We start from the raw sequence: 143,625 nt of genomic DNA, 5'->3' as shown, positions 1-143,625 counted from the left end.
TTTCTTTCGGTGCTACAATTTGTGGCTGGAGTGACTAGCACGTTCTTTGGTAGGAAACTAAGTTTTCGGTAAGCAGCTTGTTTGCTTCAGCAAAAGTGCGCTAGCCTTAAAACCTAAAAAAGAGGTTGATTCTGTGGCCAAGTGCTCGGTGAGCTGACCTGGCTCACCGTGTGACTTTCACGAGAAATGTTCGCAAGAGAAACGAGAGGAAACCCTTGCACCGCAGATGATTTGAGCTATGCCCCGCTTCAGACGAGGCCATGTCGAGGTAAGAGTAAGTCACAATAGAAATGTGTGATAGGCGACAGCCTGGCACGAATCTTGAAAAGTATACTTAAATATCAGCGGCGGTGTTGCAAGAATCAAATAGCCCCCAATCGACACCTCTGCTCGCTCCCTGACGGCTACCAAAGATCTGTTCGCGGCGAAGAGGTGGAGAGGAAAGGAGGGTCGGCGCCGGGAAAGAGTTCGGAAGCTGTCGCGTGGGGAAGACGCGGGAAGATGCTGTGCATTCTAGACCCTTATCACGCAGTTCGGTTTGCAGGCCTTCGGGCTGTGGGCCATGTACGCACTGCAATAAGAACAACCAAGTCTAAATCGCACTACAGCCGTAATCGCGCTTTCGCAAATGTTGCATGTGTTCGTGATCGGGATGCCCGGCCCGGCCCGCTCGAGAGAAATATAACTTGACCCGGGTCCGGCCCGAGCCCGAGTGAAAGGGCTGCCGAGCGGACCGAGTCCGGCCCTCGGGCACGGCCGGGTACGGGCTTTCGGGGCCGGCTCGATCCCGTGCACAGCTCTAGTACCTTCGCCCGAAGCCGAGTTTTGTTTTCAGTAGGGACGTCTCCAAGTTACTCACATAGAGCAGGAAGAGAAGAGGAGACAGTGGACACCCTTGCCGCAGACCCTTACTGACGGTGACCCTCTGTGACCGAACAACCTTATTATCGTATCTTATCGTATCAAGTGGCGAGGCCAGACCTAAAGAACGAAGGTGGTCAAAGGGAGTTGCATGTGGTACACTCTCGAAGGCCTTTGTAATATCCCGAAAGCAGCAAATGAGCCTTCTGCCTTCCTTTCTCGCAATGTCGATGGAATTCGTAAGGAGAAATAGGTTACCCTCAAGTCATCTGCCAGGACGGAAACCATTATGCAGCTCAGTTGGGACACGTGTTGACTCTGCCCAGCCACTGATACAGACTTTCAAACCTCGATTCATGCTTGTGTTCGTGTTTTGCGAGAATATCAGCTTTCATCATCATCATCAGCCTGACTATACCCACTGCAGGGCTAAGGCCTCTCCCATATTTCTCCACTTAACCCGGTTCTGTGCTAGCTGCATCCACTTGACCCCTGCGAACTTCTTAATCTCATCCGCCCACCTAACTTTCTGCCGCCCCCTGCTACGCTTTCCTTGCCTTGGAATCCAGTTTGTTACCCTCAGCGACCATCGGTTATCTTCTCTTCGCACTACATGTCCTGCCCATGTCCATTTCTTCTTCTTAATTTCTACTAGAATGTCGGTAACTTGAGTTATTTCCCTGACCCACTCTGCACGCTTTCTATCTCTTAATGTTACCCCTACCATTTTTCGTTCCATAGCCCTCTGGGTTGTCCTCAACTTAAATAGAACTCTCTTGGTTAGCCTCCACGTTTCAGCCCCATAGGTGAGTACAGGCAAGATGCAACTGTTCTATACTTTCCTCTTGAGCGATACCGGTAAGCTGCTAGTCATAATCTGCGAGTGCTTGCCAAATGCGCTCCATCCCAATCTTATTCTTCTTGTTATTTCCTTTTCATGGTCCGGATCTGCGGTTACTACCTGTCCTAAGTAGACATATTCGCCTACTACTTCCAGTATTTCGCTACCTAATGTAAACCGCTGTTCCTTCCCGAGGCTGTTGAACATTACCTTAGTCTTCTGCATATTGATTTTCAAGCCTACCTTTCTACTTTTCCTGTCTAGGTCATCAATCATTATTTGCAGTTCATCCCCCGAGTTGATTAGCAAGGCAATGTCATCAGCAAATCGCAGATTACTGAGGTATTATCCATCTACCCTTATCCCTAACTGCTCCCATTCCAAGTCTCTGAATACTTCCTCTAAACAAGCTGTGAATAGTACTGAGGAGATTGTGTCACCTTGCCTAACACCTTTCTTTATGAGAATTTTGTTACTTTCTTTATGCAGAACTATGGTTGCTGTGCAGCTACTATATATGTCTTCCAGCACCTTCACGTACGGCTCGTCTACCCCCTGATTTCGCAATGCCTGCATCACCGCCGAGGTTTCAACTGAGTCAAATGCTTTTTCGTAATCGATGAATGCTATGTATAAGGGCTGGTTATATTCCGAGCATTTTTCTATCACCTGATTGATGGTATGGATATGATCGATAGTAGAGTACCGTTTCCGAAACCCTGCTTGATCCTTTGCTTGATTGCAGTCTAAGGTTGTCCTGATTCTATTAGCGATTACCTTAGTAAATACCTTATACGTAACAGACAGTAAGCTGAATGGTCTGTAATTTTTAAGGTCCTTAGAGTCCCCTTTCTTGTGAATGAGGATAATGTTTGCATTCTTCCATGGTTCCGGTACCGTCGATGACACCAGGCACTGCGTATACAAAGTGGCCAGTTTTTCTAGCACGATATCTCCCCCCCCCCCCCCCCCCCCCGTCCTTCAGCAAATATGTAGTTATCTGATCCTCTCCAGCTGATTTCCCCCTTTTCATAGTTTCTAGTGCTTTCTTGACCTCGTCCTTCGTCACTGGTGGAACGTCTGACTGTTTTTCCCTACCTCCAATCTCATTACGGTCCTGACTACTTTGGCTACTGTAGAGATCTGTATAGAACTGCTCGGCTACTTTGACTATCTTTTTCATATTAGTGATGACGTTGCCCGCCTTGTCCCTTATCGCATACATCTGGTTTTTGCCTATGCCCAATTTCTTCTTTACCGCTTTAAGGCTTCCCCCGTTCTTTACAGCATGCTCAATTTTCTCCATGTTATACTGCCTGATATCGGCCACCTTGCGCTTATTGATTAGCTTTGATATCTCGGCCAATTTGATCTGGTCTGTTGGATAGGAAGCTTTCATACTCTGGCGTTTCTTAATCAAATCTTTCGTCTCCTTAGACAGCTTACCGGTATCCTCTCTAACTATCCTACCGCCTACTTATACCGCGCACTCAGTAATGATATCTCTGAAATTATTGTTCCTTGCCCCTAGGGTAATGTCGCCATCCTCAGTTAGAGCTGAATACCTATTCTGTAGCGAGATCCTGAATTCTTCTGCCCTCCCCCTCACCGCTAATTCGTTGATGGGTTTCTTTCTTCCTAATCTGTTGCGTTCCTTCTTCAGATTTAGGCTAATTCGGGACCTCACCATCCTGTGGTCACTGCATCGCACTTTCCCGATTACCTGTACATCTTGCATAATGGCGGGGGTTGAACACATTATGAAGTCGATTTCATTTTTAGTCTCTTCGTTAGGACTTTTCCATGTCCATTTCCGGTTCTTCCGTTTGCTGAAGAAGGTATTCATGATTCGTAAGTTATTCAGTTCAGTTCAGTTGAACTGAACTGCAAACTCAACTAGTAACTCCCCCCTGCTGTTCCTAGAACCAATGCCATAGTCACCTACTGCCTTGTCTCCTGCCTGTTTTTTCCCTACCTTGGCATTAAAGTCGCCCATTCAATTCAATTCAATTCAATTTATTTGCCATCCTGGTACAATGATGGCGGGAGCCCGGGGTAAAAGCTGCCGTTTGACAGCTTGACAAAGCCACGGGCCCCCACTTTGGCAGCACCACAGTAGTCAGGCATATATAAAAAGCACATGTCATGTGAATTTAAACACAAGGTAAGGAAACATTGAAATAATAAATACAGCTCTTGTCAGTACAGTAAACTGCGTCTTTACTTTTCGCATTGCTGATTCTACATCTTCATAGAAGCGTTCAACTGCCTGGTCATCATAACTACATATAGGTGCATAGGCCTGTACAACCTTCAGTTTATACCGCTTATTAAGCCTAATTACGATGCCTGCAACCCTCTCATTAATACTATAGAATTCATCTATATTACCCGCTATATACTTATTGACAAGGAAACCTATTCCTAGTTGTCGCCTCTCTGGTAAACCTCGATAACACTGTACATATGCATCCTTCAGTACAGTATATGCCTCATTCGGCCTCCTAACCTCACCAAGCCCTATGACATCCCATTTCATGCCCTCTAGTTCCTCTAACAGCACTGCTAAGCTAGCTTCACTAGCTAGGGTTCTAGCATTAAACGTTGCCAGGGTCAGTTTCCAATGGCGGCCTGTCCAGCGGAGCCAGGCTTTCTTAGCACTCCCTGCTGCGTCACAGGTCTGACCGCCGCCGTGGTCAGTTGTTCCGCAGCCGCTGGTGACTGAGGGCCGGGGTTTTATGGAGCTTATCATAGGAGGTTGCGGCCAATTACTTCACCAGGGTGGCCAACTCCTGTTCTGGTGAGGGAGTGCGTTGTCGGAGGTGTTCGCCGGCATCAGGTCGCACCCCAAACCTGTGTATGCAATTCCATCGACACGCGGATTTTTTTTTTTTTTTTCATCCGGTGGAGAATTGCGCGGCACCGGGATTTGAGCCCCGGTCCTCTTGCATGCGAGGCGAATGTTCTACCGCTACGCCACCGCTGCACCCATATCAGCTGCACCCATATCAAAGCTGATATCAGCTTTGCGGATGCACAACCTGCTGCGTAAACGCAGTGTTCATTGGGAATGGTGCGAAACCAATTCAAGCGACGCGCTCGCGCAATTAACGAAGGCGCAAACACGCACTTAAAACATTACGTTAGGAGACATTTAGACAAGTTTTTTTCCGCTTTATTCTTTCTGTGTTCTCACTCCCTCCCGAATTATTGGGCACAGATGCAATATTAGCTGCAAAAGTGTGCACTGTGTGGTGTGACTATAGATGCTGAATATATGCTAACGAAAATTTGGGAAGGCAAATGCAGTGTGCAACGGCAAAAGTCTACGCTGAATGTAATACGGTGCCTAACATTTTTTGTCTATCAGCTGGCTTGATCATGCCATCAAAACTAGAAGCTCTTCTCTCAAAAAAGAAGATGCTGCAGCAAAGCTGGCCGTAAAGCTCAGTGAAAGCACGAATTTGTAGTGGCCTTCATGTAAATCATCCCGAAGTAAATTCATGCAACATTAAGCCCCAGAAAAGGCGCAAGCCAAGTGGGAAGCCCGAATAGTGTACAAACAGGATGTTCTGGGCTTCTTCCCCCGCGAGTTAGAAAAACCATGCTGTTTAATGCAGTGCTTCGGTAAAATAAGTGCATCAATACAGCACGCCCTAAAAATGCTTTCTGGCCAGCAACAGTTTCCTTCACTCATTAATTTTTTTTTATTTTTTTTTTTTTGGGGGGGGGGGTGCAACGGTGTACCATTCTGTTGAGGTGCAGTTTCCATTTTCTCAGTGAATCAGTAACCTGTTCACGTGTTGTCTCACTCCGCATAACAGTAATTCCTGAACCAAAACCTATTCAACGAAACCTTCTTTTGCACTACGCGTATGTGGAAAAAGATGCCCACAGAACCTGAAGGCGCGCACTAAACCAGCAGCGCCGCCTCCCTGCCACTACCCGATCGGACTGAACGGTGCGCGCGCGTGCCACTTTCCCTAAGACCTCCACACAAGCTGGCTCTAGTAACGTTGCTCCACACCACCGCCATACGCTGGCAGCGCCTCTCCCCCCTAGCTACAGAGCTCTCCGCCAGGGGAAAAGCGCTCGCAATATCGGCGCTGTCGTGGCGCGACCAAACGTGAGCTTGGGTTCCCTATAAAGTGAAAGCTACGAGCATATCGAGCATGAGGCGCCTAGCTTCCACAAGCTCGCTGTCATCTCGTACTCGTAGCCAGAGACGCAGATCTCTACTCTGTTGCACGCACTTTTAGCTTCTGCTGCATTGCCACGGAAAGATGTCCCCGCCTATACACGAAAGCCGAGCACTATACAAGCAGAAGGAAAGAATGCACCCATAGGAAAACAGGTGAGTACCTGGCGGAACTATTGACTGAATCTATCGAACCATGCTCAAACCACTCCAAACAACGGTGACCTATAGTACATAAGCGCCACCACACACCAAAAACGATGGGGTCAAACATTCCTCGGGAGAGACTCCTGATACGCTGTTTATTTGGCGCGTGTTCTAAGTTCGTGGTCACAAAACTCTATTGCATTCATCCTTTTTAATGCGTTTTAAGGACGCGTGCACCAAACAAAGTTTTGGTATACCTGCAAACACACACTAGGTACGTAAATGGGGCCCTGTCGCCAAGGACTTCTAATTAATTTTTCACGTTGTCACCCTTTAATAATTATAAATTATTAGCGATGTGAGCCACTATTGGTGCGTACACTTCTGACACCCTTAGAGGGTATGGGGGAAGCTGTTCCGGTCTCAGAGGAGATGCCGTCGACTTGCGTGGCAAGCTCAGCCGAAAGTCAGCTACCTGTAGCCACAGAAGGGGGTGGCCGTTTGGTGCCCAGCTTTCGCCGGTTCAAGCCAGAGAAAAGGTGGGAGTCAGAGGTAACAAACAAAACAAACTCTATACACAGCAAAAGACGATGCAGAGAAATCAACACTAATAATAATGCACAGAGAAGAGGTTCACAGAAAGGCAATGAAAAGCATGGAACTGAAGAGGCTCTACTAACAAACATAGAGGCTTTACCACTATGAACAATATACCAGAGAGTCAAAGCAAATAAGCACCAAATTCTTCACCGGGCACTGTCACAGGCCGACGTCTGATAAGTCACAGTGAAGTTCCGACGTTGGGCTTGTTTGCCGCGCCTGTGCTTCAGGAAAGAGAAAAAGAACTATTCAGTGTTTTTCTTGCACTCCGAATAAGTAGCGGAGAAGGGGGGGGGGGGGGGGGGGGTCAGAGTCTCTACCGAGAAGCGTCCGCGCAGCTTGAGAGCGGGTAAGATACCGAGAATACGGCAGGGGTCAAGGGGTCAACCTCTTGTAGCATAGACGACGCGCAGAACCCCTTTCTTCCCAGATAAGCTGATCCGGGAGAGCGGCGATGGGGCATTTGAACCTTGTCGCGTCGGTATTGTCCTCGTTTCGGAAAGCGCTCTCAATGAGAGTTTGGCCCGCGATGGTAGCGGGCTTGAAGAATGACCCCTCATTCTTCGTCCGTGTACAGATGTACCCGTCTGGTTGCGACCGACGACGTCTCAGTAGATGGGCCTCGGACGTTGCTTTTTCATGAAACGGTGTTTGCGGATTAATTCTTTGAGACTGGGAAAAGATGAAAAGGAGGAAAGCAGATGGGGGAGGGTCAGGTAACTGCAGATTTGCTGAAAGACGGGGGAAATATTTTGCTAGGAAAACGCAATGCCTGATGTCATCGACGATACCGGAACCATAGAAAAGCGCAAACATTATCTTAATTTATAAGAAAGGGGACGCTAGAAAAATTATACACCAATCAGCTTACTATTTCTTACGAATAAAGTATTTATTAAGGTAATCGCTAATAGAGTCAGGACAACCTTAGACTTCAATCGGCAAAAGATCAAGCAGGTTTTCGGAAAGGGTACTCTACTATCGATCATATCCATACAATCAATCAGGTGATAGAAAAATTGCTTCGAGGAAGAGAAAATTGCTTGCTTAGAGGAAGTATTCAGAGACTTGGAATGGGAGCCTTAGGAGTAAGGGTAGATGGAGAATACCTCAATAATCTGCGGTTCGCTGGTGGCATTGCCTCGCTAAGTATCTCAGGAGATTAACTGCAAAGAATGATTGATGACCTAGACAGGAAAAGCAGAAAAGTATAGACCTAAAATTTATATGCAGAAGACGAAGGTAATGTTAAACAGCCTCGGGAACGAATAGCTGTTTACGTTATGTAGCGAAACATTGGAAGTAGTAGGCGAATATGTCTACTTAGGACAGGTAGTAACTGCAGATCCGGACCATGAACGGGAAATAACCAGGAGAATGAGATTGGGATGGAGCGCATTCGGCAAGTACTCGCAGATTATGACTAGCAGCTTACCGATTTTGCTCATGAGGAAAGTATACAACGGTTGCAACCTGTACTCACCTATTTGACTGAAACGTGGAGGCTAACGAAAAGGGTTCTACTTAAGTTGAGGACAACACAGAGGGCTATGGAAAGAAAAATGGTAGAGTAACGTTAAGAGATAGGAAGCGTGCAGAGTGGGTCAAAGAAATAACTCAAGTTGCTGACATTTTAGTGGAAATCAAGAAGAAATGGGAGTGGGCTCGACATGTAGTGCGAATCCAGGCGTGCGTCATTCGCACGCATGGATTCACTAATGAGATCGGCCAGCGAGAGAGACCCCACGTACAGAGGAATTACGAACTGGTATAAAGACAACTGACTGAAATATCCAGAAGAGTCCCCCACCTTACACTCAGCAAATCACAACAAACGCTACTCAGGCAACTTCAGGCAAATACGGACTTTAATCCACATAAATTAGCATAATGGTATCTAGGCAAATATACAGCCCCTGCCCATTCCCAATTCGGAATAGTGGGAGGCCGCATTGCTTAGCTCTGATCCAGGCTGGCAACGCGTCATCACGGCTTGGGCCAAAGATAGAGAGCCTACATGTTGCGCCACGGCTCCCGGTTTAGGGTGGTATAAGGCTTTGAATGGTCGCCGCCTGCTAAAGACCAGTGTTCCCTGTTGAGCTAACGGCACCATATATTTGGTCCTCAAATGAACCGGCGAGGCCGGGCACTCTGCATACAGGAGAGAGTTGGCGCTCGTACACTGCGGCGGCCCAACTTTTTCTTCATTGCTCAATGCCTCAAATTTTAGTTGCGCACTGCGGTGATATTAAGTGATAGCTTATACACCTCGTGCGGACGAAAAGACGTCGGCGTATAGTAGTAGTAGTAGTAGCAGTAGTAGTAGTAGTAGTAGTAGTAGTAGTAGTAGTAGTAGTAGTAGTAGTAGTAGTAGTAGTAGTAGTAGTAGCAGCGGTAGTAGTAAAAGTAGCAGTAGTAGTAGTAGCAGTAGTAGTATGCAGCACGTGTCGGAAATAATCGGGGACAGCGTAACAATGGTATCATGGTAATTTGTGGTTCTAATGATTGATGATTGATATGCGGGGATAGGCGATAACGGGTTAATAAATTGTAATTAATTGATGAATTAAATTTTAAAAAATGTAAAAGGGGGTTCAAAGGTGTCAAAATGCTCAGTATGAAAAGCCAATGATTTGCGTTTAATAATAATTAGAGTGCGTCTTTGATCAATGAAATAATTATGTAATTCAAAAGTTGAAAATTAGAACCAGAGGTTCAAAGGGGCTAAAACATTTAAATTGGAAACCCGATGTATGCTGATGCTAAGGATCGGTGAAGAAAAATTTAAGAAATTAAAAAAAAAGAAAAAAGTAAATAAGTATAATGCACCGTCTGTGAGAAACGCCATCGCGTCATACCCTTAACAGTGGAGCTTTCCAAAGCAGCATACTATAAGGTGCGGAGAATATACAAATATTACGTAGTCATGACTCAGTCATAAATGTGACTGATAGCTCGTAGTCGTAGTCATAATGCAACGTAGCATGCATCAGCTATTCAAAAAGTAACGTGCTGTGAAGTGTAGAGCCTGTAGAAACATTACGTATCTTGATCACTTGTCAAGTCATTACTCATGATTCGTAGTATAGTAATGAAAAGTAGCACGACTCAGCACTGAATGTGTGCAAACACTACGCACATCTATTGACGCGTGGTCATAATTATGGCTCATCACCGACAGCCATAAGGCCAAATAGCCATACTCAGCGCCTTTCAACCATCATCTGCCTATGCCCACAGCAGGACATAGGCCTCGCCCATATTCCTCCAATTAACCCGGTCCTGTGCCAGCTGCGTCCATATGACCACTTTCTGCCGCCCCCTACCACGCTTGCCTTGACTTTCAATCCAGTCTGTTAACCCTGGGGAGCAGCTGTCCTCCTGTCTTGGCAATACACGTCCTGCCCATGGTCATTTTGACCAGAATGTCATTACGCGTGTTTGCACGCGTAATGACATGACGCTTCCTATCTGTTAACTTACCTGTCATTTTCCTTTCCATAGCATTTGCCCTCAGTTAGTTAAACGCTTTTCATTAGTTTATATTCAGCCCCATAAATCAGTATTGGCAAGTTGCAGGTGCTGTGTATAATTTCCTCTTGAGGGATACTAGTAAGCTGCCATTCAGGATCTGAGAATGCTTGTTAAATACTCTGCGGTGTGGCTGCCTGGACCACGTGATGGCTTGCTGCCCTGGGGCACCGCTCTTCAGACACTGTGCCGACCTCACTCCACTGAGACTTGCCAGGCTGAGGTGCCATGCTGCATCAACTGCGGGGGCTGACACCCTGTCCTCACTAGCAGGTCGAACGGCACGTGGCAGCAGCTGTGAGAAGAGCCACCCGGTCCAACTGCAGGCCGGGCCATCCCTCCTATGGATGGATGGATGAATGGAATATAGAAGCGTCCCCTTTGAAACAGGGTGGTAGCAGTAGCTATCATGCTCATTTTTCTACCTATGCCTTAATTATTGATTTAGATTGGTTAACTAAACCATCATTCTATTTATTAAACTTTTGTTTCTACATTACTAACATTATGTCACTTCTCTGGTTTTAAGCCACCAATCTTCCAGTCGTTTTTTGCTAGTTTCCACGGCCGGTTTATTCACCCGGCCACTAGTATCTCTAAACCCCAGAGCTTCAGGAACAGTTACTGCGCCTGCATCAACTTCAGGATGGATATCATTACATTCGAGTATAATATGGTCAATTGTTTCACTAGAGTTACAACATACAGCACATGCGTCATCTCCGTTGTTAAATTTATTTTGTAGCTGCGTGTTCTAAGGCACCCTGATCTAGCTTCAAAAAGTAGGGCACTGCCTCTTGAGTTATCAAAGAAATCTTCCTTCCTGATCTGCATTTTCCACTTTCGGTATAATTCCACACTGTTTCTTTTCCATCGAATTCATCCAATTTTTACCTTCTGTGTTTTTCACCTGTTGCTTAATGCTCTTTATTTCTCCGTCCTTGTGACTAGCATACTTACTAGTTAGTTTCCTAGTTCTTATCCTCTATTGTGAGTCAACACTTTTTAAGTACAGGTATTTAAATACTTAAGCTGCCCATCTGTTACTGTCCAATTTCTTCAGGCGTTCCTCATATAATATTTTACTCTGAGCTTCCCGTACATCGAAAGATACTCAGCCCATATCTCCCTGTATCGCCTAATTTGTGGTTTTGCCGTGGGCACCTAGTGCTAATCGTTCAACGGATCTCTGATTTATTTCTAATGTCGACTGTTGTTGTTATTGTGTTATTGTTGAAAACTTTTATTGTCCAACAGAGAAGGACCACACCGCCTGGACCGCTCTGTCTCACCCCCCTTTAAGTGGGAGGGGACCTAGCGGCCCAGCCGCACGGGATGGTCGCATTAGATGCTGGCCGGTTTGGTTTCGCCGGCGGCCTCTGCTGCCAGTTGGACGGCGGTGAGTTGGAGCTCAGGGTCTGAGCTTCGCAATAAGGTTTTCCAGGCTTCCCTACTGCTAATGTTTTGCGCCCTGCCTGGGGAGTAAGCGCACTCCCAAATTATATGGTCGAGGGTTCCTCTCGCCCCACATTTTTTACATTTATCGTCCTCGCAGTCCGATCGGATATGTTTATTTAGTACTGGGTTTGGGTATACTCCAGTCTGCAGGCGTCTTCACGCCATTGCCTGACCTCTATTTAACGCCGTGTTTGGTGGGGGAAAACGCCTCCGGCATTGCCTGTAGTGTTCTGTAATGTCTTGATACGAGATTAATCGCCCTTCTCTATTATGTTCTGCCTGAGCCGAGCCATCCTGTACAGCTCGGAGGTAGAGATCTCGAGCTGCACTGTGGGCCGCCTCGTTACCGCTGACAGATTCGTGCGCCGGGGTCCAGATAATGTTGATCGTCCTATCAATCACTCCTTGTGTTAAAATTTTGGTGGTGAGGGGGTTTACCCTCCCCCTACTGAAATTTTGGATTGCAGTTTTACTGTCGCTAATAATATATCTAGCTTTGGTGTCAACGCAAGCGATCGCTATCGCAGCTTCCTCCGCTATCTCGGTTTCTTTCCCTAGTATGGTAGCCACCATGATGAGGGTGCCTCCCCCATCTACCGCCGCTATGGTCATGTATCGACTGTGTCTGTTTCCTGCCGCATCTACGTAGGCAACTTCATTTGGGGGTTTGCTCCGATATATTGTTTCTATCGCTTCCGCCCTTTTCTGTCGCCTTTCCCTATTAAACTCAGGGTGCATGTTTTTGGGTAGGGGAGGGATTCTTAGGTGCGCCCTGATTTTCCTGTCAATCTCAACTCTTTCCTTTTGCCCCCTGTCTGTGGCTATTCCAAGGTTACTTAGCGTAGCTCTTCCCACTCGCGTCGGGCTGAGTCTTTCAAGTTGCGAGGTTTTAACCGCTTCCGTGATTTCTGAAATCGTATTGTGCAGTCCTAGGGCCAGTAGCTGCTCCGTCGATGTACATGTTGGGAGGCCTAGGACCTTTTTAACGCATTTTCTGATGAGCGCGTCTATCTTTCTCCTCTCATCTGCCTTTAGGTTCAGATATGGCGTGGCGTAGCCCACTCCGCTAATGATGAAGGCTTGTACCAATCTCAGGAGATTTTTTTCCTTGAGGCCGCCTCCGTTACGTGAGACTCTCCTGATGAGGTTTAATGTCTTGGTCGCGTGGTTTTCTAACTTTTTAATGGTGATCGTGTTCCTTCCGTGTGTTTGTAAGTGGAGTCCCAATATTCGTATTGTCTCTACTTTTGGTATCCCCCTTCCTTCCACGTACAAAAAAAAAAGAAAAAAAATTGGCGACTCTTAAGCCAAGGAAGGAAACCAGTTCGAGTTCAGCTGTGAAAATTGCGGTGGTCAAAAACCGCGTCTGCCGGGGCGAGAAAAAAGAAAAAACAAAGAAAAAAAAGATTCCTGAGTGCCTTGTCATTATACACGAAGATTTCTGATTTTTCAGGCGAACATTTAAGTCCTCTGTCCACCGCGTACTTAAAGATGACATCTGCTGCCGCCTGCAGCGTTTCATTGATCTCTGCGTCGCTCCCTCCGTTGATCCAGAGATTGATGTCGTCCGCGTACAGGCTGTAATTTAAGTTGTAATTCCCAATTTTCCGCAATTCCTTTGGGAGCCCTCTCATGGCCATGTTGAAAAGGGTGGGTGACAGTACCGATCCCTGAGGTGTCCCCCTGTTACCTAGCCTGATCACCCCAGATTGTATTTCCTGGAAAGTTATAACCGCCGTGCGGTCCGTTAAGAAATTTCTGACATAGCGATAAGTTTTTAGCCCTATTCCTGCCTGCTGGAGCCCTTCCAAGATGGCTTCGTGCTTGACGTTGTCGAAGGCCCTTTTTAGGTCCAGTCCCATAATGACTTTCGCATCTTTGGTTCTGGAATTATTTATGTCTTGCTGCAGCCGCAGCATGACGTCCTGTGTGCTCAGATGGGGCCTGAAGCCATACATCTCGTCTGGCCGTTTCTCTTTTTCCTCCATATAATTGGAAATTCTGGTCTGAATTGTGTGTTCCATTAACTTTCCTACACATGACGTGAGCGATATAGGCCGGAGAGTTTCCAGTTTCGGTTGCTTCCCGGGTTTTGGGATCAGGATCACGGTAGCCTCTTTCCACAGCGGTGGGATCTCCCCTTTTTCCCAGCATTTCTGCATGTAGCTGGTAAGGGCCTCTATCGAGTTGTCATCTAAATTCCTGAACATCTTATTCGTGACTCCATCTGGCCCTGGAGCTGACTTGGTTTTGAGTTTCGCTATCTCCGCCCTTACTTCAGCTCTCGTGATGGGCGCATCTAACTTCTCATTTGGAATTCCCTGGTAGTCAGGTAGCTCTCTAATTTCGGTGTCCCCTATGTATGTCTCGACGAGTTTCTACATGAATATGTCATCGTCCTGCTCTTCGCATGCGTGTCTAACCTTAGCCATTTTGACTCGTGCTTGTGTTTTGGACGTTTCAGGGTCTATTAAATGTCTTAGGATATTCCACGTCTGCGGGAGGTTCATATTCCTTTCCATGTCGCCACATTTGTTAGTCCAATTTTGTTCACATAGTTTAAAGGCGTAATCTTCTATTTCTTTGTTATGACGCGCCAGTCTTCTTCTGAGATTTTTGTTGTTTCTGCCTTGCCTTTTAAGTCGACGTTCCATGCCCTGTTTGGCCTCCCACATGTGTAGGAGTCGGGCATCCGCTATTTCCGGAGCTTTTTCCCCTTCTAGCGTCTTAGTTGTTTTCCTGGTGTCTTTCTTTACCGCTTCACACCAGTCCTCTATATTTCCTATCTCTGTTAGGTCTCTGTTCCCCCTAATCTCTCTAAATCGGTCCCAGTCTGTGATTTTCGTCCGGAAGCACTTTTTTCCTTTGACTTTACTCCTGATTTCAACCGTGGTTTCCACTATTGAGTGGTCGCTCCTGTGGTGATTCACAATCCCCTTCCTCCATTATAACGCCCGCGCGTAATTAACACGCGTGATTACGCGCGCTGGCAGAGAGGTTGGCGGAGGAGAGGGCACGCTGGCCACCCCCCGCCGCCTCCCGGGACTGCGGCGACGCTGCCGCGGGCTTCCCTCTTTCCTGCCGGCGTAACCGGGAGACCTCCTCTCCCGTTCCGTGTCGAGGAGCGCGACTGTAGCAACTCGCTCGGGTTCTTCGGCAAATGGGCGCGCAGCGCGCGGTTCATGATTTCCGCCGAGGAGACCACCGCCGTCACCGAGAATCGCCCGCTGACCGTAGGCACTTACCGCAACGGGATGCGAGCGAGAAGCTGTGTCAGGTGAGAAGACTCCTCCTCTCACCTCCTTGGCGCGCTTCCCCATTAGGGGGTTGTTATTGCACCCCCGTACGCGGCTTTCGCTCGCTACACGGCGGTTGTTCTTAATTGCTATTCTCTTGCAGTGTACTCGAGCAGTGCAATAAACTCTTGTTCGAGTACGCAACTCGGTGTTTGTCCCCTCTGGCCCGAACCCGCCGCAGTGGCGATTTCTCGCACCGCGGGTTGGGGGTCACAGCTCTGTCTGCTAGGGCTGGCACGTCGGGGCTAGAAGGCGACTCTAGCGTCTAGTCCCCTCGTGGCGCATTCTTGCGGGAGTAACACCCCCATATTTTGGCGCCCAACGTGGGGCCAGAGGTGCGACAAATCGAGTGTCTGTGTGTGTACGACGCCGACACATAGACTAGCCATGGCAGTGAGCAGGACTGACTTCTCAGTCTCTTCTAATACTGCAGTGGTGATTGCACAACGGCAAGCAAGCAAAACCACCATAACCTTTTATTACCGCGAGAGCTCAGGAGCTGACACTAGCCACTGTGATCTTGGTAATTTTCTGCGAGAGCAGGAAGTCACACGACGCCACCGCTCTGCAGCAGGGTGACGCGCGGACGCTGGTGTGATGGGCATTCTCTCGTAGTGTTTTGACTTACCATGCTCTACGGGAGAACTGGAAACGTTGTAGCGTATGTACTTTTGCACGCGCACGTTGAAGGCATGAGAAGTGTTATTACTATCCTTTCTGCCGGGCCCGTTAGCCAGTTCGTCGCGATGGCTCGCAGCCTCAGAGAAGGGCCGGCCTACCCGGCTTCTCTGAGTTTAAGTGCTGACCGTTTTAATTCCATCAGTGCAGTGGGGAGCCTAGTCAGCCTTAAGGGAGCTTTAGGAACGCGGTAGGATCCTGTTTTTTTTTATTTTGTCGACCAGTGTTCGACGGGCTCCGGGAGCCGAGCGGCGCGGCCGCGGCGCACAAAGGGCACGCTGGTATTGCTGCCTGCGCGGGCGCTACACAGCTTGTATTGCTGTGAGCGCGTTGGATCCCTGCCGTTTGTACTCCTATAGCACCTTGCGCAATCCTTTCCCCACGCGAAGGATACACGTGAGTCCTTCGAGGTTGGTCACGCCACGCTGATACGAGCTATATCGCACATGTGCATCGCTGAGCATGCGAACGGCCCTTAAACTTTTCTTCAAGTTGTGTCATTTCGCTGCCTAGTGATGTGCATGGTGGTGACGTTGTCGAACCTGTAAACTTCCTCTATAAGTTCGCAACAACGCCACGGTCGCTGCGTTGGGCACACGCCGACGCGCGACAGAGCTGCAAGCAAAGATGGCGGAGCTAGACTTTGCACAAAGCGCACCGCAATCCGAGCCGCGCTGCGTGGCCCGAGGAGGACGCACTCCCCCACCAGCAGGCAGCTGCAGCGAGAGGCAAGGCTTGGGATTTCGAGCATCGCGCCTCGTTACGACTTGCGCCTACGGCAGACGTAACTCTGACCAATGCGCAGGGAGTAATTTCTTGTTCTGAATATAGATAGGACGCTCTGTTAATATTCAGTGCATTTTACTTCCAGAGCAAGCACGCGCTTTCTCTTGGAAAAGATCGAGCGGGGGTAGATTTGAAAAAAAAGAAAAAAAAATGTAACTAGGGAAAAGACAGCATTGCAGCCAGCAAGGAGGGGAGCCGGCGGAGGCCACGACGGCCGTTGCAGCATCGAGGAGCAGGCCGTCCAAGGAGTGGCGTTCCCGCAGCCAGAGCCTGCTGTCACCGTCAACCGGGCCAAGACGGACGGTTTCCGGTCGGCTACGGAGCGAGCCAGTCGGAGTTCGTGGAACGGGCCCCTGCGTCCAGCACGACGAAAGCTGCAGCAAAGAGCCCGCCTTGGCGCCGTTCGGTGCTCGCGGCCGTGGCTGCACCAGCGGGAGCAGCTTGGCGCCCCGCTGCCCTCGCCATCGGCGGCGTCAACGACGGAGGGAAAAGAGGCCGGCCGGGAGCGAGCGGACGACCCGATGAGGGGGGCCTGCAACACGCTACGCAACGCGAAGACGCAGTTCCTGCCCGTCCCCCGGCAGGCTTCCCTGGCTGACCGACGATGAATGCAGCACCACGCCTGCAGCCATCGACACTTCCAAGGCTGGCCCGGTGACGGTGAAGAAGCGGGACCTGCGGCCGCCGCACGTGTATCCCCAGCTCCAAGGTCGTCTCCTGTGGTCGTCGGCCTTGCCTCCCCCCTCCGACACCCGTGGCTGTGAGCTGTCTGCAACTTTTTATATATTGGCACTTTTCTTTGGGTTTAAACGGTTTTCTTTGTGTTTAAAAGTTAAACGGCGTTTAGCCGGCCCCCTCGATATATCCCTCGGTGAACGTGACTACTTTTAGCCGTACGGCGGTTTTAAGGAGGGGGGATGTGGGGATTCACAATCCCCTTCCTCCATTATAACGCCCGCGCGTAATTAACACGCGTGATTACGCGCGCTGGCAGAGAGGTTGGCGGAGGAGAGGGCACGCTGGCCACCCCCCGCCGCCTCCCGGGACTGCGGCGACGCTGCCGCGGGCTTCCCTCTTTCCTGCCGGCGTAATCGGGAGACCTCCTCTCCCGTTCCGTGTCGAGGAGCGCGACTGTAGCAACTCGCTCGGGTTCTTCGGCAAATGGGCGCGCAGCGCGCGGTTCATGATTTCCGCCGAGGAGACCACCGCCGTCACCGAGAATCGCCCGCTGACCGTAGGCACTTACCGCAACGGGATGCGAGCGAGAAGCTGTGTCAGGTGAGAAGACTCCTCCTCTCACCTCCTTGGCGCGCTTCCCCATTAGGGGGTTGTTATTGCACCCCCGTACGCGGCTTTCGCTCGCTACACGGCGGTTGTTCTTAATTGCTATTCTCTTGCCGTGTACTCGAGCAGTGCAATAAACTCTTGTTCGAGTACGCAACTCGGTGTTTGTCCCCTCTGGCCCGAACCCGCCGCAGTGGCGATTTCTCGCACCGCGGGTTGGGGGTCACAGCTCTGTCTGCTAGGGCTGGCACGTCGGGGCTAGAAGGCGACTCTAGCGTCTAGTCCCCTCGTGGCGCATTCTTGCGGGAGTAACACCCCCATATTTTGGCGCCCAACGTGGGGCCAGAGGTGCGACAAATCGAGTGTCTGTGTGTGTACGACGCCGACACATAGACTAGCCATGGCAGTGAGCAGGACTGACTTCTCAGTCTCTTCTAATACTGCAGTGGTGATTGCACAACGGCAAGCAAGCAAAACCACCATAACCTTTTATTACCGCGAGAGCTCAGGAGCTGACGCTAGCCACTGTGATCTTGGTAATTTTCTGCGAGAGCAGGAAGTCACACGACGCCACCGCTCTGCAGCAGGGTGACGCGCGGACGCTGGTGTGATGGGCATTCTCTCGTAGTGTTTTGACTTACCATGCTCTACGGGAGAACTGGAAACGTTGTAGCGTATGTACTTTTGCACGCGCACGTTGAAGGCATGAGAAGTGTTATTACTATCCTTTCTGCCGGGCCCGTTAGCCAGTTCGTCGCGATGGCTCGCAGCCTCAGAGAAGGGCCGGCCTACCCGGCTTCTCTGAGTTTAAGTGCTGACCGTTTTAATTCCATCAGTGCAGTGGGGAGCCTAGTCAGCCTTAAGGGAGCTTTAGGAACGCGGTAGGATCCTGTTTTTTTTATTTTGTCGACCAGTGTTCGACGGGCTCCGGGAGCCGAGCGGCGCGGCCGCGGCGCACAAAGGGCACGCTGGTATTGCTGCCTGCGCGGGCGCTACACAGCTTGTATTGCTGTGAGCGCGTTGGATCCCTGCCGCTTGTACTCCTATAGCACCTTGCGCAATCCTTTCCCCACGCGAAGGATACACGTGAGTCCTTCGAGGTTGGTCACGCCACGCTGATACGAGCTATATCGCACATGTGCATCGCTGAGCATGCGAACGGCCCTTAGACTTTTCTTCAAGTTGTGTCATTTCGCTGCCTAGTGATGTGCATGGTGGTGACGTTGTCGAACCTGTAAACTTCCTCTATAAGTTCGCAACAACGCCACGGTCGCTGCGTTGGGCACACGCCGACGCGCGACAGAGCTGCAAGCAAAGATGGCGGAGCTAGACTTTGCACAAAGCGCACCGCAATCCGAGCCGCGCTGCGTGGCCCGAGGAGGACGCACTCCCCCACCAGCAGGCAGCTGCAGCGAGAGGCAAGGCTTGGGATTTCGAGCATCGCGCCTCGTTACGACTTGCGCCTACGGCAGACGTAACTCTGACCAATGCGGAGGGAGTAATTTCTTGTTCTGAATATAGATAGGACGCTCTGTTAATATTCAGTGCATTTTACTTCCAGAGCAAGCACGCACTTTCTCTTGGAAAAGATCGAGCGGGGGTAGATTTGAAAAAAAGAAAAAAAAATGTAGCTAGGGAAAAGACAGCATTGCAGCCAGCAAGGAGGGGAGTCGGCGGAGGCCACGACAGCCGTTGCAGCATCAAGGAGCAGGCCATCCAAGGAGTGGCGTTCCCGCAGCCAGAGCCTGCTGTCACCGTCAACCGGGCCAAGACGGACGGTTTCCGGTCGGCTACGGAGCGAGCCAGTCGGAGTTCGTGGAACGGGCCCCTGCGTCCAGCACGACGAAAGCTGCAGCTAAGAGCCCGCCTTGGCGCCGTTCGGTGCTCGCGGCCGTGGCTGCACCAGCGGGAGCAGATTGGCGCCCCGCAGCCCTCGCCATCGGCGGCGTCAACGACGGAGGGAAAAGAGGCCGGCTGGGAGCGAGCGGACGACCCGATGAGGGGGGCCTGCAACACGCTACGCAACGCGAAGACGCAGTTCCTGCCCGTCCCCCGGCAGGCTTCCCTGGCTGACCGACGATGAATGCAGCACCACGCCTGCAGCCATCGACACTTCCAAGGCTGGCCCGGTGACGGTGAAGAAGCGGGACCTGCGGCCGCCGCACGTGTGTCCCCAGCTCCAAGGTCGTCTCCTGTGGTCGTCGGCCTTGCCTCCCCCCTCCGACACCCGTGGCTGTGAGCTGTCTGCAACTTTTTATATATTGGCACTTTTCTTTGGGTTTAAACGGTTTTCTTTGTGTTTAAAAGTTAAACGGCGTTTAGCCGGCCCCCTCGATATATCCCTCAGTGAACGTGACTACTTTTAGCCGTACGGCGGTTTTAAGGAGGGGGGATGTGGGGATTCACAATCCCCTTCCTCCATTATAACGCCCGCGCGTAATTAACACGCGTGATTACGCGCGCTGGCAGAGAGGTTGGCGGAGGAGAGGGCACGCTGGCCACCCCCCGCCGCCTCCCGGGACTGCGGCGACGCTGCCGCGGGCTTCCCTCTTTCCTGCCGGCGTAACCGGGAGACCTCCTCTCCCGTTCCGTGTCGAGGAGCGCGACTGTAGCCTTGTATACATGAGCCCGACGCAAGCGGGTCGGGTAGGGGGGAGCCGGTTGTCGAGCTGAGCCAGCCCGACCCGTCCGGGTTTACATGAGCTCGTTTCTGTCGGGCAAAGATCGCTGCTACACCGTGCGTCGAGCAAAAGAACCAGGCGCAGGCAGGAGAGGAGGAAAAGGAGGAATGCTCAGACGAACAGCTCACGGTCCCGTCCCCGACCAGCAAGGAGGCAAGAGAGGAGGTGCCTGCCCGACACGTCAGAGTATACATGCCCCTCGCCCATCGGGTAGGGTCGAGCCAACCCACCCCCTGCAGTCGGGCTGGCGGGACCCGACCCGACGGTCCTTTAGCTCGACCCCCTAGCGTATACATGAGCCCGATAGCCGGTTTTTAGCCCGACAGGCCTCCCCGACCCGACTTTGTCGGTCTCATGTAAACCCCCTGTGTAGCAACTCGCTCGGGTTCTTCGGCAAATGGGCGCGCAGCGCGCGGTTCATGATTTCCGCCGAGGAGACCCCCGCCGTCACCGAGAATCGCCCGCTGACCGTAGGCACTTACCGCAACGGGATGGGAGCGAGAAGCTGTGTCAGGTGAGAAGACTCCTCCTCTCACCTCCTTGGCGCGCTTCCCCATTAGGGGGTTGTTATTGCACCCCCGTACGCGGCTTTCGCTCGCTACACGGCGGTTGTTCTTAATTGCTATTCTCTTGCCGTGTACTCGAGCAGTGCAATAAACTCTTGTTCGAGTACGCAACTCGGTGTTTGTCCCCTCTGGCCCGAACCCGCCGCAGTGGCGATTTCTCGCACCGCGGGTTGGGGGTCACAGCTCTATCTGCTAGGGCTGGCACGTCGGGGCTAGAAGGCGACTCTAGCGTCTAGTCCCCTCGTGGCGCATTCTTGCGGGAGTAACACCCCCATACTCCCCAGGTTGAGTTCCGTATTTAGCCATTGCGTTGTTTCTACATTTTTAATCAGGGTCAGGTCCGGTGAGGTATCGGCGGTAACGCTGTTCCCCGCCCTCGTGGGGTGTAATGGGTCAGTCAGCAATGTTATCCCCAGGTTATGAGTGTCCTCCCACAACTGTCTCCCCTTTGCGTCTTCCTTAGTGTACCCCCACTCCGGATGATGGGCGTTAAAGTCCCCCACTATAATTAGCGGCTGGTTCCCTGCTACCTTAAGTGCCTTGTTCATTATCGCTTTGAAGCGGACCTTCTGTTGTCTCGGTGGGCTGTAGATATTGAGTAGGAAAGTGTTTGATTCCTCCTTTTTTCCTGTTAGAATTTCTACAAAGACGTTTTCTATGACGTCTTCTAATTCGTGTTGGATTGTTGCTATGTTTCTCTGCACCAGTGTTCTAAATCTCGATTTGTCCCCTTTCCCACTGTGGAAGGCGCGATACCCTTGCAATTTGGCCGGGCCGCCGGTCTCCTGCAACGCTATAGCAAGGGGGGCTGATTCGCGGAGCGACAGCGTGCTCTGCAATACCGGTCGCTTGCGTCGATACCCGCGACAGTTCCACTGCCAAATTTGGATGTTATTCGGCGGTCTGTCCATTATTCAACTTTGTTTTGTTCTCCTCAAGTATAGTCACTCTCGCATTTAGGTTGCCGGTTTCCCCCTTTAATTGCTGGAGCGCCTCCGTCATGAGGTGAAAGTGATTTTGCATCTGTATCTGCATATGTTGAATCTGCTTGGCTAAGTCCTCAAGTTTACTGTCTCTTTCCTTAGCGAAATTCTTAAGACTTCTGTCCAGTTTCGCATTTAATTTCTCTAGCTTTTCGTCCACTGTTAGGTCTAAGCTGTTATCCTCCCTAACTTTGCGTTTAGATGGGGGTGGAGATGTATCCTCGACCATCATATTATTCTCCGCTCCCTTGTTGTCGACTTGAGCTGTAAGATGTTGGCCTTCGATTTTGTTGGGCGCCCCTATTTCAGATCCGCCTGCTTTTGTTTGAGATTTAGTCGCCACTGTATTGCGCTCTGTTTTTCAATTTTGTTTTTCCTCCTTTAGACTAAGAATCGTTGCATTCATGCTCTTAATAATGCTTGTTAATTTTTCTATTTCCTCGTCTTTTTTGTCCTTCTTAATATTTCGGCCCTGGGTAACCTTGCCTGCGAAGCTCGCGCCTTTTCTCTCACCATTCTCGGTTGTTGGTTCGTCTCGGTCTCGACTGGGGGTCCTGGCTCTCGAGCTTGACAGTCCCCTGGATTGGCTCCTCTGCCTGGAAGAGCTTCGTTCCCTGGAGGCTGTCCGCTGCTCCTCTCCTAGTCTAGGGAAGGAGCTCGTCCTGGGCTTGTACCCTTCCTTCTCCCCTCTGTACCTCTGATTTCAGGCACAAAACCGCATTTCCGAAAGTAAGTCCGGGCACCATAATTCCTTTCCAAATACCCCTCAAAATCTCATACCTGTTGTATCCCCACAATGCCCTATGCTTCATTATCCCGGCATTCCTTCGCCCTTTGGCCTTGAGTGATTGCTCATGCTTTCCAATGTATGCCAATCCTTCGTTTACCCATACCCCCAGATATTTATATTCTGCTACTCTAGGTATTTCATGGCCTTGTATTTTAAGACCCTGATCAGTTGAGCCGTTGAAAATCATCAGACCCGACTTTACTGCGCTAAAACAAGAGCGTCCCCTTCGTCTCCGCAATACTTAACTAGACTTTGCAATTCTTCCAGACTCTCAGCTAGCAGCACAATATCGTCTGCATACATCAAACCGGGGAGGCGCTGCTTTACCGCCTTTCCAGCTAATCTATATGACAGGTTAAAACCTAGGTTACTGTCTTGTATCCTCCGTTTCAGGTTTATCATATAAAGCATGAACAGCTCCGGTGATAGAGGACAGCCTTGTCTTAATTCTTTGGATACTTTGACATCTTCCGTACTTCTTATCCCTTCCCACGTAATTTCTACTTTGTTATCCCGGTATATTTTCTGTATAAACTAATAATCTCATAACCGATACCTTCTTCTTTTAATATGTTCCACAGGAGTTCCCTGCTTACGTTGTCGTACGCCCCGTTTATGTCCAGGAAGGCGAAATACAAAGGTCTATTTTCCACTCTAGATATTTCGATGCATTGGGTAAGCACGAACAGGCTATTATCTAAGCGCCTACCATTTCTAAAGCCATTCTGAAGTTCTCCGAGTATCTTGTTACTTTCTACCCATGCTTGCACCTTTAATTTCAACGCATGCATGGCCAACCTGTACATAACAGATGTTATGTTATTCGGCCTGTAGGATTTTATGTGCATCTTTTCTCCTTTCCCTTTATAAATCAAATTCATTTTACTCTGCCGCCAGCTGTCCAAAATTTGCTTATTCGTTATGACTGTTTCCAGAGCTTTTAACAACGTTTCCTTACTTTTTGGACCAAGTTCATTAATTAGCTTGATCGGAAATCCATCTATTCCTGTAGATGTGTTTTTAGAAACATTTTTTTCTGCCTTTTTCCAGTTTAGATTGGTCCGTTCTAAGCTGCTTTGTATTCTGTTACCTTGTGTTGCTTCCTGATTTGCGTAGATTACCCTATCGTCGCTCTTAAATGACTCGGCTATAACTGATGTAATGTAGTTCACTGCGTTGTCTCCCTTTAAACAATTTCCCTCGTTATCTTGAATCCGATCCTGCTTTCTTTGATTCTTCTTCCCTAGCCAGCTTATATGGTTCCAGAATTTTCTTGCTCTGCCTCTAGAGCCATCGTGTATGTCAGCCATCCAGCGATCGGTGGACTGCCTTATTTTAATTTGGACGAGGGCCTGCACCTCAAGTTTCTTTTGCCCAGGTCCTCCCTGCTATGCCCAGGTTCTGGTGGCGCCCCCACACCAGTCAGCAGTGACTCAGCTGGCGCACACCAGCAGCCCCTCCCCCCTCCACCACCCCAACCAGCAGGGCCCTGGCGGATGACAACCCGCTATCGCCTGCAGCCTTCGGCAGCCACCTAGCAGAGCTGTCCTGAAACCTGGATGCAACTCTGCGAGCCTTGACATCCCTTCTCCCAGCAGCCATCCTCCTGCAGTCAGCATGGTAGAACCAGGTCCAGCAGCAAACCCCCATCATGGCTAGACACCCACTAGATATTCCCTTCTCCGTCCACTGATCTTCCAGTGGAACTGCCGGGTCCTCCGCCCTCGTAGAGTGGAGCTTATCAGCCGGCTGCAGGTGGAATCCCATCCGCCGGACATCCTGGGCCTCCAGGTGGGCTACGTGAGCCGGACGGCCTGCCAGCTGGCCACCTGCGAGGCTGACCTCTGCCTGAACCCCTTTCATCCACTGGGCAGGTCCAGGGCAGCCCTATTTGTCTGCTAATCCCTTCCTCAGGCCAAACTTCTAGTGGGCGATGCGGTAGTGGCCCCCATGAAATCTCTTTGTGTCATGATCAGGCTTGGTGGGGTTTGTGGAGATGAACCACAGACACTCATTGTCGGGTCTCCGCAAATATATTTGGCAGGACCCGCTGAGCCAGGTGGGAACGGGACAACGACCCTCCGGCATTCAGTCCTGCTGCCATGAAGAACGAACTGCGCGTGCTTGGCAGGCATGCTGAGGATTTCGTCCTCTTTTGCGCCGAGACCATGATGGGCATGCCGCAGGGCCCCCCTCTATCGATGAAGCCATGAGCGAAGGGGAATAGCGAAAAGCGGACACTGTGAGTGTGAATCGTACGCGGCGAGAACTAGCACGATATGGAGGGGCTGCAGTACCACAGTTTGCGATAACGTCTGTGTCAAGGTGGGCGGGTTTAAGGCGATCAACGGAGATCGTGTCCTCCGGGCCATTGATGCGGCGTAGAAAGTTATTAGGAGCACGCCAAAGCACCTGGAATTGACCATCGTATGGTGGCCATAAGGATGGACATACAGCGGCGTAGCGAACGAAGAGGTTTGTGCACCGCTGAAGGTCGGGGAAGACGTGGATACGACGGGAGTACTGGCGCTGACATAGTGGAATGACAGTGCTCATGGTGCTACGTAGTTGGCAGGTGTAATCTGTGACGTCAGCAGGTGTGGGTGGCGAGGGCTCGAACTCGCAAGGGACACCGAGATTAGAGCCAAACGTTAACTCTGCTGCACAGGGAGAAGGGTCACTGCGAAGTGCGGTGCGGAGACCAATCAGGAAGAAGGGTAGGCGCTCAATCCATGGTGCAGGGAAGACGGACGGCATAGATGAAGCTTTCAACTGCTGGTGAAAACGTTCAATGATACCGTTCGAAATAATGTGGTAAGAGTTCGTCCTAATGTGGTTGACGCCGAGGAGCCGAGATAGGTTAGCAAATAATGCTCAGTCAGACTGACGACCATGATCAGTCGTAATGGTGGAAGGGATACCGTAGCGGCTTATCCAGAGTGCGATGAGCGCTCTTGCGATCGACTCCGCGGTTATGTCAGGGGCATCGCTTCAAGCCACCTCGTGAACCTGTTAATGCAAGCCCGTATCCCACAAGGTAAATACTTTCCCTTGGGGGAAGGAGACCCAGCGATGAGTGCACCATCAAGACGTCTACGCGGATTTCTGCGAAACATGTTAAGTTTGTTTTGTACCTTGCCATTTTAGTATGTATTCTTCTTAACCCCACTCCTGCAATAGCCCCAGCAGGGGCTATCCGGGGAGATCCCGGCCGCCTTATCCTCGGCGCGTGCAAATTCCCGCTGTCGAAGTCGCACCCCCCTTCCCCAGCCGATGAGTCAGAAGTCCTTTTTACATAGTCTTGCCCTTCCAAGGAAACCCTTGTTTATGTATATAGCTAGCCGGCATGCTCTGTATTATTTGCAAGTGCAATAAATAGCATTCGAGTAGTATTGCTGTGTCGTCCCCGTCCTTTGTCATTGTTCCCCTCCGCGGGTCGCTAGCGAAGACGCTGCACCCGCGGAGTTGCGGAGGGGCGGAATACTGCCCCCCCCCCTCTAAACCGCCACAATGGCGAAGAGAAGCGCGCTCTCCCTCCAGACTGGCCGTGGTGTGGCAAACCCTTGGGACAAAGGACGGTAGTCAGTTCGCGGCGTGGAGTGCCTGCCCGGACTTTAGGCCTGATCCGACACGTAGTGATTGCAATAGGCTAATATGCTTTTTTGACGGCGAGGTGAGAGGAGTAGCCGCGAAAACAAATTGGCGGGCATGTATTCTTTTTGTGTATGGGGAGCATTTTTATTTTGTCTGTGTGTATGCCGAGACCTTTGAGAGGTGCAGGTCCGCACATGGAGAGCCAGACAGAGCTGTCCATGGAGAACAGCAAGTCGGAAGCGAGGGAATGCGTCAGCCAGGACGGTGGCCCTACTTTTCTTGTATATAGTTGTAAATATTTTCTCTTCTGTATCTGGCTCTGGGAGCCGGGTGCCGCAACAGCTGACTGGTATTGTAGTATTGCAGCCATGATTGCCGGAAAGCACCGGAGCGCTCCGACACCGCTGGACGCGGTGGGCGTCGTTCGCTCAGAAGTTGCTTTGGGATGGCAGCGAGCGGTTAGGTCCGCCCTGGGTTCCTTGGCGGAGATGCACATCCTCTCGCCGTTGTGTTCTAGCTATTGTCCTTAGCGTTAGAGCGAGTAGGTCTAAGGTTCTCTTTGGGAGTTGCCTGTCGCACATCGGAGGACAGTCTAGCTGTGGCATACACGATGAGCAAATGTGTTTTGCTTGTTTTTTTTTGCTTACCTCGCTGTAGCCAAAAATCTCGTTTAGGAGAAAGCTAACTGCATTCGAATGAACTTGATATAGTTGGGCTGATAAGGCGAATCAGAAATTTCGTGAAATCAGATTTTTATGCCGGCAAACCAACCGCGGATGCCTATGCTTCGTTCGGATTAACGGAATGCAGTGCGGTGCCGAATAAAATTGTTTGGCACTTACAATGGCTCGCATTTTACCAAATGATCATTTTGCGCAGTTTATTCAACCTTTTGGAGTTCCGGAAGGTTATACGGAGATCAAGTCAATCCGCCTGGGCCTGCTGCTAGTGTCTACGTTCCTGCCCGCTGCCCTGCGGCCGTGAGTCACCATGTTGCGGAGTCATCGTGAAACCAGTCAAGCTCAACCAACCCCTGCCTGCCAACAAAGGCGCGAAAGCGGGAACAACACCCTCCCGTCACGCTAGCTTCTGGGACCTCCGATGGACAGCCGGGGCCCGTTCACCTTGCTGCTCATCGGATGGCACCAACGTTTGGATCGTTATGACGTTTTGCCTGTGCGAGCTGCCCTGCGGTCGTCATTTGCGAGCCTCGTGTGTGCCTCACAGATGTCATTCAAGGAGCAGTTCTCGACAACCATAGGTGAACATTTATAAAGGGAAGGATGTGGAAAACCAGTTGCCTCCTCCGCGACCGATCTCCACCACCCCAGTGAGCGTCGTGGCTGCGCCGGCAGGGATAGGGGGTAAATACTTTTCTTTGGAGTAAGGAGACCCAGCGATGGGTGCGCCACCAAGATGTTTACGCGAATTCCTGCGAGAAGATGACAGGGAGCTTCTGGATCCAGCCGGCAACGCGAGCGGTCATCTCCCGTCGCCTCTCCAAGCAAATGCCGGGGAATAGCGAGTGCGGAGTACGCGACGCACACGGGAGGACCCGTCGTGCGCGGCCTCCCGTCTTCTAGTTTCCTCCCGCGGCAGACGCCGTGGTATGGCTTTGTCCGATGAATGCGGCGCGCACGAGAGATCCCGGCCGCCATATCGACGGCGCGTGCAAATGTCCGCCGCCGAAGTCGCACCTCCCGTTCCCCAACCGGTGAGTCAGAAGTTCTTACGTAGCCCTGCCCTTCCAAGGAAAACCTTGTTGATGTATAGTCAGCCGGTATGCTCTGTATTATTCGCAAGTGCAATAAATAGAATTGATAATTAACTATGTGTCGTGGCTGCCCTTATCCCTTTGTTCCCTCCGCAGGTCACTAATGAGAACGCTCTATCCGCGGACTGGCGGCGGCGACGGGAGACCGCCCCCTCCTACCGCCACAATTCGCACCTCAACATAATCCTCTCGTGCAGATGCACTTGAGCTACTCGCTCCCACCGCCACACGCTCCAAGCGACAAGAACTGTCGGCTTGCTGTGGCCGGGGAGAAGGTCTTGAAAAGGCTGCAGTATTGCAGTGCAGCGGGGAATGAAGCGGCGATAATAGTTGGTAAGACCAAGAAATTTTCGCAGCTGCCAGGTGGTGGTGGGCCAAAAAAACTGAGTGATGGCGGTGACACAGGCCAGTAACGGGCGCATGCCATTGGGCGTTCACGCGATGGCCGAGAAAGTCCAACTCTGCAATGCCAAACTCGCTTTTCTGTCTATTGACCACAAGACCAAAGCGGTTGAGCCTGGCGAGGACGTGACGCAGATGGAGCTAATGGGCCTCTGCTGTAGGGCTGAAGACGAGAATGTCATCAAGGCAGTCAAAGCAGCACGTCGAACCACGTAGGACTAGGTCAACAAAGCGCTGAAAAGTCTGGGCCGCATTGCGAAGACCGAAAGACATCATCAGATATTTAAACATGCCAAAAGGCGTACAACTAGCGGTCTTCAGGATATCCGAGGGCTCTACAGGAATCTGGTGATAAGCCTTCACAAGATGAACCTTGCTGAAGATTGTGCAGTCATGAAGGGCTGATGTAAAATCCTGGATATGTGCAATCGGGTAGCGGTCAGGGACTGTGGTCTTGTTGAGAGCCCTGTAATCGCCGCACGGGTGCCAGTCGTCGTTCTTTTTGGACATCATGTAGAGGAGCAATGCGCAAGGACTGGACACTAAGCTAAGCTCTAGCATATGCTCGAATTCTTTTCTGGTGACAGAGGCGATCCGGTGTGAGGCGACGAGCGCGAGCAAACACGAAAGGCCCAGTCATCACAATATTGTCACCAACACACGTAGCAAGCAGCAGAACAACCGAACTGGCCCTTTTTAATCAAGCGGAGCTCGAGAGAGACGAGGACGACGCTCAGCCACGGGCCACCTGGTGGCGCCGGAAGATGGTCAGCGGTGTGGCATTGCCCCCCTTCCAAGGGGCATCGACCCGATGCCGCAAGCGTAGGGGAATAATAGAAAAGCGGGGCAAGTTATACGGGACAGTCTCTGGCTTTGGTTTGGACCCTAATATGGTTTAACGATTGTAATATGGCTTCATTCTGGCAACGTAAACTATTTCAGACTTCGGCTGCCGAGAGGAGCGGACAGTGCCTTGTGGTAGTGCCTCATAGTTCACCGCGCTGTGGCGGTGGAGCACCTCGTAAGGTCCAAAGTAACGCCGCAGAAGCTTTTCAGAGCGCCCTCGCAACCGTATTGGGCTCCATACCCAGACTTGGTCGCCGGGAATGTAAGTCACCTCTCGGTGTCGCAGGTTGTAGGGCTGGGCGTCGTGTACTTGTTGGTGCCGAATTCGCTGTCGGGCAAGCTGGCGTGCAGCTTCTGCGTCACGAATAAATGGTCAGCCCCCACGACAGTGGAGGGAGCAGAATCTGGAAGAAGCATGGCATCCAGCATAGTCAAGGGTTCGCGTCCATGAACCAAATGAAATGGAGTGCAGCATGTTGTTTCCTGGAGTGCAGTGTTGTATGCGAACGTGATGTACGGCAGAATTCAGTCCCAGTTCTCATGATCGTCGTCTACATACATAGAAATCATATCGGCAATTGTCTTGTTAAGCCGCTCAGTCAGTCCATTAGTTTGAGGATGATCGGCTGTTGTCTTGTGGTGGGTGGTGCCACTGAGTCGAAGTACCTCACTCGTGAGTGCCGACGTAAACGAGGTTCCTCTGTCAGCTAAGGTGACTGTTGGCGCACCATGACGGAGTACAGTGTTGTGAACGATTAAATGCGCAATTTCTTCTGCGGTACCACGGGGAATGGCCTTGGTCTCACAGTAGCGGCTGAGGTAGTCAGTGGCAACCGCTATATACCTGCTACTCATGGAGGACTTCGGAAGTGGGCCCAGTAAGTCCATGCCGACCTGTTGAAATGGGAATTTCGGGGGATCGATAGGCTGCAGGAGCCCAGCTGGTTTAATGGGCGGTGTCTTCCGCCGCTGGCACTCGCGGCAGGTACGGACGTAGCAGTGCACAACGGCAGCTAGCCTGGGCCAGTAGTACTTTCGGCGTATCCGTGCCAATGTGCGAGAAAAACCGAGATGGCCGGAAGAAAGGTAATCGTGGCACGCACGAAGAACTTCGTCATGTAGCGTTGTGGGTACTACAAGCAGATAAGCAGTTTCTGTTGAACCGTAGTTCTTCTTGTAGAGCACACCATCGCGCAGGCAAAATAATGACAGTCCGCGCCTGAAAAGCATAGGAGGAGATGACACGGTTCCTTCGAGGAATTCGAAGAGGGACAAAAGTTCAGAGTCAGCCCGCTGCTTTCGGGATAAAGTGGACGTCGCGATAACACCGAGCGAGGAAAGCGGAATCGTTGTCGAAGCCGTCCGCGTGGCAGGGAGTAGGGGCGCGGGACAGACAGTCAGCATCACTGTATTTCTTGCCGGACTTGTGCACGATAGTAACGTCAAATTCTTGCAACCGAAGGCTCCATCGAGCAAGTCGACCCGATGGATCTTTCAGGTTTGCCAGCCAACACAGTGAGTGATGGTCGCTCACGACACGAAACGGACGACCGTACAAGTACGGACGAAATTTCATGACTGCCCACACAACAGCGAGGTACTCATTTTCCGTAGTTGAATAATTAACTTGAGACCGGGACAAAGTGCGACTGGCGTAAGTAATGACGCGTTCTGCACCGTCCTGCCACTGAAAAAGGACCGCACCGAGGCCAACGTTACTGGCATCCGTGTGCAGTTCGTCGAAGTGGCCAAGTATAGGCGTACATTGGAGACGGTACTTGAGTTCCGTGAAAGCGTTTTCCTGGTCGGGTCCCCAAAATAACGGCTCGGCATCTTTTGTCAGGCGGGTCAGAGGCTCAGCGATCTCGGAGAAATTGTTGTGTTGTGGAGAAAGATCTTGGAGATCTTGGAGAGGGAATCCCTCTCTTACTGCCGGGTATTCTGCAATGCCATTTTCGTAGCAAGCTGCTCCAGTCACCTGTCCCTGGGCCACTACTACACTGTCTCGAGTGAAAGAAGGACCCAGAACATTTGGATTTACCAAACCCTCGAGCCTTTGCCGGTGACGTAATTGGCCTTGACCTTTTCGGCGCGCGCTTAGCCAGTTTTCCTTTCACGCGACAGTTATGGTCCTTTCCCCGCTCACCACACGTGTCACCCCTCACTAAACAACTACCTGGGTGTTTCGATGAAACGGTAGACATTTTCCAAATAGCACGGAGCCTTGCACTTTTCATTCTGCTAAAGCCTTTGCGGTCGGACTTCGATCGTGCCGCATTCGACCTTAGCCTTCGCGGCGCGCACTTCGCTTGGGCTCCTTTCACGCGAGCTCTGCCTGCCCTGTGTACCAAGCGATACCCGCAACCTGCCAAGAGACAACGACCTGAGTGTCTCGAGGTACAGGAAATGTTCAAAGTATCAAGGAGCCTTGTACCCTTAGTTCTGCAAAAGCCTCCACGCCCTGACACTTATGGCGCCGTAGGTAGTTTCCGTAGACGCTGCGCGCGCTTTGCTTGTGCGTCTTTCATGCGGCAGCTACGCACCCTCCGTAGGAAGCGACACATGTTTCTTCTCAAGGGACAACGACCTGAGTGTCCCATGTTAGAAGAAGACACGCTTGAAGTGCCCAGGAGCCTGGGAAATTTAGAACTGCAAAAGCGCCTACGGCCTGACTTTGCAAGCGCAAAGTTGGCTTTAGCCTCCACTGCGCGCGCATAGCTTTTTTTCACGCAACAGCTAAGCGCCCTTCTTCGCAGCCTCCTCGTGTCACCCCTCATTAGACTACTGTGGTGTCCGGACACACAAGTAGATCTTTTCTTTGGACATTTAGTTCCACAAAAGCCTCTACGCGCCCTGACTCTGCCAGTATCGTAGCTGGCTTTGATACCTGCTTCGCGCGCTTATACTGCGCTCCTGTCGCGCGAATGTAATCCCTTAAGGCTCCCAAATATAAAGTTTTTCACCACCACCACAGTAACGCACCCTTCTCAGCAAATGACACATGTCATCCGACAAAGGACAGCTACCTGCTACCTGTCTCATGTTAGGAGAAGACATACTCAAAATAATGAGGGGTCCTGAACCCGCTGATCTGCAAACTCCCTGTGTTCTCACGCGACGCGTGAGTAACCTAGAGCGCTGACTTTCGCTTACGCAGCTTCTCGGTTTTCAACTCGGCTTTGAAAGTGACCTGAGCTTTCTCCTCTGCCTTGAAATCCTCCAGTGTGACCCTCGTGTGATGCCGCCCTTCTGTAACTTCCACTGGCGCGTCGCTATTTCTAGCAGAGCCCTCACAGGTTAAGCTACCAGCCTCCCTCGCAGGGCCAATTTTGGTCACCTCTTGCTCTTTCTCATGACTATGAAAGTCCCCTTCGCTTTTAGCATCCTGCCCTCTTCATTCCCGCACCTCGCTTGCACTGCGCTATCCTGAGACCGCAAGCGGGTGAGATCCCGAACATCGTCGTCTCCAAAACAAAGGCTCTTTTCTTTAGTCAACATATCCGAGTGATCTGAGAACCCGTACGGATAATGCTTCGGCAGGTTTTGCGAGACGGCTCCATCTGTCTAAGGGACTCCGAACGTTGCCTCGGTCTTGACGCGGGCAATCTGCAAACATACATTGCTGGCCTGATCTACCTGCTTTTCGCAGGCACGCAGGCCTGTTAATTCTTCAGGCCAAACGTCTAATGGGTGAACAACGTCCTTTTTAGCAGCCACGTTATGGAGAACTTTACGCGGTTTCCCTTTTCCCGCTCGCTCCCGCCGAAAGGGCTGCATAACTTGCAAGTTGTCGCCATTAGATCGAGACGAAAAGGCTGTTCTTGGTTTACGGCAACCGGTCGCAATATGCCCAGCCTCTTGGCAACTGTAACAGCCGACCGGTTTCATACCTTTAAAATCTATTTTCTTTGTTGCCTCTTCCTTTGTGCTACCTGTTGCACATTTCTCTCCAAGTAGGGCATTAGCCGACGCGTTTCTAGTGCCAGTCTTGGCTTCCTCATTTGTATTAAACTGCGCCTGACTATGCCTACCCACCTTCAATCCGAATCGGACGCGCTCTTGCTCCGAACCTTTTCGTAGCAGTTGCTGATCTCTGATTTCAAATTTTGGGCCTACCGAGCTTGCCTGAATACTAGTCGCATCACTTCTGGTATGATTTATCTCTGCGATTTGTAAATCCAATCTTTTGAGCTCTAGTTCTCTTTCTTTCGCTCTTTTAACCCTGCGGGCCTTTTCCTCCGCCTCCCTGAACTTCTCCTGTATAAAATCCCAGGTCTCGGAAATTTCATCCTCCTCAGCTCCACACTACCGAATTGCCCTCACAGGTTGCGACTCTTTAAGGCTTTCCCCGACTTCTATGCCCAACTCTTCACAAAGCACAACCAACTCTGCTTTCTCTAGTTTGCTCAGATCCATGGCCACTTTCGAACAAGGACTTTCTCAAATTGTAGCGTGATAACCGCTTCACCACGCACGCTACACGAAAACAATATCTACTGGTTTTCATAAAATCGCTGAGTTATCAAACCTGGCAGATTCTCAAAGAAAGTCAAGCGCTCACCATATTGCCGATGCCAGGACCAAGCGTGGACGATCCCATCGCTGCCATCCAGTTGATGTGGCCTGGGTTCGGGGGCCTAGGCTTCACCGCAGTCGAACCATGAGGAGCCGGGATGAAGGAGCAGGAGCAGCCAGTGAGGAGAAGCAAAGAAGAGCGTTTTATACAACTTTTTACATTATGCTTATTTACAGGTCAAGAAAGGAAAACGGAGCTCTCCGTGGAGACAATTTCCACCGCTTAAATACTGTCGGTTGACCCCACTTCCCTAGCTGGGGAAACAAAGTTCAATCGGTGCAGTCCAATCCCTGGGGCACAAGAAATCATTCGATGTGCCGCCCACTGCCGAGGGTGGTGCTCGGACCTCCTCTCACATCTTTCGGTGGCGAGGGCAAATCTTCCGATGCCGATGACGAGCTTGTGCGGGCGATGGAGTTTCTGCACCAAAGTAAAACATCCCGCGAAGTCGCCCGCTCACGGCGGTCATTTCCCCCGCGTAATCCCAACGAGGTCACCGCTTGCCTCGAGAATTCGGCGAGCGGGGTCAATACTACTCGCCGACGCGCCTCTTGCCCATTCAGCACAAGGATAGGTTCCTTGTTGTCGCCGCCGTGGCGCCAAGGGGATTAAGGCCCGAAAGGCAACTTGTCTCTATCCCGAAGGAGGGGAGGCGGGAAGGGTTTGTCGCCGCAGCCGGAAACAAAGGTTACTCCGCCGCCGTCACCACCGCCTCGCTGCCTTGACGGGGGTTGCTTGCCGGCGTCCAGGTTTCTCGCTGTTGCCGCCGTGGGTGCCAAGGGGGTTAATGCCCGAAAGGCAGCCCGTCTCCATCCCGAAGGGTGGGAAGGGTTGGCCGCCGCCGCCAGAAACAAAGCGTCACTCCGCTGCCGTCGTCGCCGCTTCGCTGCTTTGGGCGGCGGTCGCTTGCCGGCGTCCGCTAGGTACTCCTTCATTTTCAGCGGCTGGAGTCTGCGCATACCTCAGCCGGAACCCCGGTCACAACAGTAGCGAGGCGGTGGTCCGACAACAAGGCGGAATGGATCTGGCTCGGGGGCAGGTAGACATAGGACATCACCATAAATCATGATGCATGGCTCCGGTTTTGGTGCTGGTGGTGGCTGCACCGCTAGCCGGATTTCACCACGGATGACGTCCTCGCTAGAATAATTCATTGCAGAGGGAGCATTCGAGTGGAGGTTTTGCAGCTCTTCGCGGACAATGCTCCTCACAAGCTCCCGCAATGCCTCGTCCCTGGCTGCTGGCACGGACGCGCAGCAGGGTGTGGCCGCTATGCTTGCCTAGCGGCCATATTGGGTACTCCGTTCCTGCAGGGAACGTTCCATGCTGGTAGCTTCTCTCGCGAAATCTGCGACAGTTCTTGGAGGGTCGCGAATGAGGCCAACGAACAGCTGCTCCTTCACCCCGCACATGAGGTGCCGTACCTTCGTTGCCTCTGGCATGGTAGGGTCGGCCCGATTGAAAAGCCGCGTCATGTCCTCAACAAACAGGGCCACGCTCTCATTTGACTGTTGAGACCTCGAACGAATTGCAATCTCTGCGTTTTCTTTGCGCGCATTCGAGCTGAATGTTGTAAGCAACTCACGGCGAAAGGCTGCCCAGTTGACAAAGGACGCCTCGTGGTTCTCAAACCATGTCTTGGCCGAGTCTTGCAGCGCGAAGTACACATTCATTAGCTTCCGCTCGTCGTCCCATTGGTTAAATGCGGTCACATGGTCAAAACTGGCCAACCAGTCTTCCATCTCCTCGAACCGGTCACCATGAAATGATGGCGGTGATCGCGGTGCGAGAAGGACGAACGGTGAGGCATTGCTGGGAGGCTGACTTGTCTGGCTGCTCGTCGTGGATGTCATGGTTCGTAGCGGGGTGGACAGTGGTTCGAACTCAGGTTGTAGGCCTCGGAGGCGACGGCTGGATTTATGGACGGGAGTCGCGTCCACGCGTTGATGAGCAGCGTCACTGACGTCTCGGGGGCAACGTACATGGAATCTCACCCCGCACCTCCACCAAATGTCACCAACACATGGAGCAAGCAGCAGAACAACCGAGCTGGCCCTTTTTAATCAAGCGAAGCTCGAGAGAGACGAGGACGACGCTCAGCCACGTGCCAAGCCATTCGGCCAGAAGATGGTCAGCGGTGTGGCAATATGATGAGTCATGCTGTGCGCGACCAGTGCTTGAAGGGACGGGGGTCGGAAAATGTCCGGAAACTCGGCAAGCACGCTGGACGAGAACTGTGCTGTGCACCTGAAGGAGCCGGAGTGGTGGATCGCGAAGAGACGCCTTGGACGATTAGGCTCGTTAGGCTCGTTTCAGTATCCAGTGTGCGGTTTTGCCGCATGTCAACTAGGAGCCTGTACGGCCATAGGAAGTCGGTGCCGATGATTGGCGAGCGCACGTCCGCGATGACAAATACAAAGCAAAAGGTATGGCGGAGTCCGATGTCGAGAGTCACCGACTTCTGGCCGTATGTCCGTATGGTCGATCCGTTGACAGCAGTCAGAGGTGGAAAGTCTGAAAGACCGCGTAGCTCAGCCAGCGTACGCGGAAGAACACAGATCTCGGCCCCGATGTCGATTAGGTCGCGGACTTTCGTTATACAGTCAGTGACATGGAAGAGGCGACTGGATCGTTGGCCGAGAACACGGGTCGCTTTCAGTGTTCGGCCGGACCGTTCCCCACGAAGGAGCAGGGCTGATGGCATTGGCATCCGCGAAAGCCGTAGCGGTGGTGGTACCAGCAAAAGGTCCTGGAGGACCGAGGGCGGTTGCCAGGAGTACTGGGGCTGGTATGGCGAGGTGGAGATGAGGAGCGCGGCCGGAGAGCGTGAAGGCTGCAACTTCAGCTGTAAGCCGCGCTACTTGCCGAGTGAGCTCCTCATTATCATCGGTGAGGCGGGCAATGCAATCGTCAGCAGCTGTGCTGGGCAACTGAGGTGCAACAGGGCGATGAATTGTTTCCACGGAGAGAAAACGGGCGTCCATAACCTTATCTGCCAGTGCAGCGATGGGTTCCAGTGTCTGAGATGAGGACATGCTCAGGATCTGCGGTGGTAGGCGCTGCAGAAAGAGTTCCCGCAGGAGTACTCTGTCGTGTGTAGCAGCTGTCTCCAGCCAGGGCGGTCGTGCGACGCAACAGTTCGCTAGGCTTGCGATCTCCGAGCTCTTCTAAGGTAAGGAGCTGCTGTAAACAACGCGACTCCGTTTCAAAAGTTCGCTAGATGAGGATCACCCGAAAATGATCATAAGGGCGATCGGCAGCCGGAGAGCGCAGGACGTCGCGAACAGTCGGAGCAGTAGCAGGCGTGAGTGCACCAATGACATGGTCGAACATGGACGCCTGAGAAGTGACGCTGTGCCTGCGGAACAAAGCCTCGATGGTTAGGAACCAAAGTTCTGAGTCCGATAACCAGAAGTCAGGGAGCTTAAGAGCGGAGACCGCGGATTCATGTGGAAGCGCCGTGTGAGACGATGGAGACATACCTGAGTGGAAGAATCCGTGGCTATGGCTTACACGAGGGAAGGAAGGCGGGGTCTCGAGCTTCGGACGCTGGTAGGCCTAACAAAGCAGCTGATGCAAGCGCAGGGCAGGAGCAGAGAGTGAAGACATGAAGTCTGGAGTCACCAAATTTGTGGAGATGAACCACAAACACACTCGTTGCAGGTCTCCACAAATACGTTTGGCAGGCCCCGCTGAGCCAGGTTTGAACGGGACAGCGAACCGCCGTTATTCAGTCCTGCTGCCACGAAGAACGAACTGCGTTTGCTTGGCAGGTGTGCTGAGACTGTAGTCTTCTTTTGCGCCGAGACCACGATAGCATGCCACGGGTTGACAGGGCTGTCGCTAGTATATAAGTGTGACACAATCCCTTTGGGGGCCAAGTCCTTGACCCACCTTGTCAGGCTCATAGGTAGTGACTGTGCTCTGCGGGGACTTCAACGCGGCTCACCCGCGGTGGGATTCCCGCAGGGCGGACCACCGCGGCCAGAGCTTATTCTCTGTCCTCCGCGAACTGTGTACCATGTCTTGAGCACAGGAATTCCCACCTTGTCACCCTCATAGGTGGTGACTGTGCTCTGCGGGGTCTTCAACACGGCTCACCCATGGTGTGGTTCCCGCAGGGCCGACCGCCGCAGCTGGGACCTGGTCGTTGCCGTCCGCGGAACTGTGCTCCATGTCTTGAGCACAGGAATTCCCACCTTGATTGGTGAGGGTGCGCATATGTATCGACCTGAGCATTGTGTCTCGCCGAACTGTGTATGAGTGGCACCCCTCGCCAGGCACATGGGGTTCGGACCACTACCCTATTGCTCTAACCCCCAAGCCAGGGAAGGGGGTAATAGGCCGACTGTGTGGTCCCCTGGGACCGTTTCCGGAGCTTGCTGCACAGCCCCTTCTAGGGAGACATCCTGGCGCATGTTTCACAATGTGCCAATGCCGCCACGGTTACTTGCGAGGTCAAGCCTGTGGTCAGCTGGTTCTGGACCTTCAGCTCCTCCAGCTCCAGCTCCGAAAGCGTCAGGTTCAGAGGGCCCTGAGGACGGACAGGCTGGACCATTGGACAGACTACAACCACCTGGACGCGCAGTGCAGGCGAGCCGCCGCAGAGTCCTGGGAGGGGATCTGCTCCTCCCTGGTTGCAATGCGGAACACATCCAGGGCCAGTCCCTTCTGGCAGCGCCATCCTCGCTCAGACCGCCCCTGGCCATTGCTGTCCACCACAGCTTCTCATTGGAGGACTAGTCGAGAGAATGTCAGAGGTCTTTCTACTTGAGAGCCTCCAGCAACCCGACCCCGAGCCAATACCACCCTGGCCCGAGCTGGTGGGCGGCGACCCAGACGACCATCCCCTCCCACCACGACCGGACTTTGGCCGCCCATACTCGATCGAGCTGTCCTTGCACGGGACTAGCTCCAGGTGGAGCATAGCTCTGTGGGCCTTCGGTGGGAGGTCGCCTGCCTTCTGGAGGAGGACCTCGCAGGGGCAGCCCAGGTGTTCACTGACAACTTGCTCCTCCCTGGGTCCTGCCCGTCGACGGCGGCTGCCTGCACCATTCTAGCCATCGGCATCTGAAGCAGGCCACGCTGCCATTTTGGCCTCCTCCATCACTACCCAGCTGGCTGTCCTCCACCTGGTGGCGGACATCCTGGCAGAATGGGCGGATATCCTGAATTCGGCCATTCTCACGGACTCCCGCTCCACCTTCCAGCTCCTGCAGATACCTGACGGTGCCCCCTATGGTACGCGGGCTGGCCTCGCGGCTGACCGCCATCGGACCGGGAGGTACTGCCCTCACCCTCTGCTGGGTGCCAGGCCACACTGGAGTGGCCTAGTGGAGCTAGGGCTGCCCACGACTCTGTCACCTCCATCAGCACCGCCGTGGGGACATAATCCGCCACTACCTGCTGCTGGACCACCCGAATCCCAGAGTAGCGAGTGGATGTCCTCCCCGGCCGTTCCCCACCAAGGGCCTCACGAACACTGACCGAGCCTTCTTCCTCCAACTCCGGGTCGGCTCCACTCGGATGGCTTCCCATCTCCACAAGTTTGGCCTCATCTCTTCCCCGGCATGCCTGCGGTGTGGACATCACGATGAGATACTCGAGCACCTCATATGTGAGTGTCCATCGTTTTCGCCGCAGCGTTCCATTGTCTCCACCGACTTCCGCTGTCTTGGTCTGCCCTCTTCCACTCTGGAAAAGGTTCTCTTCTCTCGGGGCCGCATATCCGACAAGCCCTTCCACCTCCTCCATGCCTTCTTGGCGGACACCGGCACGGTCGACCTCTAGATGACCTGAGAGGGCATAGCACCTCAAAGCTGGTGCAGCGCGACACGAGTGACCCTCTGCCTTCTCATCTTTCCTCCCCTCCCCTTTCTCCCACTATCCGCACGACGGCAGTGGCGGTGTCGGTTCCGCCGGCAGTCAACAGGCCCGTGTACTCCCCTTTTCTTTTCCTTCTCATTCACTCAAGCAAAGACAACCATTGTGTGTCGGCAGAAAGCGGCTGTAAAGTATGCGCAGGACCCAATACCTAGACAGCGGCCCATTATATGGTGGTCGGTTTTCCGGAACCCACCAATGGCCGGAGGGGAAGGGGTGCGCGCTTTTGGTTTGCCGTTGAGGCTGCTTACTTCGTTCACAATTTGAAGCAGGGCAAAAAAACACTGTAGCACCCGAGAAGTCAAAGCTTAGCGACGGTCTACCCAACTAATTGCTACCAGATGCATCGCTACCGCGCGGCGGGCGCGCCATTGTGAAGTTTTAGTGAGGATAAACAACATCGGGGGTGGGGGGGGGGGGGGTTATAAACCACATTTTTGTGGGAATAAACCACATAAACCACGAGCACCCTTGGTGTGGCTTGAAGAAAAGCGTCCTCTCACGAAGAATACTCCAATTTCTCCTCAATAAAGTTTCCTCCTCTTCCTCCTCCATGAGGCGCCACGTATGTCATCTGGTACCAAAACTTTGATGCAACAGTTTTTTATGCAGCATTCAAGGTATCATAACATTTCTGTTTGCTTTATAGAGTTTAACATCACAAAGCGACTCAGGCTATTATAGACGCCATAGTAGAGGGCTCCAGAAATTTCAATCACGTGTGATTCTTCAGCGTGTACTGGAATCGCACAGCACACGATCGTCTAGCTTTTCGCCTTCATCGAAAACTGCTACCGCGGCCGGGATAGCAGAGATTCGATCCCGCATCATAACATATTTCGCTTCGCATTTAGCACCCATCTGCTAGTCTAGTTGGAGGGTTTAGTTTGCATTAAAATTAGAATCGATTAGATATATACCTCGAACTGTATGCTGTGCAATAAAAACATTAAACACTGTGCCAAAATGTGTGGCAGTCTCTCTATAACTGGCATGAAAAACCATGCCATGCCATATGCCTTTCTTGCACTGAAATTATTTCAAGCAAACCCCCTCCGCGGCGCGCACCTCAGCTATCTTTGTCGCTCGGCTGCTGATATCAGAGTTGCGGAATCGAATACCTGCCCCAGCGGCCATATTTTGAGGTGTAGTACACCAAAGCGCCCTTTTGATGTGCGATGTCAGTGCAAGCTAAGGAACCCAATTGGCCTAAATTGATCCGGAGCACTGCAAAATTAACCCATTCGTCACAAGTACAGCCGTTAGACAGCGTTAACCCTCACAATTTGCGATTTTTGTTTCACGCATTTGCAGACGATCGAAAGATCGAGCCGTCAATGATCGACACGAGGAATCGAAGCATTGTTTTTAGGCGAAAACCTTTCTAGGCAATGTTGGCAAGGTGGTGTCCGCAAAACACGTCCGCAGCAGTTGTGTCGTTCTCAGAAGAGTTCGGATCAACGAATAGTTGTGAACAATAGAGGATGATACGAGGATGCTGCAGAAAAAGTTATGTCGATAGGATAATTAGTTAATTAGAGCTAAAATGTGAAACTAAAATCAAACATACGTCAATATTAGCTATACGAATAATGTCGACGTCCAGTGAATGTGACGACGCGTCAGCGGATGTGTTTTTGACAATAACTGGTTGTCAGGAAAGGAAAGGCGCAGTATTTGTCACGCTTTCTGTGGACACCTGAACCACACCGTAAGAGAAGGAAGGATGGAAGGTGGGAGTGAAAGCGGTAAAGGGATGCCGTAGTGGAGGGGCTGCGAAATAATTTCGACCCCCTGAGAACTTTTAACATGCACTGACATCGCACAACACACGGACGCCTTTACGTCCCCCCCCCCCCCCCCCCCCACCCCCCCATCGAAAGGCAACCGCCGGCGGTCGGGACAAGGAAAGAAAATTTCCACTGTGCAGCAACAGCCCTGGCCTTGCTAGCAAAAGCTATATAAGGGGCGTGCGATGTAACGAGTGCAGCAGCAACGCTCAGGCTTTCGAATGTCTCCAGTGCAGATTCTGCAATGCTTTAGCAATTTTTGCACCTATGGAGATAACACGGTCGTCAAAAGGAGAGCAAGCCGCCATGTCATCCTGCTCGCCCGTATTGCTGGCTGCGACCGAACGTTGCAGTCAAAGCGATGTCGCCAGCCCCACGCCAGCGCTAGACGACGATATTCCGAACTGGCAGGTCGAGCTAAATATGGCGAAGCCGCGAAGCCACACACTCGGTGCACATGTCGGCAGCTTATCGCGGACGCGCCACGGTGCACGTATCGGTGCGGACAAAAGTAGACGGAGCACGCTACTTCTTTCTAACAATTTTCACGTGTTGCACAATTGAAACTGGAAGATGGCATACACAGGCTCGTAGTAGACGCTGCAGCGCGTGTTCACTTGCACAAGTAATGTTTGATATCTCCAATACAGAAGGCGTGATTGTAATTTGGACAGAAAAGCGTCCTCCGTTTACTTATTCCTTATGGCTGCTGATGCCTGCGATGTTCGAGGAAGCGCCAAATGAAAGGCGCCGCACGAACACCTGGCATGTGCAGTGCGAGACCACCGCAGTTGTGACTACTGGCTACTATAGTTACTTGGCTGGCTAATGTTGGCAACTGGCTAAAATTTATGACAGATACTTCGCGCCTTTTCTTTCCTGTAAAAGCTTCAATACTCATTTTCTAGTTCACTATACTATAAACCAATCTGAAACGCTGCTGATGCCCCCCGCGGTGGTACAGCAGTGAGACGCCCGACTGCTGTGCCGGAGTTCCCGGGTTCGATCCCGACCGCCAGCGGCTACGTTTCGATGGAGGCAAAACGGAAAGGCGTCCGTGTGCTGTGCAATATCAGTGCATGTTGAAGATCCCCAGGTAGTCGAAATTACTCCGTAGCCCTCCCCTACGGCTCCCATTTATCTCTTTCCACTTTCACTCTCACTTTCCTTCCGTCCCTTACGGCGTGATTCAGGTGTCCACAGAACAAGTGTGACAAACACATACTGCCCTTTCCTTTTCTGTGAACCAATTTATATATGCCGCTGATGCCTGCTATACTGCATCTGCTTCTGTATGCTGTGGAGCGTCGAACGCCCAGCGGAGCTAGCTTGTTGTGACCGGACGTAACGTCATCAGCACGGTAGGTAGTTCCAGTTATTAGACATGGCGGAATGCAACCGCAACGTCATGAAGGCGTCATATATGGTCATGATGTCACGACTTATCATGACGTCATCGGATAGTCACTCATATAAGTCATAATCATCATCACTCTATCACTAACTACTGCTATCATTATTCATTATCGATCACTATCTACCACTAACAAGCGGTGGCGGTCCCAATGGCAACCGCGCTGGCATGACGCTAGACAAGAACATATGTTTCTCACGTGCGGTCAGGATGATTGACAGCTATGGTGGGGCAGGACGGACGCCGGACACCGCATAAGGCATTGAAGGCTTTCGTTTAAAAAAGAAAAGGATGCTCATAGTTAGGAATAGAAATAAAAGCACTGGAGGGATGCAGGTCGACTGTGTATAGATTTAATTGCTGGCTTTGGTAAAATATATTAAGTTAGATATATATTCTTTATCTGTTCTTGCGTTTATGAGTGGCTTATATATGTATCATTGCTCACCTTGACAGATACCTCGGATAGAATATTGCGGGTGTAACCGACCTTATACATCCGTCAGACCAGCAATATTCTACACTATAAATTATCTGTGCATGAGGGGGATTTGCATAATCTACCTCGTGGACGCGGGCCGCGGCACGTTGCGGACCGCTTTATTCGCGGCAAGTGTAGTGTGAGGAACACTAGACGTGTGCGAGCTGGGCGTGTGCTGCCATCTATGGGGTCAACTGTAGTTCATGTTGTCTTTTTTTTTTTTTTATTGCACCGCGTACAATCGTCTGTGCTCTTCTTGGTAAGGCGTGTTGTAGGATTATCGTCCCTATCTTCGTGCATTCCCTAATGCTTGGAGGTGACTTTGAAAAACAACTTGGTTTTAGCGCTTTTGCTCTCGGTAAAGCCTGCGGCGCTCCTGCTATAACGGTATGCCTATCATGTTTAAATCGGGATAAACGGCATTGCACACTTGAAAATAGAAGTGTAGTTATTAAATTGCATTTCGTGCAGATGTAACCGGCGGTGATCACATGTACTCTTTTACATTAACCTTGGTCATCGATTTTCCTGATGTTTTGACTCGGCTGTAGTGGCTGTAGTCCCTATCGGAAGTTGTCTATTTGCTACTTGATTGAAGGCGTGGGACTCGACTGGAAAATTGGGCCGGCCCAGGAACAGCTGCACAAAATCTACGCTTTGTAAACTTTTCGTATTTACCGACACATCTTCTTTCTTTTTCCAAACAGGATGGCGTCACGTGTGATGCTTAGGCGGGTTCTAAGCGTCACGGGTGCGTTGTTGTCTCGATCAAGCACCATGGCGAAGGCACGGAAGCAGCCGAGTTCAGACATGGCAGCATTTCGCGAAGTGTTTAAATCGGCCCGTCACGTAGTAGCGCTCACGGGAGCCGGCATCAGTGCCGAAAGTGGCGTGCCTACATTCCGTGGTGCCGGAGGCCTTTGGCGCAAGTACAACGCACAAGTGAGTTTCACTCGTTCATACAGTTTCGCATGCCATGGTGCACTCCGCACAGTATCGTAGTGCCCCTGTTTTTTATTGCCGCGCTGAGTGCGTGCATTGTCATGCTAAGTGTTTACAGCGGTTTCTCAACATGACGTACGATGGACAGAAGCAGAAATGCTGCCTGATCACGTCACGACAGTGTAACGGCAGTGAACCGTTCTCACTAATTATTCCATTCTAGTTGCTCTACTTGTTGCGGTAAAACATTGTATTGTTCTGTAAACGCTGCCAGTCCCTGTGCACTTTTTCGATGCCGCCATATCGTATTATTTCTGAAACCTTTCTTCTTTTTTTTTTTTATACCTCTCTCACAAAGGACCTTGCTACACCAACTGCATTCTTGGCAAATCCATCCTTGGTGTGGGAGTTCTACCATTATCGACGAGACTTAGTTTTACAGAAGAAGCCAAATGCTGTGAGTGAATGATTTTCCTTTCAGTAAACTGTTGCTTGTAGGCTTTACAGGCCTAAGAGCTGACAGGCTGTAGAAGGCACATCCTTGTTGAACAGAAGGAGGTTGAGGCATGATGTACATTTTTTTTTTGGTCTGTTGAGTTTCCAAATGGCAATAGATTGCCCACGTTGTAATGGTTGTATTAACAGGTTCTTCATGGAACATGTATGCCTAGAAACCAAAACTTGTTCTTAGTACAGACGTATAGACCTTTGCAACGAGGGCCCCCTGTGCGTCTCCATAATGCTCGCTGGGCTGTTGTGTGCGCCTGACCTCAGTATGGTGGAAGCGGCAGCGAAACCGGTTTGCAACAGCCCAGAGAGGAGGCGTTTTGACTTCTCATCGCCCGATGCAAAGGTCTATAGGCACTGCTTTGTGCACTGTGCTAAAAAAGCAGAAGGCAGTTACTTTATTCCTGGTAAAATAGTGCATGAAAGTACTATTTTCTACTCCAGCTGTGGCAATTGTTTGCCAGTGAAGCTTGCATTTTGCTTGCGGCAAGGAAAAAATAGGATATAGTCGGCAGTGAAAACTGTCGACTATACATTGAACACTATATGTTGACCACTGGAAGCATGTAGTGAGTGCAGGGTGCTTCAGGTTGCATAGCCTGTGGTTGTATATTATTCTCAACTAGGTATGCTTGAGGAAGCATTGCTGGCACCTCTAGGGTAGAACACCAGATGAAAATAGAATGTTTTGTTTTCTGGTACCCATTATTACGAAATGTTAAACATTCTTATTTGCAGACAATTTAGACAAAATTCTTATGAAGAAAGGTGTTAGGCAAAGAGGCATGATCTCCCCAGTACTATTCACAGCTTGCTTAGAGGAAGTATTCGGAAACTTGGAATGGCAGTAGTTAGGGATAAGGAAAGATGGAGAATACCTCAGTAATCTGCGATTTGTTGATGATATTGCCTTGCTAAGTAACTCTGGGGATGAACTGCAAAGAATAATTGATGACCTAGACAGGAAAAGTAGAAAGGTAGGCTTGAAAATCAATATGCAGAAGACGACTGTAATGCTCAACAGCCTCGGGAAGGAACAGCAGTTTACGTTAGGTAGCGAAGCAGTGGAAGAGTAGGCGAATATGCCTACTTGGGACAGATAGTAACTGCAGATGCGTACCATGAAAGGGAAATAACAAGGAGAATAAGATTGGGATGGAGCGCATTTGGCAAGCACTCACAGGTTATGACTAACAGCTTACCGGTATCGCTCAAGAGGAAAATATACAACGGTTGCATCTTACCTGTACTCACCTATGGGGCTGAAAGGGGGAGGCTAACCAAGAGTGTTCTACTTAGGCTGAGGGCAACGCAGAGGGCTGTGGAGTGAAAAATGGTAGGGATAACTTTAAGAGATAGCTAGCATGCAAAGTGGGTTAGAGAAATAACTCAAGTTACTGACATTCTAGTGGAAATCAAGAAGAAAGTGGTATAGGCAGGTCATGTAATGAAAGAGAGGATAACCGATGGTCGCTTAGGGTAACAAACTGTACTCCAAGGGAAGGAAAGCGTAGCAGGGGCGGCAGAAAGTTAGGTGGGCGGATGAGGTTAAGAAGTTCGCAAGAGTCAGGTGGATGCAGCTAGAACAGGACCGGGTTAATTAGAGGAATAGGGGAGAGGCCTTTGCCCTGCTGTGGGTATGGTCAGGATTATTATTATTATTATTATTATTATTATTATTATTATTATTATTATTATTATTATTATTATTATTATTATTATTATTATTATTATTATTTGGTGGCTACCAATTTCTTATATACATTAAACTATGTACAAACAGTAGCCAGCACATAAAATAGTTTCTGTGTCACATAAAATTTCACTGAGAAGAAAGTTAGTTATGCTACATACTTGGCCAACCATACAAATATGTATGTAATATGCACATAATGCACCTTTTTTCAAAGCGTTACAGCGTTACGCAGGGAATAGCACTATTAGTTAAGAAGTTTTCTGGAAAGCGTTACGCAGGCAATAGCACTATTAGTTAAGAAGTTTTCTGGGCTGGGATAGTATAACGTTGGCAAAAATTGCAATGCATATTTCCATTTTTAATTATTTGTCATTGGTGGAAGTGGTGGAATTCCTCTTATGTGCTCTTTGGTGTTGGCTCAAGGCCAATGATAGGAGGGGCATGGTGTTACTGCAGCCTACAATGAATGGTGAGAAATAAAAATACTGAGATGTAATTGTTATATTTTACCAGCTATGTCTTTGTTGTCGTGCTCCATTATTACTGGATTGAGGTTATTGAGAGTGTGTGAAAAAGAAGGGGGGGGGGGGGGGGTGGTAACCTAACATACTTATGTGCAGTAAATTTGAAAGCATTGTAGGAATGTTGTGGTCTAATCTGTAATATCGGAGTTGACCCCCAAATTTTGGCGTTTGACCCGTGCGAACTTGTAATCTCAAAATGGGCCCTTAAATGCTGGGTTAACCACCGACTGGCATGGTAAGATACCTGAGTTTTTCAGGTTGGCCTGGGGACTCTTTCATAATTTAGCCATGGCACCTGATTGGCCTTCAGGGTGGTGATATCACTGTTCTCATTAACCAGTCTGAGGTTTCTGGATGGTATTTTTCCTAGACACCAAGGCGACTTGTTCAGGTGTTGAGACATACAGCACCTTTGCATTAATATTTTAATTTTTGCACTCAGTACCCTAGGTGAAGCACTGGTCATTCATTACAGGGTTAAGTTCCTGTCTTATAGCTGTTAACTGAAACGTTGTATGTCAAACCTTGGTTTGGTGGTTAAAAGTAGAACGTGTTAGTATCGATTGCATTGGCAGGCAGGCAGAGGAACAAGGGACCACTATGACAGTTATTGGGCTGGCTTGTGTCCTTAGATGAAGCAAGTTCAGTAGCAGTGGTAGCTGTAGTTATAGTTGGCCGTTGAGCCAAAGGAATGGGGTGCATGGCTGGCCCTTCTTTAATCCTTCCACATGCCACCTTTTGTTTTTAGGAAAAATAATAATTTTTTTTCTTCATAAAATATATTTAGGCCTTTGAAAGGCAATTTGTTAGTTTTCCAGCACAAAAGTCTAGTGGTTAATTTCTTGTATGGATGTGCAAAATTTTGTGTGAAGTGTCATAAATGATAGAAATAACAGTAGTGTTAAAATGCTGAGACTTATCTGGCAAACATCCAGCAAATTGTGGAAAGGATTTATATTTCAAAGGTGCACATTACATTTGAAATTGCAAGAAAGAAAAAATTGTTGGTACTGGTGGCAATATTTCTGCACAAAAGTTGCAAATGAAGTGCTACTCCACTTCATCTTTTGTGAATTAATACTTACTACGTTTAATACATGGCATTAAAAACCATCCTATTTACGACGTGCAGAATATAGAACTCTCCTGAAACATTTGCTGCTAGGTGCAGCACACAATCAAAAAAGAGCTGCAAGCTTGCTTTGTACATAGTTTTGATTATAGCATGTCAAAAATTTGACTGCGACATCACTTACCCTCCTACTTAACTTGGTAGCTATGAAAGCAGTTTATAAAAGGGCCCAAAAATTCTTGGCAATGTTTTGCCGTGAAGTAAGAATGTAGAAGTAGCACAGTTGTGCAAAAAAAAATGTAATACGAGGATAAGGTGCGCACAGCCATTTAATGTGGGTTCTCTGTCATATGTCAGAATGTATGCACCACTCTTGTGTTTATTTTTTTTTTTTCGAAAACTGTTAACATATTGAAACAATGCTTGTACAGACATGGTGGTGAGCTCTCTATGTCAATTTTTTTTTTTTTCAAAGGCACACAAGGCTTTAGCAGAAGCAGAGAGCCACTTTGAGAAAGAGGGGCGAACATTTGTTGTGATCACACAGAACATTGATGAATTGCACAGGGCAGCTGGAACGAACAACTTGTTGGAGCTTCATGGTACGCTTTTAAAGTATTTATTGTTGATTGCACACTTAGACGCAATGCTCTTCATCTTTTTACTGTGGTGCTGTGACTCCAACGTAAATGTTGTGTACACTTCTAAATGCTTTCTTTTTCTAGGTGTGTGCGTGTGTGTGTGCACGTGTGTGCGTGTGTTACTCTACGCAAAAAATGTCTGATTTCTGTCTGGAGAGTGAAATTTATATTTGTTTTTGGTGAGTCTTTTTGGTTGACTACCAGTCATCGCAGTTGCTGCTCATGGTTTCCAGCATCAGACTACATAAAAATGAGTACATGCACTGATAGAAAAATTCTCTGTAAAAATTTTCTACCGAGTTTCTACTAAAACCGTTTTGGATTCGAACATTTTAGACATCAATTTCTCCATTGCGGCAGAAAAAATTTGAGACCTTAATTCCAGTGTTCTGTCCCTGTAAATGGCTTTATCATCAGATCTGAGGAGAAGACAACTTTAGGTGGGCATTGGAGCCATGAGGGAAAGCATGCACTATGTAGGCAAAGAAAAAAAAGGTAAAGCTGGCTATGAACGTGGAAAGAAGGCGGCACAGTCTGTTCAGAAAGTAAAAGAGAATAAATGTGCAGTAAGAAATAGAAAAGGGAAGAAACTGCTGAACATTCGTAGCACTGTAGATCTCGACACATGAGGCAGTGGTGGCAAGGCAAGACGTGGAGATGCAGTGTGTGCGGCTTTGCTGTCCTTGACTGTCATGCATATTTCTCAGCTGTTGCCTCTTTGAATGACAGAAACAGCAGTAGATAATGCTGTGCTCATGCAAGGCTTTGGTTTTTACATGATATCAAACTCGGTTGTATTCGTAGCCACGTCGCATTCATGCTAAAGAGTACTTCCACAAGATGTCAAGGAAAGAAACCTTATAATTGAAAAACATAAAATTGCACAGGGATGATAAGAAAAGCTTGGAAGGTATTTTAGAGTTTTCCTTTTATTTTTATAAAGCAGCGAGATGTGTTAGTAAATATAAAATAAATTACCAGGCAGCATCTTCAGGGCCACATTGTCACCAACAACTGATATATTAAAGACCCTGATATAGTAAAGATTTTTTCCAGTCCGAGGGACTTCACCATAAAGGGGTTCTGCACTCAAAATCACCAGACTAAATTTAATCTCTCGTCGCAAACCTTTTTCAAATTGCAGCTATATTTTCTGCCTCGTTAGTGCAATAGGTAGCATATCAGTCTTTTATACCTGAAGGTTTTTCTTCTCATCTTAGGAACACTTTTCAAGACTAGATGCACCAAGTGTGGACATGTAGACGTCAACAGAGACAACCCCATCACCCCTGCTCTTGCTGGCAAAGGGTAGGCTACCTACTTTATGTGGCAATTGTACTACAAGGTATGAACCTCTTAAAGGTGGCACTGGTAGTGTGCTAGTTCTTGTAACCATGAACTCTGTAATAATACTGATCCGCAGTTGGTTCACTCTAGGTGTTTGTCATAAAACTGTTACCGCCGTGGCTTTTACGAAGGCTTTTTTGAATCGAAATTTGCTGTTTGCAGTAGCTGTCATTTGTCTATTTTTCTTTCATCAACTCGAGGGAAAATCCGTGGAATCATTGCACTCCTAAATAATTTTGCTAAATTGAATACAGAATAAATTTTCATTGCAGTTTTTTGACAAAAGTAAATTGTGTAGTGTGGTAATTTTCGTCTTCTTAGCCACTGCCATGCATCGCGTGCTGGCGCGCTCGAGGACGAAGAAGTTGGTCGCTGCCTTGCTGGTTCGCCACGCCTGACGCTCCGCTGCGAGTTCCTCCTGAGCGGCTATATCCATCTGAATAAACACACCCCTACAATTGGTGCAGGTGCTGCTGGGTACGTTCCCATCCACCCTGGAACTTAGAAGCCGCACGTTGACCACTGCCTCCACCATGCCAGACGAGACCACCTCGACATCGGCGCCCCTACCAACCACGGTACTGTGTTCTGGCGTTCTACGGCAGCGAGATCCATGCCTCTTCAGTGGCACGGCTGACCAAGACGTCGACGACTGGTTGTCGGCGTATGAACGTGTCAGCAGTTATAACAGATGGGACGACACTATTAAGCTAAGCAACGTAATCTTTTACCTGACCGACGTGGCGAACCTCTGGTTTCGCAACCATGAGGCAGACCTGCCATCTTGGTCTGCATTTAAGAAGAATTTTTTGGAAGTGTTTGGCCGTCCTGCAGTTCGCAAACTCCGAGCAGAACAACGCTTGCGTGAGCGCACTCAGCATGCCGAAGAGTCATTCACAAGTTATATAGAGGACATCGTTGACCTGTGCAAACGTGTCGACCCAGTAATGTCCGAAGCGGCTAAGATCGGACACATCTTGAAAGGTATCTCCGAGGACGCGTGTCAGATGCTCTGGGTGAAAAATCCTGCCTCCGTCAGTGACGTGATTAAACTTTGCCAGAGCTACGACGAGCTTCGAAAGCAGCGCGCTTCTACCCGGCGGTCCGGTTTTAGAGACGACACCATTTCTACACTAGCACTGGGTGGTTCTACTTCATCAGAGGACAGCCCTTTGATTCAACAGATAAAAGCCTTCGTTCGCGAAGAGGTCGCCCGCCAGCTATCCCTGGTCCCTCAATTACAAGACACTGGTCGCCTTGTTCCTGACATGGCTCCGTCTTTGGCCCCTACCATACGGCGTGCCGTGCAAGACCATATCGCTGATGTCCTTTCGCCCAGTTCCGTGCTCCCGCCCAGCCCAGTGCTGCCGACCAGCCCCGTGCCAGCGCAAGTAACGGCACCACTAACGTACGCCCAAGTTGCGGCCAGGCCGCTAAGGCCAACCGCACCTGTTTCCTACCAGGCCGCCCCTTCCAACCATCCTTCGCCATTGCCTGGGCCAGCGTTCCATGTCCCTATTCCAAGGGTACGCCAACGCCTTACGAACCCTTGGCGCACCGCAGACAACCGGCCAATCTGCTACTCTTGTGGGCTGCCGGGCCATGTAGCCCATCTTTGCCGCCAACGCCTTCCACCTTCTCGCCCTGACCCCTGGAACTACTCGTACGACGCCGACCAGCCCTCGCCGAGAACTCAACCCTGTTCCGAGTTCGTTCCTCGGGACAATCAAACGTATACCTCTCGCCGATCATCTTCCCCTCGTCGCCGTTCACCATCACCGCTTCCCCGACGTTCTACCGGCGCTGTTGAGGGAAACTAACAGTCGCAGTTCCCGGGGCAAGAACTGCGCTTGGTTCGAACTCTTCAAGTCCTCCGTCTTCTCCCGCAAATGTAATACAAGTGTTCGTCGACGGTGTCACAATACTCGCTCTTGTTGACACGGGCGCTGCCGTATCCGTCATCAGTGAACCTCTTTGCCGTCGTCTTCGCAAGGTGACCACTGCACTACCCGACTTTTCGCTTCGCACCGCTTCATCCCAGCGCATTCATCCCTCAGCAGCGTGCACGGCCCGTGTTCTCATCGAAGACGTCTTATACACCATCGAGTTTATTGTACTGGCTCACTGCTCACACGACATCATCTTGGGCTACGATTTCCTTTCCACTCATCGTGCCGTTATTGACTGCGCCCACGCGGAAGTTGCCTTTTTTCCTGTGTGTGATACTGTCTTGTGCGACGTTCCTACCCGGTCTGTAAAACTTGTCGCCAATGACACAGACATTCCTCCATTTTCTGCTGCCCTCGTTCCACTCTCCTGTGAAAGTGTTACTACTTCGACTGTCTTCCTCACGCCGTCCGAGGCCGCTTCACGCCATCCGTGCCTCCTGCTTCCGTTTGCTGTTCTCAAGTTCGAAGAAGGTCTTAGTGCAATGTATGTATCGAATCCATTTTCGTGCCCATCCGTCCTGCTACGCGGCGAGTGTCTCGGTCGTATTGAAGAACTTGATCCTGCTCGTGTAAATACTTTTCCTGCCACGCCTACTTCATTAGACGTTAATGTTCTCAGCTCTTGCGATATAGCGACCGCTTTGACACTACCCGATGTTCTTCAACAGGCTATTGACGCAGATCTTCCACCCGCGCAACGCGATCAACTTTCTGCCCTTCTACAGAGCTTCACTTCTGCCTTCGACCTTCCTCACACTGCTCTGGGTCGCACGTCTGTCGTTACGCACACAATCGACACTGGTACAAACGCACCTTTACGACAGCGTCCTTACCGCGTGTCGGCCTCTGAGCGCCAAGTCATTGCTGATAATGTGGACGATATGCTTCGCCGGGGCGTCATACAGCCATCAAACAGTCCATGGGCTTCTCCGGTTGTTTTGGTCACCAAGAAAGATGGTTCCATCCAGTTTTGCGTCGATTACCGTAGGCTAAACAAGATCACGCGCAAAGACGTCTATCCTCTGCCACGAATCGACGACGCCTTGGACTGTTTACAGGGAGCCGAGTATTTCTCCTCTTTGGATTTGCGCTCTGGCTACTGGCAGGTGCCGATGGCTGACGATGACCGCTCGAAAACTGCCTTTATAACACCTGATGGCTTATACGAGTTCAACGTTATGCCCTTTGGCCTTTGCAATGCCCCGGCTACTTTCGAGCGGCTGATGGACACTGTTCTTCGTGGACTCAAGTGGCAGACCTGTCTTTGTTATCTGGACGACATCATAGTTTTTTCTACCGACTTTTCTTCTCACCTTCTCCGCCTAAAGGATGTCCTCACGTGTCTCGCCGGCGCTGGGCTTCAGTTGAATTTGAAGAAGTGCCACTTTGCCGCTCGAAAACTCACAATTTTAGGCCATGTAGTTTCTAAGGACGGCATTCTTCTCGACCCCACCAAACTTCGCGCAGTTGCAGAGTTTCCGAAGCCAACCTCCCTTAAGCAGCTCCGGAGCTTTATCGGCCTCTGCTCCTACTTTCGACGTTTCATCTTGAACTTCGCCTCTATCATCGCTCCTCTGACCCAGCTCCTTGCCGGCAGCTCCGACCTTTCAGCCTGGACTCCGGCCTGCGATAAAGCCTTCAACACTTTACGCCGCCTTTTGGTTTCGCCTCCCATTCTACGCCACTTTGATCCGACTGCGCCTACGGAGGTTCACACTGATGCCAGCGGTATTGGGCTTGGAGCCGTCCTTACCCAACGTAAGCCTGGTTACAGCGAGTATGTTGTGGCATACGCCAGCCGAACATTGACGAAAGCAGAGTCCAATTATTCAGTCACAGAAAGGGAATGTTTGGCCATTATTTGGGCCATCGGAAAATTTCGTCCCTATGTGTATGGCCGACCGTTTTATGTTGTGACCGATCACCACGCTTTGTGCTGGCTGGCCTCTCTGAAAGACCCATCTGGTCGCCTTGCTCGCTGGACTCTCTGTGTCCAGGAGTATGACATCCATGTCATTTATCGATCAGGTCTGAAGCATACGGACGCGGATGCTCTTTCCCGCTCGCCATTGCCTAGTGATACCTCGTCTGAGCACGTCTGTGCTTACGATTTGTCGACTCTTTCCACTGTCGACATGGTTACCGAGCAGCGAAATGACCCGTGGATCAGTGCACTTTTGCATTTTCTTTCAAGTCCTACTCCCGGTCATTCATCCAAGGCGCTCGTCCGGCAAGCCCACCACTTCTCCATTCGTGACGGTCTTCTCTATCGCCGCAATTATTTGCTTGATGGACGGAAGTGGCTTCTAGTCATCCCGCATCATCTCCGCGCCGACATTTGTGCTGCGTACCATGGTGACCCACAGTGTGCCCACGGTGGCGTATTGAAAACCTACACGCGCCTACGTCTGCGATTTTATTGGCATGGAATGTACCGCTTTGTACGACGTTTTGTGCGCACTTGCGAATCTTGCCAACGCCGAAAAACTCCACAGAAGTCCCCTGTTTCGTTGCAGCCGTTACCCTGTCCTGCTCGTCCGTTTGACCGCGTTGGCATAGATCTATATGGCCCTCTTCCTACTACTTCCACTGGAAACCGGTGGATTATCGTGGCAGTAGACCATCTTACTCACTACACTGAAACATCACCGTTACCCTCTGCCTCCGCAAGAGACGTTGCTTTGTTCCTTCTCAACAACTTGATTCTTCGCCACGGGACTCCGAAGGAACTGCTTAGTGACCGCGGACGCGTCTTCTTGTCCGAAGCTCTTGAGGCACTGCTGAAAGAATGCCGCATCATTCACCGCACCGCAACTTCTTACCACCCTCAGACGAATGGCCTGACCGAGCGCTTCAATCGTACTCTGAGTGATATGCTGGCCATGTACGTCAACGACGCTCATTCCAACTGGGACCAAGTTCTTCCCTTCGTAACCTACGCGTACAATACTGCGATACAGACCACCACTGGATTCTCTCCCTTCTTTCTTCTTTACGGACGCGAGCCAACCTGTACCATGGACGTGCTCTTTCCATACCGCCCTGATGTCTCTGAATCGACGCCGCTCTCGGACGCCGCCCAGTACGCAGAAGAATGCCGTCAGCTCGCCCGTTCGCTTACAACAGAAAACCAGTGGCAACAAAAACACCACCGTGACACCGGCGAGCCTTCTACATATGCACCTAACTGCCTGGTATGGCTCTGGGTCCCTGCCACAACCACCGGCCTTTCAAAGAAGCTTCTTGCTCGATATCATGGTCCATACCGAGTCCTCCAACAAACATCTCCTGTAACTACGTAGTTGAGCCTGTTACGCCCTCTGCGGACCTGCGTCGCCGTGGACGCGAAACAGTTCATGTCAACCGAATCAAGCCATACTACGATTCGTCTGTTCTGTCGGCTCCATAAGTCGCCAGGGTGGCTCCTTCTCTACCCGGGGGGAAAATGTAGTGTGGTAATTTTCGTCTTCTTAGCCACTGCCATGCATCGCGTGCTGGCGCGCTCGAGGACGAAGAAGTTGGTCGCTGCCTTGCTGGTTCGCCACGCCTGGCGCTCCGCTGCGAGTTCCTCCTGAGCGGCTATATCCATCTGAATAAACACACCCCTACAATTGTTTTTTTTTTTTCAACCCTCGATTTGGAAGTTCAGATAATTTGAACTAGGAGCGTGGTCGCAGCCAATGCCCATTTAGGCGGACACATGTGCGAAAAACGAGTGTGATTAGCCGCGGTGCGATGGTCGATCACAGCATTCTGCCTGCGTCCAACAGGGTAAATGTTAACGAAGGGCGGCGCGCGGCAAATGCACCGGCGTCCGGCAACACACTGAGGTATGACACTCTCCGCCAGCGATCACCCTCCCCGAACCTGAATTGCATGTAACTGTTGTGCCCGCGCACGCTGTGTGTGCTGTGGCAGGTATCACGACGATCGGAAGTTTCCTATTTCCGTAATAAAGCTCAATCGCATAGATTTGGGTTCGCTTCGACTCCATGCCATCCTGTGGCTGCCATTGAGCATGCGCATCGTAAGCTGCTCGGGGCATCACTTTTCTATTCTTTTTGTTTTGGGATGGCGTCACGCTGTTCTAAAGCATGTGCATACGTCTCGCGCATGCATCCACATTCTGCTTCCAGCTGAGCACACTCAGTTTCAGCGCGCTGTGCGCTTCGCCGCAGTGCTTCACCATGGGACTCTGCGGTGAAGCATCCTCAAAACGCGAAGGGACCGCTTTGTGCAGAGGCATCAGTACAACTGAGTAGCACTGCGAAAGGGTGAGGAGGATTTAAGATTTTGAAGCAATCCTTTAACCTTTCCGGCAGCGTGCATACACAAAGCAAAGCTCTTGACGAAACCGGAAATCTGTCGTTTTTACTTGTTTCATCTCAAATGTAGACAGCTGTCATGCAGGTAAAATTACTGTAATACAAACAATTTTTGCCATTTTTTTCGATTCGATTCTAAAATTTGAACTTTAGGCTAACTTGAACATTTTTTCTGCTCTATTGGAGGCCAAATTAGAGTTTTCTTTAGGTGTAAGGAGAAAGTGTGCTTAGCAGCATTTAACACAGTCAGCCTGCTTCAAAATGCTCCAGAATAGCCCATGAATTGCTCTAAACATGCTCCGAAATGGGACTTTTGCTGCTCCAAAATAAGACTTTGCTCCCGTGCATGCTCCGAAAGGCTAGAGCCTGCTTCCACCCCTGTGTTTAGCACAGTTGTATTCGGTTATGCTTTTGGACTGCTTAATATAAGCAGCCAAACACATTTGTTCAGGTTGCCATGCTCACAGAACAGTAAGGATTGTAGTGCTTAATGTTGAAAAGGAATGCGTCTATTGTTTGCATGTTTCATGTTTTTTTGTTTCACTTGCTAAGATGCGCAGACATCTTTTAAGACAACCGTATGTTCTTGTGAAATGATTTCACAAGAGCACATGGTTCTGGAAGAAGCCCTTGAAATAAAATCAACATTATTGTGTTCATGAGCGGTTATTTGGCATAATGCCCATTAGACTCTTCAGTCAGCTAAATTGTCAGCAAACCCAGCACCTCCACCAAATGTTACGGTACAGCAAGCCGATGAAAACAGGAGAACAGAGGACAGATAGATGGTCGATGACAGTGAGATGACGTTTAATGAAAATGTTGCCGGGCCTAGCGCGAGCGCTCCTGTCCGCGCCACTGCCCGCTTTTTCTTCCTTGATGTCCGTAACATGACCCGGGGCCACCGAGCGATCGTCCCGATCGTGGACGAGGAAATACACGATGTTGATGATTCCATGGCATGATGATGGGCGTGTCTAGATGCTTGAAAAAGAAGAAGAAGAATAGAATGGCTTGCTGGCACGATGATTCGCGATGAACCTTGGCAGGACACTCTCGGGCCACATGTTGCCACGACTCGATGGCGGAGGCCAAGGCACGCACCACATGGCATAGGCAGGGGAGAATGTCTTGAAGTGTAGCGGTGTCTTGGGTCGTAGGGTCCTTGGTCGGCACATCAGGTCAGTGGGGTCACATTAGGTCATTCGGGTCTCTCCTTGTGTCTTGTGGTCATGTGTGGTGTCTCGGGTCAGTCTCTCCTTCGTCGTGTCTTGTGGTCGGGGCGGGGGGGACGGGGCGGAGGAACGGCAAGGTCTTGCTGGGTCCGGCAGGCTGGGGAACAGCCATGCAGTGCCTCCTAACCTTTCACCGACGGCGCAAGTCGCAGGGCGCTGATGCTCCGGACCAGGATGGGGGGGTGATGATGTACCCAGCACCTCCACCAAGATGTTACGAGGCACGTCGAGATGTTAGGAGGCGATGGTACGTCGTAGCCGCTACAGTTCACCGTCAGGGACACACTCACAGGAGAACCAGACTTAGCTGCAGCGTCGTCTTTCTCCACTAGCCCAGCACTTCGTCATCGTCTCTTTCACTGCTTACCGTAACAATATATTAAAATATAGAGGGTGGTAACTAATTCACAGGTGTCTCGGTTCTAAAAGTGGTGCAGGCTAGAGTTCAGGAAGGCATTAATCCTGAAAACTTGGTTGGCATTTTATTTTTATTTTTTATTTTTTTGTTAGTGCACAGTCTTCCTTAAACAAATTTTCAAGCCTATGCCACTGCTTGCAGCCCACCTCGTGCTGGACTAGCATTGCTCTTATTTGTGTACAGCTGAGCTCTGCAGCAATAAAATTGGGTTATGCGGAAAAAGAGATCATAGCTGAACTTTGTCTTGTAAATTATTTAAAAATTGTGAAATCATCTTTTTTATAATACAGTTGCAAACAAATTTTTTGGACCCGGCCGAAAAAGCTTCCGGAAATCCAGGCAGTCTGAAAAAATAGAATTCACACTAAAAGCAATTCGTTTTATTGGACTGCCTGGATTCCCGTTCGCTTTCTAGCCTAAAAATGTCACTTTATTTATTGAGTGGCTTGAAAAACTGCTGAATCTGTTTCTGCGTTAAAACCGCACAGCGGTTGAAGCGGCATGATGTTCAAAGAGGCACTGGACACTGGCAAGTTGCATCTCCCATATGACTACATCAGTGCCTTTTTTTCTCTCACGTAGAGAAAAAGTGGCGGTGGGGGCCGTCTTCTCGAGAGCGGTGAAAGTCGTTTGCTATGTGCGTTAGTTTCAAAGGAAAACAAACAACTGACACTGTCTCGCAAGCTCCAGCAACTGTCTGGAGTTGCAATGTGTCTTGGAGTTGAAACGCAAAGCAGGTCGCGTCATGGCCAGACTCAAGCCGCCGCCGCTCGAGTCCGGCCATGGTCTTGTTTAGTTTAGACACCCGGTGTACAGCAAACTAATAATGTAAAACCAGCATCTGTTGTCAGCTGGCAGCGGGCGCTTTTTGGTGCACTGGACAAACTCATTTTTTTTTTTTTTTTCCCTCCGTTCTTGCACATAGCTGTCTCCAAGGTCTCAAAGCCGAAGGAATGAATAATGGCTAGATGGGGCAAAGGCTCAAATTCTACTGTCTAGTATGCATCAGCATATCTTGGAGCCATTGGGGGAATGGGGAGGCCAGGGGAAAAAAGCTTGTGGTTGAAGGAGACAATGGCAGTCACCAAGCAGGCCGCCTGACACTGTAGGAGGAGAAACAGCAGGGCTGGGGCTCGGCCAGGGCCTTTACAAGTCCAGGGTAGGATGTTCACGAGGGCAGCTATTCTGATGATAGATGGCTTTCCGGCAGCAAGCATGCTCACTGAAGCCAGCAGGAATGCCAGGCATAGCCTGGAGTTGGGCTCCGTTGGTGGTTCAGGAGGAGCCAGGATTATGCCCCTAGGGGCGAAAGTCGGGGAGGCCAGGTCGATGTTAAGCCGGGGAGGCCAAGCCAGTGGATGTCATGGTACACTCTAAGTGACTTTTGAGCGCATAGGACTGCCATATTAAATCACTGAAAAAAGTCGTGTATGAAATTCATAGGTTAAGCTTGCCAAGTGTTTTTGCAAACATGTCATATCTATTAAAGATATGACAGTCTGCTATCAGAGTTGCAGTGATCTTCATTCTTTCTTATAGCATCAAGCAATGTAGAGAAACTATATATAATGTCATTGTGACATTTCAGGTTTTAACTTTTTTGCCCAGACCGTTCTGTCAGTCACCCGATGGCACCAAAAAACACTTTGCAGCCTTTACCTTCAGGGCTGTTTGTTCCCTTCTATGCATTGCAAATGTATGGCCTCAATAGGTGACTTCTTTATCAGGCTCCCTGCTTTTCAATGTATGCTTGAAAAAGCCTGAATGCCAAAATAGCTTGCTTCACTCAGCGATTACTAGGTCATTCTAAACGCTAGCAATAAATGACTTCACATGATTTACCTGCAGCTTTCACACATTTGTTTGTTCTTTCTGAAACCTCCTCAGTTGCCCTTTTAACAATACCAGGTGGCTGAAATTAATCAAGACTCATGCACCACGAAGCTGCTTTGTGAGGCCTGCCATAGATAGCTTTTATTTATTGTGGCCAACCATCAACTCGTAATGAAATTATCTTTGCTTCCAGAGTTAGATCCCGCCACAATGCCACTTCAATATCTGTACTGTTTTTGGTCAAAGTACTTAGTTGAAAAAAAAAAATAATAACACGCTTATGCTGATTAAAGTGAGTGTATATTAGATGGCTTCAGGGGCTTCTTGAAGTATCAGACCATCTGCAAAAATTGTTATGGTTGAACTTGTGTGTCCTTTTTCCATTGCACACCTACAAAATAGTCTGACTACTTTTACAGATGGGAGACTTATGTTTGCATGAGCTGACGTCATGAACTTGGCAATAAAAAGGAAATTTGTGTTCTGCTTAAACATTTTTTCATTTCCAACTGCATTAGTGCTTAGGCTTTGTGTGTGTACATATTTTGCATATTTGTGTTGTTTATGCAGAGCACCTGATCCTGAGGCCCCAGAAGCTGCTATACCAGTTGGTGAACTTCCAAGGTGGGTTGTGGAATGCATGTTTTTTCCTTCCTTGCAATTTACATTGCTCAGGAGGCAGAATTAGAAATGAAGTCAATGCTAATTTTTTGTATTTTGCTTGGGCTGCACAACAGGCAAAAATTGAAGCACAGCATAGTGAGTAAACGTTGTTCTTTAGGTAGGTTTGTGACTGATTTTAATGATTTCACTTTCATTCTCAGCTGTTGCTAACAAAAATGCCAGATGTTTCAGTGACCGCTCTAAAAAATTTTTAAGTACAGTGCACTTAAAATAGAAAAAACTTTTTCGACGAACATACCCTTCACTGGGGCGTCCAAAATTTACTGTACGATTTGGAGAGAGCATAGCAGAGATGTACTAGCATAGACATATACCGGATTTTGGGATCCCTTCTACGCATGTGCAATGGCCACACCTTGGTCCATCTTTGCCACTGCGCTTACACAGCGAGTATCCGATATACTGGTATACATCTAACAAGTATGTCTCCACTATGGTACAAGACTATTGTTCTAAGTGTAAAGCACCCCACCGTGGTGGTGCAGGGGTTAGGGCGCTTGACTGCTGTGCCCAAAGATGTGGAATCGAATCCCTGCTGCAGTGGCCGCTTTTTGATGGAGGCGAAAAGCAAGGCCCCTGTGTTCTGTGCGATGACGGTGCACGTTAAAGAACCCTATGTAGTCGAATTTCCGGAGCCTTCCAATACAGCGTCTCTCATAGCTGGAGTCGGTTTGGGATGTTAAACCCCGTAAACCAAACCAAACTTATAAAGCAAGTTAATGGAAGATCACTAATTACTGTATTTACTCGAATGTAACGCGTCTTTTTTATGATTTTTGGCTTTCAAAGTCTACCCTCGCGTTATAATCGAATACTGCGATTTGGTTCGCCTAAAGCAGCGCCGAGGTGCAGCCATATTGAATCCGCCACCACTCTGTTTCGGTTTCTGCGGTTTCACGATGCTATGTTAGCAACATGGGTAGCAGGAAAGCCAAATCAACTAAATCTCAATCCATTCAAATTCAAAACGTTGCGCTTTTTGCTCGTAGGCTCAGAATCATGTTGTCACCTTTATCATGTTCTTGTTGCATCTTTCTCAGAGCATTGCAAATGTACGTTGTTACTTCTGTTGTTATTTGATTTCGCACAATGGCAACAAAATTAAGCTCAAATTACACATAAGTGGGTACCGTTCGAATATTTAGGGGAATGCCCCAAAGGCGGAGTAGATTTCTAATAAAAGGGTAATTACTCGTTGACATCCACCCAAGCACAGCCACGGCGCCCACATAGCCTCAGTCGCTTTGGGACAGTAAACCCCATAAACCAAAAGCTGTATAGCTATCTCAGATTACAGTCAAAGATTCGTCCTGGCCTGGTGATCGAACCCGGGACCACAGCCTTTCCGGGCAGTTGCTCTACCAAATGAGCAAACCAGGACGGCTTGCATTGCTTTCAAATTTAGTAAAGGTGAGAGCTCGTGGTAGCCAACAGACATCAATCTGTAGCCAGAATTTTGTTAATGACGACGAGTAAAATTACCCAAAGAACCCAGCATACCTACCCACAATATTTCAACAGCTTACAGATAGTCTATGGGAGGAACATCTAAAAGTAACAAGTGTAAGTTTTTTTTGCAGTTTTTCAGCATTTAATTTCAACCTGGGTAATGCAAGTTAGGTAATTTCATGGCACAAAATTTTCAAATGAAGCTTTTCACCTGTTACAAATGAGGCGAAAATGCTGTGATGCCAGCCATTAAAAAAAAGAAAAAAAAAAAATGTTTGAAACGCAAACTTTAGCATGAAAGTTTAAGAAGTCAAAAAATTACTAAATGCCTTGCAGCTTTCTTCTTGTTTCATACCAAGCACGACTTGCGATATGTGCAAGCTACGCGCATAGGCATAGTGAAAAGTTGGGGTAAATATCTAGCGCTGGGCAATAGGACATGAAAACGTAAGAAGGTACCTCTGAGCATCCAGGGTTGCCGCATTTGCTTCTTAACCTTACATTCAAAAGCAGTAATAGGGAATGCCACAATCGCCATGTGCGATTTTCATCTGCTGTGGAGGCGATCCGGTTATGCAGAGTTCTCCACTGCAGTATCTAACGAAGCTGGAGAGGAGACAGCATGCGGGGAGGTAGTAGTCTCACCAAGAACTAGCACTACTTAAAATAAGTAGTAGTGTTCTGAGCTACAAACGATGCGCTCTTGCTATTTTAGCAACGTGTTGCAATCGTGTCAAATTTAATAAAGTTGATGCAAACTATTTCCGATTAGTCCAGCATGTTTTCCTGTACATAAGCGTGCCGCCACAGCGCCTGTTCCGCTCACCTCTCAACGGCTGCTTGATCGGGCGCGCGAAACAGTACCATGCTGCACACCAGGAAAACTAACTGAACTTATCAGTTTTTCTCCAAACACTGTGCAAGAGTGTATTGATTTTAAAACACAAAAAGAGGGATGGGGCTCATGATAAGCTTTACGGCGTAGCCAGTCTTGGTGACTTGTTTGCGGCAAGCATTTCGCGTGAATGCGGGTCGGGTCGTCCCACTTTGGACGAAAGTCCGACTGTGACTTTGGGCAGAAGTCCATTTTGGAGCAATTCAATTAATGTTCGGACGCTGCCACCGTAGTAATAATCGCCATGCACCCGCACAAATGGCAGATCACGTGCACAAACTTCTGCCGCGCCTTGCTGCAGCAATGGGGCAGCCGGGGACTGTGCCCCGCCTGTGCTTCCCGCAGCGGCCGGTAGATGGCTTTCAGTGGCGCCCCTACAGGCAGTGTATATGCTTGCTCGACCATCACATGCTATGTGCCTGAAAGAAAATTTGTTACACGCGCGTGCGTATGATAGAAAAAAAAAGCAACACTAATGCACAAAAAAACTCTCACTTAGTGAGAGCAGAAACACTTTATTATTACTTAAAGCATTGAAAGGCTTCATCTTGGTATGCGGTCACAGATTTCTAGCAGCAGCGCTCAGACATCCACTTTGCGCTCATAATCACTGCGCTGATCGTCGCTGCATGCGGGCGCTCTGATGCACGCGGCAAAGCACATGCAGGAAGGAGAAAACACGTGCAATAGCCACCAAACAATGTTGTAAATCATAATTGGAAAAAAAAAAATGTCAGCTCTAACTGGCTTGTATTGGCAGCGTGGTAAGTGCGAAGAGCATGGACGTCGCCACCTTTTGGCATTCTGCCAGTGAGACGGCTGTACAATTCAAGAACACTATAACGACTGTAAATATTGTAATATCGGGAGTCGCTGCCGTTACTGCTTCACAATAAAGTTTGCCTATGAGCATTGCGCAAAATAAAATTTAAAAAGTGCATTAGCCGCACCGTTGTATAGGACGCACTACCAGAAATTTTGTCAAAAAAACGTGCCTTATAAATTGGAAAATACAGTGTACAAGATCCAGTGTACTCATTTATTGTATTGGATGAACCCGCATGAAATCAGGTGGAGCTGTGTATCGTTGCTGAGTACTGTAAACTCTCATTAATTAGGCCTTCAAGAGAATTTTCTTCTATTTCGAATTCCCTATTTTTAAGAATTTTAAGTATTTGCTGAAACATCTGGTATAATTTCCAGCACTTCCTTATATCTTGTCTAGTGATACTGGCATTGAAGTGTGTACTATGAATTTAAGCTGTCACTTTTTCTACAAATTAAGTGTGAAATTTTTGCACGGTGTTTGCTTGCATTTTAAAACAGATGCAAAAAGTGCACTGGCCTGCTGAGGCCACATGTGGTTTGGTTTGGAGAATCACTAGAGCCAGATGTCCTTGCCAAAGCGAATGTTGAACTTGAGAGGTGCGACCTCTGCCTTGTGGTAAGTATAGTGCAGGAACTACTTTCAGCAAATGTATTTTGTCCCTTCCTTTATGCTTCATGTTGTTGAGAGAAAATACTTGTGTAAAAAGAAATGCCAGGAAGTGAGAATTCATACATACCTTTATCATATTTATATGCCATCTTTTTAATTATTGCACTGAGATACTTGAATGTAGCAGATTTATAGCTGACCGTTAATAGTATTCATATATTTATACACATAGATATATATATTTGTTTTTAAATTTCGAAAGTATGACTGCCCTCGGTGCTGTAGTCCAACAAATTTCATCTGTCACGTTTCCTTTTTGAGAATTAAGTGACGTCAACCATTACACATCACTCTGGAGCCCACCTTCCACTTGATTTTCCGTGCCCGCCCACACTGCAGAGAGGCCACGTTATTGATGTGCCACATAGTGATCTGTAGTGATTGACGTTGATTAGTCACCTGCCAAGGAAGCACGCTTTTTGAAATAAGCACAGGGTGGGCAAATTTATTGAGCCGCAGTGCCATGGTAAGTTGCGTTCCTGAAATTTAAAAAAGTGATACGACTGTTACTAGTGTCCAGCTACAAATCTCCAGTTACATTCAAGCACTTAACTATTATAGTTAAAATGTAAGCTCTTAAAGTTTAGTTAAAGCATGGTTCACTTGTGTTTGGTCGTCAGCCGACACTGGAATTGCAACACCGATGAATTCATCTCGATATCTCAAAAATCCTGTTTTTAAACATTCTGATTCACCTTTGCTACAACACCCAGCATGTATGTACGTGTGTGCAGGGAGGGCATATGCACGTGCACAAATCCAAACCATTTCAAATCGAGGCATGCATTGGAGAATTGGACTAGGCATATTGGTCCCATCCATTTTTGGGGGAAAATGGGAGGAACTCACATCATTAGTGCCAACTAGTTTGCTCACCGTGTTCCATGCTACAGTGGCATAGTGGTTAGGGTGCTAGAATGCTGTACCTAGGAATGCGGGATCAAACTCCAGCCGCAGTGGCCTTTTTTTGATGGAGACGAAGAGCAAAGCGCCTGTGTGCTGCGCGATGTCAGTCTACGTTAAAGAACTTCAGGTGGTGGAAATTTCCGGAGCCCTCCCTTAAAGGTGGATTCAGACAACGGACCAAATCGCAAATCACACTCGCGATTCGCTGTGACGTGGCCCTATGTCAGTGATTTCCACTCCTTCGCTTCAGTCCGCAAGCAGCAATTCGCGATAAGGCCGTGAATCCTTTTCACAATTCGGATCCTTCACGAACAAGACATTTTTTATTTATTTATTTCTCTCGCGGAACACTTTCCAGCTATGCTCCCGGTGCCCAAGCATAGACAACGTAACATACATTGCACTAAAACGCTGGAGGAAAGCGAGAAGCGGCTTTAAACGACTGACGGCAGTCGTTCCTATTTTGGAGTCAAACTAGCCTGTTTTTGCCTTCATTCGCAGTACATGGTTTTCACAGAAATTATAGTGGCAGGCTCTTGCACTGCGCGATACCGAATGCCGCATGCGTGAGTTTTGTGGCTGCGCAGAGCAGTCGCTTGAATGTATTAATCGCTTTCCTCAAGCGTTTTGGCACGCTTACAGTTACGCTGCATAAGCTTTGGTATTTGGCACGTACCGGGAGCATAGGGGCCGCAGTCCGAATGGTCGTCTTCCAAGGGTTGAAAGCAGCATGTTCATGCAGCTCTCATAGAGTAAGCGTGATCGCTTGCACTGCAGAGAACTGCCTGTGTAGTATATACCACATCGAGCGGAACAGTCACCGCAACAATACTTTGGCAAAACGGCGCAGCAGCAGTAGCTGCAGGCCACCGCACCCCGCGCATTCACCCACTGTCCACGCATCGTCCATAGTAGGCTACCCTCGATAACAGTGCGCCAGAACAAGGCTCACCTCTCGCGCAGTGCTCTGGGAGCAAGAGTAAGTCCGCTCTGTCGTCTGCTATTCTCTCCCACCGTGTTAATGCTCGCCGCGGACGGGCGGACCCCGGATCAGTGGTCACGTGACCGATCGCTTCGCTAATCGGTCCGTCGTGTGAATCCACCTTTAGGCATCTCTCATAGCCTGAGTTGCTTTGGGACGTTAAACCCGATAACTATTGCTTGCTGCGAACGGCTCCTGTGCCATTGGGACCCCAGCAGCTGCTTTGCACTGAAAGTTGTCGTGGATGGCACTCTTGAACTTTGATGACTTCTTTAAGAAACAAATATTTCAAGTATGAAACAATGAGATTCATATTTTGGTATTTTTTGAGATTTTTTTTTTTTTTTTCAATTAAAACTAATTGGCCCTTGGGGCTCTTGGCACAAGGTTTTTGTACAAGGCATAAAGTGCTCCAGTAGTTTTTTACTCAACTAACTACACATTGCAGCTTGCACCAAGGAACTGTTCTCCAAGTCAAATATTCTTTTTATTATTATTATTATTATTATTATTATTATTATTATTATTATTATTATTATTATTATTATTATTTTGTCATGTACATTACTGCCCTCATGTTCAGCACCTAGGGGTGTACGAATATTTAATTTTTCGAATACGAATCGGATACCAATGTGGGAAAAAAATGCCTTCGATTATCAAATTGAATATCTGATCAGTGAAAAAAAAAAGAAAAATTAAAGGCAGCAATCATTGTTCATCTTGTTTGTTTCAAAATTCACGTGGTGTTTGTAAATAAAATTAGACTAAAACTTGAGCAGAAGGGTCTACCCTACTGAAAAATCCAATATATACATTTTATACAGGATTCCATATAGTGGTGGTTTGTACAGGATGAACCTACTGCATGAAACCGGGTGAAACTGTCCTACTGCTTCTGAATACAGTAAACTGTCGCTAATTCGGCCTTCAAGAGATCAGAAAAAATGTGAATTATTAACTGAAAGCTCGAATTATCGAATAGGCCTGAAAAAACTGCCGAAACCATTTGCATCACAGTAAGTTTACCTTTGAACACCTGCACTATGGTTGTCTGCATTTGACCTGAAAGTGAAGTGCGAATGACGTTTTTTCCCGGTTTCATTAAGTACTTCGCTTTGCGCATGCTGTCGGGAAGGCCCTCTTTTAAAAAGGGAAGGTCCCCCTTCACAAAACAATCCCATCACGTTTTGAGGATGCTTCACTGCAGAGTCCATGTAATCAAGCATTGCGGTGAAGCGCGCAGTGCAAAGAAACTGCATTGCATTTGAAAATTTTCAACGTGTTCGAAAATTTTCAAAATAGTTGGAAATTCCTAATATGAGTTCTTCAAATACAAATCGAATAACAAACATATTTGATTTTTATTGTATGTTCACACACTCATTCTTATATCAGCACTCAAATCTGACAGTGTTTTAAAACGGATTTTATAGACAAACAAGAACCAAAAGCGTGTGAGGGCATTGCTCTCCTGAACACTTGAGGGGAATTGCAATTCTTGAATGGCTTCTACTGTATAGGCCTAAGTGACGCCTTGAAGAGGGGCAGTGACAAGTTGATGTTGGTATGAATCTGTGGATTATAGTGTGCTAACAACCGGTGCTGCTTCCAGAGAAAAAATTACACTTTAGCTGCTCCTTTAAGAGTATGACTCAATAGCATAGGCTACCACCCAACATATAAAGCCCCACTTTAACCAAGCTGTATGAATGTGCCTGCGTGGCCTAGTGGTAACATGAATGCAACGGGCTTGGCAGGCTGATTCTGACATCACCCTTACATATGAAAGGAAAGCTGTAGTTGGCAGCTCCTGCCAAAACGTGTCGGGCAACCCTACGTCCATGTAAAGCTCAGCCATGTCAGCTGCCAGCTACCACCTGCCAGCGCAGAGCTCATGATTGTTGCACACACAGCGATAGCTGGCTTTAGCTAGCTGAGTGAGCTATCACTTCAAAAAAAAAATCTTCTAGGAGGCACTTAAGAGTGATTTCGGGCTAGTTCTCCCTCCTCATTGCCTGAGATTGAGGAGTCCATTAAGTACCACTCATCTGTCGTTGTTCCTGATGTTTCCGATGCTTTCTTTCTGCTGCACGAGCCCGTTTCGTGTTTGGAGACATAGGAGTTATCATACATTGCACATTCTCTAGCTACCGCATCCAGGCAGAGACTGACAGAAGGCCCACCAGCACGGCTTTACGCTGCCGTGCAGATGGCAGGCTTGTCGCTAGACAAGGATAATCCGTGTCTCACAAGCTCGCCGTGGAGTAGTTAGTGATTTGTGCGCTTGGCTGGGGATCGGGGGGATAGTGGTTCGATTCCCAGTGGAGACACCAAATTTTTTTCTTTAAGTGCCAGTGCGGAGGATGTTTTTGTACTTTCTGTACATGGCATGCATGAACCAAGAAAGGCTTTCACCCTAAAAAGAAAAAAAAAGAACTTAAATACAGATGCTGCCATCACTTGAAGGTTTTGCAGGCAAATTGTTCACTGACAGTTTTTTTTTCGAGTGCAATTTTCTAAAGCTAGCCCATACTGCCATTCACTTGAAAATAGTGGTCGCAGATTCTTTTTTGGTGTAGACATTGAGTTTCAGTTGAAACAGCAAGAAAATTTTCAGATAAAATATTCTTGACAGTAAATCTCCTTCCGGTACTGTACCGGAACCATGGAAGAATGCAAACATTATCCTCATTCACAAGAAAGGGGACTCTAAGGACCTTAAAAATTACAGACCAATCAGCTTACTGTCTGTTACGTATAAGGTATTTACTAAGGTAATCGCTAATAGAATCAGGACAACCTTAGACTGCAATCAAGCAAAGGATCAAGCAGGGTTTCGGAAACGGTACTCTACTATCGATCATATCCATACCATCAATCAGATGACAGAAAAGTGCTCGGAATATAACCAGCCCTTATACATAGCATTCATTGATTACGAAAAAGCATTTGACTCAGTTGAAACCTCGGCGGTGATGCAGGCATTGAGAAATCAGGGGGTAGACGAGCCGTACGTGAAAGTGCTGGAAGATATATATAGTGGCTGCACAGCAACCATAGTTCTGCATAAAGAAAGTAACAAAATTCCCATAATGAAAGGTGTTAGGCAAGGAGACACAATCTCCCCAGTACTATTCACAGCTTGTTTAGAGGAAATATTCAGAGACTTGGAATGGGAGCAGTTAGGGATAAGGGTAGATGGAGAATACCTCAGTAATCTGCGATTTGCTGATGACATTGCCTTGCTAAGCAACTCGGGGGATGAACTGCAAATAGTGATTGATGACCTAGACATGAAAAGTAGAAAGGTAGGCTTGAAAATCAATATGCAGAAGACTAAGGTAATGTTCAACAGCCTTGGGAAGGGACAGCAGTTTGCATTAGGTAGCGAAATACTGGAAGTAGTAGGCGAATATGTCTACTTAGGACTGGTATTAACCGCAGATCCGGACCATGAAAAGGAAATAACAAGAAGAATAAGACTGGGATGGAGTGCATTTGGCAAGCACTCGCAGATTATGACTAGCAGCTTACCGGTATCGCTCAAGAGGAAAGTATACAACAGTTGCATCTTGCCTGTACTCACCTATGGGGCTGAAACGTGGAGGCTAACCAAGAGAGTTCTACTTTAGTTGAGGACAACTCAGAGGGCTATGGAACGAAAAATGGTAGGGGTAACACTAAGAGATAGAAAGCGTGCAGAGTGGGTCAGAGAAATAACCGTCAGAGAAAGTTACCGACATTCTAGTCGAAATTAAGAAGAAATGGACATGGGCAGGACATGTAGTGCGAAGAGAGGATAACCGATGGTCGCTGAGGGTAACAAACTGGATTCCAAGGGAAGGAAAGCGTAGCAGGGGGCGGCAGAAAGTTAGGTGGACGGATGAGATTAAGAAGTTCACAGGGGTCAAGTGGATGCAGCTAGCAGAGAACCGGGTTAAGTGGAGAAATATGGGAGAGGCCTTCGCCCTGCAGTGGGTATAATCAGGCTGATGATGATGATGATGATGAAATCTCCTTGCTGTCAGAAAAACATTGAACTTAGTGAAAATAAATTCGTTGGCTCCTTCTGGCTAAAAACAAATGTTGGATTGTCCTCCTAAATTTTGTCTGATCAATGTACAAAGGTATTACTGAATGGCATCTTGTATTCTCTTGGGCCCTGACAACATAATCTTTTGGCATGCTGAGTTTCCAATCATCAATTTCCAGCATAGTTGCTGCTTTAACAATGTGATGTTCTAGGTTAAAGGTAGGGTCAGTGTGCATATTTTTTAGCTCATTGTATTTCTTGTAAGCGTAGGCTTATTGTGACTTGACAAAATGAAATGTAAACATTAATAAAGAATCTTTTGTGCACTTATTTTGTTTATCTAGAGCCTTTCTTTTCTGCAAGTATTTGCATGAGTTTATTGCACATCAGTGAATCAGTGGCTTTATAAAAAGGGATACACTTTTATCTTACTTACACTGATGCAATTTCAGATTGGCACTTCCTCTGTAGTATACCCTGCAGCAATGTTTGCTCCTGAAGTTGCTGCGAGAGGTGTGCCTGTTGCAGAGTTCAACCTTGAATCTACTCCTGGCACAGAGAATTTTGGGTGAGTCTGGTATTGCACTTTGTGCACCAATTGGTACTGTGCTTCTGTCCCCTCCTGTTTTCTTCCTAACAAATCTCTTTTGTTCGAATGTTGATTTTTGTGTGTGTGTGGTGGTGGGTTGGTGCATACAATGGTGGGTTGGTGCATGCAATGAAAAGAGTTGTAGGCAGTGTACACTTCTGCATACTATTATGAAGCAAACTGCTTTGGGCAACAGATTTTGCTCCCCCTTCTAAAATCCACCATGACGTGCAGACTCGTCATCACTGTGGTGGAAGAAGGCAAACACTAATTGGATGTTTGTACTAAAATAAATTTAGCTGTGTGAACATTTTGGCAGTCATTGCAACTTCCCTGAAGGTGCAAGCAACACTTCAGTCTGAACTGTGCAGTTTCTGCACTGGAGATGGTGGCTGATCTCGCATGTTTACTACTCTTTTTTTTTTTTCTCTCTCTTTTTTAAGGCAGAGGCTTTAGGGGTATGCTGTCAGGAAACAGCATCCCTCATCAGCTTGGGCATGACATAAACTTGCAATGTAAGGGCCGCTTATGAAATAGTGTTCAAATTGTCTGTCATGACATCCATAGTTCTTTGCATCTGCAGGTACACGTGAAGAATAAAGTAAAACGAGCAGGCTGTCCAACATTTTTCACATGTGGGAGCTTGGCTATGTACAGGCTGGTAGGGGGCACCAGTGCGCTCTCGCATGGACAAATGTTTTTTCATATCCGATGGGGAAGGCGTTATTGCAATTAGAACAGAATAGCATGCTTCATTTACTTTTTTCACCTGTACAATTAAAGGAAGGGCGCAATGTAGACAAACAGTGCAGGATGCTGAATCACTACTTTATATATAGGTCTGTAGCTGCAGGCAGTCTTGTACACATCACAGAAAATAACCGATTACAAATACTCCATCTGGAATTTAATTGATTACAGAGGTCAGTTATAGCTCCAAAAGACTAACTAAATTAATTGACAGTCATTGATTACTATTCCTTTACTTCAAATTTCTTTGCCATAAGAGAAAGTTGTTTGAGGTGCAGTAAACTAGCGTGGCTTGCTTGCAAGTTTTCTATTCGTTAGTTTTCGGCAGGGGATTGTTTTTCAAAGTTGTCAATGATTTTACAACATTCCCTCGTGAAGACATCAGCCTACACTTGATGCTCTCTCAATGTAAATGCTAAAGGAAAAGGTGGTATTATATTCATATGCTATAACACCACCCTTTCCTGTAGCATACCTTAAACACATGCTCATAGTTGCGCAGTGCTTCAATACCAGTTTCTATGTCCTCTATGAAGTGCCATGCTTCTTTGTAGGCACTGTGAAAAAGCACTGCACGTAAATTGCTGAAAGCTGGAAAACGCGTTTATAGGTGTGATCTTGGAAACCTCAGATGCGGATTCTGGTGTGCCATGCCCTACAGCTGGATCGCAGAACTTGGCCATCATTTCCAAGGAACGTATCAGTTGTACTTTCAAGAAACTAAAAGCTTCGAATCAGAGAACACTTCCCATGTGCACATGCCATGCACTTGCATACAGTGCTAGAGGCAAACAGGCGAGAGCGCAGCACATACTAGCTGGCAGCTTGTGGACAGCCGTCCTGCACCCGAGCTGGAAACGGCCTACTGGTTTACAAGTGGAGAACCATGTGGCTTCCACGATTGCGAGTTGCTGTGTTGCTGTTTTCCTTGCTGTCCACGAAATCCTCTGATCAAGCATGTTGGCGTGGGAAGAAAAACCAGCACTGGCACTTAAAGGTCATGGCACCATTTAGAGCCCAGCACAAGGTGCGGTTGGACACAAAGTTCAGAGCGTGTACGCCTACTGTAAAATGTAGTGCAAATAAACGCTTTTGTTGAGCTTTTCTCGCTCAAATTATATGCGGATTAAATTTTTTTTCTGTTGATGTCTCAAAATTACACCTTGTATTGTATGCTAGTTTTTACGGTACATTGTACGAGAGAGCCCCGCTTAAATATAGCTGGAAGAAATGACGTCAAGCAAGCATGACTTGCAGAGCTCCAGCTGTGCCTGCAGCACTCGCACAATCTACTGTAGAGTCATATGAGGTGGTGACCACACTGGTCACATGCAGTGCCACTGACACGTCTCTCCTTTGAAACATGGAGGCTGCAGACTAGCCTCATTTCTAGTGGCCATACCTCTAGTGCTTTATTGCGATGATTAAAGCACTATACTTTCCTAGCTTGGGAGTAATAGTGAATAGTCACCAACCTACAGTTTCTTTATTACATCACAATTCTTTGTCTAATCGGGTCTTTTTTTTAATATATATTTGCTTAGAACTTGGGTGTTGCATGTATGACTGAGAGCCCCTGTGTGAAAAGCAGAAAGCTCAGTGCCATTTTTTCATTGTCTTTTAGTTTCAAATCCTTTCACTAATCTCCCTGTGGTGACATAGTCGTTAGGATGGTTGATTGCGGATGCCAAAGATGTGGGTTTGATCCCAGCTGCAGCAGCCACCTTTTGACAGAGGCAAAAGGCCTCTTGCTTACTGTGCAATGTCGTTGCACATTAAGGAACTCAGGTGGTCGATATTTCTGGAACCCTCCTTTACGGCATCTCTCAGAGCCTCACCTACTTCAGGACAGCATTAAACCAAACCACCCAAAAGTTTCACTTGTTTTTTGCGTGAGACAGCTAACCTGACTCTCATTGTGGTCCTTTTTCCCCCCCTAGGTTCCATTTTGATGGGCCCTGTGGGACAACTTTGCCCAAAGCTCTTGCCTTGTAAGCATTTGGCATCTGCATACGACACACCAATTCCAGTGTAGTGCAAGAATCTGCAGTTATGGACCATTTGCTGTGAAGTTTTTTTCTCACAGGGAGGAAGCTTTAAGGTACAAGTTTTAAGTGTACTGAGGACTTGTTTTTCAGAATGTCAGCTGATGTAAAAGCAACTATGAATCAGATTTGCCACATGTAGTGCTCTATTACTGTATACTTAAAAAGCCTTGTCGGTTTGCAGTTTCCAGGGCTAGAAGCTGCCTTGTTGGGAGTAACTTGTAACAGTTGCAAAAACAAGACTGGCCGCAAAACCTTGCAGACTGCTATTAGTGCTGCAGATCAGCTGAAGGGCCAGTGATATGCACTTTCGGTCGCGTGCTGGAAAATCACTTTCAAATAATATTTGTCTGGGTACATCATGAACAAAGGAAAGGCCATAGAGTGGGGGGAGGAGGGTCGGTGTCAGATTACCCCCTGAACTTTTCTGAGCTCTGCATCCCCGACTCCTCCCCGCCTCCTTTCGACCTTTTTTTCCTAACAGTGGAAATTTTCCTACCGGTGACGTATAACACCCCCGAAAAATATTTCTGGCTATGCCACTGATCATGAAGGCATTTGTAGAGAAAAAGCAAAACTATTATCTGCTTCACTAGCTTACCTTTGTAGCCTGTGTTGCATTGCTTTTCTTCATGGGCAAGCATTTCAGTAAATTGTACTGCAGCTGATGTCAGCAGGTCTATTTTTGTACGAATATTTAATTATGCAGCAACACTGCATTAGCTAGAGTTTTACTTACAAGAGAGCTGTGGTGTGAGTTTTTTATTTACTTGCAACTCCACAGTGTCATAATGTTCTAATGTTTAAGCTAGTTGCACGAAGCAAAATGGAGTACTTTTTTATAGCGAGCAAAACAGTTATTCTTGTGCAAATGCACCTTTAATGTGCATGAGGTAATGCCGTATATGTCTTCTTGATTTTATAATTTGTAATATGTGTGGGTAGGTTTTCCATAAACACAGGCTGAGACACGCTGTACTTTTTAAAAAGCAGTATTGAGATCATCAGTTACAGTGTGTAAAATGAGCACACCAGAGATATGAAGTACTTTTGATGTCTTTATTGTTTTGTCAGTTGCAAAGAAATTCAAGCAGTGCCCTTATATATAGATGCAGAAATGCTATTTACTTTATTATACAAACATAAGAGTGCTGCTAACAAAATTAAGCATATACCATGCTTTTTTTACATGAGAACTAAACCAGAATGCATTTTTTATTCTGCCCAAAATAGATGTCGTTGGGAATTTATGCCACTCACCATTTTGTGTCAGTGATTGTCTGCAATAAACACTTTTTTCTTAAACTATCAGTTTGGTCTGTTGCCCACCTCTGCTGCTACTACAGCTAAATAAAGAATTGCACTGAATGCACAACATATGACCATTGGGCACTCATACACTTCAGTATATCAAAATATGAGCATCACTTCACAGGATTTGGCAAGCAATTCTACACTCACTACAGCCTCCAAAGTTCACATCACAAACATTAACAGGAGAGGAAATATGCTGCAGCTTGAACGGTATCAATAAGTGCAGTGAAGTAGGTGTACTTGTAAGTGACCTAAGCAAGCTAGCTGAACCATGACTAATGTACAGTCTGTATCTAGTGCATGATTAAAGAAAGCAATGTTGTTAATTGTACAGGATATCTCTTCAATAACAACTAGGACTTGAATGTTTCATTTCATTTTCCTTTCTTCTGGTCCTTTATCACACCCTACATACTGGGAAGCCACGACCAATGACAGAGGACCAAATAAAAGGGAAATGAGGCACTTCAAAATATCACCCTAGTTAATATAGGCTGCCTCCTCAATCGGGTGTTACAATTCTTTTCAATTGGCAAGCAAGCCTTTAGATGTGGGCAACATTGAGATCAAAAGATTTTAGTTAGATGTGGGCAACATTGAGATCAAAAGGTTTTAATTCACAATTCCGCATCAAGAAAAGTAATGTGCTACAGCTTCAGTGCAAACAATTTTTTTTTTTTATCTAAAAATATTACTGTAAAAGAGTGATCAAGTCAAATTTTGCCAAAGAGAAAAGTCCTGCAGGCAGTTTTGCCTATCAACACTGATAGCAGCATGGGATAAAAGTTAAGAGTGCAAAATATTCACATATTCAGAATATATATCACTCCCCAGAAAGACCATTTCAGCTAGGCTGTTTCATGAAGAAGCTAATATCCCCTTGAAGCTCAGTGTTCATGAAGTCAATATCAAAAGAAGGCAGAAAAGTTTATTATTTAGCATATTGCCTAATATAAAATCGTTATGAAGTTTGGTATCACAGGCTTGTTTGCATTAGTTCGCTCTTGTAGACAACCTACTCCAGAAAAAGAAATTGAAAGATATTTACACTGCTGACTACATCAATGAGAGAAATTTTAAGTGCACTAAGCAATTAATTGACCAGCAAGGTAATGGCACAGCAAAGGCAAAATCTTCCTGCTGGTTCTCTCCAGTCTGCCATCCCTACACAGCTAGGCTGCTACACCTGAGCACCTCAAAAACCATACCACAACACCAATTTGGTGCTCAGCTAGCCAGAACTACAACATAACTGACAATTGCAGGCAAGGACAACTACTTTCTGCTTAATCACAGGTCTACAAAACTTGCGCATTTCGATGACCAGACAATGAAATGTGAACAGGCATACAAACTTCATCACAAAGCAGATTCCACCACATGCAAAGCATTTTAAAAGAAGTTCAGCTATGTCTAAGTTACTCTTTTGGTTATCATATACCATATTTGATGCTTTCTTCAATGCTAGAGCAAGTTTCAAAATGTTTTTTTTTATTAAAAAATATCTGCACTTGGAATATATGCAACCTTAGCTGCACACAAAACATGCTTATGAACTATTGCATTCCAAATAGAAACACTGTATTCCATTTCAAATAGAAAAATGTTGCGGTAAGTTGTGTTTACATGCGTTTCTACAGGTCGCCCTCTCAACTCGCACCCCCATACATTTTGCGGTATTTTAAAAATACTTCGCCGTTGTAATGAGATTTCACACTTTTATGATCTGTTCTACGATGTTCACAGTTGCTTTGTACCGAATAACCACATCATAGACCTTATGCAAAATTGCTGCCATCTATCAGACCTTCAGCAAACCGCACTACGTGATGCCATGTTCAAGAGTTGAGCGCGTCGACTGCGCTTACGGCTGCTGCCGTCACATTAGCTGCGTCTGCTTTCTGCTGTGATTTCCGTGTATTTGTTCGCATTCAAAGAAAAAAATGATGGAATAATAGACGAGTGACTTGTCCACGCTGCCTACATTCCAATTTTACCTTGTGAAGCGATACTGCATTGCCAAAACTTCTTTCGAACAGTGGTAACAGCGTAGCTACAAATGGCAAAACCTTCGTTGTTGCTCCGGGGCATTCCTTGATACGCTACTCAAATGCACTTCCATAAAAGTGCAAAACATATTGATATTGCTTCCTGGTGTAAAACATGTCTGCAATGTCATTACGCATACACGAAGGAGCTTAATGTTGTTTCTTGTCATTTTTTTTTTAATATAGGACTGATGCCTAATAAACACTGCGCACTGATGGACCTTCACAGTTCCCAGTGAAGCGCGCGCACTACTGTTCCCATCCTCTGTCTGAATGTTTAGCAGCTGGTGTATCTCGTTAGCGTGTGATCAACCATATAGCAGATCCCATATTCTATATATTACTGGCTAAAACCACGTGAATTTGCCGGCGAAACGCGACAGGTCAACGACGTGATTTCGTGCGCGCTGATCTTCCTCAGATATGTAGCTCCTGTTGCCGTCACATCGTGGTTCTATTTCGTGAAAATCAATATATAGCAGATAATGCTGCCTGCGAAGTCACACAGCAAAGGTCTGCCTTATACCCAGACGCAATGTCAAGCTCCTTCGTAGACTCGTATTCGAGCAGTGCTTTGTGCAATGCGCAGTTTTTGCAGCAATCTTTCTCCTCTCCAATACCACATTTTTTTTTTTTCTTTTCATAATTCTTGACGATTGAAATATTTCAATTGTTTTTCGTTGTCCATGTCAGGGATGAGCTCAGTAGTGAAGCAAAGTGGGGGGGAACGAGGTTTAATGGATGTCTTTGCTTGTGAAGATATTGAATGAAAAAACTAGTCGCACTGCGTACTCATGCAATATTCGACACTAGCGACATTCTTCATGAAATCGTTTTGCGAAAAAGTAGCGAATGTATACGCGCTGTCTAATGCTAAATGGCGGATTTCTTTCTATAGCTGCCAAACATATTTTGCAAAGTCCGAATTTATGGGGCGTCTAGTCAGTTGACACCTGAAAGAACACAAATGTTTCAGTGTGAAGCTGTGATGCATGGGATTTTTTTTTTTTGCCATATTGCAAAACAACAAACATTATTTACCAGCAGTAATTCAGGGAAGTAGTAGAATGTACCAAGCAATGGGCAGAAAATGTGATGCATACATGTATAGGGCTGGGTACTTTTAGACAGAATAAAGTTGGAAGACGTGTGCACTCATTCTTGCTTCTACTGAATTCATACATTGTGTTTAAATAAATTTGTTATTCAAATGTGATTGAAACTTGCTCCAAAAATTTTTACTGAAAGACTAGGCAGCTCAGCCTGGAATTTCGCACTCCGGAAAATAGAAAGCCTATACAAGTTCGATCAATTTCAAAGGTACGCACTCGCTGGGACTATTTAGGCTCTAAAAAGACAGCCTTTCTGTTTACAGCAGCAGAGCATTGCATAGGTCCTTAACTGAATTATGGCAGTGGCAGTGGCAGTGCTTGGCACTAATTTTCAATCGGGGAAAGAGCGCATTCAAAAATGCTTCTCAGGTTTTCTTGCCCTTTGGTTTCTTCTGCTTTGCCTTGGACTTGGAATCTGGTGTCAGCACTTCTTTTTTGATGTAACCATGTTGTTCAAGGATATCTCTCGCCACATTGTTGATGTGCTTGAAGCGATCTGGGCCCAGGTGAATGCCTCCGTACCAACGACTCACAACTACAAGGACATTTTTCACATCGAGAATCTGTAGAAGTGGGACACAAGCAACAGTTTTAGAGGAGCACACTAAGGGGCCCTTAACGTGTCACTAGTATGATAGAGGTGCAAATATAGCCTATATCAATGTACTGGAGTAGCTAAATATTTGATATGCCACATCTGTTGGCATAAGCACGCAGCCCATTCCAAATTAATGTTTTAGCTACAGCACACACAAGATGCTGCATGGGAAGCTTGAAAAGGTCTATTGGCCATCTCAAGATGGAGCAAGTATTGAGATGCAAGCACTCGGTGAATTCCTGTTGCCGTAAAAAGCTGCGACATTTATTGCAATCTTGTCAGCTTGTCAAGCACGGCATAACCCTGAATGGCTGTCATAAGACATTGAGGAACCCTACACTTCTTAGCTTGCTTCTTAACACACGTAAAAAGAAAGCATGCACTTGCACAATGCCTGCAAAACTATTATGGGGGGTGCTTAGAACTTTTAAAAAATGTGAAGGCAAAAAGCCTAGTTTGACGTTTTGTTAAACTTTTTGCACCTCACTTTTTTGACATCGGCAATTACAAGCGGCATTTCGAACTGCTCTTGCCTCTTCTCCCGTGGTATGCTTTCTCAGTCTTCCCCACCTCAGAACCTGTTGTTTCTATGCCTTCTGTGTCTTCCCCGCCCCAGAACTTGTTGTGAACCTGTCTGGCACTGTTTGCCTTCCCCGGTACATTCCATTTTTCTGTAACTCATAACGCGACTTTGAAACCGAGCGATCTTAATACAGTATGCGAAATCGCTACACAAGAATTATGCTCTCTCAGGAAATCGGCATAGGCACAATTCACTCATTTTTTTCTTTTCGAATTTGTTCTGCTGTACTTCACTATGTGACCTTGAAACAGAGATTTCAGACTTTCACTCAAATTCAATAAATAGTGACTGGCTTTAGAGCAAATAACCTGTTTCAATAACTACAATATGTTCACCCCCAAAATAAACAGAGTAAAAAAAAAAAAAGGATGCGGCTCAAACTTTCGCAGGTTTTTGATGTTTGGGGAACTGAAAAATGCACTTTGAGAACCCCCTGAAGAACCGCATCAACTGATTGCAAATATTTCCACTTTTATGAAGTGTGCCGCAGATGTAGCAGGATTACACTGAAGAGTATGGTGTGTTAAGAATTTGCACTGAATTAAGTAACGCAAGCCAATGACCTTAATTTTAATTGCATGCTGTACGTGACAGGCTGTTGGAAAACTACTGCACTGTGTATTGTGCGCTATTCGAACAGTTTTGACCAATCTTGAAGCACAAGAGCTTTGCCACAGTGCAATGTGTGCCAAAGGTCATGAACCTGCATAATCGCAGTCAGTCTGCTGTCAGCAGTACACCAGAATACTTGATTCAAGATCATAACTTACGTCTAACAAATGAAGGAGGCGATTTCCTGCACACGTCTCTCCATCATCTGCACAGTCTTTACACAACACATTGCGGGGCTCTGTTTGCAGGATGCTAGGAAAGGAGATGCTATAAATTATTTTTGTCAACAAAGCTTCCCTTACAGCACTGAGCAAGCCTACATACCGATAAGCCCAAATGTTGTGGGTGGCTTCTGCTATTTTTCTGTTTGTCTTCAACTTATTCAGGACATGTTCAACCTGTGAAAGGTTTAATAGGCATAATGTCACAAAAAAAGGTTTGCACACCAGTAATGCGACATGAAAAGAATGTCATTCCATGCCAAGTGGTCCAGTGCTTTTTTGAACATAAGGGATTTAACTAGGAAAAATTCTATTTAGCAATGCTACAAAAAAGGCGTTTCCTAGCTTATTTGTAGTGTGAATGCACTCATCCAGCCGTCCTACTTCAAGAAAATTGTCAACGATCCTGTGGCTCAGCCTAGTTGACATAGCAACAGTGTTTTCCTGGCAGGTGTGACTGGCACCAATAAATTCTGCCTAGCTCGGGCAGAAATAAGGAAAAAATGCTGGAGTGCAGTAGATTCTAACCCAGAAATACTTCATCGGAAGCGAGTATGGAACATTGTAACTATTACCACAGCCAATTACCCCACGTGTTGGTCTGCAACACTCTCGCATTGTACATTGAATGCAGTCATCTCCATCACCTACCACCTGTGAGCAAGAACTTTTGCACATTCTACTCAACTTAGCTTTGTTAAACTATATTATTTTTGTCATTTAGAATTTGCTTTTTGACTGCCTTTCTCTATTCATACTAACCAGTAAAAGGCCCATCATGCTGTTTTTAAGGACAAAAATTTACAGAGCAGAATCATTTTAATGGTATATTTTGCAAGTTAACAGCCCTATACAACTGTTCAACTACATACTATCTTAAATGCTGCATAGGAAAAGTATTTGTTAGATTAGGGCTGAATATGCAGACTTTAAATTTATTCCACTAATGGGGGGGGGGGGGGGGGGGGGGTCGAAAACATAAAGCATACAAATCACATTATCTCGTAAGCACTCAAGACAGCTTTGTTTCGAAATTATTTTATTATTCCCAGCAGAGTTAAAGTAAAGCATTCAGAACCATTTTCACAAAACTCTGTCTTTGGGGACCTGTTATTTCTCCTGGTTGCCAGAGTAAGAACCTGAAATAAACAGCAGCACACCTTGCCACCACAGCTGACCGTGCTCTAAGTTTAAGAAAGATATTTTTAAGGGAAAGGAAGTGTTTTTTTATTTTTTACGCCAACAGGAAGACCATCGACTGTGTAACTGCCGTTTCTGGATTTCCTTACAAAGAAGTTGGTGCAGAACCATATTCATATTCTGAAGCCTATTGAGAACCCCAATACAAATAAGACATTTATCACAGTGCATTTACTCGAAAATATATAATGCGATCTTATCAGTGGGTCTTTACCGCTCGGTTGCAATGGCCTCTGTCAATTGTTCAACTGCCCTTGAATGCAGGTTCAATCCCAAATGCAACGGCCAGATTTCGATAGAGGTGAAAAATGCAAGGTATCTGTGCAGTGTTGGCACATGTTAAACTGGGGTGGTCAAAATTAATCTGGAGCAGTCTACTACTGCATTTGTCATAGCCCATGTCAACTTTGGGACATTAAACCTTAAATGGTCGAACTACTTTAAGAAAAAAAAACTCGCTATAGCTAAATTATTTCATTCCTGATTCCTGAACAAACGAGAGCAAAGAGGGAAAAAAGGGCAAAAACAAATCATGGACAATATTTTGGTTACAGCATTATTTAGACGTTCAAAAATGTTCAATATTTTCTTAAGAGCATGGTTAGAGCTGGAACTAGTTGAATGTAGCATGTTGTCCAAAACCCAGCTGTCCCCAAAAATGCCACCCGTTCCAGCCCGATTTCAAGAAGGTGCGATTGGAACATTGCCAGAAACCTATGGATTACAATGGTGCTTGAGTGGTTGCCGTTCTGTACCCAAGATAATATCATAGTACTGGTGCATAGCCAAAAAGAAATAGTTTATTGTTTTATGCCCCAGGCACACAGCGCAATGCAAGTTGCCAATTTTGTTTGCAGACAAACTCGGAAATGTCGTAGCACACCATAGCAATGCATTCAAGGGTGGCCAACAGCAACACCTTCACTTAGTTCAGTATTGGCGAGGGCAAGCGCCCCATGGGAAATCATTCCTGTCTGCTACATTGTATATTCTATTCTAGTTCACTGTAGCATAGCAATACTACAATAAGCGATAATAAGTAATAAGTGAGAAGACATCACGTGCATCCATAACACCACACTACCGGGCATCTGAATGTATGGAAGGAAGCTAGTACGCACAGAGCAATAATAATAAGCATTGGTAATAAACAAATTAAAAAGAGTGATAATAAAGATAGAAATCTGTATTGGCAGGCTCATGCAAGAAAGTGCCACTAAAGATAAAAATCTATTTTCATGCACCTCCATTGTGGTCATGCAGAGAAACCAAAATCACGTGGCACGCTGAAGATCAACATTCCTTCTTTTTCTCTGCAATACGGTATCAGGAGCAACTTTTCTAGTGATTCAAACAATCTAGAAGGCAGCAGCAGCACAGCAGCAGTGCTCATGTGTCTTCAGTAGGGCGGGAAATTTAAAACGAAACAGGGGCACTGTTCCTGTGCAAAAAAAACTGTGGGATGGAAATCTGCCATCGTCGATGTACAGCAAGGGCCATCAAAGGTTTAAACCCTGTATACCACACCATACCAGTTTCACCCAGGCATGTGTAGGAGAGCAATAACTTTTTGGAAAGTGGTGTGCAAAGCATACTATTCTTACCCGATTGTAACGTGCACGAAATTTTCAGTCAGGAAGAAAAAAAACTCACACCCCCAAATCTAACGTGCACAAATTATGTGTGATCGAAAAAAACTGAAAACTTCTGTAAGAGGGACATGTGATGTATTCCTGGAGTTTTACTCCTCATCGCTCTTTGACAGCTCCTTGTCACTTTCAACTGACCACACTGCCATCCTGCATATTTGCACTGCAACACTTCTTAAATGCCAGCTCCAGTGCATTTACCTTGAGCATTTCGTTTGTAATTGGCAAGTGGGCCACTTAAAGGTTTTTAATGAAATCTACGAGTTTGTCTGGTGGGCCTGGGAACAGACCTGTCTGTGGTTCGTTAATCCTTTTACGGGTGGACTTGCTCAGGAAGATGCAGCCTTTCTGCTTCCTCCATTCATGAACACACGTTTCCGGCACGCCATAAGCATGTGCAGCGGCTCCGTTGCCCTCACTCTCCATGCAAAGGATGACACTGAAACCTGCCTCACCAGAATTGACAGACCTTTGCCATCAGGAAGTATATAAGCACAACGATTTCTACAGCACAACACAAATCGGGAATGGCTTTGCTTTAAGCTTCACTCCAAGCGTCTTCGACATCGTTGCACAAACAGCTTCGGCATCATCTTGAAATTGCAATGACGATGGATGCGACAAAGTTGCTGCCTTTTCAGTTTCGTATCAAATTCTAATGCGCACACAATTTCACGTTTTTTTTTTCTCTCTCTCTTTTTTTTTTTTTTTTTAAATGGTGCGCATTATTGGTCAGTGCAGTAACTGCCTCCTTGGATGTTCAATGTCTGCTCAAGCACTGCTCAAAGCACCAGAGCTTTACATTGCTTGAATCAACTTCATGATATAGCTTATTTGCTGTCAGCAGCACAGAGGTGCCCCTCTGGATCCACCCCTACAGTAGCTGCAGCTTACACTGCAGTTTTCTTGAACACATTTGCACGAAGACCATGAACTCTCTTTGGCATTGGTTAGATTTCTAAAAGAAAAAAAAAGGGGGGGGGGGGGGGGGAATCCTGGACCACTTTGGATGGAATCACACAGCAATAATCAGGCGGACAATGACACAACCTAATTTTCTAGCTACCAGATGCGGTACAGTCAAATTGCACACAATCAAATGACTAGCAACAACTGTTAAGAACGCAATCGAGGGTATGTGTTGCACCTCCATGTAAGGATGCGTTGCTGCTTGCAAAGAAATAAAGCCCACAGGAAGCCTGTGTGAAAAATAGACCGGCCTCGAGTTGATCATAACCACATATGCATAGAACAAGTTAAAAACAGATGAATCCCTAATCTGACAGCTGTAAAAAAAAAAAAAAAAACTTATGCTTTGGTTTATTCCTATGTAAGCTAGCTCTTATCTTTTCAACTTGAAACTTTGCCAAAAGGGTGTCTACTCACACAAATGCACTGTGCTGTCTCAACACAGGCAAACCTCATCTGCACATTATGTGAAAAGCAGCATGTGAATTTTCCAGCAAAAGTTAGGGCACCATACCTCTGCACAAATGCAATGGATAAAAAGCCAGTCTCTTATCTCACAGCAATGCAAAGCTCACTTGTAGCATGGCATGCAAAATAACCAAATCCATGCATTGTGTGCAAGCATATTACACACCTCTCTTGCAGCATGAACTTCAGCAAGATGAGCCTGAAATACACTTCTACGGTCTTCCAGCACATCACCGTGAAAGATATTCAAGCTCCCTCTGAAATCTATGGCTGAAATAAAACAGAGAAAGCAAAAGCTTGAGAAAGTGACCTTTCTGCTAGCAGCACTTGATTTCTAATGAATGGTTTCAGTGGCTTAACTGTATTGAGCACATAAAGTTATTTCATGATGTTTGTTGAAAGACTTCGTTTCTTCTAGGAATGCTACTGCAACAAAATATCTCCCACCTCAATAAGAATGTCCCTTCCAGCAGTACAAGGAGTTTCTTAAACTATCATCACAAAATGTTTTCTTTTGCAGCCGTCTGGGGTTTAGAATTTAGCATGGCATGTTTTTTTATTCAAGACCCTAAACAAGGTACTAGCTTATGCCACTAGGCACTGCTCAATTTCTCATAAAGCATTCAGCACATGGGCAATTCTAAAACATTCCAGACTTTTTATGCTGATGTAAACACACAATCTAGGAAGTTACAATAAGTTACAGTTACAGTCGTACAATAACAGCATGACCAACAGCCATCGCTATTCTGCTTCTGACAACAGCCGGACTAGCCATTACTATCACTGCTTTCACAAGTATAGGTTCACCTCATAAAACAGTTTTGAGTTATTGCCAATCTGTTTCAGATTTACTGTGATTTCAAGATACACGAGTGAGAGTGCCAGTGAAATAGTTAAGAGCGACATTGTCTTTCTCTACATTAACGTTTTCAAATCATAATGTAGTTTAAAACTTAGGTGTTTCAATTTAAGCTAGTGTGATTTGAATGGCCTCAATGTAGCAAACTTGAATGGTACATGTAGACATGTGCTTTCCCAACACCCAAAATACCAAGCTGTTGTCATCAGCATAGTCAATGTGACAGAGTATGTCCATGCATTCACACCTACGTACCATGAAGGTTTTGCAACTATTTTGGTTTAAAAGCACCAGTCACAGGAAGAGGTTGCATGCTGGTAGATTTTCCAACTTTGTGGAAAGAGTTACAAGCAGCTAAATGCATCGCTGGCAACTCGAAAGTGATGTGGAGGTTCTACACCTGACCTCCTCTTGCTAGTAACGTCAAGACAAATGGCAAGACTGACAACTCACTCTTCATTGCAGGTTAACAGCATGAACTAGATGAGAGACAAAAGCAGAAAGAAGACACAGACAAGCACTTTCCGTCATTCTTAAATGTATTTCTAATCTCCTCTAGTTCGCGCTGTTACACCTACAACAAATGGATACCAACTTCCCCAGCTTTCCAGCCTTCTTCACCGACAACCCTCATTTGGAACGGGACCAAAAGAAAGTGACCCACCTGCAAGCATGAACATAAGTCATCATCATCATCAGCAGCAGCCTGATTATACCCACTGCAGGGCGAAGGCCTCTCCCATATTTCTCCACTTAACCCGGTTCTGTGCTAGTTGCATCTGCTTGACCCCTGCGAACTTCTTAATCTCATCCGCCCACCTAACTTTCTGCCGCCCCCTGCTACGCTTTCCTTCCCTTGGAATCCAGTTTGTTACCCTCAGCGACCATCGGTTATCCTCTCTTCGCACTACATGTCCTGCCCATGTCCATTTCTTCTTCTTAATTTCTACTAGAATGTCGGTAACTTGAGTTATTTCTCTGACCCACTCTGCACGCTTTCTATCTCTTAATGTTACCCCTACCATTTTTCGTTCCATAGCTCTCTGGGTTGTCCTCAACTTAAGTAGAACTCTCTTGGTTAGCCTCCACGTTTCAGCCCCATATCAGCATGCATATCTACAGCATAGTAACATAAGTACTATGCTGTAGATATGCTCCTTGGTAGCATGCCTTAAGTGACTTCCTTAGTGTGAATGCACCTTATGACTGCTGCCTAGAATATCTTAGTTCTACCGTAAAATTCCGAGCAAGCGCCCCTACCAATGCAAGCCCTCCCTAACTTCACTGTTAATTTCGCATTTCCGCGCTGTTCCGGGAAAGCGTCCGCCCCCCCCCCCCCCCCCCCCCCCTAGTACCGCACCTTCCCGCTCCCTACCCTTGGCATGCACCTCACCCAGGCAGCAGTGCACGCCCCACCTTGTCCCAGAATCCAAAGCAATTTCAGTATTTGTAACGAATTAACAGGGTGCCTTCAGCAAAACAAGGGAACGTGTACAGAGGATGTGTACAGGAAATGTGTACAGGTGCATACAACCCCTGTTGAAGGGCGGCGTCGGATGACGATGACAAGTGCAAACGAGATAGCCTGTGTGCACGACCCAAAGAGCAGATGGCTGCTGTCTAGGCGGGAGCTGGTGACGAAAAGAAAAAGACAACTGCAAACATATGTTTAAACAGTATGCCAAGTGAAAATGTTTGTATTGGCGGCGACAGCGCAGCGAGAGCACACTGCGTAGCAGCTTGCCGGTATCTTGGTTTATGAAATCTTGACGCACACTCCTAATCACGATTGCCCTGATCAAAGATAATGAATATTTTGAATCCATGTGCACTGTGCTCAATTTTTCTGGGGGGAAATCTTGTCATCTTAAATTTCGGTTCGATTCCGGGAAAGTGCCCCCTCTACTTTTTCGGTAATTTCAGCATGTGAGAAGGGGGGGCAGCATGTGAGAAGGGGGGGGGGGCTTGCTTGGAATTTTACGGTAAGTCAACGCACATTTCCGAACCCATTTCTTTAAAAATTTGACTCACTAAATACGACTAGTGCACGGGCATGTCTTGGAAAACAGTACAGAAAATTCATCACACTTGAAATTCTGGCCGCATTATAAAAGATGTACATTTAAATGAGTGCTGTTAAAGTACTGGGTGCAGCGGTGGCGTAGCGGCAGAACATCTGCCTCGCATGCAAGAGGACCGCGCAATTCTCCACCGGATTAAAAAAAAAAAATCCGCGTGTCGATGGAATTGCATAAACAGGTTTGGGATGCAACCTGATGCCGGTGAACACCTCCGGCAACGCAATCCCTCACCACAACAAAAGTTGGCCACCCTGGTGCAGTAATTGGCCGCAACCTCTTATGATAAGCTCCACAAAACCCCGGCCCTCAGTCACCAGCAGCTGCGGAACAACTGACCACGGCGGCGGTCAGACCTGTGACGCAGCAGGGGGCGCTAAGAATTCCTGGCTCCGCTGGACAGGCCGCCACTGGAAACTGACCCTGGCAACGTTTAATGCTAGAACCCTAGCCTGTGAAGATAGTTTAGCAGTGCTGTTAGAGGAACTAGAGGGTATGAAATGGGATGTCATAGGGCTTAGTGAGGTTAGGAGGCCGAATGAGGCATATACTGTACTGAAGGATGGGCATGTACCGTCTGTTGCAGAAGTTTGCAGCCCAATGCGCCGGGCGGAAGAGCAGTATCGCTCCCGAGAGGCGGCGCTGCCTGGTGACACAGCTATAAAGATTGAGGAGGCTTGTTCTCTTGCCCTCATCCCACGGCTGAGAGCAAAGATGTGCGATATCAACCGCGGGATGAGGAGAGAGCACAAGCCTCCTCACTCTTTATAGCTACGTCACCAGGCAGCGCCGGTGAGCGCAGCGCCACCTCTCGGGAGCGATACTGCTCCTCCGCTCGGCGCGTTGGGCTGCAAACTTCTGCAACAGACGGTACTTTGTTATCGAGGTTTACCAGAGAGGCGACAACTAGGAGTAGGTTTCCTTGTCAATAAGTATATAGCGGGTAATATAGATGAATTCTATAGTATTAATGAGAGGGTGGCAGGCATCGTAATTTGGCCTAATAAGCGGTATAAACTGAAGGTGGTACAGCCCTATGCACCTACATGTAGTTATGATGACCAGGCAGTTGAAAGCTTCTACGAAGATGTAGAATCGGCAATGCGAAAAGTAAAGACGCAGTATACTGTACTAATGGGCAACTTCAATGCTAAGGTAGGGAAAAAGCAGGCAGGAGACCAGGCAGTAGGTGACTATGGCATTGGTTCTAGGAATAGCAGGGGGGAGTTACTAGTTGAGTTCGCAGAGCGCAATAACTTACAAATCATGAATACCTTCTTCAGCGAACGGAAGAACCGGAAATGGACATGGAAAAGTTCTAACGGGGAGACTAAAAATGAAATCAACTTCATAATGTGTTCAACCCCGGCTATTATGCAAGATGTAGAGGTAATCGGGAAAGTGCGATGCAGTGACCACAGGATGGTGAGGTCCCGAATTAGCCTAAATCTGAAGGAGGAACGCAACAGATTAGTAAGAAAGAAACCCATCAACGAATTAGCGGTGAGGGGGAGGGCAGAAGAGTTCAGGATCTCGCTACGGAATAGGTATTCAGCTCTAACCGAGGATGGCGACATTACCCTAGAAGCAATGAACAATAATTTCAGAGATATCATTACTGAGTGTGCGGTAGAAGTAGGCGGTAGGATAGTTAGAGAGGACACCGGCAAGCTGTCCAAGGAGACGAAAGATTTGATTAAGAAACGCCAGAGAATGAAAGCTTCCAATCCAACAGACCAGATCGAATTGGTCGAGATATCAAAGCATCTTGCATTGCAAACAGTTGCATCTTGCCTGTACTCACCTATGGGGCTGAAACGTGGAGGCTAACCAAGAGAGTTCTACTTTAGTTGAGGACAGCCCAGTGGGCTATGGAACGAAAGATGGTCGGGGTAACATTAAGAGATAGGAAGCGTGCAGAGTGGGTCAGAGAAATAACTCAAGTTACCGACATTCTAGTGGAAATTAAGAAGAAATGGACATGGGCAGGACATGTAGTGCGAAGAGAGGATAACCGATGGTCGCTTAGGGTAACAAACTGGATTCCAAGGGAAGGAAAGCGTAGCAGGGGGCGGCAGAAAGTTAGGTGGGCGGATGAGATTAAGAAGTTCGCAGGGGTCAAGCGGATGCAGCTAGCACAGAACCGGGTTAAGTGGAGAAATATAAGAGAGGCCTTCGCCCTGCAGTGGGTATAGTCAGGCTGATGATGATGATGATGTTAAAGCACTGTGTTGTATATTGTGTGTGATTGCTTATATGTTATTAGGTGGTGGCACTGCCTAGTGAAACATACTGGCACTGTAAGCACTATGCCACCTTCAGAGAAACCACGTCGTTTCAGCAATAACCAGAATGCTTCAACAAAGGTGGATACTAATAGCACTACTAAAATGCACCAGTAATTACTGAGAGCTCATAAAAAGGGATTCTTCAATCATTGCAAAGCTGACTACAGTGCTGTCCATTTATTTGATAGAGGAAAAATTGTAGCCCTACCAGAAGGTGGAATGTCAGGCTCCATCACCAGCTGATCAAATGATTCCACCACTTCCAGTGTTTCATCATCACCGACACGCACTGATCTCATCTCAGCAGGACCTTCACATACTGCTTTGCGAGCAATTTCAATCCAATCATAGAGGATACTTTCACCCATGTGATTGCTGTAAAGAAAATGAGGAAACGTTATGTGCCCATACTGTGACAAGGCGTTCCAAATACCATAAAAGCAAACATACAGTGGCAAACATGACAACATACACACAATGAAACATAAGCACAAAATGGGTTTCACCAGATCTGAACTGCGCAAATAAACTTCAAGGCACCACACTTATAACAGCACAGAGAATTTTGTATTTCATAACTTTTATATACACGCACAATAATACACTTTACAAAACAGTATTCTAAATGGCAACATACTAGAAATGGTCATCCAGGGCAGCCAAAAGCCTTGCTTTTCTCTCTTGGCTCATCCATGGCGCGCTGAAAAAGTACCAGCCGGATTTTGAACGGCATGCACCAACCCAATAACCCAACGCGCGCGTTTCTTTTTTCTTTTTTTTTTCTGCAGGAAGCTTGCGAGCGCTTACCTTATTTCGTAGAACGGCGGTGCTTCCGAAGGATACTCTGCTGGCAGTGTAACCTAGCATTTAAACAATTATGATCAAAACGGAAAACAAAGCTCGATGGGGATCCATTACCTGGAAGCTCAGCTTGTCACCGTTGCCTTCACTGCACAATTCTATCTTGTACACCCGTTTCGCAGCGTCTTCAACCTTCCAGTCATCCTGGTATATTGCGCTCAGTGCCTCTATTTCGTCCGCCTGAAACACGTACACAGAAAGAAAACGTTTGCGCTGTCACAGAATTCACGTACAAATCGATTTTAATCGGTATCATTATGCATCGGTTATTTCGTGTATTTCCAAAGCACAGCTGACAGTAACAACATTTCACCTAGCGTAGGCGAATACCTTACCTGAGACGAAACGTTATCAGCTGCGGATGTAAAATCCATTCCATGCGACTATTCCGAAAGTACCCCTGCGACGGTTCCGAAAGTAAGCGCGCCACTGTTAAGTGACAGCACGCGCTACATCAGGAACGTTGCTAGCGCGGATCGATCTACCCACACGACTGTACCATCGGCAAGGCTCCGCGTGGCTGCAAGAACGCGCAACAAATTACTGAAACTGCAGAATCTGATTGCGCTAATGCAGTACATACGCGTGGAAAACGCATGCTGGCATGGATCGCATGGATACAGCATGGATATTGCCGATATGGCGTTTGAGTGCGAAGGAAGCATGGAGGCATAGTGTAAGTGGTACAGTGGCTGTGTAAGGAACTTTATGTGCTGTATGCATGGAGGGAAGCATGGAAGAAAGCGATTCGCGAAGCGAAGCGTTGATATCCATGTCACTTGCCCTTGAGCCCTTATCGTACGTCATACATCAGTAATAAAAATTGTAATAGTGTACCATTTCTGTCTGTGACTTTTTGTTTGAAAAGAAAGACAATATGACGCAATAGAAAATTTTTCAACGTTGCCTCACACTAACCACTATACAGCCAACATTGGCCAACAACACCATTGAGCAGTAGCCAGCTGAAGCCGCTGAAGCCTACAGTCAGTTACGTCAGTTTAGAACCGGCGTAGCCGGCGTTCGGTGTATCTTCGGAATCCGTATGTGTTCGCTGAACTGTGCTGTTGCGATTCGACATGCAGAGTGACATTTTATGAGCATGTGCCCTGTACTCATCGCCTCGATCCCATTAATGAGGGCGGATTGACGGACTACTGGCCCTTGCGATCAGGTGCGGAACTGGTTCTGTGTTGTCGGGTGCACCGTGGCAGCTTTGTGCCACTTGCAAATACTTCATAAGACTATTAACAACCCTATAGCTGTGGCTCTTCAATATGGACGTGGACATTGTAAACCTTATTTCTTGAAGGAGTCTACTAACAGACGCAGCCGTTCATCAAAAAGTCCACCGGAATCCATCAAAAGGCGTGTAAAAATGGAAGACGTTATCAAGTCGCCGAATGATATCAGACAGTATCGAGTGATTACCCTGGAAAATGGCCTCACCGCACTTCTTGTTTCAGACCACAAAACGCGTCCACATTCTGCAATGTCTTGCTCTTCGTCTAGACATTCTTCATCCTCGTGCCAGTCCTCGTCGTCAGTGGCGAGCTCGAGAAAAATGAGCCATGACTGCATCACCGTTGCAGAAGAGCTACCAGAAAATTGCTTTGGGGCCGCACAAGTGGCCGCCCTCCCTAAGATTAGCATCGCATCTTCGATAGCAAACTATCTGAATGCCGCAAAACACGAGGACCCTCCGCAAGCGAAAAGTACTAGTGACGAACCGCCAGAAAGGAACATTGAGCTTTGCTCTGGGTCATCAAGCCGGCCGCAGTCGTCGGAGTGCCCGTTTTCAGACGACACTTCTGACGAGAGCATGAGTGATGACGACATAAGTGGCCAAGGCAGTCAAAGTGAAGGCGAAAGTGATGCTCAATCTGGACACCATTCCCTGGCTGACAGTAGGCAGCAGAATAATACGAGGAAAGAAAAAATGGCAGCAGCTGCCCTGTGTGTTGGTGTGGGAAGCTTTCATGAACCGGATCAGTTACAAGGGTTGGCACATTTTCTTGAACACATGGTCTTTATGGGCAGCGCCAAGTACCCACGAGAGAATTACTTTGATGCATATCTTAACAAGCATGGAGGCAGCGATAATGCTTACACAGAATGTGAAAGGACCGTCTACAAGATGGAAGTTCACCAAAAGCATCTGCATCGAGCGTTGGACATATTTGCCAATTTTTTTGTGTCACCATTGTTAAGGAAAGAAAGCATGGAAAGGGAGCTGGAGGCCATTGACAATGAGTTCCAGCTGGTACTTCCTTCTGATACTTGCCGTCTCCAGCAGTTACTTGGTAGCATTGCCTATGGTGGGCACCCCATGAAAAAATTTATGTGGGGCAACACAAATTCCCTGAAAAATGTACCGGAGAAAAATGGCACAGATGTTCATGCAGCGCTGCGTACATTTTTTGAAAAATACTACCGGCCATCAGAAATGACTCTTGCTGTGCAATCGAGGCATTCCTTGGATGATCTCGAGCAGATAGTCAGGGAGATATTTTCTGCCATGCCAGCACGAACACCTGCAGTAGAACTTCCAAGCTTTCCCATTTCTGAGCCATTTCCAATGGAAGAGTTCACCAAACTGTATCAAGTGCAGCCAGTGAAGAAAGTCAACAATGTGTCTATCACTTGGGCATTGCCATCTTTGCTTCACGAGTACAAAACAAAGCCTTTAGAGTACATTTCTTATGTTATAGGACATGAAGGTGTTGGAAGCATATTGGCCTACCTACGAGACAGAGCATGGGCCCTTGGCCTTGTTGCTGGAAATGAAGGATCTGGATTTCATCACAACACTACTTGCTCCTTATTTAACATTACAATCTCTTTGACTGAAGAAGGGCTGAAAAATGTTGAGGAAGTCATTACTGCAGTTTTTTCTTTTGTAGCCATGGCTAGGCAAGTGGGACCTGTCAAGAGCATATTTGAAGAAATCCAAACAGTTGCTGACAACAATTTTCGCTGGTGCGAAGAGGAAAGTCCATTGGACTATGTTGAGCGCCTGTGTGCAAACATGCAGCTTTATCCACCACAGCATTATCTGTCTGGTGAAACATGCCTTTTTGAGTATGACCCTGTGTTAATTCAAAAGTGCTTGGATGAGCTGGTTCCTTGCAAAGCAAACATAATGATCATCTCTTGTCGTTACCAAAAGCAAGGCATCTGCTCTCTGAAAGAACCATACCTTGAGACTCCATACTGCACTCGGGAGGTTCCACAGGAGTGGGTTTTAGCTTGGTCCAACCTTGTGCCTGACCCTTACTTCGAGGTACCCCAGCGAAACAAGTATATTGCCTCTGACTTCGCTCTCAAGGAGGAAAGTGAGCACCAGTCAGATTTGCCAATCAAACTGCATGAGGATCAGCGGTATCGCCTATGGTACAAGAAGGACACTAAATTCAATGTGCCGAAAGCCTGTGTGTACTTTCAGTTCATATCACCTGTTATGTACATCTCGGCCGAGAATGCTGTCCTTATGGACCTGCTGTGTGACATATTGCTCCAAAACATGAGTCAGGAAACTAATGCAGCTGTGTGTGCAGCCCTCGACTTCACCATATCAACTAGTGAGAATGGGCTCATTGTAAAGGTTCTAGGCTTCAATGAAAAGTTGCCAGTGCTCTTCGATGTTATTTTGCACCATCTAGCTTTTTTTGAAGTGAGACAAGAGCTGTTTGATAATATCAGAAAGCATCTGCACAAACGGTACTACAATTTGTTCATGAAGCCATCACACCTTTGCACAGACACTCGCTTCTCTATTCTTCAACAGTATCACTGGTCGAACATAGAGAAGCGAACAGTCATCAAGGACGCAACTGTCTCCTCTCTGCTGTGCTTTGTGAAGCAGTTCAGGCAACAGCTCTTTCTTGAAGGCCTTGTTCATGGAAACCTCACTTCTTCTGAAGCTATTGCTTTGGCTGAGCTTGCAGTACAAAAACTGAGTTGCACACCTCTTCCATCTTACATGATACCGGATTCTAGAGTGATGCAAATTCCACTTGGAAATTATTATTGCAGAGTTGCATCATTTAACATTGAAGACCACAATTCAATGATTGTAAACTATTATCAGCTTGGTCCTGGAAATGTTAAGCAGCATACACTTGCAGAGCTGATGATTGACTTCATGGAGGAACCATGCTTTGACATCTTGAGGACCAAGTCACAACTTGGGTATGATGTCAGCTGTTCAAATCGGAACACTAATGGTATTGTTGGGTTCACTGTGGCAGTGTGTTGTTCTGCTGAAAAGTTTACCTGCTCGTATGTTGATGAACAGATGGAGCTTTTTCTTTCCATTTTTGCTAAAAAAATTTCTGAGCTGACTCAGGAGGAGTTTTCCACTCAAGTTTCATCACTAATAAAACAGAAGAGTTGTTCTGATCTGTATCTTCAGGAAGAAGCTGACAGGCACTGGGGAGAGATTGTTTCTTTCGACTACCTCTTTGATCGGCTTCAGCGAGAAATTGAGTTTTTGAAAACATTGACCATTGATGAATTTAAAGACTGGTGTAAACTGTTCCTTCCAGTGAAGCAGCCTGGAGAGCCTCATCGACGAAAACTGTCACTTCAAATTGTGGGTTACGGAGAAGCGGCAATTGCAGAGTCGAAGCCTTTTGGGTGTAAACTGCCTCATTCTTCATCGTCAAGCACAGGAGACATCCCGAATGCATCAGCTGAAAGCAAAGCACTTTCCTTCCAACAGTGCATTGAGCTCATGCACAACGTCCATCCCTGGAGGCATCCTAAGCGTCCCCATGATCAGAACAGTAGGGAAGAAACAAGCAGTGAAGATCTGACTTACACCTTGCAATTTCTTGAGTCAGTGGTTGGAAAAGAAGATGTAACTTATATAGGTGATGTGACAGTCTTCAAGCAAGGTCTAGCTGTGTACCCGCTTTGTAGGGTGAAGTCCTGAAGCTGTTACTGTGAACATTCCGCTGCATGGTGCTTGTGTAGTGCAGTGCTGCTTGTGCAAGTGCTACTGAAATATGATACAGCACTTGGTATGCATCATGACATGCCTGAAGCTTAATATCTTTTGCATTAGTGCCACATCTAGGAGGTGGAATTATTTTTCACTAACAGCTTGGAATTTTCTCACAGTATTGCTTCGTGCAGTGCGAAATGTAATCACTTGTGCCATTTGAAATGGCACCCTTGTTAATCGCTGTCTGTGCCTTTTATGTAATGTGCTGAGGATTGAAAGCTGTAGATCGGCCTTTTGAAATGTAATTTCTTGAGCTGTTTTATGCACAAAGGGTATTGTGTCAAGACACTGTGAACATATTAGCAACAATAAATTAAATCCTGAAAGCAGCACTGTTCCTTCTTTAGTTCAGGCATCAAGAGCTTATGTCAGACTGCATTGTTATGAGAAGCCAAATGTTTTGTTCTTACATTGCATTATGCGCAAGCTTAAGGGGAAAAGTTTTATATGTTTGATATACTGCATCTTGATTATAAATACAAGTAGCTTCACAAAGAGATGATGAGTGAAAAAAAAAAGGCATGTTTTTGTGCTGCAAAAACTCTAATGAATGGAACTCAGCCAACTTTCTCTCCCAAAATATCAAACTGTAGAGGTGCGAAAATGGGCATATGCATAAGAGTTTGTACAAGCAGACCCTTGTGCTTGCATCCTTTCTACTGCTAGCAAAGATGTGTCCTTGCAATTATTTGCGGAATTATATTAGCGAGCTTCTCTACAAAGTGTTTTGTTCATCAAAAAGGTCTCTTTACAGGAGACATTTCCGTGATCGTTGTGGAAACGAGGCAAGTGCCATTTGGGGCACATTCACACTTGAAAATTGAGGACATTAGGCACCTGATTTCAATCAATTCATTACAGTTTGTGAGAACTTGCAAGACAGGGAGGTCACATAACTAATCGCCCAAAAACAGTCATACCCGAGGAGTGAGGCACAGGATAGTCTTCCATCCCCTTCATTTTCTAGGCATGGTATCAAGCCATTGTACCCTTTTACCACATCTGTAAGCCATCTCGGTCAACTGGTGACATTCCTGAGTTTGTGCAGAAGGAAGAACTTGACTTTATTTTTACAAAAAATGGGAACCGAGCGCCAGACCGCACTTTCCTGTCAAGCAAGGAGTTGGATACCTGTGCAGAGTATTTTTTTACCACAAGGAGTACAGACAAGGAGTTTTGCAGTGACAAATTGAAATGACCTGAAGCTATTGGCAACAAAGGATAATTGTGAAAGTACTCTTGCGGACAAAAGTAAACGGAACACGCTATTTGCTTCTAAAATTCTTCACTCGTAGCATAATTGAAACTGGCAGTCGTGGTATATGCGAACCAGCAGTAGATGCCAGTGCCCTTTCACTTGGGCAAATATTGTTTTCTTATATCCAGTGCAGAAGGCGTGGTTTTGATTTTAATTCAAACATAAAAGCGTGCTCAGTTTACTTATGTCCGCATCTGTACATGCACATAGCATATCTTCTTGAGTGGGTCAGTTGCCGAGGCTGTGCTACAACCTGATATAAGTGTTTGCTTTCTTGATTTTCTGACAGTAGCTTGACATGTTTCTCTTCATTTGTGATCCTTTGCAACCATACCCTGGGTTTTAGAATTGCTTATTTCAAGCACCTAAACCAATGCTCGGCTCACCATTTGCATTAACTTGGCATGCTTGGTGTATTAACAGGGTTCATAATGAAACCTATCTACTCAACCTAATAATTTATATTCACTGTTGATGTACCATGAAATTAAGAAGATTGTTCAAAGTATTAATTCCTTATTTGTTTTGTGAAAGGTATGCTATGGGAGCTATTACTTTTGGGTATATGTGTATGGTTGCACTGAGCATCAATTTAGATGTTTTCAAAAAATTTTTAGAATCAAACAAATGTATAGGCAGGCCAGTGATTAGATATGCTGCTAGCAGTGCATGACAGTCTCTAATTTTTTAATTATTATTTTGTGCAGTGTAAGCTATGAATGCTCGTGATTCGTTTGTTCATTTGTCAAGCAATGTGAACACCGAATGGTAGTAGGCTGACAGGAAATTATTCAGTAGATATGGGAAGTGAGGTAAGAGGAATACAGTAGGCATTTATTTTTAAAGCTTGTGCTCATTTTCCTAGTTCTTTCCACAGGCAGTCAACATCTCTTTTGTTTTCACAAGGCATGTAAATCATAGTAGATACCATATAGTTTGAACCAGATGTGATTGGTAAAAGGCAGATTACTATTGCTACTAAACCATGCTGACAGAGAAATTTTCTGGTAAGAGCTGCAGAGCCTACAAGAGAAAAATGCCTGAATTTCTTTGTGATATATGTTGCGAATTTGATTTCGCAATGACTACCCACTTGTCCGAAACTTCACATTGCTATATGCAGGGCTTCATTGTTACCGAAGCAAATATGGCCGCAAGAATCACTTGGCATTCTCTATTCTGAAAGCAAGAGGTAACCCGAAATGACATCAACTGTGGGAATTACTGGACGTTGTGTGCTTCTACAAGCTAAGGGTAGACTGAGGTAGATGTAGCAGTTTGTCAAGAGCATATTGTTAAAAAATTGGCAGGGGTCATCTCTTTTAAACAGGTTTTAGTGCAGAAGCACTGGCATTTTAAAGTGTTGTTTTAATTTGTTGTAATTGCTGTTTTTGCATGGTACTTACCTTATTTAAAATTTTAGTGGCTATGGGCCCTGCAGTTTCAGCTTTACATGTAGCGTCATCTGTGAGCCACCGCGCCAAATGACTGAGGAGTAACCGACCCACCCCCTTCCCCTTAGGCCTCAGGTCACCCTTATGAATAAAGATTTATGAATGTAGGAACAGCCTCCGCGATCAGCTGCGGTGCAACAGCGCACTTGATCTTGTAGACCACGATGGTTAATTTTTGTGGGGCCATCTGGAAGCTGCCCCGTCAAAAGAATGTTTAACCGTACATGCGAAGGCACCGACCGCGGTGGCTCAGTGGGATGCTCGGCTACTAAACCCGGGTTGGAATCTGGCTGGTTGCAATCCGCTCCAATGTGTGTTCTGTGTGTGTGTGAAAGCACTACAAGAGGTCATAGTCAATAATCTGCTAACCACTCTCTGTTGTGTGTGTGTGTGTGTGTGTGTGTGTGTGTGTGTGTGTGTGTGTGTGTGTGTGTGTGTGTGTGTGTGTGTGTGTGTGTGTGTGTGTGTGTAAAATGAATCACTAAGAGTTTAAAAACATAATGGTGGATTTATTTCATTTCGATGTTTCAACCGGGGTCCGGTCTTTTTCAAGAATGAAGAGGAGGTTACACGCATCTTCTTAAAACCGTTCACAGAGAGGGTGAAAAGTGGGAAGGAAACATTTGAAGCAGAGATGTTACCTGCCGTGGCGACAACAAATAGTATACACACATACGCACCAGGAGAGGGGGGAGAGTGAGGGGAAACGCCCGGCGGCGTAGAATAAAACAATTGCCGCCGGGATTTCCAGCGCAGATGGTAGCTATCGCATTGGAAGGGACCAAAACAATCCACTTTATGAACAGAAATGAGCGGAAAGTAAGTATTTTAATGAATATTTCTCAAATCGCCGCACCTAGCGGGCTTCTATGAAAGCTCTGACAAAACCGGATATCACGTCACAACACCCCCATCGCACCCATCGCGGCTGGTTGCACCTGTTCATTTTTCCTTTCCCCCGTGGCACTCACAAAGCGCAGGGACGGACATGCTTTTTTTTTTTTTTTTTTTTTTTTTTTGCTGCTCGTGTTCTTGCGCACAATGCATCGTTCCCTCCCTGCGCACAAACAATTGTCCGCAATACGCGCCCTCCGTACGCGTCCCCCTCGACCTCCCTCGTGTTAAGCATTCCACACTTCGCATCATTGTTCACGGCTGACGCAACTTCAGGTGTGGTGGCGGCGGTGGCGGGATCGCGGGGCCATGACGTTGCTGAGGGAAGTTGTGACGTCACACCAGTCGGGAGCGCGCTGCCTCTGACCCGGCGGCCGCTCAGAAAACGTCAAAAATACAGCCATCCGTTAAAAACTAACCCGAATTATGTGTCTGTAGTAGTGTAATCATGTCTTAAGAATGCAATTGTGGTGCTTTTTCAATATTCTTGGATATTTGTTCAGTATACCTTTAAAAGAAGAGAGAAAAAAAAAGGGGGGGGGGCGAAAAGGAGGAAAGGAAAAGGAGGGGTGGAGGAGGTTCTGCATTCTACAAAGAAGGAAGAAGGGTAAAACTAAACATCCAAAGTAGGGAGCCTACATAAAGCCGGGCGCCGCGGCGAAACATGCAGGCTCCCTAATCCAAAGTGGCTCCAGACGCCGCCACACGTGACGCACGAAAGAGGGGTGGTACACAGATTAAAACCAAACCAAATGGTAAGGCTCGTTATAAAAGGAAATTTTTGGACAAAAAACACGAATAAGTGACCATATGCCACTGTTACAGCAACTATTACTAATAGAGGGCACGCTAGAAAAGCTTGGAAGAGGAGAAATGCAAAGCAACCTCTAGAGGATTGTAAAGTGTCACATAAAAAAATAATAACAGAGACTTTGATAAAAATGGACAAGATATGCCTTTAAAGCACAAATGTCACTCCGTGGAACAGTATTCGGCCACATTACAAAGTTACACAGAGATCAATCCCAAATCTAGCGCCACACATCAATATAGCGGTTGACAACAACAAAAAGATAGAGGAAAGCCATTGCTCAGAAAATTATTTCAAACAGCCATCTTATTATGGTAGATTCATGAACAACAGTACGTTCCATGCGTACATAAAGGCGAGTCACCAAGCAAGATATAAACATGACATTTTGTTTATTACACTCAAGGTCCGGAAATGTTTAAAATAATTATTTGTCCGTTATTGTAGGGATGTTAGACCTGCCTGACAGGACTCAAGTATCAAGGCAGGACAGCTTTCCTACTGATTCGTTGATACCGCCTGTGACGGTGTTGAATTTATGGATCAAATACGATTCACAACTTTCGCGGTCATAGTGTGTTTTGAACCCTGATTGGAGTGCCGTAGCTGTGAAGTTATCGAGCTGATGTCTAAATATATTGATATGTTTTGAAAGAGGGAGATTTGGCTGTGTTTGTGCATGTGACCTGTGGTTGTTAATTCGAATTCTGAATGGTGTCGCTGTTTGTCCTACGTACTGAGCCCTGCAAATGCCACATTCCAGAAGGTAGATAACATAAGCGCTGTCGCACGAGAAATGGCCTCTTATATGTGAAGGCTGATGCTGTGCTTTTAGCAGAGGTAGCTGTTGCCATCATGGGACAGAGTTTGCATCTTGGTTTGTTGCATGGCGCGGATCCGCTGAACATATGCGATTACCAACGGTAGATGATGTGATGAAGCGTGTCGAGGCGATACGCGCTGTAAAAATTCTCTATCACGGTTTTATAAGAAGCGCTCGACGGGTAAACCCCATAATAATGCAGTTTACAAGGGTCCCTGAAAGAAGTGTCCATGAAATGTGTGCATTATGCAAAGCATGCATGCCGCGTACAAGTCCTTAAAGCGAAATTATGGTTTCCTTTTAATTTCTTTTAATTCCTGCTTTCGCACCACGCGGCTGCTGGCGATGCCATGGGCGTTCGCCCGAGTTCCCGCACATTGCGTCGTCTGATGACGTCAGCAGGTTTTTTTTTTCTTTTTTTTTTTCTTTTTGCGTAGCTGTTTCAGAGGGGGGGGGGGGGGGGGGCAAATCGCAAAAGAAAAATTATTCAAAGATGACTACGATACTCACGAAATTTGAGCGCAGCTATCCAAGTGTTTTTGCTACATATAGAGGCAAAGACTGAGTATATGCTGTTACAAAGCACTCTTTGTCTCACGATTCAAGAGAATTTCCCAGAAGAAGAGAAAGAAGAGCTACGAGCGAGCGGTAGATAGCTCCGTGGCTCTTCTTTCTCATCTTCTGGGAAATTCTCTTTGTTCCGTGACTCTTTCGTGGCTCGTGAGCCTATTTCGCTCGATTACACCGTCAACAACGGCGACACGGCCAAATAACTCTGTTTTTCTCACGAGCCAAAGAGTCTGACTCGGGAGCACCGTGCTCGCGGGATACATATGATTCGACTACCGGATTCTATTGCCAACCATCCGACACCTGATTTTCTGCGAAGCGGGGCCCTAATAGCGCTGTCGCTTAAAAGTGCACCCAGACTCGTCCTGTATCTTCCTGTCAAATGGCCGGAACAAAGAAAACTTTCAGCCTGTGCGACCGATTCCACGTCAATGGAAGCACTGTGTGCACTCCATTGACTGAAATAGGACAACGGCGTTTTTTCTTCTCATTATTTTTATTATTTCATTGATACTCCTTCGTTGTGTTTAGGCGTAGACGTTCAGAAAGGGGCACCAGGATAGGCGAAGGTCTCTCCCGAAACCCTGCTGCCATTACCGGAGAGCGCTGGAAAGCGGCTTTTGTCCACCTGATAAAGAGAGGGAAGAAGACGTGAACGCGTTGCATCATTACACACCAAAAGCCCCGTGATCATGAAAGCCAACGGCTTGCCGGAATTGTACAGCATCGCCTGAACGAGACAACTGCGAAAAGTGGACACAAATATTCTTGAACTCAGTCACGATGGGTGTCGCTTTCGTCTCGGACGCGTGGGTTCGGTTCCCACCATCGGCACGTTGTTTTTCCTTCTACTTTGTGTTTATTTATCTTTCCCCTTTCCCCTAAACAGATTACATTACTAATTTATGTGATTACCAAATAAAAAAAAAGACATTGTACAATCCCCAATGCTTTCCTTGGCCTCGCCGACTGTTGGCTTCTTTCCTTCATGTATAGGTATGTATATAGTAACTCTAGGGCGCGCGCGTAGCCACATACCTTGATGTAGCAGTGAGCGACAGTGGTAACCGACACAGCTGCAACGCTACTGCCGGGAGCCCCGCAGTGCTTCGTGTAAATTCTCGGTTGTAATATATATCGTTCCAGACAAGCGCTACCCTTAATTTAGAGGAAGCGCACAGGTATATAGTGTCCTTGTTTCTTGCGGGGTGTAATAGCAGAGAGTGACGCAGTGCTTTGTCGCAGTTAAATGACAAGCGAAAGGCTAGAACACAAATGCCCCTTATTATTGCCAATGCAACGACGCGAAACAGATGCGGCACACTTTTTATGCTCTGTAACGACGCCTGCTCGCAACGTTCCGAGAGAAGGTTGTTATTGTTTATACTTCCATCAGAACTCGGTCTTCTTCGTCTTCGACTTAACACGTTGAGCTGAAAAAGATGTGTTTATTGAAAAAGGCAGAGTGGTTGGCCAAAATGATTAAAATTTGGGCTGCGCACTGGGGAAGGGGAAGGGGAGAAGAAAGAGGATCATGATGGGTGACGATGTGGGAGAAGGCATATGAAAATATATACAGGCACGGCAACTTCATTACGAGCGCGAGTCAAGTCCCGTATCGCACAAAAAAAACGGCAAAGAACCCGCACTACTGTAAACCCTTCCCCTTGTCCTGCCAAGCGCCGGCAGTAATTCCTCCGACAGAGGCCTCTTGTACAAACGCTTCAAGGAAGCTGCTAGCACTTTTCGTTCGCGCACAGACACTGGGCACACCAATAATATATGGCCCACAGTATCTGTGATACCACAAGTTGATCATTCCAGGGAGTCCGCCTGTCCAATTAAATGCAAGTACTTGCGCGTGAAAGCCACGTTTTAAACGAAGTTTATGTTGCAAGCATGCATGATGGCGCGAAATTTTACGCGGAGCATTAAATGACAGTGCTCGATCGAGTCTTCTATGTTTCGGGCGTCTGGCTGGGCCCAATAGGCTGCCGTAAGAAGACACGTGGTATCCGCTCTTGAAAAAGCCACAGCTGTTTGAAGGCCACTGCTGAGGGCACATTTTGCTTCAACATCGGCCTGTTCATTTATGATGGAGCCCGCGGTGCGCAGGGATCCATTGAATCATTATCATGTGACCTTGCAATCGGGCAGATGTAAGGAACTCCATGATGTCGAGGTGCAGTGACTGGTAGGAGTTGGGGTGTAAGAAGTTTTCCAAAATTTGCAATCCGGTCTTAGAGTCCGTGAATATACACCATTTTTTAAGTGGTTCCCCATGCATGTAGCGAAATATATATTCCCGAAGGGCCACAAGTTCAGCAGCGGTTGAAGTAGAATTATGCCCCAAAAGGAAATTGAGATTCGTTTTCTGAGCGGGTATCATCACAGCTGCAGCGGATGCCTGTGCTGACACAGATCCGTCAGTGTATACGTTAATATAATTGTGACATTGTGACCAGATGTGCGCCAGAGTAAGTTGTTTGAGCCGACTAAGTGGCACCATGGATTTCTAGGCGCACGTAGGCGCTCCAAAGGTTTATCCCCACCCATGGTGCTTGGGCGGGACGATGGGAGTTCATAGCCTATTGGTACTTGCGACTGGCGGCAGCGGAGTGCACTTGTAAAACTGCAGTCCGGCCGTTCATCCAGAATCTTCATCAGTGGGTGATAATGGTGGGTGAGAGCACCTGATTCACTGCACTTAATGCGGAGGACATGAGGAAACAAAGAAGAAACCAAGCGGGATAGAGGCAGCAGGCTAGAGACAATGCGAAGACTAGCGTCTGGCTACGGCAGTGGCACCCCTGTGGAAATAGGCAGGCCGTGAAAAGCAAGGTACGAGAATAGAGACTTAGCGGTTCCGAAGAAAATAGCGAGCAGCGATGACTTCTCTAATAGAGAATTTTCCCTGCGCAGCGCGCCAAGTTTGCATTCATTGCAACGCCAATATAGGAGAGAGGAAAACCTTTGAAAAGCTAGAAAAAGCGAGTATAACCGCCCTGTTTAATGTACTTTACTGCACCACACAATGAGCGCGTAAGTCCACGCAAATGATGAATTCATTTCGCCCTCTTAGAGTGGTGTCCTCCACGTGCAGTGCCACTTCCGCCTGAAAGTGCTATAATTAGTGGTCATTCTCGAAATTTAGTTTCTTTTATTTACGTACTTACAAACAAAATCAATTTAAATAAAATAAAAAATAATGTATTAACGGATTTACAAATACTCGCTTTCGTAGTTTTAGAAGATCACGGGCATTCAGCTGTTGGGTAATCTGTTTCCCAGCTATTCGATTGCTCATGGTTCGCGTTTCTAATTTTTTTTTTTTTTTTCAGGAATATGGGGATCGCACAAGCAAGTGTCCGTTTGCCTGCATGGCTGCAGTACAGGTGTGGCGTGACAACCTTTCTGCTTTCAAATTAGCGCTGGCCGGTCAGCCCACGCTCTAGTTGCGCAATCCGTTAAAGCAGAATTCCCCCCCCCCCCCCCCACCCCCTCCTACCTCCTCATGAGAAGCTGTTCCGTTCAGCTTTAACCTGACCGATCATTGACGACTTAAAGCCCAGGCTTGTTGGATAGTAGAAGCTATCTAGGTCCTGGACTAAGGACTCGGCCCTCAAGGTTCGGTTACTCAGTCACCTTTCCTTTGAATTAACTGTTTTTCACCACCGCCGCTGTTTCCACTGCAGCTACAACTTCGTTCTCTCTTTTCTGCGATGTCGCCTGTCTGCCACAGACGCTAGCTGCTTCAAGAGGCCTAACCTGATGCCAGAATGTGGCATGGTTCTTTACCACAGCTTGCAGCACTGACTAGAAATTGGAACCGCTGTTGCTGCCACTTCGTTGGATCTGGCCGGGTGTGCTGATTTTATTGTCTGGCTTGTCATCTGTCGCAGCTCATCCGGTTATCGAGCATGCTGATGACGGCATGGCACGTTCACCGACGACAGCTAGGTCTTGTTCACGGCATCTGCAGGCTGGGCTACTCCACGGTGTCAGGTGCCGAGTAGACGTCTACGTCTGACTAGCGGCGTCTCAGTGGAGCCGGCGGCAGCGCTGCCATTAAGGATGACGCCCGGCTTGCCATTTCAACGCTTCGTGTGGACTCTGTCGCTTGAAACCGGGCACTATAGCGCCGTTGTTTGCAGCTCGAATACCCTAGCGACTTCGCCGCTTGGCAGCGACAGGATGGGCACGTAGCTCTGGTTACTTCGTCGGGCGGTCGGAGCAAGTTGCAGCCATCAGCTTGCATCGGCTCTCGCTCTCTGCCCGGCAGTATGTACTGTACGTATCTTGTTCGTGAATCTGCCAGGAACTTGAGTGGACATCGCTGCAGTTAATTCTAGATACCGTGCATGGGTGGAATTTGTCGTGCGTGCAGCTGTCTTTGATTCCTGCAAAAATGCTTTCCAGGGCTCTCATATTTGGTACTTGTACCGACTAAGGGCTAATTACACAAATAAGAGGGTTATTTATTCCTCCCTTCAGCAACAACTCTATCCAGTAACCTCTGTACCATTGAAATTTACGATTGCGTAAATGTGAACGCAATATATTTGTTCAAGAAAGGAAGGGTAGACTCATTATCTCATTTTTCAGTGGACACCTCATTCGCGCCAAGAGGGCAGGGTAGAGGCGGGAATTAAATGAGATGAAGAGATGCTGCCGGGGTTAAGACTTCAGATTAACTTCTACCTGCTTTTTAACGCGCTCTAACACCGAACAACACGCGGATGTCTCTGAATTTCGCTCCTTTCGAAATGCTTCCTTCTCGACCGGAGTTCGATCCTGCGAAGTCGTGCACACTAGCGGAGAGCCGGCCGCTATGCCACCACGGCAGTTTTACTATATTTTTACAGGCGTTTTTGTGTCTTCACGAAGGCTGCCAATTCCTTCCAGCAGTATAAAGCGCTTTGCTGAGGCTAATGATCTTTCTCTGACTGTAGTCTTGAAGATGAGAAAGAAAGCTTTAATCGCAAGAAAGGTCAAGAGGAGGAGCACACCTGGCCTGCTGTTCCACACTGAGAAGAGAAATGACGGAAAAGGAAGAAGGAATGTGAGGTGGTGATGTGGTGATGTGTCGTAATCAGCGAGCTGCGCACGCGGTGTGAAAGTGTCCACCAACTTGTCATTCAGCAAACTCATTAAACTAGCCAAAAGACACAACACAGAGAGGAGAAGACACACACGCACGCACGCACACACACACACACACAGATAGATAGATAGATTTATTGAAAGGAAAAGGCAGAGAGGTTGGCCCGAATAATTCAAATCTGGCCTGCTACTCTGCACTGGGGAAGGGGAAGGAGAGAAGAAAGAAGGTCATGATGGGTGACGATGTGGGAGAAGGCATATGAAATATATATACAGACACAGCAGCTTGCTTTACAAACGTGAATCAAGTCCGCTGGCGCTCAAATAACGGCAAAGAGCGCGCACTGCCTGGACGCCCTTCCCCTTGTCCTGCCAAGCGCCCAGCAGCAGTTCCTCCGACAGAGGCCTCTCACACGCACACACACACACACACGCACGCGCGCCCGCGCACACACACACACACACAAACACACACACGCACGCACGCAAGCACGCACATGCAGGACCCGAAGAGATGGACGTGCACGATGGTCTTCCACGAGTGGCCTGGGAACGGGCCTGAAGCGTAATAGAGCATATAACGCCGAGAAGATTTAACGTCCAAAGTCAACTTGGGCTATAAGGAACGCCGTGGTGGAAGGGTCTCGGGGTTCCCACTGCATTACACTCGCCTTGCTTTCCGCCTCTATCGAAAAGCAGCAGCCGCGGCCAGGATTTGATCCCGCGTCCTTAGGTTCATCAGTAGAGCAGCCTAGCCACTGAGCCACCGTGAATGTGTGAGGGGGGGGGGGGGGGGGCACATATAGAAAAGAAAATTTCAGCCTCTACAACACGCACGAGCTTCTCTGAGGTCTGCGGCGACTGCTGGTTCCTCGTGTGACGTGGTGCATTTGAACATTTAAAGCGGCGAATTTCCGGTCGTCCATTGTCTGGTCAAATCAGCCTGTGAGCATGATGCGGTTCTTCAGCCTATGCACGGTGCTTACTGTGTCGTCAGTCATATATGACAGTTCAAAATGTGCTTGCAGGCATACATGGCAAAATTACTTTTGAAAAGGAATTAAATTACATTACTAATTACTTTGCTGAAAATCGCAGAAAAGTAATTAAATTACATTACTCATTACTGCTCCCAAAAAGTAATGAAATTACATTACAATTACTTCTACTGAGTAATTCAAATACTTTGAAATTACTTTCTAGTTTCCATAAATGCAAAAACTAAGTAAAGCTATTAAACAAAACAACAACTTGTTCTCCAGAATATTCTAATTCACTATAGTTCTGCTCAATTTTATCTCCTTTTGCAGATCCTTTACGCTGGCTTTGGATTGCAGCACGTCGTTCCTGCTTTCGCGCACTCTATTTTGTTGTCTATTGAAGGAGTGATGGCGCACTTTAGTAAAAGTAATTTCGAGAGGAATTAATTACTTTGCTGTGAAATTACTACCAAAAAGTAATTCACTACATTACTAAATTACCAAACCGATAAAGTAATTCATTACATTGCAAATTACTAGGAAAAGTAATTAAATTACAGTAATTTCATTACTGTAATTCAATTACTGCCATGTCTGCTTGCAGGTTAACCGTGCGTTTGGTGACAGTGAGTGGTCCTCCCGTGGCGTGCTGCAGCTCCTGTCGGCCGTTGCTCTTTAAGCTGTCGGGCTCCGAATTCCGCGAACATGCTGACTCCCGAAGTCGGAGTGTGCTTCTTATGTTGGGCTGTGCAGTGGCTGACGTGAATAACACTCCATAAATGACCACAATAGCCGGGATACCAATATTTACCGATCCTTTACAAGACGTTACTTTTGGTTTGGTTCGGTTTGGTTTGTAGGGTTCAACGTCCCAAAGCGACTCGGGCTATGAGAGACGCTGCAGTGGAGGGCTCCGGAAATTTAGACAACCTGGGGTTCCTTAACGTGCAATGACATCGCACAGCACACGGGCTGCTTGCTTTTCACCGTCAAGGAAAAGCGGCCGCTGAGGCTGGGATTCGATCCGGCATCCTTAGGCACAAGGTCGAGTGCCGTAACTACTGCGCCACCTCGGCGGGGCGATGTTACTTTACCATCAGTGTGTATCGGGCGCTAGAGGTCGTTACGGTAACGGATAACCATTTCGAAAAAATGGCGTATGTTACCTGCTATTATTGCAATATTTATCGTCCACCTCTTGACTTCCCTCACTACAGCCCTTGTTTCGCCACACGTACCGCTCTGAGAAATGATAGTTATATTTTCATATACATTCATTAAACAGTTTCAGACTGACGTTACGTCGACCTAGCTACTCCTTTTTTTTTCCCCCGCAACGATGTGTTCCTTTGACCTCCACCCGCACAATGGGGATTGTTTTCACTGCTAGTCTGCCCAGCTGTAGACGTGAAATGGTTTTCAGATGCCTGTCAAGTTGCTGTCTGCAGCCGTTGCTGAGAGCGCGGTGCTATTGTACCTCATTTTAATTTGAACGATCAGAATAGTTTCAGTGTGATGGCTTTAAGTTCTGGAAACCGTTTACTACAGACTGGGGTGCCGACTGAGATGCTAATGAAGAACTTTAGCATAACGAAGATGCATTATTGTTGCAGGATGCAGAGCCAGGTGAGGCTCGCACCTGCCACTGCGCGTGAGCAGCAGGCATAAGTTGATCCGGTAAGTGTCCACGCCAATACGTCTGCGAACTCTCCGATAATTAGCATGGTGTATATGAAGAGTCACATCTTGGGGCGGTCGCCAGCCACTAATGCGCACACGCAGATGGTGACGACGGGCCAGGTGAAAGCCATTACAGCTTGGCGCCTCGGGACCGTCTGTTCGTGAGCATTGGCGGCTGATGGCCATGGTAACCGCCATTACGGACGTTTTACGATGTGTGTGTATTCTAAATGTGCGGTTGCTGTTTGCACCACAGAAGTTGCTCTACTCGTCGAACAACAAATGATAGCAATCTGTATGCCGAGCTGCGCGGCAGCCTCGCTTTCCACCGCGCCTCCGCGCGCGTAGTTTGCTTGAGCTCCAGCAACACTCGCTGATCTGTTCGCTAGAGGTCTCGGATGGCAGGCAAGATGACACAAGGCACCGCAAATAGTTTTCAGCTTTCGGAAGCAGCAGATGAGGAGCAGAACCGCGCGACCGAAATCCTTATCTGAAGGCGAGTGGTGGGGAAGTTCACCTAAAAGCTTATTCTATGATTCTTTTTCTGCCCTTATAATCCTGCTCTTAGGTACAGGTCTCACGTTTCTGCTCACATAAGATACTTTTTCGCAGCTAAGACCTACTGCACGTATGTACACCTATTTACCGCTTGTCAGTTGCGCACTCACAGTGGTCGCACCTGGCTCAACCCATGCCCTACACACGTGCGTGCGCAAGGGCGACCTACAAAAATCAAGTATGCAGCGACCGCTACACACGATTCCGTCAGGGCAAAAAGTAGTCCGCTTGTTAAATCTTTTCCTAAACAAAAGAAGATCACATGACAGTTGTAAGGCGAGAATCAGCAACTGCTGCGCAGGTACTCGACTTCAGGATATATACGTAAAGAATTTGAGAACGACGCAATGATATTCCTATACTGATCACTCTTTCCAAAATTAGCCCACCACTGCAGCGATACTACAACCACGACAACGATGCTAAGCTCCAGATAACGGGCCCCGAAGAGCCGTCGCTGTTAAAGGAGATGCGTAGACTAACACTATCCTTCCGGCTGCGCATTGTTTCGCTCTCGCCATGCTTTCCATAATGCCACAATGACTCTCCTCTTTGTCTTTCCACTGCAACGGCCGTCCATTTACTGCCTACCACTATACAATACAGCAAAGCTGCGGCTGAAAAAGCCACCGCTCCCTCGCGTTCCTGTGAAGTGCACGTGGCACAACTTTCGCTGTGAAACTTATTCTGTTTTTTCTTTAAGTTTTTTTGTTCTCTGTCTCGCAGCTAACCACCAAACAAAATTATACCAGATTGTTTTTTTTTTTTTTTTTTTGAAGGTCCGAAATATTTAGACAAGACAGACTTTAGATCTACTTTTGACCTGGGGCTATATTGGGGGCTGCGACGGGCGCAAAGTAATAGGCAAAAAGCTTCAATTATAGTTCGCTAACGAACTAAATCCGTTAATTACTTTCTAATTTTTATTTTAGTGGGTGTGTTGTATATGCAGAATTGTAGATTGTTTTCTAAATAGTGTAACTGGTAAAAAAAAAAAAAGATTTTCTTTAAAAAAAAAGTACGCGCTTAATAAGGCCCTCAAATATCGCCCTGATAGGCAGTTTCACTCACCAGCACAGCGCCTGTGACGTAGATCGCTCCATCCACAGGTTTCGTCGCTCTGCTGGTATCCCATGAGAGCCAGACGGGCGCACGGTGGTTCGTTGTCAATTTCGTTTCGGCCATGCTCGGCCTTGTGCTTGCAGTCGGGCCTCAAAGCGCGCATCGGCCGAGATATATCTACGCCGGACGCGCTTCTAGAAACCGCCTATCAGGATCGCAGTTGTGGGCCACGTAACTCCTGCAGCAATTTTTTAAAGAAAATCTTTTTGCGCGGCTACGCTATTTGGAGGACGTGCTTCCAATTCTGCAGATACAACATACTCCCTAAATTAAATGTTTTAAAAGTTAATTAACGTATCTAGTTAGCAATTTACCTGAAGTCTTCTGCCTCTTACCTGGTGTCCGCTGTATCCCCCCAAGGTAGCCATAGGGCTAAAATTAATCTAAAGTCAGTTACTTTTTTTTTTTCATTTTGAACCTTCCAAAATGAAACATCTGATATATGCTCAAGAATTTTCATACGTCTCGCCTATTGCGATTGGTCAGCGGGGTAATACAGAATGCCGTGCATGCTGGGCCACTGCTATCGACGTCTGTGTTTCGAAGTCGCATCCTCTTAAAGTACGTCTCCGCAATGCCGTCAGCCTCTGTTTTCTCCGTGGATAGCTCGCAGCGACCCTGTCAAGGGAACTGGCCAAAACGCAGTCGAAGATATCTCATAGTTGGTGCTATAGTGTTTTCCATTAAATTACTCTGTCCCACTTAAGGGCGTTCCCCCAAGGGGGAGTAGAATTTGTAATGGGGGAGTCGTCCACTCATTATCGTCCACCCAGGCGCAGCCATACGGCTACAGATGGACTATGCAGCTTTCTTTCTTTTTTTTTTTTTTTTCAGAAATTTCGTACTTGAAGAAAAATTCGTTTTGTTCGGTCTGGTTCCGGGTTCCAGCCCGGAGCTACCTCCTGTCGAGGGCAATCGATCTACCAACTGATCTAACCAGGATGGCCAGCAGGTCAGATGGTAGGGCGAGAGCAAATCAACAAACCGAAGTGGGAACGGTTTTGGCACAAAGTTTAGGGGTGAGTGGCAAAGTGGAGTAGATTTTGAGATGAAGGAGTAATTATTCACTGATGTCCCCCCAAGCGCAGCCATACGACGTAGAGGTGAGCTACGCAGCTTCCTCGGCAACTTCATAGTTGACGAACTACGAGGTTTCTGAGAAAGCTGTACAACTATCCTTTGTAGCCGTATGGCTGCTCTTGGGTGGCCGTAAATGAATAATTACTCCCCTATGACACACTTCACGCTTACGCTGTTCTCGCGACAACGAGATGGCCGGCAGAGTTTTACTCAACGTCTCATTGCGACGTCTGGTAATGAAGTTTCGGAGGAGGAAACGATGCGGGAAGTGTAGCCGTGTTATTCTACTGTATAGTTCTACACTATACCTGCGTTGCGATAAACTTGGAGACTTCGTCTTGCAGGGCTGACTCGATGCGGCCCTGGAAGTGGCGCACCACGCGGTTAGCCACAATTCGGAGCAGCCAGTTGAAGGCTGACGACACGCCCGTGATGCGCGTCACTTTCATTCCGTCCATCCTGTCCACCTGCATGCGGACAGAGGGGCACAACAGATGTAAGGTATAGTTGTCGCCCTCCTATACTCGGCTGCACTCTCGTGAACATGACTAAAAAGTATGGAAGGCCGGTCTCTAGAGTTTTTATTCGTCATTGATTGGTGCCTCTTTCGTTGTAGACACTTTGAGTATAAAGAATAGTCTCCGAATCGATTATATGAAGAAAAACTAATGGAGCTTCATCCCGCCTGCAGTTTTGCATGTTAATCACGTTCATTTATTGGTCCAGCGAATGCAGCCACATACAGTGCGGCTGAGAGCGCCGTCATCCTCACTCATTGTTTTCTTATCGCGTTTTCTGCATCGAAAGAGCGTGGGAAAAGCTTCTTTCCAAATTCATTCAGCATGATTGGTAAAAAAGGGCGTTTTATGCCAAACGCAGCAAAGTTTGCGCTAATCTATTTTCGAGTCCTCCCGTGAAATTTGCGACTTTATTGAACCATCGAAAGTAAAATACTTTAAAATATATCTCATCGAAAAAAAGTTCCGTCGGTTGGTAGTTCTTTTAATCTCTGAGACATGTGCAAAAGAATTTAAGGGGCGCTCAAAGTCTGCCTCTAAGGGCATGACGCGACAGCGTTATACTGGCTCTCGTCTGCAATTTCCCTTGTGGATCCTCGCTCGCGTATACATACATGCATTTGCTACTCGCTTGATCATCATCATCATCCTCAGCCTGACTATACCCACTGCAAGGCGAAGGCCTCTCCCATATTCCTCCAATTAACCCGGTCCTGTGCTAGTTGCATCCACTTGACCCCTGCGAACTTCTTAACCTCATCCGCCCACCTAACTTTCTGCCGCTCTTTGTTACGCTTTCCTTCCCTTGGAATCCAGTTTGTTGCCCTAAGCGACCATCGGTTATCCTTTCTTCGTGCTACATACATACCCATTTCTTCTTATTGATTCCCACTAGAATGTCAGTGACTTGAGTTATTTCAGAACGGTTGCTTGGCGGGCTAGTTGGTTCATATCTAACTTGTATTACAGCGCGAACCACAAGAAGGGACGACGACAGACAGAGTGAAAAGAGCTTTTCACTCTGTCTGTCGTCGTTCCTTCTTGTGGTTCGCGCTGTAATACAAGTTGAGTTATTTCTCTGACACACTTTGCACGTTTCCTGTCTCTTAACGTTATCCCTACCATTTTTTCTTTCCATAGCCCTCTGCGTTGTCCTCAACTTAAGTAGAACCCTCTTGGTTAGCCTCCACGTTTCAGCCTTATAGGTGAGTACAGCTCGCTTGATCGCTAATCCTTAATTCAGGCCTCTGCTATGTCACACATTTCATTAGCATACGCGCCCGTGCGGTCTAGGAGGGGTGTCCAATGGTCCCAGATGGTTCATTTCCGCATATGCACCTGCCATCTCGAAGGAGGAGCCCGAATTGCAACGCTTGTCGACTAGATCGTGTCACGTGGTCTCGTGACGTCACACAATCCGCTGACCCATCAGTTCCCGATCACGTCACTTGCCAGCTGCCACCCACCAAAAGCATCCTCGTAACGTTTCGCCCTCAACGACAGACTTTCTGGAGAACGGGGTCTTGTATTTTTTTTTATATCGTCAGTCTTAAAAACGCACCCCGTTTGATTTCTGTGGCAGTTCTAATCATTCGTGAGCGCAGGACAAACTTCGCAGGCAACATTTTTGTGAGCATCTGAAGTTCAGTCCATTTCTGTCAACACATTCATTAAAGTATTTTGCAGCACCGCGAAGTTTTTCTCCGGCAGTTTTGCCCACTCGGTGCGGGCGTAGGAGCAACTTTGAAAGCAGATTTTTTTTTTTTTTTTTTTTTTTTTTTTGCTATGCATCGGAAAGCTTAGACCATTCCAATTAACGTGTGCACAACAGTATCTTGTACTATCCCGCAAGTGCCCCACAATTTAAAGGTGTTCCGGAAAGCTGGACTTGCACCGCAAAAATCGAAAGGGCTGTCGCATGACTGAAGAAATCTTTGCCCTAAGAAATTAGGGGAAATTACTTATGACAGTTCAATAAAAAGTTAGAGTTTATGGCGAAAATGGCAGGAAGTCGAGCCGATGCCACGAAGATCTTGACAAGGCCAGTGCGCCCCAGCAGCCTACGTCACGACTGCGGGTGGGCGAGAAAGTGCCAACAGATGAAGCTGCGACCGTCTGAGTTGAGTCACGTGGTGTCCCCTTGCCATTTTACCCAAGCCCGTGCGCGCAGGTTCATTCGCTGATTCTTTATCACCCATCCGCTGTCGTGACGTTTGCCGCTGGGAGGGAAGGTCATGCACCGGCCTTGTTAGATTATCGGTGGTGTTTGTCGAGCGCAAACCATGGAATGGTTCAACAAGAAAGGAATCAAGCAGGATAGCGGTGCAGCTATCGTGGTGGGATACTTGGCTGCGTCTTTACTGATTCATTTAGCTAAAGCGTTTAGTGATAGCTGGCATACAACGAGCTACTATCGCCATTCAGGACCGATGACGATCTGCGAAAGGCGGCTGAAAAGTATCTCTCAGCCACGCGTATAAGTTTGCATGAACATGGCATATTGAACGAAGTTTCTGAACCGATAGCATAGCTGATTGAACACAAGTTTCGACTTGTCAGCCCATTTCTTCGCGACCATGGAGAGTGTGACCGAGCTTATTCTCAACTGCTTGCTTATGGTGATTTGATATGGGTATATACGTCTACACTGACCTGGAAGTACTCGAGGCGGGCCTCTCCCCCCGTTATGGGTGCTCTGTAGACGATGAGTGTGTGCACGCGATTCACGGTGGCCTCAATGTCCCCGCTGATGGTGAGGCCGAAGCGCGATGCACGGTGACGTCCTGTGAAGAAGGCGTCGTTGACGGCAGCCGGCGTGGTCACAATGGCCGTATCCTGGGACAGCTGCACGCTGCTGTTACCGCTGCGGTAGAAGGCGGACAGGCCGAGCACCTGGCCACCCGTGATCTGGAAGTTGTTCTCGCCGAAGTCCGGCACTTGCAGAGGGTCTATGGCCGCCACCAGCTCGCGGTCGTTGCGCACTGAGGCCAGCACACGGTCTGCGTACTCGTTGGCGAGGGCCACATCATCTGGGCATACGATGCGGACACATGATCGATACCGTTTGCTTGCGCGGTGTGCCGAACAATGGCACGCATTACGAAGATGCGCTTGGCTAGGTTATAGGGCCGCTTATTGAGTGGGGACCTACGTGGTCGTTATTCTCATGGCACATATCAGCACAGGGGGATCGGCCAAGAACTGGGGTGCAGGGAGATTATTCGCGTTTATTGCTTTTAGGAGATAGGCCAGGGAAACCATTTGCCTATAGTTACCAGCCGTCTAGCGCACCGCAGGTATTTTTATTTTGCAACTAATCAATTAGTTAATTACTCTAACTTTTCAAAATACTAAATATTGGCTTCAGGCAATAAATGTGATTTGCAAAGTTGGATAGCATATTCAGAAACCCCCATTCCATTACTTGCGATAAAAAAAAAGACAAGCCTAAATTGGGCTTGCCCCTGCATTTTCCATCTGGGCATCATTAGGCGTGGAAAGGGCTGAGTACATATGTCCACATCTTTCGCGCATTTAATTTTTGTTTTTTCTATAAAATATTTCACACTTGCCCCCAGATTTGTACCGTACTCATTCCCCCGCCTTCGTACACCTCTTCTCGACTGGATCATGCACACAAGGCTGGGATTTCTTTATTCAGGACACAAACATGCTGCGAATCTTTCATCCCTCGTACCTCCAAGGACTGGAACCACCTTCCCGCTCCGATTGCCAGCATTGAAAACATTGATCATTTTCGTACTGCCATAGCCAACATTGTATATGTAGTCGACTGACTTGTCTGCGTCATTTTCTATTTTCTATTTGTTTGTTATTACGTTTTGTACCCTCCACTCCTCTCTGTAATGCCTCTGGCCTTGAGGGTAAAATAAATAAATAAATATGGCCCTCAAGGGTCCCGCTTGGGGAATTTTAGGGCCGATGCAAAGCAAATTTTGGCTTAGTGTAGAAAAAGCCAGGGCTAATCTAAATGGGGCTGCACACTCAAAAGCCCAATAGATCCCGCATATGCCGTGGCGGGGCTGAATACTGGTATGCCCGCACATTTCCTATATGGGACCCTTGAGGGGTTCTCGAGGGAAGGTCAAACGGAAACGTATGCTTCATGCAGAAAATTCCCGGGCTGCCCACCAAAAACCTAGATAATTTCCGCATGCAGCGGGGCAGGAAAGTGCTCCTTGCCGCTTCTGTCCGCATTGGTCTCTTGCGGGGCAGATCCGATGCAAATGAGGGTCTAAAGCGAATAGTAGACGGGCTAGCCCAAATGGGGCTGCCCACTCAAAAACTGAATAGGTCCCGTATGGCTTGCACCCGGGCTGAAAAGCCGGCATGCCTACACGCTGCCCACACGGTATTTCTTGGGGTACTTGCAGGAAAATACAACATATATTCGTACTCGATGCGGTAAAAATAAGATAAGCCCAATCGGGCATGCCCATGAATGGCCGCAGTGGGCCCCAAATTGGCCGTAGGCGGGTTTACCGCTCTGAAACGACTTCACCCTATCTTTCAGGCACCATTTTATTTATGCAATTCATCTTATACCGGCCGCTAATTGCATCTTCTGGATTTTTCACATAACTATTTTATGCATATCTATGCCACGAATAAAGACTATCTAATTTTACTCTAAAAGCTACGTTAATTATGCAGTATCGGCAGAAAATATGCAGCAGTAACTGTTCCACTTGACGAGTATGTACTGAACTACCTCAAAAGGTTTCCTGTGCCATTATTATACTACACACACCACAGAAATAAATATTCAGACCATCATTTGGGGGGTGATGTGGGCCAGCCCACATTATTGTAGAGTTGGGAATAAATTTCTCCTATGTTACTGAGTGTCGAACACAAGGTAAAGAAATAGTGCACAATGTTTCACACTTCAGCCCCGAAAATACTAGATTCAACCCATGAGCGCAGCACGTGGGCCAGCCCGCAACGGACTGGGCTCCGCAAAGCCCGCGCCGGTACAATCCAGGCATTTATGGGATTAATTGACTTAAAAATTAAAACCTTGATCAATGGGGCAGCACTGCCTTCATAAACGTAGGACTCGATGATTCTGGTATGCTGCCCACATTCGGCTATCTGGGCTGAATGCGGGCAGCCCTATTTGGGCTGCCCACGTGGATACAGATTGGGGCCAAAGGCGGCAAAATTGGGCAGCCCACGCGGGGCCCCTCTGGGTACGTATTGCAAATCCCGCATGGGGCCCGTATGGGCTGTCCCCATGGGACCAGCGCGGGCCCCCTCGTCATAGCCCACTTTGCGCTATCTGGGTAGTTGAATTGCGAAGCAACAGCGGAAGCTTCTTTTGCCTGCTACATTATTCCCCTATCACGCCACATCAGTAAAGTGTTACATTATTGTGAACACTTAAGCTCCTCCTTTAAGGGTATGACGCGAGAGCGTGAGCTACCAGCCCACATATAAAGTCGGGCTTCAACCAAACCGTATGGACGTTCCTGCGTGTCGCAGGGGTAACGAGAATGCAAACGGTTCTGGCGGGCTGATTCTGGTATCACCCTCCCATATGAAAGGAGCGACCCGAGTTGGCAGCTCCTGCCCGTGGCATAGGGGTAACGTGAATTCAAATGTCATGGCAGGCTCATTTTTTTATGAGGAGACCGTAGCTACGCCTCATCACGGCCTAGCTACGCCTCTTCACGCACAAACCACTACTTTACGTCGACTTCCTGAGTAGTAGTCCCTAATTCTTGTCTCTCCTAGGGACGCCGGAGGGCGCAGAGGGCAAGAACAGAGGCTATAGTAAGAGAAAAGATTAAAATTTGAAAACTGTCATGATGAAGTTAGCACAGAAAATGAAGACAAAGATGGGAGAAAGACACAACACGAGTGCTCTTTCGCAACTAACATTTTAATGGAAAAGCACGGAATATATACCCATTTCGTGAAAGCAGAATAGAATAAACAAACATGATAGCATCAAGAAAAGCGTACGCACAATACACCTGATGGTGTTGCTGAGTGACATGAGATAGGATGCAAACGCAGGAAACTTCATAGTCACAATCACGGAAAAAAAATGGCTGTGATTTCGCTTCGGTTAACCCTGGTTGATAGCGAAAGCTTCGCTGCCCTGATGGATTTCGCTGGTGGCGGTCCGACGCCTGCTCTCTCTCTCTCTCTCTCTCTCTCTCTCTCTCTCTCTCCGTGAACGTGAGGCGCCAAGGAGAGGGTAGCTAGACGAAAGCCTTTTCGCTATGATCATGGGAGAAGGCGATGAAGTTGCTGTCCCTGTCGCTGTTTATGTACTGAAAGTCTGGATTGATTGTGCATTCGTTATGAATATCTATGCTGTCTTTATTCAAGTGCATCATCACCCCGCTGCCGCAGAGCCGGAACACACGCACCCACAGTCATGCGTTGCAGAAGCAGTCGCCTATCTCTTCCCCGCCATCGGGCCGCTGCGCCGGCGGCCTCCTCGCCTTCAAGGGGGAGCGGCGACTAGCCGACTAGCCTCCCTGGCGCAGCGGCGGGCTAGCCTTCCAGCAGGGCTCAACTAAGGCCCATGCTCAACTCTAGTCGGGCGCTGCCTTCCACAGTGCTACCGTGCTAGCCTCGCAGCTGGGCCCAACTCTACTCGAGCAAGGGCGGCAATGTCTCCTTTCAGGGCTCCGGAATGCTCTTTCGTGGTTTGACCTCTAGCTCATCTCAAGGTGAAAACCGCACGGCCGCCGACGAATACCCGAGGTAGCGTAGTGAAGTTTTCGCTTCAAAAAACAAAATGAGGAAATAGACGGAAGAAATTCCAACTATTGAAATCCTCGCTACGAAATTCTAAACAAAACAAGGACCATGAATCTCGTGTTAGACAGGTGCGTGGCGTCATATATCGGGATTTACCCAAATTGACCAAATTAGTTTTGATTTATAATGTGACACGCGTGTTAGAAATGGCGAGAAATAAACGATCATGAAGCAGAATTTAGTACCGCCGGTACACGTTTCGAGGCATCGATCTGCAATTGAGCTCACACGAAGCCTGTTGCAGGTCGGGAGACGCATGCTATAAATAAGCCCTGTTGGCCAGCGTTTAGCTGTTTTATTGAACAATAAAAGTTTTCTTATTCTATTCAAATCGTATAACGAAAACTGGCGACATTTAGAACCGTAAAAACCAACCGTCAACATGAAGCCATGCGTAAATGGCGCGAAAGTGTCATGCTGTAACTTTCACAACGTTTGAGGTGCAGTTTCATCGCTGTCTTCAACTCGAGGAAAAAGCGAGCGCTTAGGACTGGAATTTCACTACTGCTTTTCTCTCACGCCTCGATCGTTCAACATTTTTAATCTACGGCATTTACGGCTCCTTTGGCATGAATAAACGTCCTAATACGAAGAGTTCCTTCACAAAAATATATGTCGGAATAACTATGCGTAACATGGACCTCACACGGACATGATTTATGCCCCAAAATAACCAGCTATACATGCTTATGTATGCGGCCGAATAATGGCAAGAATAATCACACCACGACCTTAAAACAAACTCTAAAGTTATATGAAGCCATGAGTAGCCTTTGTCCAGAGGAGCTCACGAATGCACCAGAACTGTACCAGAACAGAGTACCCGCGAAGTGCGTGCATGAAAATTGACTCCCAACAATTAGTGAGAGATTCCATGAAGTCGTTCCTGCATCATCATGGACCGCTGCTGTCAATTACTCTTTATCGTACGAGAAGACAAAGAATCTCGATGCTGAGAAATTCTTCAAAACACCAAAGAATGACTTAAAATAATATTCCCACAGCTACGTGGTCAATGGAAGGGCCGAAATTTAGTTGTTACTCATGCAATAACACTCATGGCAAGAAAAGCAACTAGTTAAGAAGGTGAACGTCGTTTAATATTTCACCACTTTCAATGACTTTTCTTTTTTTTCTTCTTTTGGCCCACAGTGTCCAACGTGCCACAAAGCTTTGAGATTTTGTGCTGGCTCGCTTAACCAGTTTTTTCTTTCTTTTTTTTTTCTTACATCAGCTGGAATAGTTCTCCCTCCTGCGTTACTTATGCTCTTGGTTAATCCTTGACTGCCTTGCGCTTTCCCCGGCTGCTTCAGCGAGACCTTGACCGTCGCACTCTTCCTTCCCTTTTTCGGGGTTGCGCTGGTGGAATGGTGTCGGCATCTTTCTCCGTGCTTGCACCCGGCGGTGTGCCTCAAGGATTCCGAGCGAGACCTGTGGCGCCTCTTCCCAGCCCGCTTTCCTGCAGCAGTGCCCTCGGAGGACCTGGATCGCGATCGGCGATGGGAACGGAAGCGCGCCCTCCAGCCTCCGCTGCTTCGCGAAAGTTTGTGACTTCTCGCAGAATGCTTTATGGCACCTGCAGGTTCCCGCCGACGCCGACCCCCACTTCGCCTTTTACTTTTGCCGGTAGTGACCGATGAGGGTCCTGCAGACAGGGATAGGGTGGCGCTGACATCGAGGCCCCTAGACAGGGAGAATGCAGAACGCGCCTTGCGGCGCACAGCGTTGGTTTTCCTTCCACTGGCTCTTCCTATCTGCTTCCTGTTAAGTCCGCAGGCTTTTTCAATGGTGCCTTGCGTTTAAGCTCATAAGTTATGGCTTTCTTCTGTCGATTGAGTTTAGGCCTGCCGTGCGAGGTTCTTGGAACATCAGTCGGCGAGTCGACCTGGACCGGAGCCGGCCTTCTTGCGTGGACGTCGTAACTTGGGCTCATTGTAGCCGCTGGCCGTTGGGCTCTGGATACTCTTCTTGGATTTCCTTGGACTTCCACGTGCATTGCTATTCATGTTGGGGTGAGGCCAGCCTTGGTGGGTGAGTTTTTCCGGTGATACAGCCTTCAAACGGCCCGGTCGAAGCTCAGGAAAGTCATAACTCGAGATGCGCTAGACAAAGCACAAAAATGTGCTTACTCGAATATGTCTCAGAGCTGCCTCTTAATCATAGAGTTCCTTACACTAACTAGAGGGAAAGCTGAGGGCGCTGCACTTCAGCCACCATGGGCGCGCTAAGAATCATGGGCCGGTGTGCTACTTGTTGCGGGACAGTCGGTTTTTCTCGGGTACGTGGAGTGGCGTTACTGCGATGTTTCTTTTTCGTCATCATCATCATTTGAAGGTGCGTACATAGACCGCGAAAGCCATAGTAGCGAAGGCTCAAAAGCAGACGTCGTCAATAAATGGTTTCTGTTTCCCGAAATGCCACTAAAAACTTCCTGAAGTGATTGCGCAACCATAAATATTTTTATAACGTTTTTTTATTTCAAAGTTTGCATATTAAGTGCGAAATATTGGTATTTGTGCTGCTCAAAACTAAGCCAATAGGAGAAAGAGCCATCGCTTATATTGGATAAATATCACATTGACATGCTGTTTCTCTCTCTCTTTACAATTTATAGTCACAATATTCAATCTTAGGGCATTATTTACGGTAGAACAACGTTTATCTTTGCATTAGTTTTGGCCAAAAGTTGTAGTTCTGCACTCGGTAGCTCACCGGCCCATGATGCTTTGAGCGCCCATGGTGGCTGAACTGGCCGTCTGGAAACTCCATGTAAACGCCCATAGACGGCAGCACAGCTTTCCCTCTAGGTAAGAGTAAGAAACTCTATGCTCTTAATGGATGGTAGCCGTGGCTGCTGAAGGTCTTTGCGGGGAACCCCAGGCATCGCAGTCATTCCGCGCCGCTCTCTCGTTGCAGTATAGCGGGGACTGGCGAATCCCTCGGCCAGCCAGCGCAAGACGGCGGGGAAGAGGGGCCGACCGGTGAAACCCCGCTAAGCGTTACAGCTTAGGGTTAGCAGGGCTCTGGTGCGCGTGACACGCGTGGAACGCTACAACTGTTGTTGTTGTTGTTGTTGTTCTCCTCTAATGTGATGGCACATACCCACACAGGGGGATCGGCCAAGAATTGGGGTGCAAAGATATTAGATTTTGAGATGTATAACTACATCGCAAAAATAAAAAAAAATAAATGCTAGGGAATAGAGAAGGAAATGTAAATATGATAAACCAAAATATAAAAGAGTAAATACTAACGCACTCAGTAGGAGAATAGTAAGATTTATATGTACAGATTAAAACTTCAAAGCATATTAGCAAGGTAGACGTTTTATTTCTATTAAGAAGTTTTGAATGGCGTTAAAAACATGCCTGTGGCTGTACCCAAGCATGGTGGCACCGAACGATAATAAAATTTGGCTGCTCAAATTAAGACCCAGCTGTTGTAACGGCTTTTCTAAATACCGTTTTCTCATCATGGTAAAACGGCGGCAAAATATCAAGAAATGATCTATTGTTTCCGGTTCCCCGCAGAATGCGCAGACAGGAGAAAGCGCCAAACCAGACCTGTGCATATATCAATTTAGGGGCGGAATACAACAGCGTAGCCTGGTTAGAGAGACCTCAGTCTGCCTTGATTGACATGATTTCCTATTCCAGGAATACTTGAGATGCAGGTAGTCATCCGATGATAAAATAGATCCAGACTGCGTGCTTAATAAGGCACGCCGCCGAAATCGTGCTGCTGTTATGTACGCTGTCGTCGGGAGGATGGGCAATACAGGGCCATTCAGAGAATCTTTAGCTAGTCTGTCAGCAACCTCATTGGCTGTCACATTGCTGTGTCCTGGTACCCACACTATATGTATGAGGCTCAAATGTGAGGGGAGCAATGAAAGAAAGGTGTTTAAAATTGGCGAATCCATATTCGAAGAAAGCGACAAGCACAAGGAATAAGAGTCTGTAATTACAGCCACTGTTGAGTATGTTGGGTCTAGCTTGCGCAGAGCAAGCACCACCGCCAGCAACTCCGTCTGGAAAACTGGAGTAAAATCCGGAAGACGGACTGAAAAAGCCCAGTCTAAAAGCGGACAGTATATTCCAACGCCGGCTTTTTCATTAAATTGAGAAGCATCCGTTGCTATCGTTATGCTAACGGGAAGACTTTGTAAATGATCTTCTAATGATCCATTTAAAATGTGAGGTGATAAGTGTTTTGCATTATTTGGGAAAATGTCATCATAGACAATTTGAACCGACGATGCACTTACTTTTGTTGGAAGGATGTTAGAAAGGACTACGTGCAAAGGTTGTAACAGATTTTGCACTAGAATTACCTGCGGGGTATGAAACCGAGGCCATCCGACTCCAAAAAAGGAGTCTAGCTCGCAACAAAAAATTGATATGGAGGGGTGGAATTGTGATTCATATATTTTTAGATACGTCTGGACAGTCAAGAATTGTAATCTAGTTAACAACGGTGGTATTCGGGCTTCAAGGTATAATACATTGTTAGCCACAAATTTGGGGAGCCCAAGGCATAATCTAAGCGCTTCCCGCTCTAAAAGAACAAGCGGACGAATTTTGTAAGCAGGTGAACCAGAAAATAACACAGATCCAAATTCTATAATTGGGCGGACATACATAACATAAATCATTAAAAGCGCGTCTCGCCGCATCCCAGACCTTGGAATTGCTTAACTTGCGCAACATACCCACAGCACGTGCCCCCTTCGCTGCAACATGTTCAATGTGATCCCTCCATGCCAGATGGTCATCGTAAATCACCCCTAGATGTTTCAAAGACTTAACTTGAGGAATCGTTTCCTGTTTAAATGTTAGAGAAAGATTTACCGGATCCTGAATTTGGAAAACAAGGAACGCGCGCTTTTTAACGTTTATTGTAAATCTTAAGTCACACAACCAATTTTGAAGGGAGCATAGGTACTATTGCAGGCGCCTGTTGAGGGATTGAATGTCAGGTGCAGCCGTAAAGAATGCGATGTCATCCGCATAGACATACGTGCGAACCTCCTGATGAGTGAGAATTGAACTCATTAAAATGTTAAAGAGCACGGGCGAGAGAACTGCCCCGAAGGGACACCTCTGGTTTGTTGATATTTGCCAGAATGCACTCCATTCAATGAACAGTAAAATTGTCTGTTTTGTAGGAATGTAGATATCCAATCAATTAAGTATTGTGGAAAACGTAGAGATTCTAATCTGCGCAATAAAATTCGGGGCTCTACACTATCATAAGCCTTCTCTATATCGAGAGTCACCAATGCAGCATGCATTTTTTTGCGCCGCGCAAGAAGAATTCGACTCTCAAGGTCGGTATTTTCCTTCCATATTGAAAATTTTGCTCGAAATCCGATTTGACAGAGACTAAGAATATGTTTTTGTTCGAAAAACTTGGTAACCCGTTTGAGTACGACCCTTTCAATTAATTTTACCAAGTTTGATGTTAAAGATATTGGTCTGATATTGTCCAAAGTATAGCCACCACCATTATGTTTCCGTAAAGGAATCACTTCGGCTAGTTTCCATTCACCAGGTATCCAAGAATGAATAATTGAGTAATTTACCAATTTTAACAAGGAATTTGGAGACACCTCAAAGAGGATCTTTAACATTTTTGACGTTACTCCATCAGGGCCAGGCGCAGCAGCTGGCAATGTCATTACAATCGAAGAAAGCTGAGAAAATGTAATTTTAGGGACATCCTTAACCGTATATACTGGGCCTACAAACATAGGGGATTTGGGAAGTGTTGACAAAAAATGCTTTTCTAAACCTTTAGCGATGTTTTCTACTGTTTTAAGAGCTTCTTTAGGAGTCGAAACACATGAGGGTAAATTTTCTGAGACAGGAATCTTTTTCCGTGATTTTAAAAACCTGAAAAGTACACGTCGGTTATTAGATTGTGAAAGGTAATTGAAATATTCAATATCATAATTATCTTTCGCTTGTGCGACTGTGCGTTTAAATGTAGCTGCAAAAAATTTATAATCATGCCAATTTTTGGGGCACTGGTTGTGAAGGAGCTTCTTCCATGCAGCCTTTCTTCTTCTATAATCGCGCGAACAATCTGCATTCCACCATTTTGTTGATGTATTGCCTTTAGATGCACGTACTAAGAATTCACACTTCTTACGACAGGATGCAATAGCCTGGCATAATGTTTGCGATTTTAACTCTTCCGTAGCCTCAACCACTGACTCCAGAGACGAAATCAAAAATGAGTGAAACTGGTTATAATTTACGTATGATCTCAACTGAGATGTCGGCGGAGTTAAGCGACAGTTAACCTCAAAAACAATAGGTATATGGTCGCTAGAGGTGCCACCATCAATTGTCGACCAATTTAGTATAGAAACACTAGTGCTGGAAAAAGTTAAATTTATCAGAGATTGACTGTGAGCACGTACAAAAGTTGGTGAGCCAGAATTCATGCAGTTAAGGTTATTGTTTGAAAGCCAATCCCACAGACGCTTGCCGCAGGGATCCGTCTTGTAACCCCACGAAACATGGTGCAAATTAAAATCTCCAGCCAAAATAACCGAATTTTGACAATTAACTAGTAGGTGGTCTAGAGATCTGGTGTCCTGAACACCATGAGGGAAATAAGCATTCGCTAATGTAAACGGACTAAACCCTGGAATTTCAAAATCTAAAGCCAATAATTCAGAATCTAAAGTAGAATATTGAAAAGAAATCTTAGCCCTATGACAAAATTTTGAAGAAACTAGAATTAGTAACCCACCACCTCTTGACTGCCGATCTTGTCGGAATGATCGATAATCTTGTAAGTGAAAATGTTTTTCAGTTGTAAGCCAAGTTTCTTGCAAAACGGTTATTACTGGATTATGTTTTAAAGAAGGATAAACTAAATCTGTAGTAGCTGAAAGAAGAGATCTACAGTTCCACTGAAGAACTTTTAACTTTCCTATGGTTATGTAATCCGGGCAGCAGCAATAGCCTGCCCCAAAATGTTTTCCTTTGGTTTAGAGCCTAGCTGTTGCTTTTTTTTTATTTTGCTTGTGGGCGAGGTGATGACGGGTTTGACAACGGGGATCCACTGCGTTTTAGAATTCGCGTATCTGTCTCTCCCATATCTACATCATGAGCCTCGTCTGACTTGTGGGAATTTTGCATAGGTGATGCGGAAAGAGACTCATTTTGCGAACAAGACATTGCAGCTAATGAGTGCTGCACTGATAATGAATGCCCAGGTGCCGTAGGAGAAACCATAGCAGTTTGCACAGTCTGAGAAATGTGAGCTGCCAGAACGTTGGATATGCATTCTGTGACTGTTGTCACAAACCTATCCACCATTTTGGTCATGGTTGCTTCCACAGCAGTTATTATGGTTTTAGACATAGTGGAATCTAATGATGCTCCTGAACGGGCTGACACACCTGCATACCCATGAGCTCTGTCTTTAATTTCTTGAATTGCCTCACGCCTCGAGCAACGTTTGCGGTCAATAATCTCCAGAATTTTCATTTCATGCGCTCTAGAAGGACATTCCAAAGAATTTGCTGAGTGAAGTCCGCCGCAAAGACAACATTTTACATTTTGATCAGAGCATAAGTGTGCTTTATGGGCATCACCGCATTTGCAACACCGCAAAGTGGATTTGCAACCACCAGCAGTATGGCCATAACGCCAGCAGTTGTTGCACTGCAGAGGCTTTGATGGTAGGGGATCTACTCTGAATATTAAAGGCCACGCTTTAATCTCCGATGGACAGACTGTGCCTGCAAATGTAGCAATAACCGATTCTGTCGCCACACGAACATTATTGACCTCCCGGCTACAGTGACAGACCGCAACAACGCCTGCCGCGGAAATAAGGTCAAGGGTTTCTTGTGGACTTAATAAGGAATCTACATCTCGGACTAGACCTTTTGTGCAGGCCAGGTGTGAAGGGATAAAACTGCTTACCTGATGAGAGGCAAAAGTAGAGCATTTTAGCAGATCCTTTATACATGACAGGCCTAGTGAACGGCAAAGAATCCCGCCGCGACCAAATTGGCGCACCTCGGCTATTCCTTCGTAGAAGGAAGTGATTTCCTGAAGGGCAGCTCGAACCGCTCCTGGGTTGTTCATTTTAATGGTGACCCATCCTTAGGTACGAGCGCAACAGGGATGTTGCAGACACCGGAGCTCTGAAAAGCTTCCAAGGGCAGATCATCGGTCAGAAGGGAAGCAGACCAAGGGGAGCACCCTTGGCCGGGGGACTGCGTCGACATTACCTTAAACGCTACAACTGCTGCCTTCCGCATAAAATTCGTCTTCTGCGAGCTGACCTATTGTGGCGCAGGCACATATAGGTCTGAATGTCCAAATAATCTAAATGCTCAAATCGCTATGTTTATTTAGGCACTTCCAACACCTTGAAACGAAATAATGGTAAAGAAATAATTTACAACAATTCGCCGCAAAAAATAAGCGCTTGTTTCCTTAACAACCTGGATAATTGGGAAAAATAGGAAAAAGTTTCTTTGAAACGTTACGTCCTTTATAGAGGACGAAGAAGGCGACGATAACTTGGGAATCCTACTGTGTTGAAGTGAGATCTAATATCCATAGTGTTGCTAGCCCATCTTGTTTCCAGTCTAAGACAAAGTAAAATCAGGCCGGTCAATGTCAAAAGTCCATTAATGAGGCTGCCGCTGATGTGGTACTCTCGCCAAGACAGGGTCGTTGAGTCTATTACTGTGGCAAATTGTCGCTCTATCTATTCAGCAAAAAAATTAAATTTTCTATACAGTGAGCTTCCTTCAGATTTAATTGCACTTCGAGAAACATGGCATACCAGATATTTTATTTACCATCTAATACAGTACCGTTCTTTTAGGTTTGTCTGGCCAGTAATGGGTAGGGATTATTATGATTATATTCGTATAAAGACTTTACCACTGTTCCTCTATGTTTTTCCAGTATGCGGAAAATCAGTGTGGGATTCTCGCAGTTGATCTCAATATCCCGGACCCCAGAGAAGAGCCAGTGCATTTTTTCTATCTGGCTTGCATCACACTTCAATTCGTATCACACGGCAGAGGAATTTGGAACAGATCGTTTAGGATGTAAGTTATCTGACTCAGTTTGTGACAAATTTTGTCTGCAACAATTCAGGATTCTCTACTTTTGTACGTCGGCAATGCCCCTGAAGTCGTTGTTACGCACGCCTGTTGACTGTGTCACAAACAGTGATCATATGCCAATTACTTTCAAGGCTACGTGCGAATTAACAACCTCGAAACGACAACAGAGTTTCTTCACAGATAACAGCTCTTTTATATACGCCCCAAAACCAGCTCCTTCAATCGCTACAAATTCTAAGGCAGAGGGTATACGCTGCGCATATATACATGTTAGAAAGCGCAATGCGAAAATCCGAATTTTATGTTCAGGTAAACGAGGGAGCATCTGCCAATATATTGATGGAATTCTGAATGCACATGTGCCTACAGACAACGGAAAGCAGCCTGCAAGGAATTCCTTGTTAATCAATGTCTCCTAAAATTATAAGTTAGTGGCAGTTAGTTTTAAGCGCATAATCGCGCCCGAGAAGGAGGAGTACAATACCAGACATTTTCAATTAAAGTCTTTCGCGATTAGGAAATACACGAGCTTTGCTTAAATTCATGAGGAGCAGAAAAAAAATGGCGGGGTTTTAAAGTGGTGAAAACGAGTAGGACATACGAAAGTTATTGCGCACAGGGTGGAGACGACGACGTGCAATGCACAGCGCTATACAAGTGTTACATTAAGTGAAACTTGAAAATTCTCTAATCATCACAAGTTTTACTTAGTTAGCAACCCAAGCAGACAGGAAAATCTGTCGAAATGTTTAGCTTTCAAGCAGTACGCGTGCTAAACGATCGACTGCGGCGGTAGACGTTCTGTACTGACTTCCTACGAGTTCGAACCCACTCCTCCCAGACGGTTCTATACTTATTTTTTCGCCTAAGGTCGGCATATGCAAACCAGAACAATGTTTGGTTGGTTTTTACCGTGCGAAGTAGTGCTTTCGCACAAAAGTTGCCCACGGTTTAACCTGGCTAGATTAATGGTGCCGTTTGAAAGCACGGTTTTAATTACCCGGGCCAAAACACGTGGACAATGGCGTCATGATCTGGCGGGTCAATCAGGAGTGAGATACAAGCAAGACTGCTCGGTACTAATGATCTTATGAGTGCTTTCGCACTAAAGTGAAAAGTTGATATAAATTCTGCATCACATAGACCTTACTCGGATACAGTATGTTTCGCAAAAGAAAAGAAAATTTGTACATAAAAATATGATCAGATTTAAAAAAGAGAACTTGTGGTCCCAAATAAACACACACACAAAAAAAATCCGCCGAAATGTAAAAAAACAACCGAAAAAGAAAACAATATTTTTGCTGCCGAATAATCGCAAGACGTACCCCACCACAGGTTTTAAGCTTGGAAGCCATTAGCAATCTTTGTCCAGGCAAAATCACCATTGAACCAAAACTATGCATGCCTGCGAAGTGTATTCATGAAAATCCACTCTACGAGCGATTCCTGGAATTCCGTGGCACCACCACGGACATACAACTTTAATTGATTCATCGCTCTTGAAGGCTAAGAATCTTGGTGGCAATAAATTCTACAAAACAGTAGGGATACGATTCGCCTTCAAGGGCACAACGCCATAGTGTTACTGGCGGCCGTCTGGCTGCGCCCCTTGCGGATCTTTTTTCAAGTACCTGCACACTGCTACCCGCATACGACTAAGATCTTTCAATCTTTACCTCTATCGTCCCACAAATACTTACCATACAGTCGTAAGCTTCCATATTATAGGAAAAACCTCTTGACATATAGAGCCCCGTGCTAACGCATACCTGCGTTGCCAGAGGCAGGACGTCTATCTCACGGTCCTGGAAGGCTGCATTTCAATCTCACCCTCCTATCTCAAGGACAAAGCCCGAGTTGTCAGCGTCTGCCAACCATAGCCATGACATGTAGTCTCGTAACGTACCGAAAAACGCGGACAAATCAGTGCACCCCGGCCATAGGGCGACTACCATCTGCCAGAGGCATTTCAGCCATTTTTTGCTAACAGCGACAAAGTTGAAGCCGGATTATGGGGTGAACGATGATTTTAATCTTGTATTTAGGTACCAAATAATAATTAAATTCATTGTTCCCAAAGGTGTATAAGGTAGATGGGATGACCTAAAACTTAGTTGTCACTCATGAAAGAATGTCGATGGTATGAATAAAGAACTAGTTAGCGGCAGTGAACGTAGTTCAATTGTATTTCAGTGCTCTCAAGAACAAATTTTCGCTTTTTGCGGATTATATCCGACGTGCCACACAGCTTGAGATTTTGTTTGCTGGCCCGATCGACCAGGTTTCTACCATTCAGCTGGAATCATTATCCTTGATAGGTAGCGCGCTCTTGGCTAGTTCTTGGCGGCCTTGCGCTTTCCCCGGCTGCTTGCGTGAGACTTTGAACGTCGCAGCCTCTTCTTTCCCTTTTTCGGGTTGGTCGCCTCTGAGGTCGCACTGGTGGAATCATGTCGGCGTCTTCCTCCGTGCTTACGCCCAACGGTGCTCCTTGAGGTTCCAGAGCGTGACCTGCGGCGCCTCCTCTCAGCCCGCTCAAAAGCGGCAGTGCCACCGGAGGTGCTGGATCCAGATCGACGATGGGAACTAGAGCGCGCCTTCCTGCCTCCACTGCGTCGTGATCGCTTGCGGCTTCTAGCGCGGCGCTTTTTCGCGCCTGCAGATTCCAGGGACTTGCTGCGTGTCCGATGGCGGCTCCCACTGCGCCCTGCGCTCTCGCGGGTAGTGATCGATGAGGGACCTGCAGGGGAGCTCGGGTTGGCCTTCCCTTCGCTGGTCGACGTCTCTGCCAGGTTGTTGTCTGGGTCAGCGGCCTTTTTTGCGCGATGACTGTCAGCAAAGAGGGCTGCCTTCTTCAGTGGAGCCTTGCGTTTAGGCTGGCCAGTTACTTCCTTCATGGCTTTCTTTGGTTGACCGAGCTTAGGGCTGCCACGGGATGTCCCTAGTGCATCAGCCGGCGAGCCGTCCTGAACGGGATTCATCTCGGTCTTCTTGCGTGCACGTTGTACCTTGGCCTCGCTGTTGTCGCTTGCCGTTGGGCCGTGATTACGCTTTGTGACTTTCCTTGGCCTTCGACGCGCTTCGCTTCCCATGATGAGATCGGGTCAGCCTTGGCGGGCGAGCGTTATTTCCGGTAAAATGGCCTGCAAGTGCCCTGGTCGAAGGTCAGGAAAGTCAGAACTCGAGATGCGCCGGGCATGGAAGTGTGCTTACCCTAATGCGTCTCAGAGGGGCCTCCCAATTGGTGGTAGCCGTGGCCGGGGCACATCTTTGCGGAGCTCCACGTTTCTCAGTCGCAGCGCGCCGCTCTGCCCCGTTGACGCCGACCTGGGACTGACGAATCCCTTGGCCAGCCGACGACGCCGGCGAAGAGGGGCCGACCGGTGAAAACCCGGCCGAGCGTTCCAGCTGAGAGCGGGGCTCTGGTGCGCGTGGCACGCGAGAGATACTTTCATCCTCATGCGATTCGTTTTCTGCGAGCTGACCATGTTGGCGCGTAGGCTCATAGTGTTGAATAACCAAATGGTCAAATTGCTATGTTTACTCAAGTCATCTCCATGTCTCGGAACAAAAGTAGAATATATTAAAGGTATCTCATCAGTGCATTGTAAAATTTCCGTGCTTGCTTTTTAGCTACTCGACTTGAGAAAAAAAAAAAAAAGGTTGTCTCGACCAGTTACGCTCTTAGAGGACAAAGAAGGCAACGACAACTGAGTACGCTTCTGCGTTCATCTAGATGCAGAAAATTTTACTGTCGCTTATGTGTCCCTTACCGAGGGCTTGCTATAAAGAACCAATTTTTAAATCTCTATCGGCATCTCTTAATACGAGATGTTTTCTATATGTTCGGTCTTTAACTGTGCCTTTTTCCAAATCGCGCTAAAACCAGGAGTTGAAACCAGTGTTCAGCGTGCGCCTGCACTCACACTACCAAGGAAGGAAGTTGCAGTTAATGAGAGCACAAATGTTTATTCGGCAGAAAGCGTTTCTGCTAGCATTGCACCATTCAATGCATCTATCGGGTGCTGCGTCTTCTGTCTCTTTAGTTAATTAATTGTTTTTTTAACATCTTAGAGTGTTTTTGACGTTTTTTTCTTCTTTTCATTTGTTCAATGCGCAGTTAGAGTTTTATGTGGGAGAACAACGTCCCTCATTTGCTGAACGAAATTAACAGATTTCCCGGATTTAAAACTGGCACTAGGAATCGTATTGGAGACGTCTTAAATGCGGATTATGAACTACCTGTATTTATTAGAGCTGCATTTCTAATCCAATTTTTTGATGGTGTATAGATGACGGATTAGGCATTGTATTTTGATACGGACATTAGACGAGCTATACGACTGATTTAACTGTCTGCAGAATGGGCGACTGTTTTTTCCTTCCGTTTCTGAGTCGTTTGCTAGTGCTCAGGTTGTGTGTCGAACCGGAATTTTTTTTAGTTCAGTTCGGATTCGGGTTCACGCCTTTCGGGTTCGGGTTTGGTTTCGGCTCCGGAGACACATTCCGTTCCGGTTCGAACCGGTTCGACTGTATCCGAACCGGTTCAAACGGGTTCCAACGGGTTCAAACAGGTTAAAAAAAAAAAAAAAAAAAAAAAAACCTTCGGGTGTATTTTTTGCTGCACTTTTTAAATACTGGGTTGTTTTTCCTGTTTCAGTATATGAAAAGTTCTAGAGCGCACTTTGGACCACTACAGTGCGATGAGGCGAAAGCCATTATAGCGCGCTAGATCGTAGCCCTCCACTACGGCACCGCTATTTCTCTCTCTTCTTTCACTCCCACCTTCCTCCCTTCCTTTACTGCGTGGTACATGTGTCCGCGGATAATTGTGACAGATACAGCGCCTTTTTTATCCTGTAAATTAATTTGAAATACCGCTGATGGCTGCTGTGCTAACGCCTCCTAGACATCTGGGTCTGCTTCTGCTTTTTGTGTGGTGCGGCGTTCGAAGAAGCGCCAAATTGAAAGGCGCCGCACGGACGCCTGGATCGGACGCCCGCCGGGGTCAGCTTCATCTATGCATGAATCGCCTGGTGAAGTCATGACCAGTAGTGACAATACATGGCGCGCCCCTTGTCGAACACAGCCAGCATTCCATTGAAGGCATCAAAATTCATTGGCGTTCTATAATTCCTTTACAGGAAATTAAAGACGCAGTATCTGCCACTCGCGGAATCCCGCCATTCTAACGGTAGACAAGAGGAATTATGATGAACGTTTCACGATCCGGGGCGTGGCGCTCGGTTGGGGATACAAGGAATGGAGGTTCGATTCCTGGTGGAGACAAGGTTTATTTATTTATTTTTAACTATCTCCCTCGAAAGAGCGATACCCTCTGCCGACAACGATGAGACATTAAAGGCTTTCGCCTTATTAAACGCTAAAAATTCATATAGTACATCTTATTTTTTGTCGTCAAATATGACGGGCTCTAATCGTTTGTACAGACGTCAGCAAAATTTTAAGATGAGTGACCGATATATGGAGCAGGATGGCAGAAAAATATTGATTATCTTCATTGGAACATAACCAACTAAAGCTGTCACGCGCCAAAGGTAAAATAAAATGTTGTTTCTTCTTTTTTTTTTTTTTGCTGCGCTTTTCAGGTGCAAAATATTTCACATAAATTTTAGTTTAGAGCGAAACCTCTACTACTACAAGTACAAAAATGTTTCGTGTTTCTGCCAGAAAAGGACATTGAGATCAGATAAAGATCGAACCAAGCACGAACACCAAAATTAAGTATGTATATACTATGTGTGAGTATATATATATCGCCTAGCACGTGGGCCCTTTGCCTTTCGCGTTTCCATATAGGTGAAAGGTAAAAGCACCCGTGTGTTGTGGCCCGAAAGACTCTGACAAAAGTCCCCTCCACCACGTATTGGAGTCGGAGCCATTATCGTATTTGCCGGCGAACCGGATTAATTATCTCAATTGTGGCCGCGACGCGATGCGCTCTCCGCCGTGTTGCGCGTCATGGTTGCCTGCATAGGCGGGCTATATAAGGTCTTCTAAAGCATTGAGGCTTTTAGCATGTTTATTCACATAATTTACAATAAGCATGACATGACATCATGGCTGCTCGCAAATATTTTATTATGTGCTCAATGAATGCTGCCAGCTTTTTTATTTGCCGGCATGAAAGACCGAAGGAAGAGCTCATTGTCCAGGGTTGCTGACGTCATCCGGGTCGATGACAAGAGAAGATGTACTTTAGTTCAAAAAGGCTCTCTCGGCTCTGGCTTGTGTATATGGCACAGCAAACGCTATATACTGTAGCTAGTGAATACAGTTCTGGGAGTCGCAACTTCTCCTCTTCCCAAAATTCAAAACACTCGAGTCTTTGCTTATTCTGGGCACCTCTTCAAATGCGTAGAGCAGGCTCTGTACTTCTTCAATTTTGAGAGCACTGCAGCTGTCTCCGAAACCTTGCAGGAAGTCGTCCTCTTTTTCCATAAGAAACGCTTCAAGCTTAGCTTGTAACCTCTTAGGGGCAGATTCTGCTACCGTTTGTAGATGTACAGCCTTTGCCAAAAGTTTAGAGCCCCGGGGTCTGCTTCCAAGCCGTGTAGTGGCGTTGACTTACCATCAGTGGAGATCCTCTCCATTGGAGATGGCAGGACAAAAACTCTTACCGTCAAGAGTTTCAGAACAACGAAAAATGTATTACAAGCCGCACGAAGTGCATCAGAAGCAGACCCCCTGGGCTCTAGACTTTTGACAAAGAACGAAAGGGCTAGTTGGTTCATCGCAAGGGAGAACAGCGCAAGCTACACGCGGACAAAAAGGGGAGGACGAGACCACACAGCGCTGAGGTGTACTTGGTTTCTGCTCGAGGGTGGCTTTCTCGGCATAAGCGTTCGAAGTCGAGTAAGCATGAGGTGCCAAAGGGATTCAGTTGTTCTGTCTAAGAGTCGGGAGAAGTGCCGCATAACTCCCCCGAGCTGCCATTAGGCTTCAAGGCTTGCAGCTGTAACCTCAGGTGATCCTTGAATAGACGCCGTTGTCTGTGCAATTCCGTCCGCACTAGTTTGCACAAGCGGATACCATGTCCAGCTGAGGGTTGGAAACCCCCCAGCAAGGCAAGGATATCAGGTGGCAACAACTTGTTGCGGATGCAGAAGCTAAGCGACCATGCCCTGCACGAAACTGCTGCGATGAGTGCTACCAGGCGGTGCGGATTATAGAAAGCAGAGGAAGGAATGCCCGATGTACAGCGCTGTGTGTCTCGTCCTCCCCTTTTCGTCCGTGTGTAGTTTGCGCTGTTCCCTTTTGACAAAGGCTGTACTTAATCGCCGCCGGTGATCCTACGAAGCCGCTTCCGTGTGGTGATCAAATGCTGTTTTCTCGGCACGTTTCCTCGCTGGTTAACGTAATGTGATATCGATGGCCTCACGCTGCAGTTCAGCGATTGCACAATTACCGCCATTCCCTCTATTTTTTTTTTTTATTCCTCAGGGTCTAGTCGAAGGCTCCTTCGGTCCACTTGACCTCGTCCCTCTCCCTGCTTTTCAATGTTTTTGTCCCGAACTCCCTCGTCACCGCGCATCCTGCAGACCATGCAGCTTAGTCATTAGCTACGTTTTCTCTCAGTAGTGCACTTCCAGCTTTCAGTGCCACTTTCTAGCCAGTCTTAGGTATTCACATCAGTGATGGTGGATAATGCGATGAAACGCATTACTTTTTTCCGGCACCGTAGTTTTACAGGCCGAAACGACAGCACACTCCTACTCCTTACTCCTATTAGTACTCCTATACCGGTAATTTCCCTTGCTCCACCCAGTATTCACATTTGAACATCGGGGCTTCATTTCTAGCATAGGCTAACATGCCAAGGGAAATAAAACAAACAGTCATCGCCAGGGACAAAAGGAAGATAAGACAAAATGGGAAATCGACTTATGAATTCAGCTTTGTGCTACGTTCAGATACAACTCAAGAACAGAGCGCTAATTTGCTCCCCAAGACAGCCTTCCCACCATCAGCGTCGGCTTATCATTCTCAAGTCTCGGTCAACCAAATTGCGTCTGCTGGTGTCGCATCGCATATGGCTGCTGTGTACGTGCCATGTGACTCATTGCGACGTCGTCGAACGATAGGAAAATAAAATGATTTGCGTGATATTAATAACAGCTTTATCATTCCGTTTTGAGTTGCGCATAATGATATATTTATTTATGTAAATATTTTACTCAACTTACGAATTATATGCTATTGTTTCGCTGCCTAGGAAGGCTCTCGAATGGGGCAACATTCTCCATGAGCGACGCCATTGAGCAGTGCAGCGGCCACCCGTGTTCGGGATGAAACGACACCCCGATACCAGAGACTAATGCTATGCATGTGGCAATATATTTTCCTTTGTTCTTGTCATGTTTTTGCAAGGGACAATCTTTCAATATAGTTGTGGTGTTTGTGATGTGCAGTGGCGGGTTGGAAATAAGAGGAGAGCGTTTTACAAGCTGCGCATAAAAGAAAAAGTAAGAAAGGTAAGTTACCAGCAAAAGTGGGTCGGAAATATACCGCGAACCGGTTCGGAACGGTTCCTCCGATTTGTTCCGGTTCGGGTTAAGTTCCAAGATGGCGGGAAAAATTCGGGTTCCGTTCGGTTCCGGTTCTGGGCGAAAATTCGGGTTCGGTTCCGGTTTTCGGTTCGGTTCCGGTTCCGGTTCGACACCCTCTACCTTCCTCCAGGCAGGGCGATTTTGTTGTCGGACGACATATTCGTGGAATGCCCAACACATTGTTGTTCACCCTTACTAATGTATACTAATGACGTAAATCGCTACACATTCTCTGGTGTGCTTGTTTTTGTTAGATGAAAAACGTGCGTTCATTTTTATATTTTATTACGCGCAACGCAATACATTTAGTGCCTGATATTTATAAAATACTTAGGATTGCTTTTAGAAGATTCCGATAAAGATCGAAGTTGCGGTGGTTTTTTAAATTCGAATCAAAGTTGCTCATTTTTTTTTATATTTTTGAATTTTGGCCGATTTCAAAATGATATGGAGAAAGAATGGACAACTCTAGCTCTCCAATATTTCTTATTTCGGAAATAAAGAACCTGGGCTGTATAATACAGACAAAAAGTTTCAGTGGCAACACTTTATTGTGTCATGCAAAAATATAGGGCTGAATATTTGCAATATTCAGGACAAGCCCTCATTTTTATATTTTTATTTTTTATAATATTAAACAATATAATGAAAAATTTTTAGTCCGTTATATTTCTGAGGTACTGAGGATTCTTGACAGCAATATTAAAAAAAAATCAAAGACGTTGTTTCCTTTTTAAAATGGAATAATGTTACCCATTTTTTTGTTGTTTTCAAATTTCGGGCGATTTTGACCTTGTGAAGAACACATCTAAATATCTAGAGCTCCAAATTTTGTGTGAAATTAGGAACGTAACCCGCACAATAAAGAGAAAAAGTTTTAGTAAAGACAACTTTAGGTATCATGCCAGTAATGAACATTTTTTTGCAGCGCGTCGCTCCTGAAGCAAAGTTCGCGTTTTTTTTTTTTTTTACTAAATCAACTGCAACAGTAAAACGGGTTTCAATAGTTTTTATAAAAGGCATAGATTTTGAGCGTAAAAAATAATGGGTGTCAATGTCTTAGTGCGGATTCAGCAGGTCTCCAAACTTGCAACAGTTTGAAATGGCGAAAACGGCGTTTTTCATCACTAGTGATATACGATTTTTTTTCGAGAAAATTACGCCATATCTTAGAATACTAAGGTTCTTTTTTTGTGTATCAAGACATTTTCCCACCGCATATAAATATTTCATTGGAAACAAAAAATGGACATGGGACCACAATTACCGTTCGTATCTGAATGTGTTTTTGATTAAATATTTATGTGATGTACAAACGTGTCGACACAAAGGTATGAAAATTAGTTTTGCAAGATACGCTGTAGTTTTCGCGGGAAAAAATCATAACCCACAAAAGGTGTAAAACGCCGTTCTTGCAATTTCAAAAAGCTAGCCCCGCTGTTTAAAAAAAAAAAAAACAGAAAAAAAAACCCGCAAACATTGCTCCAGGAGCAACGCGCTGCAAAAAAAAAAAAAAAAAAAGAACAAAACAACAATAATTATCAGCCCTACAATCTGGCATGAATCAATAAAGTGTTGCCACTGGAACTTAAGACTGGTAGATTTTTTTTTCTCCACACTGCTTCAATTTCGGCCAAACTTCAAGAACATCAAAACATGGAAATTGATTCCAATTTAAAAAGCATCTTCGATATTTATTACAATCTCTCTCAACAATCCTCAGTACCTCATAAATATCATGGGCTAAAAAGCGGTGCATTATATTGTATAACATTATAAAATTATATATAAGTATAAAACTGAGTGCATGTTCTGATAAAGTAATATTTTAGCCTGATATTTTTGCACAATTAAATGGTGTTCTTGCCGCTGAAACCTTTTTGCGTATTATGCAGGTCCTGTTCTTTTTTAGGTGTAAACAATTGCAGCTCTAGATTAGTAGGTTCTTTCTCCATATCGTTTCAAAATTGGACAAAATTTAAAAACAGAAAAAAAAGGACAACTTTGACTCGTCCACCCTTAAAACATCGTCCATCCGGTGCAAAGACGCGCGCATGCATTCGTGACCAGTCGAGTCTTCTACTCGACTCCTTACCCTTACCTCCACTTGCACGAGTTTGACGAGAACGCCCTCGATCTCCCGTCATTCCATTTATTGAATTTTTGTTTCTATATTGCTAACATTACGTCACATTTCTGCTTTTAAGCCACCAACATTCCAATCGTTTTTTGCTAGCTTCCACCGCAGGTTCATTCACCCGATCACTGGTATCTCTGAACCCCAGGGCCTCAGGAAGAGCGACTGTGCCTGCGTCTACTTCCGGATGGATACCATGACATTCGAGTATAAGATGTTCAATTGTTTCTATGGATTTACCGCATACTGAACATGTGTCATCTTCACGGTTAAATTTCTTTTTGTAGCTGCGTGTTCTAGGCATATGACCAGCACGTGCGCCCTCTTCCTGGGAACAGGACACGTGATGACCAGAGTGGCAGGCACCTTGCGCGGATGGAGGCACTGGCCTGCCACTATGAAACAAATACGGAATCTACATTATCGATGCAGTGTATACGATGAGGACGAGAGGAGGCACAGACACAGCGCCGATAATAGCGGCGTTTACATGGACCCGACAGGAGAGGGTTGAGTTGAATTATCGGGTCAAAAACCGGTTACAGGATTCATGTAAACACGGTCGGGTCGGGTCGAGAAGTCGAGAGGTCGAGTCGAGTCATCTCCGGAGCAGGGGGTGGGTTGACTTGAGTCGACTCCGCTACAGAAAGCATGTAAACGCGGTCGAGTTGAGTCGAGACACCCTAGCGGTGTTTACATGGACCCGACAGGAGCGGGTTGAGTTGAGTTATAGTGCCTATAGAATAGTTATCAGGTCGAAAACCGGTTACCGGGTCCATGTAAACACCATCGGGTCAGGTCGAGGAGACGATGGGCGAGTCCACTCAACTCTGGACTTGACCCCGCTGCAGGAAACATGTAAACGCTGTCGGGTTGAGTCTGGGCACAGTGGGAGAGGAGAACAGTGCGGAAAACGCTAGAGATGCGCGGGAGAAAAACCGGAATTGGATGCAGCCTGCTAGTTCTTGGTGGCACCTCGACGCTAGGTGTCACCGTAATTGCCGCTCGTCTATGCTCGTCTAGGGTGCCTCGATGCACGCTCGCTCCGCATCGAGGCACCCTACGCTCGTCCAGAGCCGGTTCTGCGCTCGTCGGGCCGGGTTCATGTAAACCCGGTAGGGTCGAGTCCACACAGTTCAAGTCCTCAGCTCGACCCCCGCTGTCGGATCCATGTGAACAGGACTGCTGTCTAACCAACATGCTCAAGCGTCTATCATAACGGAATCCTCTACGTTCAAGCCTTCGGCCCTTACCATAGGGGAGGAGGGGGAGTAACGGTCGCAGTCGTCCACCAAAAGGTCGTGACGAACGTCCTAACGTTCCGAGCTCTAGACATAACACATGCGGAGAGGTCGCCATCGCGCTAGCCGCCGCAGACCAGGACTCGCGAGTCATCACCACCGACTCGCGAGCGGCCTGCAGATATTTTGAAACGGGGGTATATATTCCTCTGTTTGTGTACTGCATCCTTCAAAATAGCGACTATCTCGGGGGCCCCTGATCTCGAACGATCATGTGGGCTCCTGCTCACATGGGCCTCGAAGGAAATGAAACGGTAGACGATGCCGCCCGCGCACTGGACAACGCCTTCAGACCCTTCCGAAACGGATAACTAACCAAATCCGGCCCTCACTTGTCGAGAAATTACTCATTTATACCAGTTCAGCCACGCGATTTGTCCTAAGCCCTGTAAAGGATGGAGGAATGCACTCTCCTCCGTTTTTACACCAAAGCACTGCTGTGTCCGGCAGCTTTAAAACCCTTTGATCCTGCCTGTGTAGAAAAATGCCCGCACTGTGCGGAGAAGTCGTCGGACATCTTCCACATGGAGTGGGCATGCCAATCAACCCCTATCCTTGCCCCAAAACCCCACCCCACTCGAAGGGAGTGGGGAGCAGCCCTGCTCGTCTGCTTCGACCTGGCGAGCCAGAAGACCCTGGTCGACCGAGCCCGAGCCGCGGTGGTATCCAATGAGCTCATGTAATGAGAAGCCCACCTAGCGATTGTGAGAGGTTGCCCCGGCCATTATACCCGCAAAAAAAGGTTTTCAGACAGAAAGACTATGCCCATCCTTCCAGAATGGACACGGATGACTAACCAAGACGCAGGCCGGCTCCCCATGGATAGGACGCTGACGTTGCGTTCATTTCTTGTGGGCGAAAGTCCATACTGTATGACTCTTGAAACCGTTTAAGGATGGCATGAGGAATCTTTGGTCCTCCTTCGTGTGGGAAGGGGCTGTCACCGATAAGCTTCGTGTGTGAGGCCTCTGCAACCAGCAAATCGGTGATGGGATCAAAGACTCGGGAAAGCATGGCGGACAAAAATGTGCCCATCAATCCTAAGGAACACCGACTGTAGCTCGTATTTTAATTGAATCAGCGATAATGAATGGAAAAATAGCAAAATGATGTACTAAACAGGCTACCTTTTTGTAGTTTCTGTAACTTGAAAGTCCGGGGCATAATTATTTTTTTAATGTCTGCGTAGTTTAGGTAGGAGTTCTATCGGAACTTTACAGCAGTTATTTCGAGAAGAGAGAGATAAAGCATACACCTTAATGCTACTGCGCCGTATACGTTGCGCCATTTGCTGTTATTCTTCAATACCCTTTGGAACGTTTTCGCCAAAACTTTGGTGGTTTAGAGGCATTTCACGTCACTATGAGAAATGTATCAAAATAGGCTTCTATTTGCCTAAAACGAGAAATACTGTTTTAGCTATTTTTGAAACTTTTAGCCATTATTTTTTTCTTTCGCGTACTTGAGCAAGGGCAACGCCTACTTCGCAGTGTTGTAACGCTCTTTCTCCCCTCTCATTGAACCCGTGCAATGCACTGGGGCAGCGATTATACCTTCATTGTTGCTTGTGGCTGCCAGGTAAATTGTTTATTAACGCTATAGCTTTAAAGGGTCCATTATACAGGAAATCAGGCGTTGGCGTTGTGAGCGAAACATCAGGAATATCCTTCTGGCAGGTGTAAAACCAGCTTTCGAGAGCACATTTTAATTGTGAAGCAACCGTCTGGGATATTATATACTATTATTCACACGTATATACTATTATTCACACATGTAAATGGCCTATGGTTCCGATTCACTGAAAAATTTCTTTTGTAAGATTTTCCTGCGCTTCCAGCGAGTAGCTAAAATTGCCATAGAAAACCAATGGGCTGCTCTTTGGAAACTAATTCCAAACCAGTGCAGGTATATTTTGAGGTATACTTTATTGATAGAAATGGTTTAAGCTTGCGATGTGCAGCAACATTTTGCCTCTGAAGTTCATCCTGCACTCACAACGAATAAGTAATACTGCCGCAGAAAACCAATAGGCGCATTTTTTTTTATAATAAATAGCGAAAAAATGCAAGCCTACCGAGGAAGAGCCTGCAGGTAAAATTGATTGTTATGGCGATGCTTACAGGACGTGAAAAAAATTGCGTTCGAAAATTGTCCCCCCCCCCCCTTCCCCCAAAATGCCTAAACCTTCTTGGTATGGCAGTTAGCAGATATATAGGTGGTATTATCGGGCCCTGATTGGTCGATAACTGTGTAACGTCACGAGACGACGTGATATGACACAGTTGCCAAGAGGTGCCAACTTGTGTAGCTCTTTTAAGGTTGGAGGGTGCAATGGGTGCCGAAACGTCTGGAACTCTTGTATCCGGAGTGAAGTACGTTACTCCTGTTCCACGCTGGCTCCTTCGTACGACCTGGTTAAAGGGGATTTATATCTATGCCGGATGGGCTTTCACATTATGTGGAATGTGTTAATGAGCATGCACGAGATGACAGAGACACTAATTAGGCAACAAGTGATTAAGCGAGTGACAAAGTGAAGGGACGCGAACGAGAATTCACAAGTGGAGCCACAGACGGGAGCCATTAATTTTAGCTCGTTATGCCCTTTATGGCGGAGCTTAAATGTGCACTGCAATTTCTTATTTCATGTAGTACATTTATAATGCTGCTGTGAACGGTGAATTGCGCTCTTCCTACTTGAAACAGTCTGAAATGGGATAGCTCTGGGAACGATGCCAGGCAGAACAAAACGTCGCACAGCAATCGTTGATAAGTGGGATGCAATTGGACGCACAACCACGTACGTACGCGGGCAGAAACCGTGGGGTGTACAGTAAATGTAACTTGTAAGCACTAGAAGTCGTGTCCGTTACTTTAGCTTGCTGAAAACGAGACAGCACTGCGCAAGACTTGAGTGTATACATAGGAAGTGCCGCTAAACGTGGTTCAAATTCCGTTGTCTTTCGAGGCGCTGTGTCGTCTTCAGCGTGATTTAAATTAATTTAATTTAATTTACACCCTTCACATTTGCACTGCAAGACTTGCCAGTTTAATGGATGACTTCAGAAACAACCCTAGTGTTTCCACCTCCGCTCTTGTTCACGCCCGCAAATGTCAATGTCTACCACGCAGTAATAAGCAGAGCTGTGTGCGCGTTATCTTCCGCGGTGTGGGGGCTCTTCGCTGTCCGGCGAGAGCAGAGCGG

At 47.0% G+C, this 143,625-nt stretch overlaps 4 protein-coding genes across 8 annotated transcripts; 2 read left to right on the top strand and 2 right to left on the bottom strand.

The window, feature by feature from the left end:
* Window positions 1-43,593: 43,593 nt before the first annotated feature.
* Sirt4 (NAD-dependent protein deacylase sirtuin-4) lies at window positions 43,594-75,091 on the top strand. Of its 3 annotated transcripts, none has more exons than XM_084590425.1 (9): window positions 43,594-43,719; window positions 44,168-44,402; window positions 44,761-44,859; window positions 48,677-48,803; window positions 50,063-50,150; window positions 60,520-60,573; window positions 64,304-64,421; window positions 70,852-70,967; window positions 72,349-72,856. In XM_084590425.1, the coding sequence occupies exons 1-9, from the start codon at window positions 43,664-43,666 to the stop codon at window positions 72,521-72,523; spliced, it is 1,068 nt and encodes a 355-aa protein (XP_084446551.1). In that variant the 5' UTR covers window positions 43,594-43,663; the 3' UTR covers window positions 72,524-72,856. The 3 variants fall into 3 exon arrangements, with proteins under 3 accessions (XP_084446551.1, XP_084446553.1, XP_084446552.1); XM_084590427.1 differs by lacking the exon at window positions 72,349-72,856 and adding an exon at window positions 73,679-75,091 and having other exon boundaries at window positions 43,597-43,719; XM_084590426.1 differs by having other exon boundaries at window positions 43,709-43,847.
* A 3,043-nt stretch (window positions 75,092-78,134) lies between these two features.
* Window positions 78,135-91,374, bottom strand: LOC146205758 (protein IMPACT-B-like). 3 transcript variants are annotated; one of them, XM_084590429.1, is made up of 10 exons: window positions 91,230-91,374; window positions 90,982-91,166; window positions 90,704-90,826; window positions 90,593-90,645; window positions 90,423-90,485; window positions 89,994-90,160; window positions 84,724-84,827; window positions 80,375-80,448; window positions 80,209-80,302; window positions 78,135-78,820 (listed from the first exon to the last, which is right to left on the bottom strand). In XM_084590429.1, the coding sequence occupies exons 2-10, from the start codon at window positions 91,018-91,020 to the stop codon at window positions 78,623-78,625; spliced, it is 915 nt and encodes a 304-aa protein (XP_084446555.1). In that variant the 5' UTR covers window positions 91,021-91,166; window positions 91,230-91,374; the 3' UTR covers window positions 78,135-78,622. The 3 variants fall into 3 exon arrangements, with proteins under 3 accessions (XP_084446555.1, XP_084446554.1, XP_084446556.1); XM_084590428.1 differs by having other exon boundaries at window positions 90,982-91,348; XM_084590430.1 differs by lacking the exon at window positions 80,209-80,302 and having other exon boundaries at window positions 78,665-78,820; window positions 90,982-91,351.
* Window positions 91,375-91,615: 241 nt separating this feature from the next.
* Window positions 91,616-95,983, top strand: LOC146205757 (nardilysin-like). The gene has a single exon (XM_084590423.1). It carries the CDS (start codon window positions 92,025-92,027, stop codon window positions 95,580-95,582), a length of 3,558 nt encoding a protein of 1,185 aa, XP_084446549.1. The 5' UTR covers window positions 91,616-92,024; the 3' UTR covers window positions 95,583-95,983.
* Window positions 95,984-101,972: 5,989 nt separating this feature from the next.
* On the bottom strand, window positions 101,973-116,260 carry LOC146205756 (uncharacterized). The gene is made up of 4 exons (XM_084607715.1): window positions 116,203-116,260; window positions 115,158-115,534; window positions 112,296-112,454; window positions 101,973-102,092 (listed from the first exon to the last, which is right to left on the bottom strand). The coding sequence occupies exons 1-4, from the start codon at window positions 116,258-116,260 to the stop codon at window positions 102,006-102,008; spliced, it is 681 nt and encodes a 226-aa protein (XP_084463841.1). The 3' UTR covers window positions 101,973-102,005.
* Window positions 116,261-143,625: the final 27,365 nt, after the last annotated feature.

The sequence above is a fragment of the Amblyomma maculatum genome, chromosome 1, assembly GCF_055883805.1.
Source record: "Amblyomma maculatum isolate TAMU_Amacu chromosome 1, ASM5588380v1, whole genome shotgun sequence".
Taxonomy (NCBI): domain Eukaryota; kingdom Metazoa; phylum Arthropoda; class Arachnida; order Ixodida; family Ixodidae; genus Amblyomma; species Amblyomma maculatum.
This window is presented reverse-complemented; position numbering and strand designations above follow the sequence as displayed.

Bases quoted from the DNA above. Each gene is read 5' to 3' on its own strand.
- Sirt4 (XM_084590425.1), top strand. From the start codon at position 43,664: ATGTTGTCTTTTTTTTTTTTTTATTGCACCGCGTACAATCGTCTGTGC. The intron at 50,151-60,519 runs GTAGGCTACCTA...TTGTTTATGCAG, and splicing joins CCTGCTCTTGCTGGCAAAGG to AGCACCTGATCCTGAGGCCC. The intron at 60,574-64,303 runs GTGGGTTGTGGA...ATTTTAAAACAG, and splicing joins CCAGTTGGTGAACTTCCAAG to ATGCAAAAAGTGCACTGGCC.
- LOC146205758 (XM_084590429.1), bottom strand. From the start codon at position 91,020: ATGGATTTTACATCCGCAGCTGATAACGTTTCGTCTCAG. The intron at 80,303-80,374 runs GTATGTAGGCTT...CTCCTTTCCTAG, and splicing joins CACAACATTTGGGCTTATCG to CATCCTGCAAACAGAGCCCC. The intron at 78,821-80,208 runs GTAAGTTATGAT...CCACTTCTACAG, and splicing joins GCCTCCTTCATTTGTTAGAC to ATTCTCGATGTGAAAAATGT.
- LOC146205757 (XM_084590423.1), top strand. From the start codon at position 92,025: ATGGAAGACGTTATCAAGTCGCCGAATGATATCAGACAGTATCGAGTG.
- LOC146205756 (XM_084607715.1), bottom strand. From the start codon at position 116,260: ATGATCAATGTTTTCAATGCTGGCAATCGGAGCGGGAAGGTGGTTCCA. The intron at 115,535-116,202 runs GTACGAGGGATG...TCGTATGCCCAG, and splicing joins GGTGGTTCCAGTCCTTGGAG to ATGATGTGGCCCTCGCCAAC. The intron at 112,455-115,157 runs GTCAGTGTAGAC...GTCCGCATGCAG, and splicing joins CCCGCCTCGAGTACTTCCAG to GTGGACAGGATGGACGGAAT.